The sequence below is a fragment of the Oncorhynchus nerka genome, linkage group LG10 (genome assembly GCF_034236695.1).
Source record: "Oncorhynchus nerka isolate Pitt River linkage group LG10, Oner_Uvic_2.0, whole genome shotgun sequence".
Taxonomy (NCBI): Eukaryota; Metazoa; Chordata; class Actinopteri; order Salmoniformes; family Salmonidae; genus Oncorhynchus; species Oncorhynchus nerka.
In genome coordinates this window covers 76,355,342-76,499,520 of record NC_088405.1, presented here as the reverse complement: position 1 = coordinate 76,499,520, position 144,179 = coordinate 76,355,342, and the positions used below count along the sequence as shown (strand labels likewise).

At 42.6% G+C, this 144,179-nt stretch overlaps 3 protein-coding genes across 8 annotated transcripts in view; 2 read left to right on the top strand and 1 right to left on the bottom strand.

The window, feature by feature from the left end:
* Positions 1-45,200: 45,200 nt before the first annotated feature.
* Positions 45,201-57,915, top strand: LOC115136012 (myb/SANT-like DNA-binding domain-containing protein 2). Of its 2 annotated transcripts, none has more exons than XM_029671335.2 (4): positions 45,201-45,663; positions 53,636-53,891; positions 54,258-54,324; positions 54,563-57,915. In XM_029671335.2, exons 1-4 carry the CDS (start codon positions 45,223-45,225, stop codon positions 55,506-55,508), a joined length of 1,710 nt encoding a protein of 569 aa, XP_029527195.1. In that variant the 5' UTR covers positions 45,201-45,222; the 3' UTR covers positions 55,509-57,915. The 2 variants fall into 2 exon arrangements, with proteins under 2 accessions (XP_029527195.1, XP_029527194.1); XM_029671334.2 differs by having other exon boundaries at positions 45,201-45,678.
* Positions 57,916-65,361: 7,446 nt separating this feature from the next.
* Positions 65,362-127,420, top strand: LOC115136011 (endothelial cell-selective adhesion molecule-like). 4 transcript variants are annotated; one of them, XR_003864557.2, is made up of 8 exons: positions 65,362-65,794; positions 113,163-113,308; positions 115,277-115,478; positions 118,299-118,454; positions 122,302-122,424; positions 124,294-124,423; positions 124,607-125,285; positions 126,422-127,420. XR_003864557.2 is itself a non-coding variant. In XM_029671332.2 (8 exons), exons 3-8 carry the CDS (start codon positions 113,183-113,185, stop codon positions 125,109-125,111), a joined length of 1,242 nt encoding a protein of 413 aa, XP_029527192.1. In that variant the 5' UTR covers positions 65,707-65,794; positions 82,034-82,153; positions 113,163-113,182; the 3' UTR covers positions 125,112-127,420. The 4 variants fall into 4 exon arrangements, 3 of the variants coding, with proteins under 3 accessions (XP_029527191.1, XP_029527192.1, XP_064879825.1); XM_029671332.2 differs by adding an exon at positions 82,034-82,153 and having other exon boundaries at positions 65,707-65,794; positions 124,607-127,420; XM_029671331.2 differs by having other exon boundaries at positions 124,607-127,420.
* Positions 127,421-128,931: 1,511 nt separating this feature from the next.
* Positions 128,932-144,179, bottom strand: part of LOC115136010 (fasciculation and elongation protein zeta-1-like) — a 26,390-nt gene continuing 11,142 nt past the window's right edge. For both annotated transcript variants that reach the window (XM_029671329.2, XM_029671330.2), the window contains exons 6-10: positions 142,682-143,007; positions 130,223-130,303; positions 130,019-130,094; positions 129,565-129,630; positions 128,932-129,122 (exon numbers count right to left, since the gene is read on the bottom strand). In XM_029671329.2, the coding sequence (XP_029527189.2) occupies positions 129,106-129,122; positions 129,565-129,630; positions 130,019-130,094; positions 130,223-130,303; positions 142,682-143,007 (566 nt within the window). In that variant the 3' untranslated portion in view covers positions 128,932-129,105. The remainder of the gene's footprint in view (positions 129,123-129,564; positions 129,631-130,018; positions 130,095-130,222; positions 130,304-142,681; positions 143,008-144,179) is intronic.

Below are 144,179 nucleotides of genomic sequence, written 5' to 3'. Positions count from 1 at the left end.
GGGAAGGGAAGTGGAATAGAGGCTCATCAAATGAGGCCAGTCCCCCACCTCCCTCCCCAATAAGCCCAGCTTGATAGAGTTTACGTTGCAATTAGGAGAGAGACGAGTGGCCCTTTCATGAGTTGGATAAATGAAAGGCCTGGCTGTTCGGGCTCCGGCCCCCGCTGGTCCTCTCTTGGTACGAGCTGAGCCCTGCCACCGGTTCCCCCTCTTAGATCTCTCTGTCACACTGAAGCCATTAGTCCAGTGGCCCGGTTGGTGCTGAGACTAATAATTGTGCCCTTGCAGGAAATGAAAACAACGTAATGAAGATGCTTTTATTTTGGGTCTGAGGTTTTCACTTTATGGTGGCTTGAGGTGTTAAGATTTGCTGTGGGGAGAGCAATGCACAAAACCTTTATTTGAGATGTTCTCTCTGGAATTTCTTGTCTTTGTCTTTGTAAGACACATTTGATGCTGTAAGGAAATAGAGCACTGTCACTGAGTGTGACATAACTAATCATTGATTCCTCTGACCCTGTTCAGTCTAAAACTGGAACACCATTTTACTGAGACAGTACAGATATGTCTCAAATTGCTCCAGCTAGATCTATGGGTCTCCAAGTTGACTACCATTGTATCATTCTTGTGGCATCGTGTTACTTGTTTTGCAGTTACAATACCAAGTTGACTTGTCTTGAGTGTATCAAAACTAATGATTATCAAAGTGTTATCGCCATAAGGACCAACTCTATCCAATATAGAGTATATTTTCCAAAGTCAGTATATACAATGCAGAGCCATGCTGTAGTGTTATATTAAACCATGATTTCTATGATTTGGGCTGTAATCGTTTAGTATGCATTATGGGGATGATGGCAAACACAATGGGGTATGTAGCTTGGCTTGCTTATGCTTGTATTGACATTCTTGGACAGTGACAGTGTTTTTGAAACAGCAGGGGTTCTGTCTGGAGACATAGCTGAGGATGGGATAGGGCTCTACTGCCAGCTGAGCACACGCACACACACACATCCACAAAGAGAGGCGTTTGACAGGCTGATTATCGCACAAAGAGATGGACAGGGTGGGTTCCGTTCCTTCAGTGGGATCCCCCAAGGACCCCCACACACACTTTAAACAAAAAGCTAACTCACACTCCAGCACAATGGGAAAACCTTGTAATTAGACCATAGAGTATTTCATTGAGCTCATTATGACACCCATGTAAAGATTTGATGCTCCATCAACCCTCAGAGTAGCGTATAGTAGAGTCATAACTATAATGATGGCTTCCCTCTGTGTATAGATACGTACAGTAGACACAGCTAGGAGTAATATATCTCTAGTCTACACTATAGTCCCATAGTTGCCATCCTGTTTTGACTTTCTGTCATGAAAGGTTTTCAGAGCACAGGCCCAAACATGAGCGAGCTGAAATTACTTTTTTCTGGTGATTTGTTTTTGTCACTATGAATGTGTTTCCACACGACAACAATTGACCAATACAACAGAAAACAGACACCGACGTACAAGGAAAGCTCATTTCCTTCTGTTAATTACATTGGCTCGTCCTAAGCAGACCAAGATCACTTCATAACATATTGAGATTACGCCACTCATCTAGGAAACGCGAGAGACAAATCCATGGTCTGTGCCTCTAAGAGCATAAACATAAATTCATCGTTTCCCCCCCGACATTGGTTTGTATTGTGGAAAACCATAGTCTGATCAAAACCTATCCAGTAGCCCTACGATGTTGTGATAGTATGTAGTGATTGCTATCTCAGGTATAGCAAGAGGAAGGCAGAAAATCAATACAGTGTGGAACTAGAATAGATGTACAGTATAGATATCAGATACTACTACAAAGGCTGAATTGTAATTTGACTTTGCACTAATTCAAACTTCTACATACTGAAAATGATAGGCTACATTGATGTTAATGGTAGATTTGCAAAAATATTCACATGATGTGCATCGTACTGTATCTCAAATCAAGACCCTTAAAAATGACCACAATAGACAAAGGGATGGGGAGCCCACTTCACACTAAATCATTTTCTCTGGGTGTGATCCAGCTCATGCTTCTGTGGTGTTGAAAGAAAACATGGGGTGTGGAGGTGCTAACTAACAACGAATAAATTGTAAGCTATTCAGATAAAGAGAGGAGCACACTCTATACAGTGCCTTCGGGAAGTATTCAGACCCCTTGAATTTTTCCACATGTTGTTACATTACAGCCTTATTCTAAAATTGAGTAAATCTGGGTTTTTTCCCTCAATAAATTATACACAATACGGCATAATGACAAAGCAAAAACGGGTTTTTAGAAATGTTTGCAAATGTATTAAACACACAAATATCAGATTTATATAAGTATTCAGAGCCTTTACTCAGTACTTTGTTGAAGCACCTTTGGCAGCGATTACAGCCTCGAGTCTTCTTGGGTACGACACTACAAGCTTGGCTGAGTTTCCCGTATTCTTCTCTGTAGATCCTCTCAAGCTCTGTCAGGTTGGATGGGGAGCGTCGCTGCACAGCTATTTTCAGGTCTCTCAAGGGATGTTCGATCGGGTTCAAGTCTGGGCTCTGGCTGAGCCACTCAAGGACATTCAAAGACTTGTCATTAAGACACTCCTGCGTTGTCTTGGCTGTATGCTTTGGGTCATTGTCCTGATGGAAGGTGAACCATCACCCCAGTCTGAGTTCCTGAGCACTCTGGAGCAAGTTTTCATCAAGGATCTCTCTGTACTTTGAGCCGTTCATCTTTCCCTTTATCCTGACTAGGATCCTAGTTCCTGCCGCAGAGAAACTTCCCCCCCAGTATGATGCTGCCACCACCATGCTTCACCGTAGGGATGGTGGCAGGTTTCCTCCAGATGTGAAGCTTGGCATTCAGGCCAAATAGTTCCATCTTGGTTTCCTCAGACCAGAGAATCTTGTTACTCATGGTCTGAGTCCTTTAGGTGCCTTTTGGCAAACTCCAAGCAGGCTGTCATGTGCCTTTTTACTGAGTAGTGGTGCCGTCTGGCCACTCTACCATAAAGGCCTGATTGGCAAAGTACTGCAGAGATGGTTGTCTTTCTGGAAGGTTCTCCCATCTCCACATAGGAACTCTGGAGCTCTATCAGAGTGACCATTGTGTTCTTGGTCACCTCCCTGACCAAGAACCCTTCTCCACCGATTGCTCAGTTTGGCCAGGCGGCCAGCTCTAGGAAGAGTCTTGGTGGTTACAAACTTCTTCCATTTAAGAATGATGGAGGTCACTGTCTTCTTGGGGACCTTCAAAGCAGCAGACATTTTTTGGTACTGTTCCCCAGATCTGTGCCTCGACACAATTCCTTTGAACTCATGGCTTGGATTTTGCTCTGACATGCACTGTTAACTGTGGGACCTTACATAGACAGGTGTGTGCATTTCCAAATCATGTCCAATCAATTGAATGTACCACAGGTGGACTCCAATCAAGTTGAAGAAACATTTCAAGGATGATCAATGGAAACAGGATGCACCTGAGCAAAATTTAGAGTCTCACAGCAAAGGGTCTGAATTCTTATGTAAGTAAAGTATTTCTATTTTTAATTTTTAATAAATTATCAAACATTTCTACAAACCTGTTTTCACTTTGTCATTATGTGGTATTGCGTGTATATTAGCAAAAAAAACGGTATAATTTTAGAATAAGACCATAACATAACAAAATGTGAAAAAAGTCAAGTGGTCTGAATACTTCCGGAATGCACTGTATAAACTCCCAGTACTTTATTGGGTAAAACACCAACGTTTCGCCATCACTGCGCATTTATTAGGTAAAACACCAACATTTCGGCATCACTGTGCCTAAACTGGGAGTTTATATACACACATATATATATATACACACACACATATATACAGAATGTGCTACTTTCTTTCAACACAACGCCATAACCTACAGTATCAACCATGATAAGCATTAGTATCCTTATGTGTCCATTCATACAAATATACATTACCTACATATGTCTCCTTTCTGGCCGTGAGTGATTACTATTCACATAAAGAGGCAGCCCTTTAATTACCCAGTCTGGCCTTGGGGGGCCATTACAGCAGGGAATCTTTCCACTCTTTATTAGTACATTTTAATATGGGCTTAGAAAAGAGCAATGGGTTGGGCAGCCATTTCCCTCACCCTGGGCACATGTATCCTGCTTTAGGGTTTTAGTGAAGCTACTACTGAACCTTCCACTTGAATATATGCATGGTGGGCTGTGGACCGGTGGGCTGGTCCCAGGGCACAGGACCATGTTACACGGGTGATGGACGATGCAGTCGGGCCTCATCTGGGGGTTCTCCCTAACAAAGGGAAGACAGGGAGAGAGGGAGAGCAGTGAAGGGTGGAGGGTTGAGGAATGGCATCACATCATGCTCTTTTCAGAGGAGTAGTCAAATGCAGTATTGGTGGATAGAGTAAGAGGGACCTATGACTTAGGAAATTCAAGGCAGGAGACCTGAGCAGGAATAATCTGTGCCCAAATTATAGCTCTATTTACTATCCCAAAAAGTGTTGTTCTGTTGACCCCCATGAATGCAGGCGTGTCACTACAAAGATCAGGATTGGACCATGTGAACTATGTGAATGCATTTTTAAAAATTACAATATCAGTTTGATTTCCCATCAACAGTATCAAAAGTATGAACTAAAGTACATACAGTCAATGATAAACTCAATCTCAATCTCTATGATTCAAAGTCCCTCAAAGGGAATAGGCAAATTGCTCACTTTAGTGCCTGAGTCAACATCTCAAAATGTGGAGACAAATGTAACATAAAATATGCCATGACAGAACTCTGTAACATAACAGAATGCTGGGAACTGAGGAACTGAGGAAATGAGTTGTCAAACATCTGGCTCCAGTGGCATGCATTGAAACACATATCTTTCAGGTGGCTTTCTTTTGCAAAATAACTGAGTTAACAGAGTTATTTATTCACCATTATATTAAGGTGTAGAACATTCAATGTATTACAGGGTTCAATAGCAGGTCTATTTTGCATCAACTAATACAATTATGGATGATCTGACCAGAGGCGTCCAGGACCTTGTCACGAATCTCGCCGAAGATGGTGCCTCTTCCTGTTCGGGCGGCGCTCGGTGGTTGTCGTCGCCGGCCTATTAGCTGCCATCGATTCCCTTTCCATTTGTTTCTGTTTATTAGATTTAATTGGGTACACCTGTTTTGAGTTAGTGTTTGTTTGTAGGCTATTTAAGGGCACTAGGCCCGCTGGGTATTTGTGCGGGCTTGTTCTCTGTTATTTTGGTGTTGGTGTAGAAGTGTATTCCTCAGTATTTTGGTCGGGGGGTTTCTTCCGCCCGAGTGTTGGCATCTCCATGTCTCCGCTGTCGTTGGAATAAATAGATTCACATACGACATTACCTGCTCTCTGCGTTTGACTCCTCCACCGCACCATTTGTAGAAGTCATAACAGACCTGAAGAACAGTGAGTTTAAACAAAACAATATGACAGCAATATGTAAAGCATTGCAAGAGGACCATGATTAATCCATGATAACAAATCAGATTACCTCGAGGGACAATCAAGGCAGAACATTGTTGTGGACAAAATTGGAATGAGTCTGAGGACAAAGTGAAGGAAATGATCTCTGACTAACTGAAGATGGACCACAGAAATATTGAGGTGGAGTGAACTGGACTTAAAAAACAGGACTTAAAAAACCCACACCCAGCACAGGTGACAGGCCCAGGCTGATAGTGGTCAAGTTCCTGAGGTTCAAGGACAAGGCAGCTGTTCTGAAAAGAGCCAATAACTTTAGAGGAATGTACATCTTCCTCAATGAGGACTATCCTGAAGCTGTGAGCCAGAAGAGGAAAGAACTTATCCCAGCCATGAAAGCTGCCAGGGCACGTAGGGATATTGCTTACAAATGGCCCAAACTAATACATTGTCTTCAGAAAGTATTTACACACTTTGACTTTTTCCACATTTTGTTGTGCTACAGCCTATATTTAAAATTGATTACATTTATATTTTGTGTCACTGGTCTACACACAATACACCCATAATATCAATGTGGAATTATGTTCTTAGAAATGTTTACAAATTCATTGAAAATGAAAAGCTGAAATGTCTTGAGTCAATAAGTATTCAACCACTGTGTTGTTGTTAAGCCTATTTCAGGTATAACAATGGCGTAATAAGTTGCATGGACTCTGTATGCAATAATATTGCATAACATGATTTTTGAATGACTACCTCATCTCTGTACACCACACATACAATTATCTTTCCAACTCAAAGGAAGGAAACCACTCAGGGATTTGACCATGAGGCCAACAGTTACAGAGTTTAATGGCTGTGACAGCAGAAAACTGAGGATGGATCAACAACATTGTAGTTACTCCACAATACTTACCTAAATAAGAGTGAATTGAAGGAAGCATGTACATAGTACAAATATTCCAAAACATGCATCCTGTCTGCAGGAACTAAAGTATAACTGCAAAATATTTGGCAAAGAAATTAACTTTATATCCTGAATACAAAGTGTTATGTTTGGGGCAAATCCAACACAACCACTGTTCATATTTTTCCAAAATTGGTGGTGGCTCCATCAAATATTGTACAATACAGGTGTGCAAAGCTCTTAGACTTACCCAGAAAGACTCACAGCTGTAATCGCTGCCAAAGGTGATTCTAACATGTATTGTAAGGGGTGTGTGTTGGTGGCAGGGAAGTCAGGCGCAGGAGAACAAACTTGGTATAAACGGAGTTGTTTAATAAATGCTGACCAAACTCCAAAACAACCAAAATGTACAAAATAACAAAGTGGGTACAAACCCGTCGCACACCAACACTAAATAACACATCACATATAAACAAAACGATCTCCGACAAGGACATGAGGGGAAGGAGAGGGTTAAATACACAACATGTAATTGATGGGATTGGAACCAGGTGTGAAGGAAGACGAGACAAAACCAATGGAAAATGAAAAATGGATCGGTGATGGCTAGAAGGTTGGTGACGTCGACCGCCGAACACCGCCCGAACAAGGAGAGGGACCGACTTCGGCGGAAGTCGTGACATGTATGGACTCAGGGGAGTAAATACTTATGTAAATTAGATATTTCTGTCTTTCATTTTCAAGAAACTGGCTAAATGTAATACATTTTGAATTCAGGCCGTAACCCAACAACATGTGGAGTAATTCAAGAGGTATGAATACTTTCTGATGACACTGTATATGTAGCCTTAGAAATAAGGTTAATGAAATCAATAACTTGCAAACATCAGATAAAATGTATATATTAGCCATTTCTGAGAATCACTTAGCTAATTCCTTTGATGATACAGCAGTAACAATACAAGGATATAACATCTACAGAAGAGACAGGAATGCCTATGGGGGAGTTGTTGCTGTGTATGTTCAGAGGCATATCCCTGTAATGCTTAGACAAGATCTCATGTCAAGTGTTATTGAAGTGTTGTGGTTGCAGGTTCACCTGCCTTATCTAAATCAGACAGAAATGACTGATGGCACTTTAAACTGCAAAACCCTTACGCACCACTGCACTTTGTATACCAGGGTTGGCTGGCCTTCTCTCGTAGGCTCAGTCATGCCACCAGGGGTCTTTTCACAGTCCCCAGGTCCAGAACAAATTCAAGAGAAGTACAGAACTATACAGATCCATGATTGCATCGAACTCCATCTTCCATCTCATATAGTGCAAATTAACAAAGAACCAGGTTTCAAAAAAATAAATAAAGCAACACCTCATGACACAACGCCTCTACCTCCATGTGACCTACTTTTTGTGTGAATGTACTGACATGTACACTGAGTGTACAAAACACCTTGCTAATACTGAGTTGCACCTCCTTTGCCCTCAGAAACGCCTCAATTCATCAGGGCATGGACTCTACAAGGTGTCAAAAGCATTCCACAGGAATTTTATAGATTGGTAAATTAGTCTAGCAATCAAGGTCGAAATAGAACCTGGGGAGCCCCATTGATTTAGTTAGACAGTCTCACTCAGATATCATATTAAAAACTGAAAAATGTCTCATTACCCTACAGCAAAATGTGTAGAATTGCAGGAAATTAGCTGTGAAACTGATCATTTTACCCTCCGCCCCATGGCAAAATGAGTCAAATTGTAGGGAATTAACTCAAAAACATTAGTATGGAATTAGTTATAACATTTTTAAAATCTTCTCTCCACCCCATGGCAAAATGTGTAAGGGGGGTGCACGTGCGTTTGCATTCTGGAGACGCACCACGTTAATCAAAGGCAGAGGAGAGACCGGGAGGGGAGATGAGGGGAGGGGAGAGACATAGGGCCCCACTGGGCGCAAAAGTAACCCCTCTGCTCCCAGCCCCTTTTAATTAGACTCACAGCAGGGGCACATTACTGACACATGTGCCACTCACTCACTCACGCACACACACAAACTTTTTTCTCTCTAGTGTGTGGGTCATCCTCTCGTCTCTAATTCTCTGCTAGTGAGCTGCTATGCAGGGGCCAACAGGGTCACAACCCTGACCAGAGAAAATAAGACGTCCTGAGACCCTCCCCGGTCCCCAACGCCCAGTCTGTAAAAGCAGAGTGAAACAAAAGGATAGACTGCGTCATATCGCCTCATTAGGGAACCATGGACAATTAGTGTTTCATATGGCAAGGGCCTTTTCAGAAAAACATGTGAGAGGAAGCTAGAAATCTCACTGACCAGAGAAACAACTAAACAATGTGGTTTTGAAATTTATCAGTTGCAGATACTTTTTCAAGTGCTCATTTTAAGACATGTTTGGGCAGTGGACATAGAGGTTGCTAGCCATCTGCCCGCCTAAAGCCCTACGGAAGCATTGACATTTGGTCAGAGACCTTTCACCTCAATGTAAAATGTCATGACATCAAAAGTCACCCCGACACAAAGAGCCCTAAACCCCAAAGGAGGGAAATGTAGCTAACCTGACAGAACAGGGTCCTGCCCGTAATCAAGAATGATTAATTAGTTCAAACGTTTACTATCTACTCCTCGCAGAATGAGTGACACAATTGACTCAAGTCTAACTTCAGGTGAAATAGAGCCATTAAAACAATGATGGATCGAACTGTGCTGTCATAGCACAATAGACATCCTCAACCCCAGACCCTGCAGGAAGTTATATTAATTGGGGACACTCAGCGTGCAAGGATAAGACCGGGCTGGAATACACTCGTTCTAGAGAAGCTTCAGTCTTTATTGCGGTTATCAATCACTGGCACACAAAGTGAGGAGACAGCGAATAGGCCAATTTCCCACGCCAGTCGCAGTCATTATGACACAGTTGAAGGGTGCCGGCAGTGAATTACCATGTGAAGATTCGGGAAGGTGATGCTGAAAATGGCACGATCTCATCCGTTTCATAGATTTCAATCCCATTAGGGACCCAGTATGAATTCTCCTAGGAACTTTGAACTGGTACTTTGGCCATCAAATAGAGCACGTGTACACTTTTAAAACCTGAGTGGTACAAGCGGAAATAAACGTGTCTGTCATAATCTAGGTAGATCCATTGAAGTTTTCAAAAGGTTTTCTGAAGTATGTTTTTTTTAACGTTTTCCTAGCTATACAATGACAACTCAATGCCATAGTTCAGAAGCCACAGTGGACACTTGATTCACATGTTCAATGAAAACGTTCATAAGTAGTTTTTACTTTCCTATACAAACCATTTTCACGCAATGCAATAACTTATCTGCAGTTAATTAAGGTGAAGAGTTCTGTCTTTCACTTTGAGTGAAAGTGACAAAGGCTCTGCAGCCACTTCCCCAAACATTCTCTCCCAGAGTTAGCCCATGCAACCAGTGAGAGTGGTGGTGAGCTCTAAGGGCAGAGCAGGGGATAAGGCTTAGGGCAGCTGCTGTGGGTAATGGCATAATGAGCTGTGGACAGGCCTGAGGTCAGGGGGCTAGGGTCCAGCTGCCCCACACCTGGGTCCACTTTGGGGTGAAAAGCCTGCCCACTCAGGGCCACTGCCCCTCCTCCCACCACCCACGCTGTGGAGTGGTCCCTTCATCACTCAGGTCCCACTCTCACACATTGGCAGCCCGTCTTGGGCCCTTAAGTGGGACCATGCATCAAAGACAATGACCATTAGTGATCCTTCATTCATTCCTCTCCGTTTTTCCCCTTTCTTCTCTCTAACTTTGACATCTCTGGATTAATTGCATTTGAATGAAGCACACAGAGTGAAAGATGATTTGTCTCAAATGGGATTTTATTGAAAATTGCTGACTAAGGGAACTGCATGTATATTTGGTAAGTAAAACATGTACAGTATGGGTTAGAGCTACCTGATTCATCACAGATATAAGAATATCTAACCCTCTGTCCAATTCCTTCATGCAATGCTCAAAACCTACATCACAACCCAAGCACTCAGTTCTGTCACCTCTGGTCTCTTAGCCGTCCCACCCCTACGGGAGGTCAGCTCCCACTCAGCCCAGTCAAAGGTCTTCTCTGTCTTGGCACCCCAATGGTGTTACCAGCTTACAATCATGCTAGAACAGCAGAGACCCTGCGCATCTTCTGAAAACGTCTCAAACCCTACCTCTTCTTCAAGAGTTATTTTTGATATAAAGTCAGCAAAAAAAGAACCGTCCCTTTTTCAGGACCCTGTCTTTCAAAGATAATTCCTAAAAATCCAAATAACTTCACAGATCTCCATTGTAAAGGGTTTAAACACGGTTTCCCATGCTTGTTCAATGAACCATAAACAATTAACGAACATGCACCTGTGGAACGGTCGTTAAGCTTACAGACGGTAGGCAATTAAGGTCAACGTTATGAAAACTTAGGACACTAAAGAGGCCTTTCTACTGACTCTGAAAAACACAAAAGAAGGGTCCCTGCTCATCTGCGTGAACGTGCCTTAGGCATGCTGCAAAGGGCATGAAGACTGCAGATGTGGCCAGGGCAATACATTGCAATGTCCGTACTGTGAGACGCCTAAGACAGCACTACAGGGAGACAGGATGGACAGCTGATCATCCTCGCAGGGGCAGACCAAGTGTAACAACAGCTGCACAGGATCGGTACATTCGACCATCACACCTGCGGAACAGATACAGGATGGCAACAACAACTGCCCGAGTTACACCAGGAACGCACAATCCCTCCATCAGTGCTTAGACTGTCCGCAATAGGCTGAAAGAGGCTGGACTGAGGGTTTGTAGGCCTGTTGTAAGGCAGGCATCATCAGCAACAACGTTGCCTATGGGCACAAACCCATCGTCGCTGGACCAGACAGGACTGGCAAAAAGTGCTCTTCACTGACGAGTCGCGGTTTTGTCTCACCGAGGGTGATGGTCGGATACGTGTTTATCGTCGAAGAAATGAGCATTACACCGAGGCCTGTATTCTGGAGCTGGATCGATTTGGAGGTGGAGGGTCTGTCATGATCTAGGGCAGTGTGTCACAGCATCATCGGACTGAGCTTGTTGTCATTGCAGGCAATCTCAACGACCCTCCAGCATGACAATTCCACCAGCCATACTGCTCGTTCTGTGCGTAATTTCCTGCAAGACAGGAATGTCAGTGTTCTGCCATGGCCAGCGAAGAGCCCGGATCTCAATCCCATTGAGTACGTCTAGGACCTGTTGGATGGAAGGGTGAGGGCTAGTCCGGGAACTTGCAGGTGCCTTGGTGGATGAGTGGGGTAAGATCTCACAGCAAGAACTGGCAAATCTGGTGCAGTCCATGAGGAGGAGATGCACTGCAGTACTTAATACAGATACTGACTGTTACTTTGATTTTGCCCCCCCCCCTTTGTTTAGGGACACATTATTCAATTTCTGTTAGTCCCATGTCTGTGGAACTTGTTCAGTTTATGTCTCAATTGTTGAATCTTGCTATGTTTATGTTAGTGTCATTTAATTATGCCAATGTACTTTCATCAATTGAAAGCCCTTATTCTATTTTATGAGAATTTCTAAGATTTCTTGTTTGCATAAAATAGACGCAGACCAGTCTTTCAATAATAGGTAATAGAATTTATTCTCAGAGCGTGCTCCCACTTAATCACAAGCAACAGTTTATATACAGATCATGACGTCATTTCATTGCTTTAACAGAATCCCCTCCTCTCGACCAGGACAAAGTGAGGTGAAAAGTTCATTCTAACTTACTAACACACTCCCAGATCATTTTTGACCCCTCAACATTATCGATCACCACTGAACTGACAGTTCTGATTAACAGAAAACTTAGGAATGCACTCACTGTCTTATCTAAAAACCCCAGAGCTAAGTTTCTGTAGGGTCAACCATAGGCTAATGACCTTATCTGTTTTCACAGTCCACAACCCATTCGTTTTATTCCTAGTTGGAATGGTGTTCATTAACTTTTATTACTCCTTGTCCGTGTCTCACAATCCCACCTTATGAACTAGTTAATAGTTAATCAGATATAATAAAACAGGGTATAAGTTTACTTAGTTACAGTTCCATTTAAAATTATTTGTTCAGTCATTTTAATCATAATTTTACCAACAGTTTATACAAATATTTACACATGTTAAGTTTTCTGAAAACAAATGCAGTTGACAGTGAGAGGATGTTTCTTTTTTTGCTGAGTTTAAACACACACACACAACCATTCAAAAGTTTGGTGTCACTCAGAAATTCTTGTTTTTGAAAGAAAAGCACATGTTTTGTCCATTAAAATAACATCAAATTGATCAGAAATACAGTGTAGACATTGTTAATGACTATTGGTGGCCACACCAGATACGTCAACAGTGAAGAGGCAACTCCGGGATGCTGGCCTTCTAAGCAGAGTTGCAAAGAAATATCCATACCTTAGACTGGCCAATAAAAATAAAAGATTAAGATGGGCAAAAAAACACAGATACTGGACAGAGGAACTCTGCCTCGAATCCCGAAGTCGCCATTTCACTGTTGACGTTGAGACTGGTGTTTTGCGGGTACTATATAATGATTCTGCCAGTTGAGGACTTGTGATGCGTCTCTTTCTCAAACTAGACACTCGAATGTACTTGTCTTACTCAGTTGTGCACCAGCGTTGTACGATATCTTCAGTTTCTTGGCAATTTCTGGCATGGAATAGCCTTCAGTTCTCAGAACAAGAATATACTGACGATTGTCAGAAGAAAGGTCTTTGTTTATGGCCATTTTGAGCCTGTAATCGAACCCACAAATGCTGATGCCCCAGATACTCAACTAGTCTAAGGAAGACCAGTTTTATTGCTTCTTTAATCAGAACAACAGTTTTCACCTGTGCTAACATAATTGCAAAAGGGTTTTCTAATGATCAAATAGCCTTTTAAAATTATAAACTTGGATTAGCTAACACAACGTGCCATTGGAAAACAGGAATGATTGCTGCTGATAATGGGCCTCTGTAGATATTCCATTAAAAATCAACAGTTTCCAGCTACACTAGTCATTTACAACATTAACAATGTATTTCTTATCAATTTGATGTTATTTTAATGGACAAAATTGTGCTTTTCTTTCAAAAACAAGAATTTCTAAGTGACCCCAAACTTAACGGTAGTGTATATAATACACTTGCACTTGTCTTTTCCTACTAGCACTGACATTGTTGTTAACTTACCACGACTGTGGTATGTGGTTGTCTCGCCCATCTTCAGATGAATGCACTAACTTTAAGTTGCTCTTCTAACGTATACGCTGGGAGTTGGAAAGCAAGTGCAGGTGGTGAGTTTAATAATAAACGGAACAATCGAACAATAACAAACACGAGTAGCGTATAAACATGAAACAAACTGGGAGGGCCATACCCCTCCCAATCAACGACGACGTCGGGAGTCCAGTAGAGATCTGCATAGGCCGGGAGGGGTGTCATGGGGACAGCATCAGCTAAGGGACCAGGAACCACCGGCCTGAGAAGGAAGACATGAAAAGGTGAGATACGGTAGTCACTGGCTATAACCTACACATCACCTAGTTGACCCTCCGGAGAACTTTGAACGGCCACAAAAACCGGGAGCTCAGCTTCTGGCAGGGCAGGCAGAATGGGAGGTTCCTGGTAGAAAGCCAGACAATCCCCAGGGTGGTACACAGGGGTCTCACTGCAGTGGCGGTCTGCCTGCTCCTTTTGACGGTGGATGGCGCACTGGAGTCTCACGTGAACATCGCTCCACACTACTTCTGCACGCCTGAACCACTCAACTGCAGGAGCTTCAGTCTGGCCCAGGGTCCAGAGCCAGCACCGGTTGAAAACCCAGAACATACTGGAAGGGGGTCAACCCAGTGTAGGAGTGATGTAGCGAGATCTGAGCATACTCCACTCCATGGAATGAATCAAGCCTGCCAGTCCTGACAGTGACTCCTCAGGAACCTCCCCAGCTCCTGGTTCATCCTCTCCATCTGCCCATGGGACAAAGGCCTATACCCGGACGTGAGGCTGACCGTGACCCCCAGCTTCTCCATAAAAGCTCTCCATACCCGTGATGTGAGTTGGCGGCCGCGGTCGGAGACGATGTTCCGAATGGCCATGCTGGAATAGTGCCTCAACGACCTGGAGAGCAGTAAAGAGACCAGAAAGAGGGATTAAAAGGCAAGATTTTGAAAATCTATCCACAACTACCAAAATGTGGTGAAACCAGCAGAGGGGAGATCAGTAACAAAGTCAATGGATAGATGGGACCAGGGACGCTGAGGCACGGGAAGAAGTCGCCCTGCTGGAGCGTTCAGGGAGGATTTGGTTTGGGCACATACAGAACAGGTGATGTCCTGCGCCAAGGTGGGCCACCGGTACTTCTCAGAGATGGATTGGGTAAATACCTGGATATCCAGCGACGACAGCTGTGTGTGCCCAGGTCAGCAGCGATCCCTTATCCCCGTGGGAACATAGATGCGCTCAGGAGGACAGTTAGTGGGTGCGGGCTCCACACCAACCTACGGGGACCACCCTTGAGGAGAGAGGTGAGGCTACGGAGCTGAAGTTCCTGATGAAATGGCGGTAGAAGTTGGCAAACCCCAAAAACCGTTGTAACCCCTTTATGGTGGTTGGGACTGGCCATGACCTGACTGCATCTACCTTCTTGTCTTCCATCCTCACTCTCTGCGGGCTGATTTGGTAGCCTAAGGAGGAGACCGCCTTGTGATGAAATTGGCACATCTTAGCCTTGACGAACAGGTGGTTAGCCAGGAAGCATTCCAGGACTGCTCGAAAGTGAGTGATGTGATCCTCCAGGGTAGCCGAGTAGACCATGATGTCATCGATATACACAACCACCTGGCGTCTGAGCATGTCCCTGAACACCTCGTTGAAGAACGCCTGGAACACTGATGGAGCATTGGCTAAACCAAATGGCATCACCAAGTACTTGCAGTGACCAGTCTTCCATTCATCCCCCTCCTGGATGCAGATGAGATTGTATGCACTCCGCAGATCCGCAGGCACCAACGGGAGAGGGTAACAGTGCTTTGTGGTGATTTCATTGAGTCCTCTGTAATCTATACATGGACATAACCTTCCATCCATCTTGGCCACGAAGAAGAAACAAGCCGATGCAGGAGAAGTGGACATGCGGATGAAGGAGAAGTGGACATGCGGATGAAATCTTGTTGGAGCACCTCTTGGATGTAATCCTCCATGGCCTGGGTCTCAGCCACTGACAGAGGGTAGATTTGTCTGCACAGAGGCGTAGACCCTGCCAGCAGATTGTTGGCTCAGGTCCTGGTCCTGGTATACCTCCGGGATGTTTGGCTGAAGGGCAACCAAAGGACGCTCAACCGACATGGAGCCACAGGGGATGGAGAAGCAGGTCCTCTGGCATTCAGGTGACTACAGGTGATCTGTGATTCTCTTCCTCAACCATGAGATGGTGTGGTTATGGCATTGAAGCCAAGGGTGACCGAGGATGATCTTGTCAACTGGTGCACTGAGCCAGTTTGTAGCGTGGTTCATTCTGCGTTGTGTACTTTTAATTAGGACACTGCCACAACTGAAGGTCTGCTAGTTGAATTATTTTTATTTGCCTTGCACACGAAGAGACAACACACATTATATTAACCCTTGGCGCAGTCCTAGCTTTCAGGCACCTTGCTAGCCGATGGTCAGGCAAAAGAGCGCCAAAAGGAAATAACAGGTGCTGCGTGCACACATTCAATGCACAACAGCACAACATACAATACAAGTAAAATGATACAGAACATAATTCGGACAAAATAAAAGACATACCTGCACATGAAGAGACAACACACATTATGTTAACCCTTGGCCCAGTCCTAGCTCTCAGGCACCTGCGCAAGCACATGGACACTCACTCAAACACTGTCCCAAGTACTCACAAGTTACAATAGATACCCTAGTTAGTGAGCTTTGTGAAACGTGTTAACATAAATCTTTATATTATCCACATTGTAACAAACTTATGGTAGCATAACAGTACATTGTGTAACATTATGACGGTTTTATATTAAACCATTTTGGAGCCAAGGACAACATACCTTGCTAGCCGAAGGTCAGGCAAAAGAGAGCAATAAGGGGGTATGGAAATACAGATAACCCATGATGGGACAAACCAAAATATACAAAACTTTAACAATCACATGTATGTACAATATTGATATGAAAAAGTGTTTGTTCACCAAAGAAAAACATTATCTATGCAGCTGTAATTAAATTTAAAAAATACACTTTATTTTTTAAATTATTATTATTATCAAATTATTAACATCCCCTCTTGACCTGGCTTATTTGAATTGGTCCTTGTGTGCAACTTGGTGAATAATCTAGGGGAACAACATCACACTGCTACATTCACCCCCACTGTTTTACACTAGATTATAGGCACAAAACCCATTACCTCGAAGGTAACAAAGCAAAGAAAGAAAGAAAACATTTCACACCCCCAGGGCGACAGAGTAACCCAGTGTAGTCCCTTATTTCTAGACCCAGAAATGGTCGATCAGCTGAAAAGCTATCCCGCAAAGGATTAGGAAAAATAAAGGGTAGCTAATCCCTTATTCAACCGTATATGATGAAGGGGATGTTCTCCTGATGAATGACTCCATGGTGAGGGTGATGTATGTAATGTTCCGGATCCTAATGGCCGACTATCTAGGGCTTGAAACAGGAAAAGAGAGGAGAGCGAGTATAAGATGTTCAGAGAGGCGGCAAGGGTCTGGTCAATAAAGTTCCCCGCGGAATCCACTAATGCTGTAGACACAGTACATGAGGGACAGTCAAATAGTGTGATGGACACAAAAGAGCTTAGCAGAAAGGGATGAAGATGGAATAGTCACTCCTGCCCCAGGAGGTGGAAGATCAAGTGACCATCTCTGCTCTTGTGGATCCTGTATTGGGAAGTGCTGGACACTGCTGGAGCTGGTGCTCTCCTTGACCACAATACAGACAGAGCCCCAGCTGTCTCCATCTGCGTCGTGGAGAGGCATGTGACCCCTACCTCCATGGGTTCAGGCTCTGATCCAGAGTGTTCACTGAGGGAGGAAGAGAAGCGATGAGTACCGACGCTCCCAAAGAAGGTTATCCAGACGGATGGACATCGCAATGAGTGAGTCCAAGGAGGGGTTGTCGGGCCAGTCCAGTTCTGCCTGGACCGCCTAGCGCAGACCTCTTCTGAATAGCGTGCGAAGCACCGGCTCATTCCATCCACTGGATTCTGCTACTGTCTGGAAGGTGAGTGCATACTCAACAGCCATCCTGTCCACCTGCCGTAATTGAAGTAAGTGCTCACCCCCCTCTCTGCCCTCCGGGGGATGATCGAAGATGCACTTCAACAGAGCCATGAACCCCTCATATGAATCTAGCTCCTCCTCTCTCCCAGACGGCCATGGCCCATTCCATCGCCAGCCCAGTCAGCAGAGAAATAACCGTGGCAACCTTGGACCTCTCGGTGGTGGGGGCTCCCATCTGGTGTGTAAAGTAGAGGGAGCACTGAAGTAGGAATCCAAGGCATTTAGTGTGGTACCATCATATTTATCCAGGAGGGACACACTAGCGTCGCTGAACAGGTTCCTGAATGGGCTGTTGTGCTGGCTCGCAGGGTCGACTGATTGTAGAGAAACCTCCACTAGTTGACGACAACACCTCCCGGGCATGTTTGAGACATTGCGAAGAGCCTCCTCCATAGCCGTCCCCAGTTGTGCCAGCAGGTCATGATGTTAACTTAGAAGGTATCCCTGCTCATCAACTGTCTGGGAGATATTGTTTTCCTGCTGCTTCCATTGTTGGAGTTAGTATTCTGTAACGTATACACTGGGAGTCGGAAAGCAAGTGCAGGTGGTGGGTTTAATCATAAACGAAACAGCGAACAATATAAAAACCACGAGTAGCCTATAGAAATTAAACACAAACAATACTGACTGGGGAAAGAACCTAAGGGAGTGCCAGATGTCGTGTCTTTACTATTGTTAAATGAAGACTTTTAGTTTATATCAAAGATTCTCTGTAATTAGTATTACGTGATTAAACTGATTAATCATATAACTGTAATTAACTAGGAAGTCGGGGCACCAAGGAAAATATTCAGATTACGAAGTTATAATTTTCCTAATATAACTTTTCAGATATTTTCATATCTGATCAATAGTCTTCTGAATTAATGAATTATTTATTTTACCTCACGTTAGTCTCATTCCAAATGTTGTAAATTGTTGGTTATCTGCACGAACCCAGTCTTCACTATGAGTCATCCATACATCAATTGTCTTAAATCATGTATTTATTAACTAACTAAACAATCACAGAAGTGCACACACAAACAAACAAAGTAAATATAGTTACAAGAAATTATAGGGGAATGTGCCCTAGTGGGCTAAACCGGCATGGCAGCTTGTTAGACAAAAGGGGAGTGGGGGTCAGCTGAGATAAGACAACAGGTGGTATGGTTAAAAGATTCAGCCATCTACTCAAACCTTGGCCCTCTCGTTAGGGAAACATGGTCTGTTGAGAAATTCTCAAAGTGGGGGTTCGGGAGTTGCAGAAAAGGGCCTGTCCCAGGGACCTTAACCGGGCTCATGGGCGGTCCTCTGATTTAGTTAAACTGAAAAGGGAATTGTAGTTTCCTTCGTTAAACAGTCCAAAATGACATTACACAATTTTACAAACAGTATCATCTTCACTCGTTCATCTTATACAACAATTAGATGTAAACCTCATATCTGAGGCTCTTATATAAACAGCATTATGGTAATGTAGCCGTATTGTCTCCCATGAGTTTCACCAAATTGTACCAAACTGGATTCTTCACCGATCTTTTATACCTTCTCCAGAACATAAATGTTGTTCGGACCTCAAGTTCTGTGAGGTGGAAGAAATTCCTCTATGAAAATTCACTCTGTCTCTATACTGTGGCCATGAGGAGATAATCTCCTCCAGGAATTTACGACCTCTCTCTGACCACAGCAGCCTGGGTGTAGGAGACAGGGAGAGGGGGATGGGGCTTGCTGTACCCAAAGAGGGCAACGTCATGACACAGATATAAGGGAGGTAATACGTGAGGTAATGGAGTCCAGGTGTGTCTGATGATGACGTGCAGGTGCACGTAATGATTGATGCCAAATGTGCGTAATGATGGATCCCAGCACCGGTGGCTAGTGTTCCCACGACGTTGAACGCCGGAGGGGAGGAGCAGGAGTAGATGTGACAGCTCTGGATAAAAGCATCTGATAAATGACTAAAATGTTAATTCTATAGACATAGCATTTGAGAGCCTGATTGTCAAAGATTTTCTATAAAAGGCAAGGACCATGACTCTACAACATTAATCTTTGAGACAAACATTCTCAAACATTTATTGTTTTAAAAAGTCTTGCTTTGCCGTGTTTGATTGATTGATCGTACTTCCTAATAACTCATATTGCTGCATGATCGAGGTTCTCTGTTTCCAATGCTAGCTACAAGAGTTGCTAACGGTTGAATTTCCCAACAAAGTTGTAGCATTGACATCTGATGTGAGTATGTCATCACCCACGTGACCTGAATTTTCTACATACGATTTGCTGACTCATACCTGAGACAATGGTTGAATTAAGTCCAACTGAGACTGAGGTTATCCTAATATGGACACAGTACAGTGGCTTACTTCAGCGACATGACTTACGCTTGATCTATCTCCTCATCTTCACTAAATGTATCGATCTATTACAATGACAACGAGGGCAAAATGATTCCCTTTCAGCTCTATGAAATATCAAAGAAATACTGTATGCTTGGCTCTGAGACAATGCGGTCTAGGACTTGGTTCATGCTGATATAATATCACTACCAACCAATTACCCACCCCTTAACGTGTCATTCATGAGATGTTAATGAACTGTAAAATAACCCTAATTTGAAACGGTGTCTATAAAATGGTGCCCAGCTGGTGTTTAAATACAGACCCTTTTGGCTGATAAATAAATAATTGTTTATCATTGTCCTATTTTCCCCCTAATGAAATAGACAGAAATGTGTGGGTGTTTAAGTTACTTCCAATATCTAGAGATAAAAAAATAAAATTTGATAAGCATATTCAGTATAAATTCATCAAAAGCACTTTCTTAACTTCTTCATCCCCGACACAGCCTCAAACCCACCCTGCTTCACCAAGACTTGGATTCCCTCACTGCTCAGCCTGCCTCCATCTCTCCATCCTTCCCTCTCTCCATCCCTCCCTCCTTCCTAAGCACAAAGGCATGACATGACTTTGGCCCTGAACCTGGGCTACCTGACTGTTTTGTTATGAGCGGGTGGAGATCAGATGTTTTTAGTCATTACACCGCCTCTCATTAGGTTCTGGCCTCGTCCACATCAAGCTAATGAGACAGTGTTTAATGTGGAGCCCGAGCTCCCTGATGAGGGAGTCGCGTGTGTTTGGGCGTGCTGGGCTGAATTATCCCCACGTCTGACTAGGGGCTGGCACCTGGGCCTCTGTCGCTCTGGGGAAGGTTAGCCTAGGGCTTGGAGCTCCCTGGGGGGAGAGAGGGTTGGACTCAGCTGGGGAAATCTGCCAAGGTAAATTTTCATTGGGACGGTGTGGATTAAGGGATGAGGGCCTTTGTTTTGTTTTTTTTTGGGGGGGGATTTGACAGGGTTAGAGGGGGTCTTTTGTTTAAAAACATGCGGGAGAATTCAGTGCAACTGTCTGACTTAATTGGGAAGTGGGAGGCGAATTAATTAATTTGGTGTGTGCTGTCATTTTAATGTATCTGTTTAAATATTCATACAGCACATTGAGTCTACCAGTCTGACATTTTGATGCATGCGTTCTAAAAGGAGTAGACAATGCTCATACAATATCATTACCTTTCTCAAACTAAAAAGCTTTTCCAGAAGCTTATTCAATGACAAATACAACACTGTTATATTGTTCCCCTTTGTATCACTATAATAAAATAAACTGCTGTGGCACCAAGAACAAACATTGGCTACCAAGAGGCAATGCAAGTACTAGTTACGACAGTGCATGCTTAGTTTAAAGTTTAATTGAAGGAATTAAAAGTAGCCTTACACAACTAGCTTCTACGTATGTAAAGAAAATCAAGTGATGATCATAATGTATTATTAGCCTTAAAGGGATAGTTTGGGATTTTGGCAATAAAGCTCTTTATGTACTTCCCCAGAGTCAGATGAACTCGTGGTTACCATTTTTATGTCTCTGTTTCCAGTACAAAGGACAATTGCTAACCAGTGTTAGCGCAATGACTGGAAGTCTACAGGAACAGCTAGCATGCTGTTCCCATATACTTCCAGTCATTGTGCTAATGCTACTTAGCAATTGTGCAAACGCTAGCTAGCAACTTCCTTCAAACTGTGGCACTGGCCACATTGCCAAGGCTTTGGGACACAAAGTTTGTGTTCAAACACCTTTCAAATGAGCCCACATCCCAATTTCCAGTAATTTACTATGAATGTATGGATATTTATTTTTCCATATTTGTTTTTGCAGAATCCTTGTCCATTAGGGCATTATGCTAATAATAGCTGTCTATTTACAGAAACGTTATCCTTTCTCTGGTCAGACAGAAGTGGATTGAGTAGGCAACGGAAATGGACAAGCCATCCAAAATGTAATCATAAGCAAGAAAACTCTATCTGAAACAAACCCACCCTAACACCTGCACTACTGTACACATGTCATAAACCGAAAATGGTGTCTGATTGAAAATAAACATTATAATACTCACAAGTATGATATCATCCCTCCCTCTCAATCAAGTCTCATCTCTCATGAATACCTTACCATTTTAATAAAAACACACTCATGAATAGACCATGCTAAACTTAAAATTCAAATGGCACCACAAGGCTTATAATACCAGACAGCTTATAATTAGAAAGATAGTCAGTCTTCAAACCTCAGTAAATAAAACACTAGGTAAATGCCTCCAGTATAAACCTCATAGCCAATCATTTTGTCCTGAACGAGTACAAATACAGCAATCACCTCATTAATCTTAAATTATGTCTGCACATATATGGAGCGTAATGGAGATGTCATAATGGCATATAGACACAGATCCCAGTCTTCAGGACATATTTGCAATCAAGAATATCCAATCACCCATGGAGCTTTTAGGGTTGTCTTTACCTCTTGAAAATATGCATTTGAGCTGCTAAACAGAAGTCCATGGTTGCGTCCCAAAAAGTCAGCCTATTTGTAGTGCATTACTTTTGTCCAGGGCTGCCTTGTCAAAATAATGCACTATAACAGCAATTGTGTGCGATTTGGGATGCAGACCATATGTAATAAGTCATAATGAACAAGTATTATTCTATTGACATAAAGCACTCTCTCTCTGAATTTATAGCCTCTCCTCACAACCGGATGTGCAACCTGTCTTTAAAGGTTAGTCTGTCCACCTTCTTTCCTGTATCTGACCTTTACTACATATCAAACAGAGTGGAGAGTGTCAAAAACCATTCCTACCGAGAGAAAAGGGTGGACAGGAGGATTTTTCTCCCCTCTGGCCAGGTCATGACCCCTAGCCACAGAAAGGGCAAATGCCCACTTCTGGATGACAGCTGGCAAAGCAGTTTCTGAATTGGGTCGAGATGCCTGAAGGAAGTCCAATCAAACATTGTCACAAAGAAGATGTGCTCTTAACAATGGCACACTCCACCAGGCCCATCAAAAGGCCAATTATACACACTATTTAGATTAACCGTATCTTCCTTATTTCATTTATAGAAATACTGTCCCTTCATAGAATGTTACATCAAAGACGATTCAGTGAAAGACTGCCATCTTGTTAGTGTTAGCCGTAATGCCAATGCAATGGTAACCAGTCATGTGCTGCTTAGTACATTCTGGGTCACAATATGAGTGGGACAATTTGGTGTAAGGTCAACAACACATTAGCATGAATTATGTGAACTAAAGCACAACATTACAAAACCATTCAGTAGTACCGCATTTGCCTCATTTCATTTGAAGAAATACTATAACTTCATAGGAAGATACTCACAACCTGTGTCTATGAACTGCGTTAAACTCTGTGGTCTGGCAGAAGTCATTGTTTTCTAATGGAGGCCCTCAGGACTGTTGTGGGACACTAGCATTTCAATTAAACACTTGGATTTGTAGAGATCTGAGACATGTTAATTAGTTGTTTTATAGAAAGGGTGATTAGTGTCTTGAAGAGCAGGTTCTGTTTGACAAAATACTTCACCTCTGGAAGTGTTGTGTACAATAGGAATAAGATCGGAGATAGTCATTAAAGATAGTTTGCTATTGCAATTTGTCAAATGTTATTTGACACAAGCAATTACACTCATTTGAATGCACGCATCATGCACTGATCCTCACATAATATGGTCATGGGAAAATTGTGTGAGTAGAGAAGTAATAAGTGTAATACATGTCAAGAATGCGATTACGGGGGGGGGTGCTGAAGAGTATTTCTGTCTAAATTCTGATTGGCTGGGCCTGGCTGCAGTGGGTCTAGTGGGTGGGCTGGCTGCCAAGTGGGTGGGCCTATGCCCTCCAAGGCCCATCCATGGCTGCACCCCTGCCCAGTCATGTGAAATCCATAGATTAGGGCCCAATACATTTATTTCAATTGACTGGTTTCCTTAAATTAACTGTAACTCAGTAAAATCTTTGAAATTGTTGCATGTTGCATGTTGCGTTTATATGTTTGTTCAGTAAAAAATCTGTGTAAAACAAATCCTAAACTCACATGGACACCAACGGCACTTGAAGCTGCCTCGAATTCCAAAATTATATTTTCAATGTCATTGCCTGGACGACAGGTATGACAACAGACCATTCTCCTGACAAAGTATGTGTGAGAGGGAGAAAGTCTGAACTTGCCAGGATGTTATGAACCTCATAATGAAAAGGATATGGCTCATGCCCAAGCATTCCTCATTAGCCATGGTTGTTCGAAAAAACATGACAGGATCAGCTCAGCTTTATTGAATGGTCTCGGGTAGTGTTCCTCCCACTCACAGGTACTTAAACATGAATGACACAGCTCTAGCTGAGCTGCAAATAGATAGAGGTAACATTTACATCCACCCAAACATTCAAGTGAAAGTTCAAACAACTCTTGTTTGAGACAATAATGATTTTCGGGAAGAAATATTGTCTGGGAAGGGGGCTACACACAAAAGGAATGGCAATGGCATATTCATTCAGAAGATGATTCCCTGTGAATCATCTTTACATACACCTAGGTTGGAGTCATTAAAACTCATTTTTCAACCACTCCACTAATTTCTTGATAACAAACTATAGTTTTGGCAAGTCGGTTAGGACATATACTTTGTGCATGACAATAATTATTTCCAACAATTGTTCACAGACAGATTATTTCAATTATAATTCACTGTATCACAATTCCAGTGGGTCAGAAGATTACATGCACTAAGTTGACTGTGCCTTTAAACAGCTTGGAAAATTCCAGAAAATGAGGTCATGGCTTTAGAAGCTTCTGATTGACTCAAATGGTATTAATTAGCCTATTAGAGGTGTACCTGTGGATGTATTTCAAGGCCTACCTTCAAACTCAGTGCCTCTTTGCTTGACATCATGGGAAAATCAAAAGAAATCAGCCAAGACCTCAGAAGAAAAGTTGTAGACGTCCACAAGTCTGGTTCATCCTTGGTACCTTCAGGCAATTTCCAAACGCCTGAAGGTACCACGTTCATCTGTACAAACAATAGTGCGCAAGTATAAACACCATGGGACCACGCAGCCGTCATAACGTTGAGGAAGGAGATGCGTTCTGTCTCCTAGAGATGAACGTACTTTGGTGCAAATCAATCCCAGAACAACAGCAAAGGACCTTATGAAGATGCTGGAGGAAACAGGCACAAAAGTATCTATATCCACAGTAAAACGAGTCCTATATCGACATAGCCTGAAAGGCCGCTCAGCAAGGAAGAAGCCACTGCTCCAAAACCTCTATAAAAAAAGCCAGACTACGGTTTGCAACTGCAGATGGGGACAAAGATCGTACTTTTGGGAGAAATGTCCTCTGGTCTGATGAAACAAAAATAGAACTGTTTGGCCATAATGACCATTGTTATGTTTGGAGAAAAAAGGGGGAGGCTTGCAAGCCGAAGAACACCAACCATGAAGCACAGGGGTGGCAGCATCATGTTCTGGGGGTGCTTTGCTGCAGGAGGGACTGGTGCACTTCACAAAATAGATGGCATCATGAGGTGAAATTATGTGGATATATTGAAACAACATCTCAAGACATCAGTTAGGAAGTTACAGCTTGGTCGCAAATGGGTCTTCCAAATGGACAATAATCCCAAGCATACTACCCAAGTTGTGGCAAAATGGCTTAAGGACAACAAAGTCAAGGAATTGGAGTGACCATCACAAAGCCATGACCTCAATCCTATAGACAATTTGTAGGCAGAACTGAAAAGGAGTGTGCGAGCAAGAAGGCCTACAAACCTGACTCAGTTACACCAGCTCTGCCAGGAGGATTGGGTCAAAATGCACCCACATTATTGTGGGAAGCTTGTGGAAGGCTACCCGAAACGTTTGACCCAAGTTAAACAATTTAAATGAAATGCTACCAAATACTATTTGAGTGTATGTAAACTTCTGACCCACTGGGAATGTGATGAAAGAAATAAAAGCTGAAATAAATAATTCTCTCTACTATTATTCTGACATTTCACATTCTTAAAATACAGTGGTGAGCCTAACTGACCTAAGAAGGAATTTTTACTAGGATTAAATGTCAGGAATTGTGAAAAACTGAGAATAAATGTATTTGGCTAAGGTTTATGTAAACGTCCGACTTTAACTGTTAAATAAAAGTAAAATAAATAACATTTATTTATTAAAGACTATCAGAAAGAATGTTCGTACATTTTTTATCAAAACCCATGAATGAGTGAGTCACTCAGCTTTACGCTGACAAACACTCACTGGACTATTTCATTTAGTTTCTTCTTCACATTAGCAAAGAAGGACTCCGTGTTTCAGAAACTCATTTTATAATGAGGGGCAATCACTCTTTCATACTGTGGAAAATAAAGCCAGTTTGTTATTCAGAATGATTTATTTCTGCTTTTAGTTGGAGAGAAACCGAAAGCCCACCGTGCCCATATTTCGAAAAATCATCAGTCCAAATGTCAAGTGTAATTCCCCCATTGTATTTACCCAAGTTCTCTCTTAATTTATGGACCACTGACAGTTTTTTGTTGTTGTTGCCTGATGCAGGACTCTAGTGCCAGAGAAGAGAGACTCTCAGACTGAAAACACCCCCATTAATTTATGAAAAGTTAGTCAATTTGTGCCACAGTTTAGCCTAACTCCCCCTTGTGATAGTGTGGTGCAATGACAGAATGTCACCATCTACCACCAACGGTCACAGCAGAAGCTCAAAACTTTTAAAGGAAGAACCACTGTACCAACAGGACATTAAAAATTGTAATATCTTATGTTTCCCCAAGACTTGGCTGAACGACGACACAAATAATAATAGAGCTGGCTGGCTTCTCCGTGCAAGACAGAGCAGCTACGTCTGGTAAGACGAGGGGCAGGGCTGTATCTATTTGTCAACAACTGCTGGTGTGCGATGTCTAATATTAAAGAAGTCTCGAGGTACAGTATTACTCGCACAAGGTAGAATACCTCATGATAAGCTGTAAACCACACTATCTATTTTTCGTAGCCGTCTATTTACGACCACAAACCGATGCTGGCACTAAGACCACACTCACCGAGATAAGGCCATAAGCAAACAAGAAAATGCTCATCTAGAAGCGGGACACCTAGTGGCCGAGGACTTTAATGCAGGAAAACTTAAATCCATTTGACCTCATTTCTATCAGCTAGTCACATGTGCTTCCAGAGGAGAAAAAAACTCTAGACCATCTTTACTCCACACACAGAGACGCATACAAAACTCTCCCTCGCCCACCATTTGGCAAATCTGACCATAATTATATCCTCCTGATTCCTGCTTACAAGTAAAAACTAAAGCAGGAAGTACTAGTGACTCGCTCAATACCGAAGTGGTCAGATGACGTAGATGCTATGCTACAGGACAGTTTTGCTAGCACAGACTGGAATATGTTCCGGGATTCATTCAATGGCATTGAAGAGTATACCACCTCAGTCACTGGCTTCATTAATAAGTGCATCGACGATGTCGTCCCCACAGTGACCGTTCGTACATTTCCCAACCAGAAGCCATGGATTACAGGCAACATCCACACCGAGCTAAAGGCTAGAGATGCCACTTTCTAGGAGCAAGACAATAATCCGGACACATAAGAAATCCGGCTATGCCCTCAGATGAACCATCAAACAGGCAAAGCGTCAATACAGGACTAAGCTTGAATCCTACAACAACGGCTCCGACGCAAGTCAGATGTGACAGGGCTTTAAAACTATTACAGACTACAAAGGGGAATCAAGCCGCGAGCTGCCCAGTGATGCGAGCCTACCAGATGAGCTAAATGCCTTTTATGCTCGCTTTGAGGCAAGCAACACTGAAGCATGCATGAGAGCACCAGCTGTTCTGGACAACTGTTTGTTCAGGCTCTCCATAGCCAATGTGAGCAAGACCTTGAAACAGGTCAACATTCATAAAGCCGCGAGGTAAGACAGATTACCAGGACCTATACTCAAGGCATGCACGGACCAGCTTGCAAGTGTCATCACTGACATTTTCAACCTCTCCCTGGCCGAGTCTGTAATACCTATATGTTTCAAACTGACCACAATAGCCTGTGCCCAAGAAAGCAAAGGTAACCTGCCTAAATGATTACTACCCCGTAGCACTCACGTCAGTAGCCATGAAGTGCTTTGAAAGGCTGATCATGGCACACATCAACACCATCATACCATAAACCCTAGACCCACTCCAATTCGCAGACCGGCCCAACAGATCCACAGATTACGCAATCTGAATCACACTCCACACTGCACTTTCCCACCTGAATAAAAGGAACACCTAGGTGAGAATGCTGTTCATTGACTACAGCTCAGCTCAACACCGTAGTGCCCACAAAGTTCATCACTACGCTAAGTCTCTCTGATGCTGGATCCTGGACTTCCTGACGGGCCGCCCCCAGGTGGTAAGGCTAGGCAGCAACACATCTGCCACGCTGATCCTCAACTTTGGGGACACTCAGGGTTGCGTGCTCAGTCTCTTCCTGTACTCCCTGTTCACCTACGACTGCGTGGCCAAGCACAACTCCAACACCATCATTAAGTTTGCTAACAACACAACAATGGTAGGCCTGATCACCGACAACAATGAGACAGCCTATAGGGAGGAGGTCACAGACCTGGCAGTGTGGTGCCAGGAAAGCAACCTCTCCCTCAATGTGAGCACGACACAGGAGCTGATCGTGGATTATAGGAAACTGAAGGCAGAACAGGCCCCCATTAACTTCTTGGTGACTGGGGGCAGTATTGTGTAGCTTGGATGAATAAGGTGCTCAGAGTAAACTACCTGCTACTAATATGCATATAATTAGTATATTTGGATAGAAAACACTCTGAAGTTTCCAAAACTGTTGAAATGATGTCTGGGAGTATAACAGAACTCATATGGCAGGCAAAAACCTGAGAAAAATCCAACCAGGAAGTGGGAAATCTGAGGTTTGTAGGTTTTCAACTCATAGCTTGCATTCCATTGCTTTTCTACAGACAAAGGAATTCTCCGGTTGGAACATTATTGAAGATTTATGAAAAAACAACCTATAGATTGATTCTACACTTCGTTTGACACGTTTCTATGACCTGTAATATAACTTTTTGGACTTTTCGTCTGACCTTTCGGCTGGACATGCACGCGCGTTTGGATTTGTTTCCCAAATGCCGGAACAAAAGGAGATTTTTGGATATAAATGATTAACTTTATCGAACAAATCAAACATTTATTGTGGAACTGGGATTCCTGGGAGTGCATTCTGATGAAGATCATCAAAGGTAAGTGATTATTTGTAATCTTATTACTGACTTCTGTTGACTGCATAATATGGCAGATATCTTTTTGGCTTGTTTCATCTCTGAGTGCCGTACTCAGATTATTGCATGGTATGCTTTTTCCGTAAAGTTCTTTAAAATTCTGACACAGCAGTTGCATTAAGGAGAAGTTTATCTAAAGTTCCATGTCTCATAGTTGTATCTTTTATCAATGTTTATCTGCAAATTGATGTGGCTCTCTGCAAAATCAACAAATGTTTTGGAACTACTGAACATAACACGCCAATGTAAAATGAGATTTTTGGATATAAATATGCACTTTATCGAACAAAACACACATGTATTGTGTAACATGAAGTCCTATGAGTGTCATCTGATGAAGATCATCAAAGGTTAGTGATTAATTTTATCTATATTCTGGTGACCTAACATAATCGTTTGTGGTGCTTTCGCTGTAAAGCCTTTTTGAAATCAGACACTGTGGCTGGATTAATGAGAATTGTATCTTTAACCTGTTGCGACGAGCAATTCCGTATCCGGGATCGTAATTATAGCCTCCAGCTCATTACCATAACGCAACGTTTCCTATTCATGAAAATCGCAAATGAAATGAAATAAATATATTGGCTCTCAAGCTGAGCCTTTTGTTAACAACACTCATCTCAGATTTTCAAAATATGCTTTTCAACCATAGCAAAACAAGCATTTGTGTAAGGGTATTGATAGCTAGCATAGCATTAAGCCTAGCATTCAGCAGGCAACATTTTCACAAAAACAAGAAAAGCATTCAAATAAAATCATTTACCTTTGAAGAACTTTGGATGTTTTCAATGAGGAGACTCTCAGTTAGATAGCAAATGTTCAGTTTTTCCCAAAATATTATTTGTGTAGGAGAAATCGCTCCGTTTTGTTCATCACGTTTGGCTAAGAAAAAACCCCGTATCCGGGAGTGTAATTATAGCCTCAAGCTCATTACCATAACACAACGTTAACTATTCATTAAAATCGCAAATGAAATGAAATAAATATATTGGCTCTCAAGCTTAGCCTTTTGTTAACAACACTGTCATCTCAGATTTTCAAAATATGCTTTTCAACCATAGCAAAACAAGCATTTGTGTAAGAGTATTGATAGCTAGCATAGCATTAAGCCTAGCATTCAGCAGGCAACATTTTCACAAAAACAAGAAAAGCATTCAAATAAAATCATTTACCTTTGAAGAACTTCGGATGTTTTCAATGAGGAGACTCTCAGTTAGATAGCAAATGTTCAGTTTTTCCAAAAAGATGATTTGTGTAGGAGAAATCGCTCCGTTTTGTTCATCACGTTTGGCTGAGAAAAAACCCCGAAAATTCAGTCATCAAAACGCCTAACTTTTTTCTTAACTCCATAATATCGACAGAAACATGGCAAACGTTGTTTAAGGTGTTTTTCACATATCTATTCGATGATAAGTCATTCGTGGCAGTTTGGTTTCTCCTCTGAATCACATGGGAAAATACATGCAGCTGGAGATTACGCACCAATTTCGATGGAGGACACCAGGCGGACACCTGGTAAATGTAGTCTCTTATGGTCAATCTTCCAATGATATGCCTACAAATACGTCACAATGCTGCAGAAACCTTGGGGAAACGACAGAAAGTGTAGGCTCGTTCCTGGCGCATTCACAGCCATATAAGGAGACATGGGAACACAGCGCCTCAAAAATCTGTCTCACTTCCTGTTTGAAGTTTCATCTTGGTTTCGCCTGTAGCATTAGTTCTGTTGCACTCACAGACAATATCTTTGCAGTTTTGGAAACGTAAGAGTGTTTTCTTTCCAAAGCTGTCAATTATATGCATAGTCGAGCATCTTTTCGTGACAAAATATCTTGTTTAAAACGGGAACGTTTTTCATCCAAAAATGAAATACTGCCCCCAGAGGTTCAAGAGGTTAAAATGGTGTAAAATACTTGTATGCTTGAGGAATTTTAATTATTAGAGTTTTGCTGTTTTGAATTTGGCGCCCTGCACTTTCACTGGCAGTTGTTGAGGTGGGACGCTACCGTCCCGAATATCCCAGAGAGGTTAACTTGTTGGAACTACCCATCCCGGATCCAGGAGAATTGTCATCAACTGACACTAAGTAGCATAACGCAACGGACAAAAAATCTTACTAGAAAATATTCATATTCATGAAATCACAAGTGAAATATATTCAAACACAGCTTAGCCTTTTGTTAATCACCCTGTCATCTCAGATTTTGAAAATATGCTTTACAGCCAAAGCAAGCAAGCATTTGAGTAAGTTTATTGTTAGCCTAGCATAGCATTATGCCTAGCTAGCAGCAGGCAATCTGGTCACGAAAATCAGAAAAGCAATCAAATTAAATCGTTTACCTTTGATGAGCTTCGGATATTTTCACTCACGAGACTCCCAGTTAGATAGCAAATGTTCCTTTTTTCCAGATTTTATTATTTTTTTGTGGCCAAAAATAGCTCCGTTAGTTCTTTACGTTTGGCTGAGAAAACTACTGGAAATTGCGGTCACGGCAGTATCGACAGAAACATGGCAAACGTTGTTTATAATCAATTCTCAAAGGGTTTTTCAAATATCTATTCGATAATATATCAACTGGGACAGAGCTTTTTTTAGTAAGACCGGGTGGAAATATGGCTACCTCTGTCTTTTGCACTAGAAATACACAAAGAGCCATCAGGTGGACACTGACGCAATGTTGTTGTACACGCTCATTTTTCAAAATAAAAGCCTGAAACTGTGTCTTGTGATACTAGACACATTAAGGAAGCCATAGAAAAAGGAATCTCGTTGATATCCCATTCACTGCTCAATAGGGAAGCATAGGAAGGGACTCTTATTTAGAAACCGCTGCATTCCTGATTGGAATGTTCTCATTATTTTGCCTGCAATATCAGTTCTGTTATACTCACAGACAATATCTTTACAGTTTTGGAAACGTTAGAGTGTTTTCTATCCTAGCTGTCAATTATATGCATATTCTATTTTCTTGTCCTGAAAAATAGCCCGTTTACTTTGGGAATCTTATTTTTCCAAAAATAAACAAATGACCCCTAGATTCAACAGGTTTAATCAAGCAATTATTAACTCATTAACCTGGGGCACTATGGCAAAATTAGTTTTATTGAGTTTCTATTTCCCAAATTAACTCAAAGAATATCAGATTATCGATTTTACAACAGCCGCTAATTAACCAGTTACCTCTACAGTCTCTTTCTGAACGTTGCATAATCCGGGAATCTGCACGGACCCGGGTCTCACCAATGAGTTTGTACCACACCAATCTTAGTTGAGTATTTATTTACTAGAAAGCTAAAATGATGATAAAAGATATACATACACAAAAACACATTCTAGGCTATTGATTAGAACTTAGTATAACGGGCCAATACACTATGGCGCGTGTTACCCAAAATGGGGATTTAAAAGAGAGAGAAAAAGAGAAAGTGCACGAGAGAAATATACATTTGGGTGAATTTGTCAGCTATGCTTATTCTAACCCTAGCCTTGCCCCAAACTGACGCTCTTATGGTCAGAATATAATGATGTAATTACGTGGGGAAGGTCTCCGTGGGTTCTCCGCGTGGACCGTTCAGGCTGCTCAATGACGCACTTCTCCGGCACAACTCTTTGGTTGTCCTCACGATGTCAGTGTCCTTTTGGCTTAGGAGTCTGTTCCCTCGCCTTTGCTCTGGAAGGGCTCTTCTGAGGACAGACAGCTCTGTAGCTCAGAGCTCACAGCATAGGAATGAAACAGTGTAGATACCCCGATTCGATGAGGAGTGGAGGCTAGGTGGTTCGACTTGAATTCACCTGCTTAGACACAGCTACTCATCCTTAGCTTGGGTAGAAAAAGATTTCTTTGTCTTCAAACTTGTGTTGCATTTTGGGTTTGTTTACTTTTTTAGACCTCGGCTGCAGCTTGGGTCACGTAATCTTATCTGTAAATTCTTTACTCACAGGTTTTATAGTGGGCGTAACCACTATGGGCGTACCAAGTTATGGGCAAGGTCTAGATTTTACTCAAATCCAATTTTAGACAACTAACTTCACATTTCATCTTTACCAAAACATTCTCTTTGATTTGGACATTTTCCATACAACGTACAATGTATAAACATTAAACATATACTAGGTAAACTGTTGACGTTACAATGTTTTCGTAATAACGTCATCTATTAACAATTAATAACAAAACAATAATGACATACATTTTCATATTCCATCTATCGTCATGACCACCATTGTGGCTGACGGAAACCATTGTTCCAAATGTCTGTGGCCTAAGATTTACCATGGGCGTGAGGGGTCATAAAACCCCCACATCTTCAGACCCCTAGATCTCTCCTCCTCTGTTGGGGTTGAGAGATAATCTGTATCCTGTAACCTGACCTGATCAGGACAGTCGTGACACTATTGAACATGCCATACTAATAAAGGCATTTTAATTAATTAGATGAAGAGTGCCTTGGTCCTCCTTTCTTTTTGATGACCAATTCAACCCTTTTACCATCGAGCATCTTCTGTCTACTAAAATGTACTATTGTGTACCTCAGTAGCGCTTCCCTTCCTCCTCTTTCTACTAATGTTTCAAAGAGTTCAAGTAACAGACACATCTCAACATCAATTGTTCAGAGGAGACTGCGTGAATCAGGCCTTCATGATCGAATTGCTGCAAAGAAACCACTACTAAAGGACATCAATAATAAGAAGAGAAACATGAGCAATGGACATTAGACTGGTGGAAATCTGTCCTTTGGTCTGATGAGTCCAAATTTGTCTTTGTGAGACACGGAGTAGGTGAACAGATGGTTCCCACCGTGAAGCATGGAGGAGGATGTGTGATGGTGTGGGGGTGCTTTGCTTCTGACACTGTCTGTGATTTATTTAGAATTCAAGGCACACTTAACCAGCATGGCTAACATAGCATTCTGCAGCGATACGCCATCCCAACTGATTTGCGCTTCGTGGGACTATCATTTGTTTTTCAACAGGACAATGACCCAACACACCTCCAGGCTGTGTAAGGGCTATTTGACCAATAAGGAGAGTGATGGAGTGCTGCACCAGATGACCTGGACCTCCACAATCACCCAACCTCAACCCAATTGAGATGGTTTGGGATGAGTTGGACCAGAAAGTGGAGGAAAAGCAGCCAACAAGTGCTCAGCATATGTGGGAACTCCTTCAAGACTGTTAGAAAAGCATTCCAGGTGAAGCTGGCCGAGGGAATGTCAAGAGTGTGCAAAGCTGTCATCGAGGCAAAGGGTGGCTACTTTGAATAATCTAATGTAATATTTTGTTTAATGCTTTTTTGGTTACTACATGACTCCATATGTGTTTTTTCATAGTTTTGATGTCTTCATTATTATTCTACAATGTAGAAAATAGTCAAAATAAAGAAAATGTCTTTAATGAGTAGGTGTGTCCAAACTTTTGACTGGTACTGTAAGTGTTTAGGCAAATCATTAGTTAGCTAGCTACCTGTCACATGAATTGTGAAAAAAATACAATAGCTTACGTTAGGTAACTAAGCGCTAGCCAGTCAGTCAGGGGGGCTGACAGAAGTAAACTGGTATCAACAAAATGTGTTTCACTTTATCCCATAAAACATGACATTGCTAACTAAGCATTATTTAGCTAATAAATGCTAACATTTATAAGGAAATCTAATTAATAAGTTAGACACTCACCGGACATCTTTGGTAGGTACTGTGGCTAGCTAGATAGCTTGGTTTCCATTTTCCAACAGATGTTTCTAATCCCCTTGATTGGTCATCAATGGCTACTGGTCTTGGAATTTATGTGTTCACCACGAGTGGCAATAGATGTTATTGTTGCCAAAGGTTTCCCACCGATTCACCACTAGAGGAAAATGTTTGCAAACTTCTGGTAACCTTTTGTGGCACACAATTTAGTTTGCAGCGAATTTGCCACAAACTTGCAGGAAGTTTGCAGTAACAAATTCATTTTTGTAAGGGTAGCTAGCTAACTGGCTAATGTAAATGTAAATTTAAAAGATGCATCTCAGCACCGGCTGCTTTTTCATCAATGAGATCTGAATGCTTTATGGAAATGGCAGAGATCTCGTTTGACTACTGCTCTAGACTGATGTGTGGTGGCCTTTTTTGTGCAGTAACAGCAGCAGAGGCATCACCCAACTGGGTGCCACACGTTATTTGTGGATGAGTACAAAGTCCAGGCTACAGAGAGGCTGAGCTGAGTATGACATTAGGGCCAGCAAGCCAACTCCATCACCATCACCCCCCGGCATTTTAGGCTATGGATCGAAGGGCAAAGGACAACATCAGAGTTGGCAAGTCAAATTCAGGACCATTATCTGGCATCAACTGAATCATCATCATCTGGCATCACCATCATCAACCATCAACTCAGTTTAGGAGCCTGAGATCACTGATCTAGGGCCTAGGCTATGACAATGTGGTCCTTTTTTTGTTATGTGTTATATGTGTAACTGAAGTATGCCTTGTAAGCTATGTCACCAGAATAAGACCCTCAATATTTATTGGAAAGGTGCATGAAGCTCATCACCGTGCACTGTCACCACCCTGTGAAGTTCATCATAAGTTATTTAATCTGTAGCCTAATAAATTGCATGCTTTGTGTGTGGGAGGACCACACACCATATAATTGCGTGACTCCAAGTTTACTTCGAGATGACGGTTATTATATAAATTAATTTGCACATAAAGTTGCTTCCACTGCCTTTTCTCACATTATTAATTTTACACACACAAAAAGATCCAACCTAGTGAATGTTGTTTACAGAATAATGTGATGTTTCTTTCAGGCCTGTCATGAAATGTTTTATAAATACTTTACTCGCATAAAAAGGTTGGATGGAAACCTGGTTATTGTCACCAATCAACTGCATTACAGTTAAAAACGACTTTGACTACCACCACTGATTTCTGTATGCTAGCTACGCTACCATATTATACGAACTGGAGTTAGAATTTAGCAGTCACTTCTTCTAAACCTGAAAAGGGACAAGGCAAGGATCAGGCATTAGTAACCATGTTGTGGGCCTGTTACAATACATCAATCATAATGTATTGACTAATATTTGTTGCTTGTTGAATATGCACCAATCCGGCAACCTCCTCCTATCCCCCACGGTGTGTGTTCGATTGACCTCTTTACCGTATACAGTAGTATCTGTAGAACACACAGACAACTGATATCTATGATTTATAGTCTTATCAGTGATTATTACCATTTTAAATCAATGAAATGTATTTTATGAAGCCGTTTTTCTTCAGCAGTTGTCACAAAGTGCATTACAGATACAGCCTAAAAACCAAAGCACAGTGGCTAGCAAAAACTCCCTACAGGGCAGGAACCTAGAAGGAAACCTAAAGAGGCTGCGAATGGATAACATGCAAATCTGTGAAGCTCTCCAAATTTTGAGCTTTTGTGCAGAACCCACTAAGTTGTTTCAGATGCCAAGCTTATGGTAATGTTGCAGCAGTGTGTAGGAGGTGATTGCTTGATGTGAGAAGTGTGTAGGAGGGCATGGGACAAAGGAATGTGTAGTATTGGTGGAAAGAAACTGTGTGTGTCAATTGTGGGGGTACCCACGTTGCTGGGGATAAGAAGTAGAGAGACCGGTTGAGATTGCCAGGGCAGAACAGAAGGTGTCATATGCTGAGGCAGTGAAGAGAGTAGAGGATTATGGGTCAAGGGTGAGTAGTATGCCTAGGCCAATACAGAGGAATACAAGTTTGTGCTTCAGTAAGGTTGGCTTCTTAGCATTCATTGCCATGGTTATCACTGTACCGCATAAATGGAGTGGTGTAGGGTTAGTTGGTGGTGCAATGTTTTCCTTTTACTTCCCCTTTCTTTTTAAATATTGTATCACAAAATGTAACACGCACAGTCGGTGGCAGCATGCACAAACAAAACGTGCTAATGCCATGATACCAAACAAGGAGAAAATGATGAAACCTATAGAACAGTGGTTCCCAAACTTTTTATAGTCCCGTACAAACATTCAAACTCTGCATACCCCTTCTAGCACCAGGGTTAGCACACTCTCAAATGTTGTTTTTTGCCATCATTGTAAGCCTGCACAGGCTTCTGAGCACAGCCCTATCCAAAAATCTGGCAGTGGCTTCTGATTAAATTAAATTTTCAAAGAATTTCAATGAGGCTCTCTTGTTCAGATATCGGTAAGTGGACTGAAAGCAGGGCATGAAAGGGATAACGAATCCAAGTGTTTGTTGTCTGTTTCGTGAAAGTACCTGCGTAATTGTGCACTCAGCTCAATCAGATGTTTCGCTATATCACATTTGACATTGTCCGTAAACTTCAGTTAATTTGCACACAAAAAATCATACAATGACAAAAAGACCTGTGTGTTGTTCTTGTTAATGCAGACAGAGAAGAGCTCCAACTTCTTAATCATAGCCTCAATTTTGTCCCGCACATTGAATAGAGTTGCAGAGAGTCCCTGTAATCCTAGATTCAGATAATTCAGGCGAGAAAAAACATCACCCAGAAGGGCCAGTCCTGTGAGAAACTTGTCATCATGCAAGCGGTCAGACAAGTGAAAATTATGGTCAGTAAAGAAAACTTTAAGCTCGTCTCTCAATTCAAAAAAATGTGTCAATACTTTGCCCCTTCATAACCAGGGCACTTCTGTATGTTGTAAAAGAGTTACATGATCGCTGCCCATATCATTGCACAATGCAGGAAATACACAAGAGTTCAGGGGCCTTGCTTTAACAAAGTTAACCATTTTCACTATAGTGTTCAAAACGTAATGCAAGCTGTCAGGCATTCACTTGGCAGCAAGAGCCTCTCGGTGGATGCTGTAGTGTACCCACGTGGCGTCGGGAGCAACTGCTTGCACGCGCGTTACCACTCCACTATGTCTAACTGTCATTGCTTTGGTGCGATCAGTACAGACACGAACACATCTTGACCACCAGTCCATTTGATGTCACAAAGCTTTACAAAGCTGTACTTAAAAAATATCTACTCCTGTTGTCCTGGTTTTCAGTGGTTTGCAGAAGAGGATGTCTTCCTTAATTGACCCCCCATAAACATAATAGACATATACCAGGAGCTGTGCCAGGCCCGCTACGTCTGTTGACTCATAGAGCAGTAAAGCATAGAATTCACTGGCTTAGATGCGAAACAGTAATTGTTTCAAAACATCTACTGACATGTCACTGATGCATCGTGAAACAGTGATGTTTGGCATTTTCCCACAGAATTGTCCCAGCCATATCCGCGGCAACAGGAAGAATTAAGTCCTCCACAATAGTATGGGACTTGCCTGTCCTAGCCACTCGGTAGCTCACTAAATAAGACACTTCTATACCCTTCTTATTAATGGTATTTGTTGCTTTTATACTACTCTAACACTGTCTTAATTCTTGCTCAAAAAACTCCTGTAGCCTATTTTTCTAATTGGCATGTTTTGTTTCTAAATGTCTGCGCAAGAGTGAAGGTTTCATCAAGTTGTGAGATAGTACTTTTGCACATTTAACATACTGTGGCTGAAGAAAGGCACTACTTCCAAAATAAGTGAACCCCAAATCAATGTAGTTCTCATATTTGTGCCTCTTTGATGGTCCAAAGTCCCTGCCTGTTGCTTTCCCGGGTAAGGGAGCAGTAGTTCTTCCGACTGCATCAGATATACTACTGTCAGTGTCCATGCCAGCTGGGCTAGGAACAAATGTAGAATTACTGATGCTAGCATTGGATATGCTTGTGCATTGGATTGGATATGCTTGTGCATTGGATATGCTTGTGCATTGGATATGCTTGTGCAGTGGATATGCTTGTGCAGTGGATATGCTTGTGCATTGGATATGCTTGTGCATTGGATATGCTTGTGGAAGCAGAAGAACTTGTGTTGTCCACCGGTGCAGGTGTCGACAACTGGGAACTGAAAAAAACGAGCTCAGAATGGGAAATGTTTTTGTTTTGACAGGTCAACTCAGAATTCCAATTCAGAAACTCTGGCACCTGAAAATCACTGATGTCATGGTTTGACCTTGTTTTTTCCCCAGAGTTCCCAGTTTACCGGTTTACCAGACACAATCACTTTCATCATGCAAACCTGAGGCTATGCAATTCTGTGGATATGTCTTATGGTTAAAAGTAGAGCTCGAATTGAAGGGGTATGTGAGGATATAGCCCTAACTCTTGTTAGAGATGGGAAAAAGCATATGCTACCCCTTGTTTGCTTAGACTTAGAAAAAACAAAGCTCCAGATTATATAAAGTGATCTAGGCTATAACAATGATTATCTCCACGATTATTTCCACATAGTCTACTAGCCTATCAAATGTCTTGCTCAACCTCACAGGAAAATTGAGTTGGTTTATTAAATGCTCCACAATTTATAATATTATTGGTACAAAAGACCAAAAAGAATCAGTATGGGTCTATGCATAGACCAAAGATCTTAACAGATCAAAATGTTTTTATTCTGGAGAATCCCATTGAATCAGGCTATTCATTTCGGTGCAGTTGCGTTCTTACACATAACCTTAGCCTAAAAGTAACCGAAAACACCCCAGCCTGTTTTGATCACAGATCATGATGAAGCCTGAACATTTCAGCTGTTTGTCATTGATTTTGCCCCACAATCGTCTACAGATTTCATACACATGAATACCTGTATTTAATCTGAATTTGACAAATAGCCTGACAATTATCCTGACTTTTCATGTCATATTTGTTACCAATTAGGTGAAATGTATTCCTATTATTAAGCTTTTGTTTTCCTAATAATTTGCATAGGCTAACCATTGCGATGAATGTTATTTACCATCTTCTGCTTTTTATGAATAAACAAGCATTGGGGTAAAACATAATATCATTTTGATGCCCCCCCACACATTGATGTTACTTACCTTACAGATCACAGTCAGCTAATTTCCACTTCATTCATATGCAACTACATTTTATTCATACACTGGCTTGTCTGGCTGGCATGTTTTCATTTTAAACAGGCCTTCACTTATCTACACTGAAATATTATTTCAGTGATCCTCTATTATGATTTTTTTATTTTTATCATAGCTCATTAGTACACCCTTGTGGTTGAATATATATCTATTGTAGGTTCTATGATATAACAATGAATAATGTTGAACTAACAAATGCCATCAATGGATATATTATCATTTACAATAATGAACACCTTATGAAACAGCTGTGAAAAATAATCTGCCCCCCCAAAAATGTAATATATAAATTGATATTTGATATATTTTAATTGACTTTAAAATATTTTTTGTACCCTCACATGGCAATTATACACTGAAATACTAAATTCTGGTGTGGAATAGAGAGGAGTGTTATGTGGATGGGAGTTTCTGCCTGTCACTTGTATTCAACAGGCAGTCAGTCTCGGAAGGGGAACTCAAAGAGGGAGAGTGCAAAGTCCAGGCGCTGCTACTTACTTTGGTCTAAGTGTTGCAGTGCTAGAGTTTTTAGCTAATCTGTGCATCTCACATTATGTGCCCAGTATGATAGTTTTCTTGCTCTTTCTTAGCAGATAATGACAACATGACAATAACAGTAGCTGAAGCAATGAAAAGTTGGAGGGTGGTTAGTAATGGAGGACATCAGGTGGATCCATGTCTGTGTGTTAGGCAGAACCCCTAGGTCCTAGAGAACAGGAGCAGAGTTAAAGGGAACAGGGTAGGAGACAGACGTAAACAAGCAAACACACAGGTTACAGGTTTATCAGGTATGTAAAAATACAGTCATTAAATTATTTAATTTAAATGTTTGATTAGACATGCAATAATGTTAATGGCAGATGGAAAATAAAGGATACATCTCTGTAATGTTTTATGTCAGTGGGGTTGATGAGGGAGGGATGATCCCTGGAAAAGATAACGAGATGAGTTGTAAGAAAAACTCCAGGGTGGTGTCATGACCGCTGGAGTCATACACCTTAATAACAGTACCTACATGAAAGCGGCACCCACCACGAGGAGGCAGATGTAAATAGTTATCATCTGATATTTTAAAATTCACCTTAAATCTTGCGGATCAGTGGGACGCTAGCGTCCTATTTCGACAACTTCCGGTGAAATTGCAGAGCGCCAATTTCAAATTAAATTACTATAAATATTAAACGTTCATGAAATCACAAGTGCAATATATCAAAATAAAGCTTAACTTGTTGTTCACCCAGCCACCATTTCAGATTTCAAAATGGCTTTACGGCAAAAGCAAACCATGCGATTATCTGAGGACAGCGCCCAGCACACAAATGCATAACAAATCATTTTCAACCAGGGAGTTGCAACACAAAAGTCAGAAATAATGATATAATATATGCCTTACCTTTGATGATCTTCTTCTGTTGGCACTCCAAACGGTCCCAGTTACATTACAAATGGTCCTTTTGTTTGAAAATGTCCTTCTTTATATCCATAAAAACTTAGTTTAGCTGGAGATAAACTTTTGTTTTTGACCAAATACTTATTTTCCACCATAATTTGCAAATAAATTCATAAAAATCCTACAATGTGATTTTCTGGATTTTTTTTCTCATTTTGTCTGTCTGTTGAAGTGTACCTATGATGAACATTACAGGCCTCTCTCATCTTTTTAAGTGGGAGAACTTGCACAATTGGTGGCTGACTAAATACGTTTTTGCCCCGCTGTAGCAGTGTTCCAAGAACGTCCACCAGGGGTGACGAACAGAAAGGAGACACAAGAAGGCACCCCACACTCATTTTAGATCCCAAGGGGTCTTTATTTTCATACTGTATGCTCTCACTCTCATCCTTTGCCATCTTCTCAAGTATTTTATTGGAACTCCATCCATCCACCCACCCACCCACCTACCCACCCACCCACCCACACTACTCTAGCATCTTGTTTACATTTCTCACATTTTAGGCGTCCAGCTTTGGCCTTGGATGGATCATGTTGCAATGAGATGGGCACAGAGGTATGTATGTAAACTGTTTTCAGTGTGGCGGCAAATGATTTGAACAGGAGAAGAGGATGTGGTTGCTTGTGGAAGGAGATTAGTGTGGGTGGTAGCTAGAACAGATACAGTGACGATGATTAGTTGCTCTGGCTCATCACTTCTTGACTAAAAGAAAGATAGATTTATACATTAGTTTGACCTTGCCATAGTTCAACAGCTGAAAAGCCTTCATTAACATACTCCCAGAGATAGCAAAACATTCAGTATTCACTGAATGAAGTAGCCTTCCCATCTCCACTTACAATTTCCTTCATATAGCACATTCAATTACATTATTATTGTAGATGATAGGCTACTCCTTCATCTACCTTGTACAATACCGTAATCATTGAATGAAGTTGCGTACCCAACCACATTTACCATTTCATTTATCAATTAGATAAATAATACTAGCACATACAGTTACATTATTGTAGAATAGGCTACTCCTGCATCCACACTATATTAGGATACCGTTATGATTTAATTGTTCTTGACAGGCATGATTTTAAGGTCTTCGACCAAAGTTGTATGTCGTACCTCATTCCCTTCTTCAGTGAAAAGTAGTTATGTATCCCACTTCAATTCAGTTTGAGTGTGAATGTGTAGGTCTAGTGACAGTGGACAAATAAACCCATAGCTCCAGCACACAATGGCATGTAAGGTTAGTGTATTACAATGTAAAATATGTATATATCCTATAGCACCATGTGTGTACACTTTCATTTACAATTTAATTCATCCATTAAATAAATAATACTAGCACATCAAATTACGTTATTATTGTGCAATAGTCTACTCCCCTATCAACAGTAAATAATATTGCCTAAGTGCTTTCGACAATGCGTTACAAACTCAAATAAACCAAATTTGCCTTATCAACACAGTAGGCCTAAATATTTACTAACGATATCACAACTTAAATATAGCCTACTTACTCCTCAATCGGATCAAGGACATCTTGGTCATTTTTTTCATAGTCTCTAAGGCAACTATCTGGGTTAGACACTCGAAAATCGAGTTCCGTGCTTGTAAAAAAAAACAAGTGAATGTCTGTGTAGTCTCCGAGCTCTAAAATACCGTGCCGCCTCTCACTTTATGAACGGTCACTGCTATCCGGACTCCTTGGGACGTCCCTACCCTTAACCCTAAACTATAACACTAAACTTAACCATTTTACATTTATACTTGATTGAGGTAGGGACAGCCCAAGGACTCCGAATGGCACGGGTCCTCTGGGAAAGCCTATGACCTCCTCTATTCGACTGAAAGCCGTGGAGAAAACTCTTATTGGTTGTCTGATGTAGGCTGCTGAGAACTAGTAACAACATAGTCTGTGATTAGCTAACAACATTTAGATCTGTATTCAGAAAGATAAGGTCATCTTTTCTAGGCAATTAGCGATAACAGAAAATACACAAGCCATATGCTACACTATAGCTCAAGGTGGCTACTTCGGAATGTCGGCTTCCACAAAAAATGGTAAGTTTCTAACATGTATGGCTGAGATTTAATTAATATAAAAATAAACTATGCATCATATGACTTTCACACTCAACGTCAACAAAACTAAGGAGATGATTGTAGACTTCAGGAAACAGCAGAGGGAACACCCCCCTATCCACATCGATGGAACAGTAGTGGAGAGGGTAGTAAGTTTTAAGTTCCTCGGCGTACACATCACAGACAAACTGAATTGGTCCACCCACACAGACAGCATTGTGAAGAAGGTGCAGCAGCGCCTCTTCAACCTCAGGAGGCTGAAGAAATTCGGCTTGTCACCAAAAGCACTCACAAACTTCTACAGATGCACAATCGAGAGCATCCTGTCGGGCTGTATCACCGCCTGGTACGGCAACTGCTCCGCCCACAACCGTAAGGCTCTCCAGAGGGTAGTGAGGTCTGCACAACGCATCACCGGGGGCAAACTACCTGCCCTCCAGGACACCTACACCACCCGATGTCACAGGAAGGCCATAAAGATCATCAAGGAAAACAACCACCCGAGCCACTGCCTGTTCACCCCGCTATATCATCCAGAAGGCGAGGTCAGTACAGGTGCATCAAAGCTGGGACCGAGAGAATGAAAAACAGCTTCTATCTCAAGGCCATACGACTGTTAAACAGCCACCACTAACATTGAGTGGCTGCTGCCAAAACACTGACTCAACTCCAGCCACTTTAATAATGGGAATTGATATAAAATATATCACTAGCCAGTTTAAACAATGCTACTTAATATAATGTTTACATACCCTACATTATTTATCTCATATGTATACGTATATACTGTACTCTATATCATCTACTGCATCTTTATGTGATACATGTATCACTAGCCACTTTAAACTATGCCACTTTGTTTACATACTCATCTCATATGTATATACTGTACTCGATACCATCTACTGCATCTTGCCTATGCCGCTCTGTACCATCACTCATTCATATATCTTTATGTACATATTCTTTATCCCTTTACACTTGTGTGTATAAGGTAGTAGTTTTGGAATTGTTAGTTAGATTACTCGTTGGTTATTACTGCATTGTCGGAACTAGAAGCACAAGCATTTCGCTACACTCGCATTAACATCTGTTAACCATGTGTATGTGACAAATATAATTTGATTTGATTAACACCCAGGCATCACGCAGACATTAGTAAGGCATTGGTATCATGTCCTGTCAGTTAGACGTTCAATGGTAAGCGACAGTCACAAGGAGGTACGGTTGCCTAAGCTTAATTCTGGCACATATCACCCCCCATACATACAGAAGATGTATATCACATCCCCTTCCCTTTTGACGCCTGCTACGTTAGGCTACCCTCCCCTTAGCAACAGAAGAAAGATGGCGGCGCCCTGTACCTCTAATCATTCTCCCGAGATATCGACGCCGTTAAAGATGCCGAAAACAGAAGTTCCATCACCAGAATCAGAGGATTTGAGTGACAGCAACCAATATCATTCCAATCCATCCACACCTAATCGATTCTCGCCTCTCAACGTAGGTATGACGATTTCTGGGAGCGCAGGCCGAAGTGGATCGGCCTTTGCCTCAAATAGCTTCACAGCTTGCCGAGGGATGTCGTGGACCCCATCCGAAACAAACGCCCTTATTGCGGTGTGGGGCAATGAAAGACTGACGGAGGCACGAATGCAGCAATTGGAGGTTGCAGGCACCGTTTTTTCTGGAAAGGCCCCTGGTCCCGCAATGTACGAGCGGGTCTCACGAGCCCTAGCAGAGCTCGGCTACGAAAGGACCCCATCCCAATGCAGGGAGAGGATGAAGGTAATGGGGGACAGAGTAAGCATGTTCATCTATCACATAGGTAGTCATCTGTCAGATGCTTGCCACTCTTCTTAGGCAGTAACTGCGTGCTATGTTAAATCATGTAATGTTAACCAGGGATGTTGTCAGTGTTACCGTAGCTTCCTAGCTTATGCCCATTGACTAACTAACGTTAGCTAGCAAGCTAGCTAGTCATATGTAGCTTGCTAATGTAACGATTCAACCCGTAGGTACGTTTTAAAACATTCAGTAAATTGTTAAGCTAGTACGTCACTTTCAGTTGTATTGGGTTGCACTACAACAGTCCGTGGGAAGCCTTACTGTGCCTGTGTTGTGGGCAGGATGGTTGTTCCTTGTGACGGGCGAATATGTAATGTAAATATGTAATAGATCTTATTATTAAACAGACTTTCAAAACGTGGGTCTGTTGTAGACAGTGCAGCACTTTTGTTTTGACATCAGGTAAGCAGACAGGAAGTGTGCCTGCAACAGACTAGAGGCAGCGATTTTTATAACTAACCCAAGATAGACCAGAGCCTGTCGTTTCCAAGGGGAGAAAATGAATCATAGTGGGCAGAGCCAAGCACGAGCTAGGGAGGTCCTATTGGCACATTCTAGCATTTATTTATTTGCATATTTCCTTTAGGGAACTAACGGAAATATGCACTACTTCTAAACAACAACATTTTTGGGAGAAACTTTGGCAAAGGGTACATTCTACAAAACACAGCCCACTCCTTTTGTTACAGATTTTAGTTTTGGACACAGAAAACTATGGAGATCAAATGGTTCATCAATGAGAAAATTAGCAGAATGTCAATCTTGCTCCATCTTCTCCCACTGCCGGCCACGGGGCTTCTTCTCGTCGCTTTGTAGTGAGTGGAAACACCAACCTAAACAGACCCAAGAACAATCAGCCCTGAACCCGAATGAACCCTACGACGACCAGACCTAGACCCGACCCATACCCTAACGGGTTCGACCCAAGTGGCAACATTTTTTTTATCAGCGAACTTGCTCTTCTGGTTAAAGAATATGTTGGCTAGTCCTTAAATCAGTCAATAAATTCACCTTATTAGCGTAAAATAAATATGCTGTAGGCTATGCAGAGATACGGTCGGGTCCACTCGGATCTATCAGACTTGGGCCCAAGGGAAAAGTTATAATTTTGGACCCGGACTCGCTCAGGTCCCGGGTTGAGCCTCGGGTATTCAGGATTGGGTGGACCTGTGAAGGCCTCTACAACAGACCCACGTTTGGAAAGTCTGTTTAAGTGATAATGCCCTCGAAGCCGGTGTTTGGAGGATATATTGGCACGTGTGTTATTCGGCCTGAGACGAAGTCGAAACACCAGCTTCGAGGGCATTATCACTTTCATATATATATATACACATGTTCAAATAATGATTGACATATTTTCATAAACTTTTTATTTTTAATGAATTTATACATACTATTTCATCCTTCCACGAGATATAGTCCCAACACAAATCTAGGGTTTCTATTGATGCTGGCTGGTCATTCATTTTAGTATTTTTGTTTCATATCTATGGACGCAACCCTACGGAGGTCCAGAGAGGACATATGAATTAAAAAAGTATTCCCTTGTTATGTCAATCACAACTTATTTATCTCATGATCACTACATAAAGTTGTTTTGTCAAGATCATAAGATCATTTTCTCGTGATCACGGCGTAATAAAAATAAGAGTTATATATAGAAAAGACACCAAGAGACACCAAAAATACTATTTACACACTTCATATATACAGTACCAGTTAAGTTTGGACACACCTACTCTTTCCAGGGTTTTTCTTTATTTTTACTATTCTACTACATTGCAGAATATTAGTGAAGACATCAAAAGAATGAAATAACACATGGAATCATGTAGTAACCAAAAGTGTTAAACAAATTCTTCAAAGTAGCCATCCTTTGCCTTGACGACAGCTTTGCACACTCTTGGCATTCTCTCAACCAGCTTCATGAGGTAGTCACCTGGAATGCATTTCAATTACCAGGTTTGCCTTGTCAAAAGATAATTTGCGGAATTTTTTTCCTTTAATATGTTTGAGCCAATTAGTTGTGTTGTGGTGGTATACAGAAGATAGCCCTATTTGGTAAAACTCCATATTATGGTAAGAACAGCTCAAATAAGCAAAGAGAAAACACAGTCCATCATTACTTTAAGACATGAAGGTCAGTCAATCCAGAAAATTAAGAACTTTGAACGTTTCTTCAAGTGCAGTCGCAAAAACCGTCAAGTGCTATGATGAAACTAGCTCTCATGAGAACCACCACAGGAAAGGAAGACCCAGAGTTACCTCTGCGGCAGAGGATACATTCATTAGAGTTACCGGCCTCAGAAATTGCAGCCCAAACAAATGCATCAGAGTTCAAGTAACAGACACATCTCAACATCAACTGTTCAGAGGAGACTGCATGAATCAGGCTTTCATGATTGAATTGCTGCAAAGAAACCATTACTAAAGGACACCAATAAGAAGAAGAGACATGTTTGAGCCAATGAAACACAAGCAATGGACATTAGATTGGTGGAAATCTGTTCTTTGGTCTGATTAGTCCAAATTTGAGATTTCTGGTTCCAACCACTGTGTCTTTCTTAGACGCAGAGTAGGTGAACGGATCTCTGCATGTGTGGTTCCCATGTGAAGCATAGAGGAGAAGGTGTGGGGGTGCTTTGCTGGTGACACTGTCAGTGATTTATTTAGAATTCAAGGCACACTAAAACAACATGGCTACCACAGCATTTTGCAGTGATACACCATCCCATCTGGTTTGCGCTTTTGTTTTTCAACATGACAATGACCCAACACACCTCCAGGCTGTGTAAGGGCTATTTGACCAATAAGGAGAGTGATGGAGTGCTGCATCAGATGACCTGACCTCCACAATCACCCGACCTCAACCCAATTGAGATGGTTTGGGATGAGTTGGACCGCAGAGTGAAGGAAAAGCAGTGAACAAGTGCTCTGTGGTTGAGTGAATGCCAAAGCTGTCATCAAGGCAAAGGGTGGCTACTTTGAATAATCTAAAATATGAAATCTATTTTGATTTGTTTAACAATTTTTTGGTTACTACATGATTCCATATGTGTTATTTCATAGTTTCAATGTCTTCACTATTATTCTACAACGTAGAAAATAGTATAAATACAGAAAAACCCAAACTTGACTGGTACATATTCATATATACAGTACAGTTAAATTCATCTTTAGAAAGAGGAGAGGCGCTATGATTAAATAAAACATTCTGTTTTTAAAGCTAAACTTGCTTTTTGCCACCAGTAACCTCTGGTGGCAGAGCATTCCACGATGTCATGTATATAAATGAGCAATGCGTTAAATCTATTTTTGGTTTGGGTACAGTGAAGAAACCAATAGTGGCATGTCTGGTGGTGGATGTACAGTGCATTCGGAAAGTATTCAGACCTCTTCACGTTAAAAAAATAAAATAAATACATATGATTCCAAGAACATCATATGTATTTTTTTTAAAAATAAAATAAATACATTAGCCTTATTCTAAAATGTATTAAATTAATTGTTTTCATCACTCTACACACAATACCCCCATAAATAAGCAATTTTTGCAAAACAACAACTGATATCAAATCTAATTGTATTTGTCATATGCACCGAATACAACAGGTGTACAGTGGAATGCTTACTTATGGGCCCCTAACCAACAATGCAGCTTCAAAAAAATATGGATAAGAATAAGAGATACAAGAAATGAAAGAGCAGCAGTAAAATAACAATAGCGAGACTATTTACAGGGTGGTGTACAGATACAGAGTCAATGTGCGGGGGGCACCAGTTAGTTGAGGTAGTATGTACATGTAGGTAGAGTTATTAAAGTGACTATGCATAGATGACAACAGAGTAGCAGTGGTGTAAAGACGGCGGGGGGGGGGGGGCACTGTAAATAGCCATTTGACTAGCAGTATATCCTTCGCGTTGGGCTCGTCAGAGTCGTGAAAGGAAAAAAAGGATTCTGTTAGTCCGTGGTGAGTAATCGCAGTCCTGATGTCTACAAGTTATTTTCGGTAATAAGAGACAGTAGCAGCAACATTATGTACAAAATAAGTTTAACGGAACAAAAAACACAATCGGCTGGGGGGCATGTAAAACGTCTGCCTTCTTCTCCGGCGCCATCTTACAATAATCCATCCTAACTTATTTACATGACTCAAAATTTAACTGAGGTGAATCCTGTTTCCATTGAAAATCCTTGATGATTCTACAGCTTGTGGATAAATGCAATTTGTTGAACATGATTTGGAAAGGCACACAACTGTCTATATAAAATGTCCCACAGTTGCCAGTGCATGTCAGAGCAAAAACCAAGCCATGAGGTCAAAGTAATTGTCTATAGTGCTCCGAGACATGATTGTGTCGAGGTACAGATCTGGGGAAGGGTACCAAAACATTTCTGCAGCATTGAAGGTACCCAAGAACACAATGGCCTCCATCATTCTTAAATGGAAGAAGTTTGGAACCACCAAGACTCTTCCTGAAGTTGGCCGCCCTTCAAACTGAGCAATCGGAGGAGAAGGGTCGTGGTCAGGGAGGTGACCAAGAACTCGATGGTCACTGGCAGAGGTCCAGTTCCTCTGTTGAGATGGACAACCATCTCTGCAGCACTCCACCAATCTGGCCTTTATTGTAGAGTGGCTAGACGGAAGCCACTCCTCAGTAAAAGGCACATGGAGTTTGCCAAAAGGCACCTAAAGGACTCAGACCATGAGAAACAACATTCTTTGGTCTGAGGAAACCAATATTAAACTATTTGGCCTGAATGCCAAGTTTCACATCTGGAGGAAACCTAGCACCATCCCTACAAGAGGTCGACCGATTATGATTTTTCATACCATTTGTATTTCATTAACCTTTGACTATTGGATGTTCTTATAGGCACTTTAGTATTGCCAGTGTAACAGTATAGCTTCCGTCCCTCTCCTCGCTCCTCCCTGGGCTCGAACCAGGAACACAACGACAACAGCCACCCTCGAAGTTAGCGCGCGCTAACTAGCTAGCCATTTCACTTTGGTTACACCAGCCTCGTATCGGGAGTTGATAGGCTTGAAGTCATAAACAGCTCAATGCTTGACGCACAACGAAGAGCTGCTGGCAAAACACGCGAAAGTACTGTTTGAATGAATGTTTACGCGCCTGCTTCTGCCTACCACCGCTCAGTCAGATACTTAGATGCTCAGTCAGATTATATGCAATGCAGGACACGCTAGATAATAATATCATCAATCATGTGTAGTTAACTAGTGATTATGATTGATTGTTTTTTATAAGATAGGTTTAATGCTAGCTAGCAACTTACCTTGGCTTACTGCATTCGCGTAACAGGCAGTCTCCTTGTGGAGTGCAACGAGAGAGAGGCAGGTCGTTATTGCGTTGGACTAGTTAACTGTAAGGTTGCAAGATTGAATCCCCCGAGCTGACAAGATGAAAATCTGTCGTTCTGCCCCTGAACAAGGCAGTTAACCCACTGTTCATAGGCTGTCATTGAAAATAAGAATATGTTCTTAACTGGCTTGCCTAGTTAAATAAAGGTATTAATATATATAATTATTTATTTATTTATTTATTTTGAATCGGCGCCCAAAAATACAGATTTCTGATTGTTATGAAAACTTGAAATCGGCCCTAATTAATCGGCCATTCCGATTAATCGGTCGACCTCTAATCCCTACGGTGAAGCATGGTGGTGGTAGCATCATACTGTGGGGATGTTTTTCAGCAGCAGGGACTGGGAGACCTGTCAGGATTGAGGGAAAGATGAACAGAGCAAAGACAGATTGTTGAGGAAAACCTGCTCCAGAGCGCTCAAGACCTCAGACTGGGGTGAAAGTTCACCTTCCAACAGGACAATGACCCTAAGCACACAGCCAAGACAATGCAGGAGTCCTTTAGGACAAGTCTCTGAATGTCCTTGACTAGCCCATCCAGAGCCCGGACTTGAGCCCGATGGAACATCATTGGAGAGACCTGAAAATACCTGTGCAATGACACTCCCCATCCAACTTGAGAGCTTGAGAGGATCTGCAGAGAAGAATGGTAGAAACTCTAAATATAGGTGTGCCAAGCTTTCTTTTTTGTGTGTAGATTGATGAGGAAAAAACAATTGTCCATTTTAGAATAAGGCTGTAATGTAACAAAATGTGGAAAAAGTCAAGGGTTCTGAATACTTTTCCAAATGCACTGTAAATTGCTGAGGTAGTCACTTGGAGAAAGCTCAAGTACACAGTACAAATATCGTAAAGAAATATAGATTTCATGATGTAATTACTATTCAACAAACCTGAATTAAGGCTTGACATTACTTATATGCTTTCTAAATATAGCATAATGAAATTATAAAATTAAGATTTCACCTTCCTTATAACTGTTAAATGCATATTTGTATGTTTAGTGTTAGAGGAAAAAGTACTTATTTTCTAAAGGTCTCTCTTGATCAAAACGTCTTCCCCAATCGCTGTGAACGTCTCAGAGCCTTAGCTTGGCTTTCTGAACTCGTTAGCAACTTGCCTTTCACCTCATTAATTTGTCCATCAATGACAAACTATTAATTATTTTTGATTGATGGCTATAAATCAATCTCTGAATTGCATTGCTTGGTCAGTGGCTGTGATGTAGGGTTCAGCCAGGAGTTTATGGATAGTTGAAGAGCGAACTAAATGGTAGGAGGGATATCCCATCTTCAAGTGGTTTCAGATCCTACGTCACACAGGCTCAAAATAGCCATGGTTCCAACGGACACAGTAGTATCGCTCAATGTAAGCCATTTCGATCTACAGTGTCCACAGCCCGATTTATAAGCGAAAATGTTGGTCGGAGCCGGTACCAGAACCACGCAGGTCCCCTTACATATAAGAGGTGCTCCAAAGTCTGTCATTTATCTTGTTTTGGTAAAATATTTTTTTTTTGTTGTTTAGTTGTGGGGGCTCTAACAGTTCTTAACGGGTGAATGTTTGTCAACAGTTGGCAAGAATAATTTTACAAATACTCCAAGTGCTTAATCTGGATTCTCCTCCATATACATACCAGACCAAAATAAATATTTTACATCTTCAACAAAAGAGTCCTGAGAAAACTATTTCTATGATCTTATAAATAACTTTAGGCCCTGCCTTTGGTACTTTGGCTTTCCATATTATTGCCATAATTGTATGGTCACAACAGCCAATGGGAACTGCTATTGCTTTGGAGCAAAGCTCTGCAAGCATTGGTGAAGATATGATCAATAAAAGTGGATGTCACAGAGCCATCACTATTGGTTTACACTCTAGTTGGCTGAGTGATAACCTGGGTCATGTTACAGGCGTTAGTCACAGTAAGAAGCCTCCTCTTGAGAGAACAACTAGATGATAACCAGTCGATGTTGTTGGATTGCGCAGTGAGATGGAACAGTAAATAGGCATTTCAACATCATAGCCTTGTGGAATAGACACCAGGTAGAACGTGGTTTAATCCAATCAGCATCCAGGATTAGGCCCGCCTGTTGTATATTTAATACCATCCTTTAGATATTTGTTGTCTGTTTCTTCCCGTCATAATGAGCAACTGTCCTGCCCACCGGCACAATAAGTTGAAATGGAACTTCTGGCTTACCATGGGCTGTTTTTGTGCAACCCAATACAGTTGAAAGCAACGCTTGTGTATGTAAATACACCCACATATCTAAAATCACCCAGATCGCTATCAGGAAAGCCAACTGGAAGTTTGCATAAATATCCTCAGCTATGTGCATTTCAAAGCAAATAATTTCCGTAAATGTATGTAGCCATTCATTCATCTTGATCCCAGTCCTTTTGTGGGTGACTATGCCGTCTCTGGTGTATTTGTGGCATTGGATAGGCCTATAGCTAGTCTAATAGCTAACACTAACTTCAAGATCTTCCTCTGAGGTTCACACACCCATTATGACCCGCAGACGCTGCGCCGGTGCTATAGCAGAGTGAAGGAGCATGGCGTCGGCAAGAGGAAAAGTAGCTACTCCATCGAGCAGCTGGAAAAGGTGTTTGGCCAGGGAGGCTGGGACTCCCAGACGTGTGCCCCTGTCCTCATCAACAGTAGTGGCCTGTACCAGGAGATGGAGTCTGACGGCAGCACCATGGAGGACTTCTCCCAAGAAGACTGGTGCAACCAGGTGCTGGCCTCCGCCTTCCAGGAGGGAGAGATGGAAACTGGTGAGTGGTGGTGATGATGATGATGATTCTGGTGATGACATAGGGAAGGGGTCAGCAGACTTATTTTTTTGTTAAAGTTGTAGGTAGACTATCCAGGGGACTGGTAGTTCTTATTAGGGGTAGCTATGAGTGTGAAACATTTGGAAGCACTACCTGCATTGTTGGTTAAGGGCTTGTAAGTAAGCATTTCACTGTAAAACTTGTTGTATTCGGCGCATGTGACAAATAATATTTGATTTAGTATGCAGGCTCTTCCTTCACTCTGTCAAAATGAATACTGTAGAAGTAATGAGCATATATGCCTGTCAGGGTAGCGTTTGATGTGTTATTTTGATGATAACAAATACTGTTCCTTTATTTCTTCAGAGGAAACACAGCCGCCAAAGAATGCCAGTGTCCTGCAGCTTCGACCTGAGCCCTCGGAGCAAGTTCAGTATGTGTTTTTGCCATAGAATTAATGACACCTGATAACAGTACATGTAACATGGATACAAGGTCAAAATAAATACTTTTTACTGCCAAGATATTATTAAAAACAAATCACTGACAGAGACGTGTCACTGCATTATTCAACGTCCAGTCTTCATAAAAATGTATCATCTGTTCTCATTACCAACCCTCCACTGGTTCCAACCTAATCTTGACCGTTCATGTATTTCTGTCCCTCTCAGGAAACAGGAAGTGATGCAGAATGTGGTGCGCATCCTGGAGTCGGTACAGGTGAAGTGGGAGCACTTCCAGACATGGACCGACTTCTCCAGATTGCACCTCTCCAACAAGTTGGCCATCTTTGGTGTGGGCTACAACACACGCTGGCACGAGGACGTCTGCTACCACTACGCCGAAATCAGCTCCCAGGTGCCTCTGGGTAAGCGGCTGCGCGAGTACTTCAATCCGGAGAAGGCAGAGGGCCGTGTCATCATGACCAAAGTGCAGAAGATGAACTGGAAGAACGTTTATTATAAGTTCCTGGACATCACCATTAGCGAGGCGCGCTGCCTGGAGCTGCACATGGAGGTAGACTGGATCCCAATAGCACAGTCAAGGGTGACGGGCTGCAGCAACGGGGCCTCAGAGTACCTCCTACCCGGGGGAATCCCTAAGACTTATGGCCTTTATGCCATCGGTTACGAGGAGGTGTCAGCGGAGTCAGACTACACAGGGGAGGATGAGGCCCCAGACTCTCCGCTGCAGCACCAAGACTCTGACCAGAGCTTGCCTCTCTCTGGATCGTCGGGCTCTGGCGGGTCTGGGTTCGAGAGTGTGGTGGGCCCGGGGGGGAGAGTGGGGGAGAAGACGGTGGCCAAAGTGACCTACTGCTACCTGGGCATCGCAGAGGAGAGGACCCTACAGCAGTGCCTTTTCCAGCACTTTCAGAGCTCAGGCAAGCACTACAGCCGCAGGCAGCCCTCGGCCGTCACACGCTTCCTCCAGGGGAACTGCAGGGGCACCGGGCAGCAAGCCAGGGAAGAGGGCCTCTCCATGGGCCCTGAACGCTCGGCCATTTACATCAAATTTATCGAGGTGGAGCTAGATTTCCTCTCCGCTGGCTCCCTGGTGGAATGTCTAGAAATTGCAGTTGGTTACTCCTTAAAGTACAACAAAGCGACGTTGTAACGCATGTTGTTTCGATTCCCATTGACTGAAGGATTGAAAGAGGGCCAGAGGGACATGCAGTATCTCTTTCTCCCAATTTAAGTGCAGACCTGAGTTCAAATACTATTTGAAATAATTTTGAGTACTTAATCTGGGCTTGATTGAGCTTGCCTGCGACAATAAAAACAATAGAATAGTCGCAAAACTGCAAACCCCACCCGTCTGACACTCCAGGCAGGCTGAAGCAAACACCAAAAAATATTTGAAAGATTTAAAATAGTGTTTGAACCCTGATCTGTATACACGCTATCTAATCAGGGAATGTGAGAGGGAATGGCTAGTGCTGGATGCATTTCCCTACCTCGAGGATATAGCAGGGGATATATATTAAAAGATTGTGTGTGCGCTTGTTTAAAAACTGCCTTTACATTTCTTAGACTTTGGATGTCTATCTTCAGGTCTAAATTGCCACAAAAAGATCCAGGGGTAAAGATCATGTAAGGAATGTGAACCAATTGAAAAGAGGACCTAAAGGGGAAATATGAATGAATATATAAAATATTGAAGATCTCTATATAGAAATATATATTTAAGAATATATATTGATGTTGTCAAGCATTCCAGTATTTGCAAACATATGACATTCAAAGAAGTATGTTAATGTTTTGGTGTTTTATTATATATATTTTTTATTATTGGTTAACAGTCTTTGCGTATTATTGTTTCCAGGTCACAGTCTTGTATGTTTACATGTTTAGAAAAAACAATAAAACGGGGCGCTGACCGTCATTTGCCACTCACCGATTAGTTTTAGGTTCCGGTGTGCTCATTTGTGGGTGTTGGGTGTTTGCTATCTAGTGATGACCTGTAGGTCCTATCCTTCCTTGCAGAAAAGCCCATGCTTCATGCACCACTTTGTCACTAGATGGCAGCAAATAACAGGGTGCTGAGAAGCTACAGGCAGAAGGCGGATACCTGGCCTGCTACATTAGGTTAGTGAATCCCTAACTATGGGGGGTGATAAGTTCCAGAATTAAGCCTCATGTGTACACGTCATGTAGACGTAGTGTTCACGTTGTGTAACGTGGCACTGACACATCATGTCAGTTTGCTTGTAAGTTTATTATGAAAGATCGTACCATGAACGCCTTAAAAACGTCTACATGTGTTACGCATCACGTGTTAGTTTAAGTGTGTTTAGTTCATTATTAAAAATCGGACCATGAACGCCTTACAAATGTTTACATGTATATGATTTTGAAAAAATATTTTTCATTGGCAGAGTAATCTACGGTAATCAATTTCATTTGTCGGTTTAGCTAAAATAGGCATATCAGTTCTAGAAAACTTTAGGCTAGTTGATATCGCAGCCAGCCACCATTACTGTGTAGATATGCCTATTTCTCACATCAATACAGACACAAGGGCTTCTTTGTTGGAGGTAGCCCTATTCAGAAATAAGAGGTAGCCTAGGTCTCTAGTGGCGCATTTAAAACAACTCGGAACTCTGCAATCTCTGACTTCCGACTTCAGTGCGTTCAAGACAACTGAACTGAAACTCTGGCATCTTTCTCTGACCTGAAAATCACTGATGTTATGATTTGACCTTGTTTTTTCCCCGGGGTTTAACAGACACAATCACAGTCATCCTTAGGCTATACATTTCTGTGGAGATGTCTTATGGTTAAAAGCAGGGCTTGAATTGAGGGGATATGTGAGGATATAGGCCTAACCCTTGTAAGAGAGACAGGCAAAAAGCATGCTACCCCTTGTTTACTTAGCCTAGATTGCTTTTTTCCAAGGCTATAACAATGATTAACTCCATGATTATTTCCGCATTGTTTACTAGCCTATCGAAGGTCTTGCTCAGCCTCAACATTACAGGAAAATTTGCTTCTTTTATTAAATGATCCGCAATTTAGAATATTAGTGGTAGGCTATACCAAAAATACCTAAAAAAAAAAAGAAAATCAGTAGGGGTCTATGCATAGACCAAAGATCTTAACAGATCAAAATGTTTTTATTCTGGAGAATCCCATTGAATCAGGCTACACCCTACCTGTTTTGATCACAGATCATGATGAAGCCTGAACATTTCAGCAGTTTGTCATTGATTTAGCCCACAATCGCCTATAGATTTGATACACCTGAAGACCTGTATTTAATCTGGATTTGACAATCAATAATCTGACTAGGATCCTGACTTTTTCCCATGTCATATTTGTTACCAATTAGGCTAAATGTATTCCTATTAATACGCTTTTGTTTTCCTATTATTTTGCATAGACATACAATTGCGATGTAATGTTTTTTATCATCTATGTTTTATGAATAAACAGGCATCGGGGGGAAAAAATATAATTCTGATGATCCATACACATTGTTACTTACCATATAAAAAATAATTTAAATAAAAAACTTTGGCTAATTTCCACTCCATTCATATACAAATACATTTGATTCATACACTGGTTTGTCTAGCTGGCATGTTTTCATTTTAAACAGGCCTTCCCTTATCTACACTGCAATAATACGTGGATGTTGATTATGGCAGCCCCCCACACCTCTCTGATTCAGAGGGGTTGGGTTAAATGGGCCGGCAGGTAGCCTAGTGGTTAGAAGGTTGTGCCAGTAACCGAAAGGTTGCTAGATTGAATCCCCAAGCTGACAAGGTAAAAATCTGTTGTTCTGCCCCTGAACAAGGCAGTTAACCCACTGTTCCTAGGCTGTCATTGTAAATAAGAATTTGTTCTTAACTGACTTGCCTACTTAAATAAAGGATAAATAAATAAAAATGCATTAGACATTTTAGTTGAAGGCATTCAGTTGTACAACTGACTAGGTATCCCCCTTTCCCAATAATATTATTTCATTAGTCCTCTATGATTTAAAAAAATTCTAGCTCATTAGTACACCCATGTGGTTGTGTGTGTGTGTGTGTATGTATGTATATATATATATATATATATAGTATGTCATATGATATAACAATGATTAATGTTGTAAACCATCAAGGGATATGTTACAATTTACAATAATGAACACCTTATGAAACAGCTGTGAAAACCAATCTGGCAATATTTTAGATTTAAATATATAAACGTTGATTTTTTTGGTATATGTGTGTCAATTTACTTTCAGACTTTTTGTACACTCACATGGTAATCAGACTGAAATACTGAATTCTGGTGTGTGGAAAATAGAGAGGTGTGGGTGCTGTGTGGATGAAGGTTCTGCCTGTCACTTGTATTCATCAGGCAGTCAGTCTCGGAAGGGGCTCTGCAAAGTCCAGGTGCTGCTGCTTACTTTGCTCTTGAGTGTTTACAGTGCTAGTGTTTTTAGCTAATCTGTGCATCTCACATTATGTGCCCAGTATGATCATTTTCTTGCTCTTTCTTAGCAGATAATGACATGACAATAACAGTAGCTGATGCAATGAAAAGTTGGAGGGTGGTTAGTAATGGAGGACCCATGTCTGTATGTTAGGCAGAACCCCTAGGTCCTAGAGAACAGGGGCAGAGTAAAGGGAACAGGGTAGTTTTTTATTTTTCCTTTATTTAACTAGGCAAGTCAGTTAAGAACAAATTCTTATTTTCAATGATGGCAGAACGACAGATCTTTACCTTGTCAGCTCAGGGAATCGATCTTGCAACCTTTCGGTTACTAGTCCGACGCTCTAACCACTAGGCTACCTGCCGCCCCACAAGTCATGTAAGAAATACAGTTATTGAATGATTTCATTTAAATGTTTGATTAGACATGCAATAATGTTAATGGCAGACAGAAAATAAAGGATACTTGTCAAATGTTTTATGTCAGTGGGGTTGATGAGGGAGGGATGATCCCTGGAAAAGATAGCGAGATGAGTTGTGAGAGAAACTCCAGGTGGGTGTCATGACCACTGGAGTCATACACCTTAACAGTACCTACCTGGAAGCGGAGGTTACTTAACGTGACCCAGCGGTTAGTCTTGAGATTGACTATTTGGTACTGTTGACAGCATGGCAATGCTGCCCACGATGAGGAGGCAAATGAAAATACTTATGAGATTTTTATATTCACCTTAACGAACGGGGACCCCAGCTAGGAGCGAAAGAGGAGCAAGGTTTCCCAGGTCTTACGTTCCTTTCGTCCTTCTTCCAAGCCAAGTCATTCGCCCGGATGTCGAAGCACTTGGTCCCCTTCATTCTCCTCCGGTGGCACTCTTTCCTTTTCTCCTGCACATTGTCCATGTTCAGTCTCACCCTGTTTAATAATAGAAATAAATGCAATTAATAGGGTAAAACTATGAGACAGAGAAATGTTTGTTTAGTAGTAGTCATTCTCCAAGATTGGAGAAGAAATCTCCAAGACCTCACTCATTTTTTTATTTGACCTTTATTTAACTAGGCAAGTCAGTTAAGAACAAATTCTTATTTTCAATGACGGCCTAGGAACAGTGGGTTAACTGCCTGTTCAGGGGCAGAACGACAGATTTGTACCTTGTCAGCTCGGGGGTTTGAACTTGCAACCTTCCGGTTACTAGTCCAACGCTCTAACCACTAGGCTACCCTGCCGCCCCATTGTCACAGCTCCCCCTACCAACAGTAATTATATACATACATTAAATGTAAATACCTGGGAGGCCTATAAAATGATACAAGGGATGGCTTCATAAAATAAAATAAATAAAACATAAAAAATATGACCATACATATGTGTCACGTATACACATTTCATATGCTTGGGTACCACCTTGACATCTCTGATCTGCTTGCCTCAATAAATGAATGCTAGAACATTGGTAGCCAGGATTAGCAATTTGTATCTAGTCTCCTAATAATTACATAACGGTTATCTTTGTTTGCATGTGAGCATGTCTTTTTTTGTCGGTCCTGTCAATGTTGAGTGATTACACATGCCTCAGCACACATAGGTTACTTTGCCTACTTGCAAATGTGTGTTAAAAGTGGGGATGTTTCATAGAGTATCTTAACTCCCCACCACCAATGGCAAAAATGTTTTACAGAAAACCACAGAACCACCACTGCAATAGGCCTACACTCAGATAAAAAGGTGCCATCTAAAAACTAAAATGATTATTCCGCTGTCCCCATAGTAGAACCCTTTTTGGTTCCAGGTAGAACCCCTTCTGTGTCTAGGTAGAACCCTTTTGGGCTCCATTCCACAGAGGGTTCTACATGGAAACGAAAATACTTAGTGTTCTCCATTGGTGACAGCCAAAGAACCCGGTTGGAACCCCCTTCTTAAAGAGTGTTCTCAACAAGTTTAGACTGCTAAATTTACACCATTTAATTCTGTACTCAAACATCTGCCTGGTATTCAAGATCACACGCAACATAGCACCACCACCTTTGAAGGTTTTCATCATTCTCTGCTCAGACTTAAATAGCAGTGTTCCAAGAACCCCCATCAGGGGTGACTGTAGGAGTCACAAGAGGGAACCCCACACTCCTTTTAGATCCCAAGGGGTCTTTATTTTCATACTGTATGCTCTCACTCTTATCACTATCTCCTTTGCCATCTTCTCAAGTTTTTCTTGGAACTCCACACACACAGTAGCATATTGTTTACATCTCTCACATTTTAGGCGTCCAGCTTTGGCCTTGGATGGATCATGTTGCAATGAGATGGGCACAGAGGTATGTATGTACACTGTTTTCAGTGTGGCGGCAAATGATTTGAACAAGAGAAGAGGATGTGGTTGCTTGTGGAAGGAGATTAGTGTGGATGGTAGGTAGAACAGATACAGTGACGATGATTAGTTGCTCTGGCTCATCACTTCTTGACTAAAAGAAAGATGAATTTATAAATTAGTTTGACCGTGCCATAGTTCAACAGCTGAAAATCCTTCATTAACATACTCCCAGAGAAAGCAAGACATTCAGTATTCACTGAATGAAGTAGACTACCCATCCCCACTTACAATTTCCTTCAGAAAGCACATTCAATTACATTATTATTGTAGACTATAGGCTACTCCTTCATCTACCTTGTACAATACCGTAATCATTGAATGAAGTTGCGTACCCAACCACATTTACCATTTCATTTATCAATTAGATAAATAATACTAGTTACATTATTGTAGAATAGGCTACTCCCGTATCCACACTATATTAGGATACTGTTATGATTTCATTGTTCTTGACATGCATGATTAAGGTCTTCGATCAAAGTTGTATGTCGTACCTCATTCCCTTCTTCAGTGAAAAGTAGTTATGTATCCCACTTCAATTCAGTTTGAGTGTGAATGTGTAGGTCTAGTGACAGTGGACAAATAAACCCATAGCTCCAGCACACAATGGCATGTAAGGTTAGTGTATTACAATGTAAAATATATAAGTATAATATTTTACATTGTAATACACTACCCTTACTTGCCATAAGTATATATCCTATAGCACCGCATGTGTTTATTTTCATTTATAATTTAATTAATCCATGAAATAAATAATACTAGCACATCAAATTAGGTTATTGTAGACTAGCCTACTCCTCTATCGACACAGTAAATAATATTGCCTACTGCTTTCGACAATACGTTATCAACAAAAAATAATTTTCAAATAAACCAAATTTGCCTTATCAACACAGTAGGCCAAACATTTCCTAACGATATCACAGCTTAAATATAGCCTACTTACTCCTCAATCAGATCAAGGACGTCTTGGTAGTTCTTTTCATCCTCTCCAATGAAATGATCTGGGGCAGACACTCTTGAAAATCGCGTCTGCCGTTTAAAAAACAAAAATAACGAATGAATGTCGGGGTCACCGCCGAGCTCTCAAATACCGTGCCCGTCTTTCACTCTATGAACGGTCACTGCTATCTGGATTATTTTAATGGACAAAAAAAGTGCTTTTCTTTCAAAAACAAGGACATTTCTAAGTAACCCCAAACTTTTGTAACGGTAGGATATATATTATAGATAGATTATATAATATATACTGTATAATACACTGTATATACTGTATATATTTCCTTTTTATGTTTATTTTTTGCTGCCTCTTGGGCCCCCCACAGGCCTGGGCACAGGGGCTTTAGCCTCGGTAAGCCACTGCATTAAGCCAGCCCTGGCTGCATTGTCTTTCATGTATTTCCTAGTTAATGTACAGAACATGGGAGTTTATCTCTTACATAATATGTAGGCCTAGGCTGTGCAATATGCAATCATGTGTACCAATGTACCACGGTTCTATTTGGGATTATAAACTGGGTCGTTTGAGCCCTGAATGCAGATTGGCTGAAAGCCATGGGTTCTCAAATCAAATCAAATCAAATGTTATTTGTCACATACACATGGTTAGCAGATGTTAATGCGAGTGTAGCGAAATGCTTGTGCTTCTAGTTCCGACAATGCAGTAATAACCAACAAGTAATCTAACTAACAATTCCAAAACTACTGTCTTATACACAGTGTAAGGGGATAAAGAATATGGACATAAAGATATATGAATGAGTGATGGTACAGAGCAACATAGGCAAGATACAGTAGATGGTATCGAGTACAGTATATACATATGAGATGAGTATGTAAACAAAGTGGCATAGTTAAAGTGGCTAGTGATACATGTATTACATAAGGATGCAGTAGATGATATAGAGTACAGTATATACGTATGCATATGAGATGAATAATGTAGGGTATGTAACATTATATTAGGTAGCATTGTTTAAAGTGGCTAGTGATATATTTTACATCATTTCCCATCAATTCCCATTATTAAAGTGGCTGGAGTTGAGTCAGTGTCAGTGTGTTGGCAGCAGCCACTCAATGTTAGTGGTGGCTGTTTAACAGTCTGATGGCCTTGAGATAGAAGCTGTTTTTCAGTCTCTCGGTCCCAGCTTTGATGCACCTGTACTGACCTCGCCTTCTGGATGATAGCGGGGTGAACAGGCAGTGGCTCGGGTGGTTGTTGTCCTTGATGATCTTTATGGCCTTCCTGTAACATCGGGTGGTGTAGGTGTCCTGGAGGGCAGGTAGTTTGCCCCCGGTGATGCGTTGTGCAGACCTCACTACCCTCTGGAGAGCCTTACGGTTGTGGGCGGAGCAGTTGCCGTACCAGGCGGTGATACAGCCCGCCAGGATGCTCTCGATTGTGCATCTGTAGAAGTTTGTGAGTGCTTTTGGTGACAAGCCGAATTTCTTCAGCCTCCTGAGGTTGAAGAGGCGCTGCTGCGCCTTCTTCACGATGCTGTCTGTGTGAGTGGACCAATTCAGTTTGTCTGTGATGTGTATGCCGAGGAACTTAAAACTTACTACCCTCTCCACTACTGTTCCATCGATGTGGATAGGGGGGTGTTCCCTCTGCTGTTTCCTGAAGTCCACAATCATCTCCTTAGTTTTGTTGACGTTGAGTGTGAGGTTATTTTCCTGACACCACACTCCTAGGGCCCTCACCTCCTCCCTGTAGGCTGTCTCGTTGTTGTTGGTAATCAAGCCTACCACTGTTGTGTCGTCCGCAAACTTGATGATTGAGTTGGAGGCGTGCGTGGCCACGTAGTTGTGGGTGAACAGGGAGTACAGGAGAGGGCTCAGAACGCACCCTTGTGGGGCCCCAGTGTTGAGGATCAGCGGGGTGGAGATGTTGTTGCCTACCCTCACCACCTGGGGGCGGCCCGTCAGGAAGTCCAGTACCCAGTTGCACAGGGCGGGGTTGAGACCCAGGGTCTCGAGCTTGATGACGAGCTTGGAGGGTACTATGGTGTTGAATGCCGAGCTGTAGTCGATGAACAGCATTCTCACATAGGTATTCCTCTTGTCCAGATGGGTTAGGGCAGTGTGCAGTGTGGTTGAGATTGCATCGTCTGTGGACCTATTTGGGTGGTAAGCAAATTGGAGTGGGTCTAGGGTGTCAGGTAGGGTGGAGGTGATATGGTCCTTGACTAGTCTCTCAAAGCACTTCATGATGACGGAAGTGAGTGCTACAAATTCCATATACCATGGGTATGACAAAAATAACTTTTTACTGTTTTAATTAAGTTGGTTACCAGATAATAGCAATAAGGCACCTATGGAGTTTGTGGTATAGGCTATATATGACCAATATACCATAGCTAATGGCTGTATCCAGGCACTCAACATTGCGTCGAGAGCAAGAACAGCCCTTAGCCTTGGTATAACCTGCTAGGTAAAGTCCCCCCTTATCTCAGCTCGCTGGTCACCATATTATCTCCCACCTGTAGCACACGCTCCAGCAGGTATATCTCTCTAGTCACCCCCAAAACCAATTCTTTCTTTGGCAGCCTCTCCTTCCAGTTCTCTGCTGCCAATGACTGGAACGAACTACAAAAATCTCTGAAACTGGAAACACTTATCTCCCTCACTAGCTTTAAGCACCAACTGTCAGAGCAGCTCACAGATTACTGCACCTGTACATAGCCCACCTATAATTTAGCCCAAACAACTACCTCTTTCCCTACTGTATTTAATTTATTTATTTATTTTGCTCCTTTGCACCCCATTATTTTTATTTCTACTTTGCACATTCTTCCATTGCAAAACTACCATTCCAGTGTTTTACTTGCTATATTGTATTTACTTTGCCACCATGGCCTTTTTTGCCTTTACCTCCCTTCTCACCTCATTTGCTCACATCAAATGTATATAGATTTGTTTATACTGTATTATTGACTGTATGTTTGTTTTACTCCATGTGTAACTCTGTGTCGTTGTATCTGTCGAACTGCTTTGCTTTATCTTGGCCAGGTCGCAATTGTAAATGAGAACTTGTTCTCAACTTGCCTACCTGGTTAAATAAAGGTGAAATAAAAAAATAAATACAAATATTGGTCATATACCTCATCTCCTCGGGCATTAACGCTTTAATAGAACTGCTGCACCGGTAGTGCGCTGCGAGGAATTCCTAGAGGGTGTTGCTAATGAGCACAGGTGGCGCTCGTTGAGGTGGCAGGGCAGAGCTTTCTCATGATGACAACCATTTTATCCAAATATTCAATGTTCCAAAGCGTAATAGGGAAAGTTAACGAAGACATTTTTGTAGGCTTGGGCACTTGCCGAAGTCGTTCACTGGAACAATTCCTCGCACCCGATGCTGAACACCAAACGCGAGTCTGTCACGTCAAGTGCCGCTGAGATCACATTTCTCTGTCGGAAGGAAGCAAATTGAAAGACTTCACATTACCCAAAGTGAAATTGCGCACTGATAACGGGAAGACCGTGTACGTTACGACTGGAAACAGAGTTTGTGGGGTGACCGAAGGCGCATACTGAACTATGGAGATGTATACTTTGCGGAAATTTGGCACCTTGCTGTCACTTGCATTTCTCTTGTATTTTCCAGGTAAGAGATGGTCATTTTGAGTTTGAATTAACGCATTTTCTTCTCTAAAGTGGTAGTTGTTTTTCAATTGCTTATTGTGGATATTTTAAGGTGTTTGTAACCAACCAAAATTGTCGAGCTAACACCGATAACATAGAAACATTTTTCTTGGTGCCTCTGAATGACAGGAACCTACAAGACCGAATAGCCAGTAATACTAAAATGAATCATTGAAATATGGAGAAGTGGACGATTTAATATTCCTCAATTTAACATTCTGATTTTAAATCTGAAACAACGGTTTGTTTTCCATGGGATTTGAAACAAGTGTGTTATGCATAATTCTGAACATTGAGGCAGGGAAGAACAATTAATTTATTAGATGGACAGACACTGCCTGAACAGTGGGTTTACACTGTTTAGCAAAGTGTTGTTTCGTCACTGTCAAGCTTTCTAACATCAACAGTCTTGGTCATACTAGTGAGATTACTCTTACAATTTAACCAAAAATAGATGATGGTACTAGGGTTGCAAAATTCCAGGAATTTTACCCACATTCTCAGGTTTTCCAGATATCCTGGTTGAAAGAACTGGAATAAAGAGGGAATAACAGGAAATCCAGCAATCCTCCAATCAGGTTTTCTAGAAAACCTTGTAATTTTGAGAAAGTTTACTGGAATTTTGCAACTCTAATTATGGTACTAATTTTGTTTATTGACCATGTAAAAAAAAGTCTGCCATTTTGTCTGGTTTTAGAATTGGACACAATTTTGAAAATATTGTACACTTGAACTATTTTAAATCGGTAATGTTTTTGTCAAATTTATCCTTCAGTTTATATCCTATATCCAATCTCACCCTTAGCTTATTTCACCTTAACAAGGTGAGGCATTGCCAATAGTATTTCAAATAGTAAGGAGTATTACAAGGACTCATTCCTTGACACATGGTTAATGAAATCTATCCTCACACTCTTGTCTTGAGTATGAAGTGCAGAAAAAAACTGCTAGGTAGCTGAACAATAACCTGTCGGACTTATTGCTATTATAATACAAATTTCTCAACATGAGTTTTCGGCCTTTACTTCAGCTGTTTTACTCTACAGCAGGTGTGTCCCCTGAGGTCCAAAGCATGGGAGGAAATGGTTGTGAATAGCATCCTGCTAACAGTTAGATTGCTCATTCTCTGGGCAAGCTACAGATTGTTACACTAGGGTAATGTGATTCACCAGGTTCATGTATCCATTACTGGGAGTTGCAGGTTAGGTACTGTTTGGTGTAGCACAGATAATGTTCGACCAACCTTGATGGGTAATGTCATATTCATCATCTCCAGCACCACCCCAACATCAGCATATGTGAACATTTAGTGTTTTGTTGTAAAGTGTTTCCAATGACTACATTGTTGTGCATTGTGATTTTAACCAATTATGAGTAGGCATTGCCTACTAATTGGTTGTCATTGGAAATACTACTTTATCTGTTCTATTGCAGAACATAGAAATGTGCCATTTTCACATGATGTTGGGGTGGTGCTGGAAAGATGAAGATGAAGTTGAACACTTTAGAAATGTCCCTTTTAACATGGCTACACATCTTCATTCTCGATTCGGTTAAACATGTATCTTCTAAAATGTCTGTGTCCAGTTGCAGGTGGTTCGTTTTGAATCTAGAAAATGCTCCGTTGCTAAAATGAACTCTCCATTAAGTAATCTAGCAATGTGTACGCCGCCATCTTGTCTATTTCAAATCTTCTCTCGTTGACCGAGACAGGTGAGTGTCATCATGACATGCAGCACCACGTGTCTCAATCAATGAGAGATTCTCCATTTAAAATATGGTGGCGCAAACATTGTTGGACACGTACATTTTAGAAGACGTGTGGGTGACTTGGTTGGTCTAAAATTCTGTGCTACACCAAACGGTACTTAAACTGTAACTCCCAGTACTGGATACCAAAACTCTGTGGTAAAATCACATTATCTGGTGTAACAATCTGTAGCCATCTCCTGGCATGCCTTCATCCCTATGGCTATGTTTCATAATTAGTCATGTAAGGAATTTGTGTTCTTGAAAACAGGATAACCTGTTTTTTTTTTTGTTTTTTTGCCTTTTCAATCAAATTATTAATGGGTAATGTAAATTAGTTTTGTGTATGAAGTTGGGAAAACTAGTGTCTTGGAACTGAAGTCTGGAGTTAAAGTAGGCTACATTAGACTAATGAGTATTGTTAGTACACTGCTGCACAGCGTGTGTGTGGCACCCCATGCCATTAAAATACTATCAAGCCAGGAGCCAGCATTGTTGTTTTCATGGCAGCTTCTTGCGCAGTTGGTCATTTAGAAGCTAGGTTTGTTTAATTTGGAACTTTAGCATGCTCTCTGTTCTTTCAACACAGCAGGACATGTTGCCATGTCAGGCACTATAAGACATACAGTAATCATATTTCATAGGCCCATCACATGGTGTTAGTTACATTGTCCCGAGATCCCTAAATCAATTAGGATTTTCAAGTCAGACCCTAGTCGTTTTGGTTTAGCTCATTTGAATTCCATTAGTCTCAGTTCAATTGGTTGACTACATAATTGTTGTAACTGTTTAAATGACCTTGTGGTGTTTCCAGTACTTTACAGAATCTCATTCTGAAAATAAATTAGTTTCATTTTTCCCCCCACAACTTGATGTCCCTGGACTTGTTTTTGCTAATTACTGAAGTGGGTAAGGTGGGTCAAAGGAAAGCTGTACCAGTATTGTTACACTTGAAAGCTTTTTGCTCTTTCAGTCTGATCGCAAGAGTTGGTTCAGGGTTATCTGGATAATTTGGATTAGTAATGTATATGGAGAACATACAGTTGAATTTGGAAGTTTACATAAACTTCTGTTGGAATTGTTAACTCGTTTTTCAACCATTCCACAAATGTCTTGTTAACTTGTTGAGTGTAGGGGGCAGTATTTTCGTGTTTGGATGGAAAACGTACCCAATTGAAACTGCCTATTTCTCAGGCCCAGAAACTAGAATATGCATATAATTGTCAGATTAGGATAGAAAACACTCTAAAGTTTCCAACTGTCAAAATATTGTCTGTGCGTGTAACAGAACTGATATTGCAGGCGAAAACCTGAAGAAAATCCAACCAGGAAGTGCTGTTTTTCCTGAAAGCTCTCTGTTCCATTGGATGCCTTGCCTCCATTTAAAGGGATATCAACCAGATTCCTTTTCCAATGGCTTCCTCAAGGTGTGAGCAGTCTTTAGACATAGTTTAAGGCTTTTATTTTGAAAAATTAGTGAGAAAGAACCCATTGCGTCAGTGGATGTCTGGGTGCCAGCAGAGTTTTGCATGCGCAACAGCCATTTTCTCTCTCTCTCCTATTGAAGAAGCTACAGTCCTGGTTGATATATTATCAACTTATAAATTGTAAAAACAACCTGAGGATTGCTTGATTATAAAAAAAAACGTTTGACAAGTTTCTACGAACCTACGATCTACGATACTATTTGGAATTTTTGTCTGCGACGCCGTGACCGCTCGAGCCTGTGGATTACTGAACATAACGCGCCAACCAAATGGAGGTATTTTGGATATAAAAATTATCTTAAATGAACATTTATTGTGTAACGGAGTCTCGTGAGTGCAAACATCCGACGATCATCAAAGGTAAGCGATTTAATATATTGCTTTTCTGACTTTCGTGACCAATCTACTCGACTGCTAGCTGTTTGTAATATTTTGTCCTTACATAAACGCTTGGTATGCTTTCGCCGAAAAGCTTTATTGAAATCTGACATGCCAGGTGGATTAACAACAAGCTAAGCTGTGTTTTGCTATATTGCACTTGTGATTTCATGAAAATTAAATATTTTTAGTAATTTAATTTGAATTTGGCTCTCTACAATTCAGCGGATGTTGATGAAAATGATCCCGGTAACGGGATGGGTGCATCAAGAAGTTAACTATAATTTTGGCAAGTCGGTTAGGACATCTACTTTGAATGACACAAGTAATATTTCCAAAAATTGTTTAGACAGATTAATTCACTATCACAATTCCAGTGGGTCAGAAGTTTACATACACTAAGTTGACTGTGCCTTCAAACAGCTTGGACAATTCCAGAAAATGATGTCATGGCTTTAGAAGCTTCTGATAGGCTAATTGACATCATTTGAGTCAATTGGTGGTGTACCTGTGGATGTATTTCAAGGCCCATCTTCAAACTCAGTGCTTGAGATAATTGGAAAATCAAAAGAAATCAGTCAAGACCTCAGAATAAAGATTGTAGACCTCCACAAGTCTGGTTCATCCTTTGGAGCAATTTCCAAATTCCTGAAGGTACCACGTTCATCTGTACAAGCATTAGCACGCACGTATAAATACCATGGGACCATGCAGCCGTCATACCGCTCAGGAAGGAGACGTGTTCTGGCTCCTAGAGATGAACGTACTTTGTATGTCAATCCCAGAACAACAGCAAAGGACCTTGTGAAGATGCTTGAGGAAACCGATACAAAATTATCTTTATCCACAGTAAAACAAGTCCTATATCGACATAACCTGAAAGGCCGCTCGGCAAGGAAGAAGCCTCTGCTCCAAAACCACCATTAAAATAGCCAGACTACGGTTTGCAACTTCACATGGGGACAAGATCGTACTTTTGGAGAAATGTCCTCTGGTGTGATGAAACAAACATAGAACTGTTTGGCGATAATGACCATCATTATGTTTGGAGGGGAAAGGGGGATGCTTGCAAGCCAAAGAACACCATCCCAACCGTGAAGCACAGGTGTGGCAGCATCATGTTGTGGGGGTGCTTTGTTGTAGGAGGGACTGGTGCACTTCACAAAATAGATTAAAACTATGTGGATGTATTGAAGCAACATCTCAAGACATGAGTCAGGAAGCTAAAGCTTGGTTGCAAATGGGTCTTCCAAATGGATAACGATCCCAAGCATACTTCCAAAGTTGTTGCAAAATGTCTTAAGGATGACAAAGCCCTGACCACAATCCCATAGACAGTTTGTGGGCAGAACTGAAAAAGCGTGTGTGAGCAAGGAGGCCTAAAAACCTGACTTAGTTCTGTCAGGAGGAATGGGCCAAAATTCACCCAACTTATTGCGAGAAGCTTGTGGAAGACTACCAGAAACTTTTGACCCAAGTTAAACATTTTAAAGGCAATGCTCCCAAATGGTAATTGAGTGTATGTAATCTTCTGACCCACTGGGAATTTGATGAAAGCAATAAAAGCTGAAATATAATTTATCTTACTATTGACATTTCACATTCTTAAAATAGTGGTAATCCTAACTGACCTAAGACAGGGAATTTGTACTAGGAGTAAATGTCAGGAATTGTGAAACGGCATTAAAATGTATTTGGCTAAGGTGTATGTAAACTTCTGACTTCAACTGCACTTATTGAATAATTAGACCTCAATTTAATTACCTTTTTTACTTATTTTATGAACAAATAATTTATATTCAAAATGCTATACTTGTTAGACGATGTGATAGGTAGATGGAACAAGCAACACGCTCATTGATGACACAATACAGTCCTAACAAACTGACAGTGCACAAGCAAATGTTAATATTACCCAGCTCGACGATAATGACTAGCCTCATTAATGTTCTGCCAGAACGATTTATCACTCCCCTGTTTCTAGAGACATTGATTGACATAATGTGCAATGAAGTTGGCGCCGGAGGGGATGGCCGCCGTTTTACGATCTCCTAACCGATTGTGCTATTATGTGTTTTTTTTCTGCAATAGTTGTAAATTATTTTGTACATAATGTTTCTGCAACCGTATCTTACGGCAGAAAAGAGCTTCTGGACATCAGGACAGTGATCACTCACCTCTGATTAGACAAAGATTTCTTCTACAACAGCAGCAGCAAGCAGGACTCACACGATATTCTCCAAACAACCCACAAGGCAGACATCCCAATCATTCGCAAAAGGAAGTGACCGAGGACGAAGAGCCGGATGCCTCGTCCGGACCCGCAGAAGACAACTAGGAACGCTGCCGTTACCGTCAATATTACTCGCCAACGTGCAATCATTGGACAATAAACTAGACGAGGTAAGATCACGAATATCCTACCAACGGGACATAAAAAACTGTAATATCCTATGCTTCACGGAATCGTGGCTGAATGATGACATGGATATTCAGTTAGAAGGATACACTCTGCACCGGCAGGATAGAACAGCACACTCTGGTAAGACGAGGGGGGGGCGGTCTGTGCATATTTGTAAACCGCTGGTGTACGAAATCTAAGGAAGTCTCTAGATTTTGCTCGCCTGAAGTAGAGTATATTGTGATAAACTGCAGGCCACACTACTTGCCTAGAGAGTTCTCAGCTATACTTTTCGTGGCTGTTTATTTACCGCCCCAGACAGATGCTGGCACTAAGACCGCACTCAGTCAACTGTATAAGGAAATAAGCAAACAGGAAACCACTCACCCAGAGGTGGCGCTCCTAGTGGCCTTTAATGCAGGGAAACTTAAATCAGTTCTACCAAATCTCTATCAACATGTTAAATGTGCAACCAGAGGGAAAAAAATTATAGAACACTTCTACTCCACACAGAGACTCATACAAAGTTCTCCCTCGTCCTCCATTTGGTAAATATGACCACAACTCTGTCCTTCTGATTCCTGCTTACAAGCAAAAATTAAAGCAGGAAGCACCAGTGACTCGGTCTATAAAAAAAATGGACTGCTTTGCTATCACAGACTGGAACATGGAACATGACTGGAACATGTTCCGGGATTCTTCCGATGACATTGAGGAATACACCACATGAGTCACTGGCTTTATCAATAAGGGTATTGATGATGTCGTCCCCACAGTGACTGTACGTATTTAATGGATGTGAAACGGTGAAAAGGTGTCTTCACTGTCATTTTCAACATGTCCCTGATTGAGTCTGTAATACCAACATGCTTCAAGCAGACCACCATAGTCCCTGTGCCCAATAACACAAAGGCAACCTGCCTAAAGGACTACAGACCCGTAGCACTCACGTCCGTAGCCATGAAGTGCTTTGAAAGGCTGGTAATGGCTCACATCAACACCATTATCCCAGAAACCCTAGACCCATCCAATTTGCATACCGCCCAAACAGATCCACAGGTTAATCAATCTCTATTGCACTCCACACTGCCCTTTCCCAGCTGGACATTAGGAACACCTATGTGAGAATGCTGTTCTTTGACTACAGCTCAGTGTTCAGCACCATAGTACCCTCAAAGCTCATCACTAAGCTAAGGACCCTGGGACTAAACACCTCCCTCTGCAACTGGATCCTGGACTTCCCGACAGGCCGCCCCAGGTGGTGAGGGTAGGTAGCAACACATCTGCAACGCTGATCCTCAACACTGGAGCTCCCCAGGGGTACATGCTCAGTCCCCTCCTGTACTCCCTGTTCACCCACGACTGCATGGCCAGGCACGACTCCAACACCATCGTTAAGTTTGCTGATGACACAACAGTGGTAGGCTGATCACCGACAACGACGAGACCGCCTATAGGGAGGAGGTAGAGACCTGGCCGGGTGGTGCCAGAATAACAACCTATCCCTCAATGTAACCAAGACTAAGGAGATGATTGTGGAGTACAGGAAAAGGAGCACTGAGCACTTACCCATTCTCATCGACAGGGCTGTAGTGGAGCAGGTGGAGAGCTTCAAATTCCTCGGTGTCCACATCAACAACAAACTAGATTGGTCCAAACAGTCGTGAAGAGGGTACGACAAAGCCTATTCCCCCTCAGGAAACAAAAAAATTTTGGCATGGGTCCTGAGATCCTCAAAAGGTTCTACAGCTGCAACATCGAGAGCATCCTGACTGGTTGCATCACTGCCTGGTACGGCAATTGTTCGGCCTCCGACCGCAAGGCACTACAGAGGGTAGTGTGCACGGCCCAGTACATCACTGGGGCAAAGCTGCCTGCCATCCAGGACCTCTACAGCGGGCAGTGTCGGAGGAAGGCCCTAAAAATTGTCAAAGACCCCAGCCACCCCAGTCATAGACTGTTCTCTCTACTACCGCATGGCAAGCGATACCGGAGTGCCAAGTCTAGGACAAAAAGGCTTCTCAACAGTGTTTACCCCCAAGCCATAAAACTCCTGAACAGGTAACCAATGGTTACCCGGACTATTTGCATTGTGTGCCTCCCCCTCTGTTTATCTTATGCATAGTCACTTTAACTATACATTCATGTACATACTACCTCAATTGGCCCGACCAACCAGGGCTCCCGCACATTGGCTAACCGGGCTATCTACATTGTGTCCCACCACCCACCAACCCCTCTTTTTGCGCTTCTCTGTTCGTCATATATGCACAGTCACTTTAACGATACCTATATGTGGCCTTCCGTGTGGTTAATGGCGCTGTACTGCAGCGCCAGCTGTGCCATCAGAGACTCTGGGTTCGCGCCCAGGCTCTGTCGTAACCGGCCTTGACCGGGAGGTCCATGGGGCGACGCACAATTGGCCTAGCGTCGTTAGGGAGGGCTTGGTCGGTAGGGATGTCCTTGTCTCATCGCGCACCAGTGACTCCTGTGGCGGGCTGGGCGCAGTGCGCGCTAACCAAGGTTGCCAGGTGCATTGTGTTTCCTCCAACACATTGGTGCGGCTGGCTTCCGGGTTGGATGCGCGCTGTGTTAAGAAGCAGTGCGGCTAGGTTTGGTTGTGTATCAGAGGACGCATGACTTTCAACCTTCGTCTCTCCGGAGCCCGTACGGGAGTTGTAGCGATGAGACAAGATAGTAGTTACTACAACAATTGGACACCACGAAATTGCGGAGAAAAAGGGGTAAAAAAAAATAATAATAAAAAACGATACATGTACAATCTACCTCAATAAGTCTGACTAACAGGTATATAGCCTTGCTACCCTTTTTTCAAATGTATTTTTACTGTTTTATTTCTTTACTTCCCTACACACACACACCCACACATGCCTGTTTTTGGCACCATTGGTTAGAGCAGGGGTGGGCAAACTTTTTGACTCGCGGGCCACAATGGGTTCTAAAATTTGACAGAGGGGCCGGGCCAGGAGCATTTGGAGGGAGTGTTTGGGCCGGATATACTAAAGCATTAAATGTAGTGTGTGCAAACCTCATAGCACAGTAAGAACACTACAACCCAATTTATTAACTGTCTTTCAAATGTGAAAAATAGCCCTTATCAGTTAATAAATTTGTCTCAAGGAATATGCAAGATATGGCATTTACATACTATTTCGCAGATACTGGGAGGAGGAAATGTAAATAGATTAAAATAACATACGCACTGTGATTTATCAAGATTGCATCTGTTTTTAATAAGTTTCAATCGAAGGTGCAAAGTTAAAGAAATCAACATTTATTGAAAAATGGAATCACTTTCAACATTCAAAACATATTATTACACAACGAAATACTCAAGCTCAATAATATCTACTTGTGTTAAACTCCGCAAAATCATGGATGGATTGTCCTGACCGTGTGCTCTACAAACTCGCCACGGACGCCCTCGCCTTCACGCGCAAACAGTACACGTGTATCGTTGCCAAGCACACAGACATAGGCTGTATTAAATATCCTACCTGCAGCTGAAAATTTAAATTTAAATTAAGAGCGATGTGCAGCGTGTTAATTAAGCTACTGTACCGCTGCTGTGCGTAAATGCGCATTGCTCTTAATTAAAAGATGCACTTCCAAACTTTCCATATGCATTTTTTCATAGCACAGCAGAAAAACTCACCATTTCAGTGGGAACAGTGTTGTTGGTCTCCCTTTTTTGCCAGTGCATCAAAGTCTGGAGTTAGTTTTGTTGTGGCAATTCTCAGGACAGATCTGAGGTGTTGGTCAGTTAACTTGGATCTGTGATGGGCTTTGTTGATTTTCATGACGCTAAACGTCTGCTCACACACGTAGGTCGAGCCAAACAACACCAGCATCTTCTGCACCGTCCTCCGGAGGTTTGGAAGCGCGGTCTCGTTAAGTGAAGCGTAAAAGTCATTCAGTTTAAGAGACTTGAACTTCTCCTTGAGACGGAGTCAGACTGAAGATCGATCAGTTCCAATTGCAGCTCCTGCGGTGCTGATTCGGGGTCTTGTGACAGGGGACAGGACACCAGTTGAAGTGACTTGTCAATTTTTTCAAAATCACAGAACCGACGGCAAAATTCTCTGTGCAGATCGTCCAGTGATTTGCAGTATTTCTTCGCATTTCGGGCGGCCTCTTTCTGCACGGCTAGTGTGGGGAAATGTGCGAAAGATTTGTTTGACATTTGCCTGGAGAATAAAACCAGCTTGGATTTGAAGGCTCTCACATTTGTGTACATGTCGTGCGCAAACTGATCTTTCCCCTGTAGCTTCACGTTCAGCTCATTCATGTGTGAAAATATGTCCACAGCAAACGCAAAGTCACAAAGCCAGTTTGTGTCGCTCAGCTCGGGGAATTCTTCGGATTTCCCCATTAAATTAAAAAATGAGCGAATCTCGTCTTTGAGCTCCCAGACTCGTTGAAACACTTTCCCCAAACTTAACCAGCGGACGCGAGAGTGGTAAATTAGGTCCTGGTGATCCGCATTAGTTTTTTCCAGGAACGTAATGAACTGACGATGATTAAGTCCCCTTGCTCGTATGGAGTTAACAAGTTTTACAACTGGATCCACGACGTGATTAAGCTGCAATACAGACTTACACAGAGACTCCTGATGAATGATGCAGTGAAGTAAAATAACATCCTGGTCAGGGTTTTCTTCTTTCACTTTATCCTGGATTCTTTTCAGCAGCCCAATGTTTTTTCCAGTTAAATTTGGCGATCCATCCGTGGTGACATTGGCAAGTTTACTCCAAGGTAGCTTCATTTTCTCGATGACAGCAGACACCTGTTCATATAAGTCCTCTCCTCGCGTTTTCCCTTTCAGTGATTCCATGCTCAAAAGCTCCTCCGTTATCTCAAAACTGTCGTTAATCCCTCGGATAAAAATTAGGAGCTGAGCAGTGTCTTTTATGTCGTTACTTTCATCCAGTGCTAGTGAATATAACTTAAAGGACTCCGCCTTTTTGTTTAACTCGCTGACTATATCTTCATCAATCAGTTCCACGCGGCGAGTCACTGTCCTGCGTGCTAAACTGATTTTTTCAAACTTGGCTTTGCTCTCCGGACACAAGAGACCTGCTGTCTCTACCATGCACTCTTTCAAAAACTCGCCTTCGGAGAAAGGCTTGCTAGCCTTTGCTAATTTGAATGCCAGCAAATAACTTGCCTTGGTACTTGACTCTTGAATTGCAGTTTGTCGGTGAAAAAAGTTCTGTTGACTCTGTAAATTAGCTGCCAACCTCTGAGCAGTAGCCGCCCGTTCTTGTGTTGACTGCTTGCTAGCATAGTTTGCATGCTTCGTGGCAAAGTGACGGCTGATATTGTACTCTTTGAAAACCGCAACAGCTTCTTGGCATATCAGCATACAGCCGTTGATCGGACTTCAGTGAAGTATTTTGTTGTCCACTCCTTATTAAACACTCGGCATTCGCTGTCCACTTTCCTTCTCTTTGGTCCGCTCATTTTCACAGAAGGGCTTAATGGTGACGTGATAGAAGTGAAAATTAAAGTGAAATAAAGAGAAATACGCGCCACTCCAACAACGGTCAATGTGTTTTGAGTGCGCCATCTATTGGGGAAACGTGGGCATTGCAGGGAAAGGGGAAAAAAGGAGGTTTTTACTATAATTTGGACAAGTTCGGCGGGCCGGATTAAAAAGCCTAACGGGCCGTATGTGGCCCGCGGGCCGTAGTTTGCCCATGTCTGGGTTAGAGCCTGTAAGTAAGCATTTCAATCTAAGGCTTACACCTGTTGTATTCGGCGCACGTGAGAAACTTTGATTTGATTTTACATGTTCTGTGTGTGACATTGTAGACCATGTGTCGAAACGGAGAACAGGTTGAACACCCGATAAGACCAAATTACAGGTCCCTTATTGAACCTGTTGTTCACAACCATGGTGTATGGAGCCCACTTTATCTGAGAGCCAAGCCAATCTCGGTGCAATTAATCTTCCATTCCAAACGCACCATCCCTGGGAAGAGAAGATCTTTTTTTCCAGGTGTTCTCCACAAAGGACTGACTTATTTAACAAGATCATCCCACTGAGCCTGACCTATGGCTTCCCTTAAAGATACACCCACTCTCCTTTCTTGCTCCTCATCTCTACCTCCCACTCTCCCTTTGCCCAGTCCTCTCCATCTTCTTCTCTGGAAAAGTAAATAGCCTGAGCCAGTACTACAGATGGGCAGAGGGCTGTGCTTACTATAGCTTTCACATTATTGCCCCCATTAGTGAGTGATTCATGAATGCTGTGTGTTAATCTTTCCTGAGAAAAATGTTTTTGTCTGTTTGCATATAGGGGACTGAGTTATTTTGAGTCTCCTGCAATGTTTTTATGGCTAGCAATTGATTTGTTCCTCGGTATGGCATTGTATATCCTTCTGAAGACGCCAAACAAATGCTGGGAGATATTTATAGATGGACTCTTCCGACTCTTAATGAAATGTCTTAAAATTACATGTCAAAGCCACAGAATAATTTTGGTCAGTGACAATCTGGTTACTAATGACTATTTACACACCTTCAAGCTTATCGGATGACATGACAGGTTGTGGAGCTGCTTTGTTATCGACTCTCAGTTTACGCATCACGACAGGCTGCTGATGTCAAGCCTCTCCCATATCGATCTGCCTTTTAGGAAGCATTACAGGAAGTGCGGCCTAAGAACTAATCGTTCATCAACTGAGATGACATGGACAGATGTTGTCATCCATCAGATTCCAGCTGCAACATTATATTCTCCTGACACGCTGTCCCTCGTCCTTAAACGCTTGAGGGACTGAGTGGGGTGGGGGAAGGAAGAGAGAGCGAGAACATTATGAAATCCCTCAAATGCACAGTAGGCCTACATGGAGTTACTGTTGTGTGTGTGTGTGTTTGAGCATGATTGATTACACCTTAGTATTAATAATACTGACAATTGTGTACCTCAGATGTTAATTAAACTAGTTTATGGACTCATCACAGTAGTTGTAATTGAACTAAATGTAGGACTCTAGTCTTTTATTTCAAGTGCGCGAACCCCCTCTGAAGACTTGTCTATTCTGTCAGATGAGCTGGAATTTCTGTTCACTACAACCCGCTGTAACTTGTTTCGTGCACAATCACCTAATCACTATAATAACGGGTTATCTGGAAATTTGGGTAGCTACTATTGAACGGAATCCAGGTCTATTGTTGGGTCTGACATTTCTCCTCCCAAAAACTATGTAAATTGTTTTGAGCTACTGGAGAAGTGTTGTATACATCTAATTGATTAACTGTTGTGATAACAACTGCTCTATCAAATGGTGATAATCATATATTTTCATGTGCTAGCTAAGTTTAAGTGGTTTGTCCCTTTTTTTTTTTTTTTTTTTTACAATGACAAAAGCCATTAGTGTTTAAAATAATAGTTGTAGTGTCATCTTGACCTGTGTGTAGGTCTCTTCCCCCCCCCCCCCCCCCCTTACAAACAAACACATGTTGTTTTGATGAATGAAGGACAGATACCAGTGTTTATCTTATCCCTTGTCCCCTATTTGTCATTCTGGTTGGGACAGGTGATATAGCTTGGAATCTGAGTCGATTTAATAGCAATTGGATAAGTGTGCCTTAAGCCTGGATTTCCTTTATGGGCAAAACCCCACTGTCTCCCCTCTGCTGTAAATGACTGATGTCCTCTGAAATCCACTGCAATCCCATATGGCAAATCAAGGCCCAGCGCCATCCTCCTACTGCAGCATACAGGTAATGTCAGAGAACAATATGCAAATACATGCTAGAACATGCCAATATGATCTCACTAGCTGGTGCTTGGCTTTGCCCACATCCATGCTTGTTCTGCCCACTATGATTAATTTATGCCTATTGGAAACGAAAGGCTGTCTATATTGGGTTAGTTATTAAAAACATTGACCTCTATGAAAGCCCCAGCTAGCTAGACCAGAGCCTTACAGACCGGAGGGAATAGCATGGCAATAGTGCTGGTGAATCTCAAACTTCTTAGGGCAGCAATCCCGTTAACGGGATCGATATGACAACAGCCAGTGAAAGTGCAGGGCGCCAAATTCAAAACAGAAATCTCATAATTAAAATTCCTCAAACATACATGTATCTTATACTGTTTTTAAGGTAATCTTGTTGTTAATCCCACCACAGTGTCCGATTTCACAGCGAAAGCACCATAAACGATTGTTCGGTCACCACCAACTCACAGAAAAACACAGCGATTTTTCCAGCCAAAGAGATGAGTCACAAAAAGCACAAATAGAGAGAATTAATCACTAACCTTTGATCTACATCAGATGACACTCATATGACTTCATGTTACACAATACATGTATGTATAAAGTTCATAGTTATATAACAATCTCTGTATACATTAGCACTTTACGTTCACTAGTTCCAAAAACATCCGGTGATATTGCAGAGCCACATTTTACAGAAATACTCATTATAAATGTTGATGAAAATACAATTGTTAGACATGGAAATATAGATATACCTCTCCTTAATCCAACCGCTGTGTTGGACATTTATAAATATTCCCTTACCTTTTGATCTTCATCAGAATGCACTCCCAGGAATCCTAGTTCCACAAATGTTTTTCTTCGATAATGTCTGTTATTTATGTCCAAGTAGCTACTATTGTTAGGGCGTTTAATACAGAAATCCAAAAGGTCGTGCAGGTCCAGTCGGACGAAAAACTTCAAAAAGTTATATTACAGGTCGTAGAAACATTTCAAACTAGGTATAGAATCAATCTTTAGGATGTTATCATAAATCTTCAATAACGTTCCAACCGGAGAATTCCATTGTCTGTAGAAAAGCAATGGAACGCAGGTTGCTATCATGTGAAATGCGCGTGACCAGGACCTGGCTCTCTGCCAGACCACTGACTCTGATCCGGCCCCACATCACAGTAGAAGCCTCATTCAAGTTTCTAAAGACGGTTGACATCTAGTGAAAGCCTTCGGATGTGCAACAACCAATATCCCACTGTGTATTCAATAGGGGCTGGGTTGACAATCGACCAACCTCAGATTTCCCACTTCCTGTTTGGATTTCTTCTCAGGTTTTTGCCTGCCATATGAGTTCTGTTTATACTCAGACATCATTCAAACAGTTTTAGAAACTTCAGTGTTTTCTATCCAATACTAATATGCATATATTAGCAACTGGGACTGAGGAGCGTCCGTTTACTCTGGGCACCCTTCATCCAAGCTACTCAATACTGCCCCTGCAGCCATAAGAAGTTAAACAAAAAATATAAATTCAGCAAAAATCTTGGAAATTGTTTTTCATTAGGCCCTAATCTATGGATTTCACATGACTGGGAATACAGATACCTTTTAAAAATAAAACAAATAGGTAGGGGTGTGGATCAGAAAACCAGTGAGTGTCTGGTGTGACCACCATTTGCCTCATGCAGCGTGACACCTCTCCTTCGCATAGAGTTGAGCAGGCTGTTGTTTGTGGAATGTTGTCCCACTCCTCCTCTGGCTGTGCGAAGTTGCTGGATATTGGCGGGAACTGGAACACGCTGTCATACACGTCGATCTAGAGCACCCCAAACATGCTGAATGGGCGACATGTCTGAGTATGCAGGCCATGGAAGGACTGGGACATTTTCAGCTTCCAGGAATTGTGTACAGATCCTTACGACATAGGGCCGTGCATTATCATGCTGAAACATTAATTGATAGCGGTGTATGGGAAGAACCATGGGCTTCAGGATCTAGTTACGGTATCTCTGCATTAAAATGCAATTTTGTTCGTAGCTTATGCCTGCCCATACCTTAACCCCACTGCCACCTTGTGGCACCGCTCACCCACACAACCTCATACACGTGGTCTACAGTTGTGAAGCCGCTTGGACATACTGCCAAATTCTCTACAATGAGGCAGCTTAAGGTAGAGAAATGAACATCCAATTATCTGGCAACAGCTCTGGTGGACAATTGCACGCTGCCTCAATTTTAAGACATCTGTGGCATTATGTTGACAACTTCACATTTTAGTGGCATTTTATTGTCCCCGGCACAAGGTGCACCTGTGTAATGATCATACTGTTTAATCAGCTTCTTGATATGCCACACCTGTCAAAGGGATGGATAATCTTGGCAAAATGCTCACTTGCAGGGATGTAAACAAATTAGTGCATCTTGCATGTCTTTCACAGCTGGCCCCTCTGCCTGCTCAGCAGAACTTTACCCCAGGGGGGGCAAGTCGGCCTCCCTCCTCTCCCTCCTCAGAGGGCTGGAGCTCAAGCGTCTCATCAGCACCTCGGGTCAGCCATGAGGTTAGAACAAGTACACCTCAATACACTGAAAACAAGCTGGGATAGGAGGTGAAAGCATGTAGTGTGGGTGTGTTATATAGATCCATAGGCAAGCCTTTACTTTGTAGCTTTTAACTTTTTTTTTATTTGCTCTTACCTTCCCTCCAGTCCTCTCAGCCTTCCCATGGTGCTGTGTAATTACAGGATTTCTGTTTTTTGGTCACACAACAGTCCTCTGGAGCCATAGTGTGTGTGGTGTGGAGCTCGGAGGTGCAGCTTTCTCTCTTTAAACTGTAATTGTTGTTTATGTAAGGCATCCCCAGAGTGTCAGTGTGCTGTACACACATTTTATAATGTGCTCCTTGTGCAGAAAAGTAAAAGATATCTCAATTTCACAATTTCTGTCAATCTCCCACCCTGTCATTGTTGTCTGAGAATTGTCATAATTAAATCATACTCCTTAATTCTACACAGAAGTGACTGCAGCCTTGAGATCAAATGGAATGCTAATTGAATTAGAAACCTCAAGTGTGTTCTCACTAAAATAGTATTGTACAAATGTAATTTCCATGACCCTCGCCAAAGGAAGTGCTTGATAAGCTGTTTTTGGGCCCAGAAGTCACTTTGTCATCATTTGTAAGTAGACAATGCCCCACCAGCATTAAATGGCCACGAAAGGCATTGATTTTTGAGGACTATTTGCCTCTGGGGTTGACTTTTCTGTCATTGTCGCCAACTGTTTAGTCAACGTTGCTGTGGCCCCTTTCAGTTTTGAATGGCCATGTTTGCTTCAGTAGCTTCCCTTACTGTATTAGGAACTGATGTAAACTAAATGCATACTATGCTATACCTTTTGTAAGATGTTGCATTAGCATAATGCAGTGATTCCAAACCTCTTTGAATGCTTCCTCCTCCCCTAGATCTTTCTCTGCCTTTTGGTTTGTCCCCTTCTGCTAGAGATTGAGGAATTTCCTCTCGTTTGGTGGTTACTTGTTTTTTATGAATGCATCTACAATAGCCTACAAAGGCACAGCACCGTACCACACAGAGCCTCCATAATCTCTCTGGATGTCTTTTAAAGAGGTAGAAGTTTTTAAACGGAATGCTAAACAGGATATATTAGGATTAAGTCTGAAGGCAGTCTAGATTAGTGTTACTTCAATGTTTTTCTGGCGAGTGGAAGGAAAATATGTGAATGCTACTGTTAACCAACTGCCGTACAAATAATACATTTCCTTGAGGGGGAACTATCCACCTTGTTCATTGGGATTCAAAAATATGCACAAGATCTGTAGGTAAATGGGTGTGCTTTGCTACTGTAGGTTTAGACAGCCACAAATGGTGCTTAACGTGTACATTACAAATGCTTTGTACTGAGACAAATGGTTTATGCAAAGGCGAAGTGTGATGGTCGGCCATTTGTTAGTCAACGTGGTCATTGATGTTTTGAAACTTCATTAGTGACTGTTCATTACAGCTATTGATTTCTCAGGGAGTTACGATCCATGGGAGTCATGTCCATTAACCTAATCATTAAGCACAGTTAGCTAGGTTAGTGGGCCACTCGGTTTAGATCTTGTTTGGGTTTCCACATCTACTCTTTGCCCTGAAATATATCCATGACACAGTATTTGACCTGGTCTCAGCCTCTACCCAGGACAGACTTATCGTGACCCGTGATGCTGCATAATTGCACTAATTTTGAGATGAGGCTTGACAAAGTAGTAATGCTCGACTCCCTAGAAGATTGTTTGGTTTGACTGTTATCCTGAACTGGGCAGGAGTACGCACACAAGCTCTAACAGTCTCACAGAGCCATGTGATGAAAAGGCACTGTAGAAATGCAAGGCAGCAATCATCCAAGTTACATTCAGCGACCAACTTCTAATCAGTCCCCATAACGCTCTTTGCATACCCTACCGCTATTTGCTCTTCCAGTGCAACCCGCTCACCACCAGCGACTCTGAGTTTCATCCATTTATCTCAATTCATTTTGCCCATGTCCACTCGGGTGACACGACTGGCTGTCTCATACTTTTCCTTTTAATCTCCTCCTTAATCACTTTGGGTCTCCCAACCTCGGCGGTTGAATTCATCACCGAAAATAATAACCTCCTATTGCAGTTAATAACACACATTTTTGGATTCCGAAATCGCAACGGTATTACCCCCTAACATTACCTGTCATCAAAGAAGACCTAAGGAAGACACATCGTCTCATTTCTCGAAGAGAAATTATCAGGCCCCTAACAGTGCTAGGAGGCTCACCTCATTGGTCTTTACTGCCAGTGTAAAAATAGTCATGTGGGTGTCAAGGACATCCCACAATATTTTTTTTCCTTGACAAGCGATCAATAATTCAGTCCAATTATCCCTCCACTTGATCAAGTGACCCTACTCCTTCAGATGAACCGTTTCGCCCATTACCTGCCAATCATAGGGAACATGGCTACTATGTCTGTATTTGGGCATACTGATTAAAAGCAACACGGATCCAAAGACACAGAATGTTGCTACTTTCACGTGATGATAGACAAACCGGTAGTCCAGTGTTATTGTAGAGTCTTATCATTATCGGAAATTGGGATTGTTTTCCCTGACAACTTCAAAGTTGTGTACAAAACATTAGAACACCTTCCTAATATTGAGTTGCACCCACTTTTGCCCTCAGAACAGCCTCAATTTGTGAACTCTACAAGGTGTCAAAAGCGTCAAGGGATGCTGGCCCATGTTGATTCCAATGCTTCCCACAGTTGTCAAGTTCGATGGGTGTCCTTTGTGTGCTGGACCATTCTTGATATGCATGGAAAAATTTTGCGTGTGAAAAACCCAGCAGCATTGCAGTTCTTGACACAATGAAGCCGGTGTGCCTGGCACCTACTACCATAGGCACTTAAATATTTTGTCTTTCCTATTCACCCTCTGAATGGCACACTTATTTTTAAAAAAAATTATTTCACCTTTATTTAACCAGGTAGGCCAGTTGAGAACAAGTTCTCATTTACCACTGCGACCTGGCCAAGATGAAGCAAAGCAGTGTGACAAAAACAACAGAGTTGGACATTGGATAAACAAACGTACAGTCAATAACACAATAGAAAAGTCTGTACAGTGTGTGCAAAAATGTAGTAAGATTAGGGAGGTAAGGCAATAAATAGGCCATAGATGCCAAATTGTAATTATTTTGCATTAACACGAGTGATTCATGTGCAAGTAGAGATACTGGGGAGCAAAAATAAATAACAAAATGGGGATCAGGTAGTTGGGTGGGCTATTTACAATTGGGCTGTGTACAGGTGCAGTGATTGGTATGCTGCTCTGACAGCTGATGCTTAAGGTTAGAGGGAGATATGGGTCTCCATACTTCAGTTTTATTTATTTATTCCCCCCCCCCCAATTTGTTCCAGTCATTGGCAGCAGAGAATTGGAAGGAAAGGTGGCCAAATTAGGTGTTGGCTTTGGGGATGACCAGTGAAATATACCTGCTGGAGTGAGTGTTACGTGTGGGTGTTGCGATGGTGAGCTGAGATAAGGCGGGGCTTTACCTAGCAAAGACGTATAGATGACCTGGAACCAGTGGGTTTGGCGACGAATAAAGTTGAAGTGGAAAGTTTACATACACCTTAGCCAAATATGTTTAAAGTCAGTTTTCCCCAATTTCTGACATTTAATCCCAGTAAAAATTCATTGTCTTAGGTCAGTTAGGATCACTACTTTATTTTAAGAATGTGAAATGTCAGAATGTTGCATCTTAAGATGTTGCTTCAATATATCCACATAATTTCCCTCCCTCATGATGCCATCTATTTTGTGAAAAGCACCAGTCACTCCTGCAGCAAAGCACCCCTACAATATGATGCTGCCAACCCCGTGCTTCACAGTTGGAATGGTAGTTATTTGGCTTGCAAGCCCCCCCTCCCTTTTTCCTCCAAACATAACGATGGTCATTATTGCAAAACAGTTCTATTTTTGTTTAATCAGACCAGAGGACATTTCTCCAAAAAGTATGATCTTTGTCCCCATGTGCAAACCGTAGTCTGGCTTTTTTATGGAGGTTTTGGAGCAGTGGCTTCTTCCATGCTGAGTGGCCTTTCAGGTTATGTCGATATAGGACTTGTTTTAATTTTGTACCGGTTTCCTCCATCTTCACAAGGTCCTTTTGCTGCTGTTCTTGATTTGCACTTTTCGCACCAAATTACGTTCATCTCTAGGAGACAGAATGCGTCTCCTTCCTGAACGGTATGGTGGCTGCGTGGTCCCATCATGTTTATACTTGCGTACTTTTGTTTGTACAGATGAATGTGGTACCTTCAGGCATTTGAAATTGTTCCCAGGGATAAACCAGACCTGTGGAGGTCTACAATCTGGAGGTCATGGCTGATTTTCTTTTGGTTTTCCAATGATGTCAAGCAAAGAGGCACTGAGTTGGAAGATAAGCCTTGAAATACACTGCTCAAAAGAATAAAGGGAACACTAAAATAACACCCTAGATCTGAATGAATGAAATATTCCTATTCAATACTTTTTTCTCTACATAGTTCAATGCGCTGACAACAAAATCACACACAAATTATCAATGGAAATCAAATGTATCAACCCATGGAGGTCTGGATTTGGAGTCTCACTCAAAATTAAAGTGGAAAACCACACTACAAGCCGATCCAGCTTTGATGTAATGTCCTTAAAACAAGTCAAAATGAGGCTCAGTAGTGTGTGTGTGTGGCCTGTATGACCTCCCTACAACGCCTGGGCATGCTCCTGATGAGGTGGCAGATGGTCTCCTGAGGGATCTCCTCCCAGACCTGGACTAAAGCATCCGCCAACCCCTGGACAGTCTGTGGTGCAACGTGGCGTTGGTGGATGGAGCGAGACATGATGTCCCAGATGTGCTCAATTGGATTCAGGTCTGGGGAACGGGCGGGCCAGTCCATAGCATCAATGCCTTCCTCTTGCAGGAACTGCTGACACACTCCAGCCACATGAGGTCTAGCATTGTCTGGCATTAGGAGGAACCCAGGGCCAACCGCACCAGCATATGGTCTCACAAGGGGTCATGACAGACCCACCGCCAAACCGGTCATGCTGGAGGATGTTGCAGGCATCAGAACGTTCTCCACGGCATCTCCAGACTCTGTCACGTCTGTCACATGTGCTCACTGCTTTCATCTGTGAAGAGCACAGGGCGCCAGTGGCGAATTTGCCAATCTTGGTGTTCTCTGGCAAATGCCAAACGTCCTGCACGGTGTTGGGCTGTAAGCACAACCCCCACCTGTGGACGTCGGGCCCTCATACCACCCTCATGGAGTCTGTTTCTGACCATTTGAGCAGACACATGCACATTTGTGGCCTGCTGGAGGTCATTTTGCAGGGCTCTGGCAGTGCTCCTCCTGCTCCTCCTTGCACAAAGGTGGAGGTAGCAGTCCTGCTGCTGGGTTGTTGCCCTCCCACGGCCTCCTCCACATCTCCTGATGTACAGGCCTGTCTCCTGGTAGTGCCTCCATGCTCTGGACACTACGCTGACAGACACAGCAAACCTTCTTTCCACAACTCTCATTGATGTGCCATCCTGGATGAGCTGCACTACCTGAGCCACTTGTGTGGGTTGTAGACTCCATCTCATGCTACCACTAGAGTGAAAGCACCGCCAGCATTCAAAAGTGACCAAAACATCAGCTAGGAAGCATAGGAACTGAGAAGTGGTCTGTGGTCACCACCTGCAGAACCACTCCTTTATTGGGGGTGTCTTGCTAATTGCCTATCATTTCCAACTGTTGTCTATTCCATTTGCACAACAGCATGCATGTAAAAGACCTGGATTGTATGACAACCTGCAGAGTTCTATCTCTGCTGTAGATTGCAATGCCGCCTCCTTTGGCAGTTCTATCTTGTTGGAAAATGTTGTAGTTGGGGATGGGAATTTTTGGTGGCCTTCCTAAGCTAGGATTCAGACATGGCTAGGATGCATACACAATCAATGTCTCAATTGTATCAAGGCTTAGAAATCCTTCTTTAACCTGTCTCCTCCCCTTCATCTACTCTGATTTTTTTGAAGTGCATTTAATAAGGGACCATAGCTTTCACCTGGTCTTGGAAAGAGTAGGTGTTAATGGTTTGTACACTCAGTATATAGTTAGTTGCTGGAGCACATGTTATGTGATCTGCTTTGTTCTTGTGGCAGTCTACTAGTTTAATGTTTAGTTAGCCCAGATCCTGGAGATGTATATGGACTTCAACATGGCTTCTGAAGGACCCGCTGAGTGTCCATTTATACGGAGTCAACACACACACAGGCAATCCTTCCTGAGCCCTCTGTTGAGATCGGCGAGACTAATAATCACGCTTTATTGGTCACATGCACATATTAAGCAGCTGTTGTTGTGGGTGTATGGAAATACTTGTGTTACTACTGCACTGTTGGAGCTAGGATCTTCCAATACACACCTAATAGTTAAAGAATGGAATTAAGAAATATATAAATATTAGATTGAGGCATGTCGGAGTGGCAATGACTAAAATACTGCTTTACTCATCACATATGTATACTGTATGTAAACATTAACCTCTTGAACCTATGGGGGCGCTGTGTCATTATTGGATAAAAAGATGTGCCCGTTTTAAGCGCAATATTTTGTCACGAAAAGATGCTCGACTATGCATGGAATTGACAGCCTTGGAAAGACAACTCTGACGTCTCCAAAACTGCAAAGATATTATCTGTGCGTGCCCCAGAACTAATGCAACAGGCGAAACCAAGATGAAGTTTCATACAGGAAATGCCCCGGATTCTGAAGGCGCTTTGTTCCAATGTCTCATTATATGGCTGTGAATGCGCCAGGAATGAGCCTGCGCTTTCTGTCTATTCCCCGAGGTGTCTGCAGCATTGTGACGTGTTTGTAGGCATATCATTGGAAGATTGACCATAAGAGACTACATTTACCTGGTGTCCCGCCCGGTGTCCTGTGCGCGTAATCTGTAGGTCCATGCGCGTTCCATTTCTTCAGAATTGAAAGTAAACTGCCACGATGGATTTTATCGTCGATAGATATGTGAAAAACACCTTGAGGATTGATTCTAAACATCGTTTGCCATGTTTCTGTCGATATTATTGAGTTAATTTTTTAATTTTTTAATGACTTTTTTTTCTTTTTTTCTTACCCAAACGCGATGAACAAAACGGAGCGATTAGTCGACACAAATAATATTTTTTGTAAAAACGGAACATTTGCTATCTAACAGTCTCCTCATTGAAAACATCTGAAGTTCTTCAAAGGTAAATGATTTTATTTGAATGCTTTTGTTTTTTGTGGAAAATGTTGCATGCTGAATGCTAATGCTAAATGGTACGTTAGCCATCAATACTGTTACACAAATGCTTGTTTTGCAATGGTTGAGAAGCATATTTTGAAAATCTGAGATGACAGTGTTGTTAACAAAAGGCTAAGCTTGAGAGCAAATAGATTCATTTCATTTGCGATTTTCATGAATAGTTAACGTTGCGTTATGGTAATGAGCTTGAGGCTGTAGTCACGATACCGGATCCGGGATGGCTCGACGCAAGAAGTTAAAGTGACTATAGTGTTCCATTTATTAACGTGACTAGTGATTCCAAGTCTGTATATAGGGAAGCAGGGTTGAGTAGCCCAGTGGAAGTCTGCTAGTGATGGCTATTTTAATTGTGATTGCCTTGAGATCGAAGCTTTGAGGCACCTGTACTCACCTCGCCTTCTGGATGGTAGCGGTGTGAACAGGCCTTGGCTCAGATGATTGTTCTTGATGATATTTTTGGCCTTCCTCTGACATTGGGTGCTGTAGGTGTCCTGGAGGGCAGGTAGTTTGCCCCCGGTGATGCGTTGGGCAGGCCGCACCACCCTCTGGAGAGCCCTGTGTTTGCGGGCGGTGCAGTTGCCATACCAGGCTGTGATACAGCCCGACAGGATGCTCTCGACTGTGCATCTGTAAACGTTTGAGGGTCTTAGGGGCCAAGTCAAATTTCTCCAGCCTTCTGAACAGACACCAGGGTGTGTGTGTGTGTGCTCACACGTTTTTACAGACTTTTACTGGGGGTCTTAGATATGTATCGACTTTCCCCTCTCCTGCAGTACTCATCTTAGCCACTTTTGGTGTGTCGGGGGTGTGTGTCTGGGTCTTGGTCATAAGAGAAACTACTATGAGGACCCATAGCATTTCCATCTCAACCCAATAGCCTAGATTCCCTTGTGCAGGGGGAAGAGGACTTACAGTGCCCTCAAAGTATTCAGACCCCTTGACTTTTTCCACATTTTTGTTACGTTACAGCCCTATTCTAAAATAGATTAAATATTTTTATATATCTATACACAATACTCTATAATGACAGTGTGAACCAGGTTTTTAGAAATGTTTGCAAATGTAAAAGAAAAAAAGAAAAGAAAAACATACCTTGTGTTCAGACCCTTTGCCAGAAGACTCGAAATTGAGCTCCGGTGCATCCTGTTTCCATTGATCGTCTTTGTTTCTAAAACTTGATTGGAGTCCACCTGTGGTAAATGTTTCAATAGATTGGACATGATTTGGAAAGGCACACCTGTCTATATGCGGTCCCACAGTTGACCGTGCATGTCAGAGCAAAAACCAAGCCATGAGGTTGAAGGAATTGTCCGTAACGCTCCAAGACAGTATTGTCGGCACAGATCTGGGGAAGGGCACCAAAAACTTTCTGCAGCATTGAAGGTCCACAAGAACACAGTGGCCCCCATCATTCTTAAATGGAAGAAGTTTGGAACCACCAAGACTCTTGGTAGAACTGGCCACCCAGCCAAACTGAGCAGTCATGGGCTAAGGGCCTTGGTCAGGGAGGTGACCAAGAACTCGATGGTCACTCTGACCGAGCTCCAGAGTTCCTCTGTGGAGATGGTTGTCCTTCTGGATGGTTCTCCCATCTCTGCAGCACTCCACCAATCAGGCCATTATGGTAGTGGCCAGACAAAAGCCACTCTTCAGTAAAAGGCACATGACTGCCCACTTGCAGTTTGCCAAAAGGCACTTAAAGACTCTAAGACCATGAGAAACAATTTTCTCTGGTCTGATGTAACCAAGCTTGAACTCTTTGGCCTGAATGCCATGTCTGTAGTCAACCTGGCACCATCCCTACGGTGAAGAATGATGGTGGCAGCATCATGCTGTGGGGATGTTTTTCAGCGGCAGGGACTGGGATACTAGTCAGGATCAAGGGGAAAGATAAATTGAGCAAAGTATAGAGATCCTTGATGAAAACCTGCTCCAGAGCGCTCAGGTCCTCAGACTGGGGTGAAGGTTCACCACCAGGACAATGACCCTAAGCACACAGCCAAGATGACGCAGGAGTGGCTTCGAGACGAGTCTCAATGTCCTTGAGTAGCCCAGCCAGAGCCCGGACTTGAACCTGATCGAACATCTCAGGAAAGACCAGCAAATAGCTGTGCAGCAATGTTCCCCATCCAAACTGACAGAACTTGAGAGGATCTGCAGAGAAGAATGGAAGGAACTCTCCAAATACAGGTGTACTAAGCTTGTAGCGTCATACCAAAGTAGACGCAGTGCTGTAGTCATTGTCAAAGGTGCTTCAACAAGGTACCTAGTAAAGGGTCTAAATACTTATGTAAATTGTGATAATTTATTAAAAATAACTTTTTGCTTTGTCATTATGGCATATTGTGTGTAGATTGGGGGGGGGGGGAATGCAATTTATTCAATTTTAGAATAAGGCTGTAACGTAACTGTGGAAAAAGTCAAGGGGCCTAACTACTTTCTGAAGGCACTGTACTTGTGGCAATATGATTCCAGTCATACAGAACTGAGTATATAATTCAGATACACTCTAGTTGGTCTGAATAACCGGTGATTGGGGAAAGTATTTTTTTTTTATACCCCCCCCCCCTTTAATTCATCAATCAAGTAAAAGGGAGGACCCAAAACCTGCAGACACTCAGCTAGCCGTGGAATGAGTTTGACATGTGATCTAGAAGCCTGGCACGTTGCATGCGATGTCCATACCTGTAAGCTTAGAAAGCATAAGTGGGGAGGAGTCACTCTGGAGTGACTTGTTGAGCCACTCGCTGCTCTTTCCATACAGAAATTGTGGTTGGCCACGTAACCTCTCAGCTAGCTAACATCTCTGATAGCTTCTCATGTCTTTGACGAGACCACAGTCCCCCTGTGTGCATTCAGCAGAGAAAAGACTGATGGTGGTTATTGGTGCCCAAGAATTCAATTTTCCCCTTGGTTTCTAAGAACTGCACTTAGTTGGGTCAGGGTGTTGTATTCGTATTACTGCAGGTACATTTTGTCTGCAGTTTGGGGAAATTGTTTACCCATCCAAACGTTTACACCTAGATATTTTCTCGTGCTTTTGGTGCCCTTCAGACCGACACTTCACTCTTCTTGTATTCATGTCCAGCGGTTTAAAATGGTAGCTTAAAGGTTTTAAATGTTCACCCTGGAACATAATTGTTACGACAATTCCCAGCTTCTGCACTCCACACAGGGACCAAATGTTCACATATTTGTTCATTGCAGGTCAGAGTGACAGAGTTAAGATGAAGAGAACCTGTGAGGCTGAGCAATACCTAGGGATTTGCTGAGCTATCGTTACATACTGCCCGTCCCATGCCCTTCTCTCTCAACGCTGTTGTGTACAATCACTGAGTGGTGTTTGTTTAGCACCTATCGAGTATAGGCTACTGTACATTGCAGCTCTATTACACTGTAAGCTCTAACTTGTCCCAAAAAAATGTTATGCCAGCTGTTTCCACTGCAGAAAATTCATTTCACTCCTGATATTTGTTGGTCTAGATATCACATGATCATGGCACATGTGTGCGCAATGTGCATTGCCTTGTAAGGAGGAAAGTTCAGAAGGCTAAGTGAATTCTAATTAGGGTTAAGGTGCAATCCATTCACTAGAGGATTCATTGACCACTTGTTCACCCCACCCCATGAATAGTTAAAGAGATGGAAACAAACTCGCATTCTATTAGACATGTCATAAACCAGATCCCATTTGGTACTGCATCTACATTGAAATATGTCTCTTCACATAATTTGTTATTCTGATTGCAAGCCAATGGACAACAAATCACACTGACTTTTTGGCTGAATTTATTTTTTTAAGTTAAATTTGGACCCTCCGATACAGAAGGGGGGGGGGGGTTAAATGGAATAGTGAAATGCTCTGGAGAAGAGCCGATTCCCCCGGTGCTATTTATCAGCAGGAAAGCTCTGCGTCCTGGCCTTTTCCTCTTCCCTGACACTCCACTTCCTCTCCGGGCAGCCTGGGATTCCCAGATAAACTCCCGGGAACATTCCGCGGCCACGCACAATTCCATCCGCACTGATCCCACCCCCGATAATACAGAATGCCTTTTTTCCCCAAATAAATAAATCTCTGGATTCTCAATACAGGAGACTGCTGGTTTGGACCAGAGTGTAAGCACCAGTGAATCCTCATTGTAGCTGGAGAAAAGCATCCGGGGGTTTCTATGATTAAATACTGAAAAGCTGGGATCTGAGGGGTAATTGTGTGGATTGTGGTCTGAAGAGCAACAAAGTATTCTTTTCCCAGATAGAGGCTACCAATTCAAAGTCATCAGTTTGTGTCCCAGCTTTATCATAGGTTGCACAGGAATAAAATATTCACTCTGAACTACATTTCCTACATATCATGGTTAGCATGTGTATGTGAAATGCTTGTGCTTCTAGTTCCGACAATGCAGTAATAACCAACGAGTAATCTAACCTAACAACTACCTTACACTTGTGTGTGTATAAAGGGATAAAGAATATGTACATAAAGATATATGAATGAGTGATGGTATATGAATGAGTGATGGTGTCGAGTACAGTATATACATATGAGATGAGTAATGTATGGTATATAAACATAAGTGGCATTGTTTAAAGTGGCTAGTGATACATGTATTACATAAAGATGGCAAAATGCAGTAGATGGTATAGAGTACAGTATATGAGATGAGTAATGTATGTAAACATTCTATTAAGTGGCATAGTTTAAAGTGGCTAGTGATACATTTTTTACATACATTTTCCATTATTAAAGTGGCTGGTGTTGCATCAGTATGTTGGCCGCAGCCACTCAATGTTAGTGGTGGCTGTTTAACAGTCTATTGGCCTTGCGATAGAAGCTATTTTTCAGTCTCTCAGTCCCTGCTTTGATGCACCTGCACTGACCTCGCCTTCTGGATGATAGTGGGGTGAACAGGCAGTTGCATGGGTGGTTGTTGTCCTTGATGCGCTTTATGGCCTTCCTGTGACATCGGGTGGTGTAGGTGTCCTGGAGGGCAGGTAGGTTGCCCCCGGTGATGCGTTGTGCAGACCTTACGGTTGTGGGCGGAGCAGTTGCCGTACCAGGCGGTGATACAGCCCGACAGGATGCTCTCGATTGCATCTGTAGAAGTTTGTGTGCTTCTGTAGTTTCTCTGCTGTTTCCTGAAGTCCACGATCATCTCCTTTGTTTTGTTGACGTTGAGTGTGAGGTTATTTTCCTGACACCACACTCCGAGGGCCCTCACCTCCTCCCTGTAGGCCGTCTCATCGTTGTTGGTAATCAAGCCTACCGCTGTAGTGTCGTCCGCAAACTTGATGATTGAGTTGGAGGCGTGCATAGCCACGCAGTCATGGGTGAACAGGGAGTACAGGAGAGGGCTCAGAACGCACCCTTGTGGGGCCCCAGTGTTGAGGATTAGTGGGGTGGAGATGTTACCTACCCTCACCACCTGGGGGCGGCCCGTCAGGAAGTCCAGTACCCAGTTGTACAAGGCTGGGTTGAGACCCAGAGTCTCAAGCTTAATGACGAGTTTGGAGGGTACTATGGTGTTAAATGCTGAGCTGTGGTCGATGAACAGCATTCTCACACAGGTCTTCCTCTTGTCCAGATTTAGGGCAGTGTGCAGTGTGGTTGCGATTGCATGGTATGTGGACCTATTTGGGCGGTAAGCAAATTGGAGTAGGTCTAGGGTGTCGGGTAGGCTGGAGGTGATATTGACTAGTCTCTCAAAGCACTTCATGATTACGGAAGTGAGTGCTACGGGGCGGTAGTCGTTTAGCTCAGTTACCTTAGCGTTCTTGGGAACAGGAACAATAGTGGCCCTCTTGAAGCATGTGGGGACAGCAGACTGGGATAAGGATTGATTGAATATGTCCGTAAACACACCTGCCAGCTGGTCTGCGCATGCTCTGAGGACGCAGCTAGGATGCGGCTATTCCTAGTATAGAGAATACCACTAAACCATTGTTGGTAGGTTAGTCATTCCCGTGAAGAGATGACATTCCACCGATCGTTTTATGAAAGGATGACAAACCAGCAAACTCAAGGATGAGAACCATACACAGAGGATGACTTTGTCGGCGATTGCACCACAAAACCAAACGGCAGTCTTCATTTTATCAGTTATACACTGAACAAAATATAAACACAATATGCAACAATTTCATAGTTTACTAAGTTACAGTTCATATAAGGAAATCAGTCAATTGAAATAAATTAATTAGGCCTTAATCTATGGATTTCACATGACCGGGAATACAGCTGTTGGTCACCGATGCCTTAAAAAATAGGTAGGGGCATGGATCAGAAAAGTGAGTATCTGGTGTGACCACACGCCTCATGCAGTGTCACACCTCTCCTTTGCATAGAGTTGATCAGGCTCTTGATTGTGGCCTGTGGAATGTTTTCCCAGGCCATGGAAGGACGAACATTTTCAGCTTCCAGGAATTGTGTACAGATCCTTGTGACATGGGGCCTTGCATTATCATGCTGAAACTTGAGTTGATGGCAGCGGATGAATGGCAATACAATAGGACCTCAGAATCTCATCACAGTATCTGTGTGCCTTCAAATTGCCATTGATAAAAAGCAATTGTTTGTTTGTCCTTAGCTTATGCCTGCCTGTACCATAACCCCACCACCATAGGGCACTCTGTTCACAACGTTGACATCAGAAAACTGCTCGCCCACACGTCGTCATACTCACTGTCTGCCCTTTGCCCGGTACAGTTGAAACCGGGATTTATCCATGAAGAGCACACTTCTCCAGCGTGCCAGGTGTCATTTGAAGGTGAACATATGTCCACTGAAGTCGGTTACAACTGCAGTCTAGACCCTGGTGAGAACGACAAGCATACAGATGCGCTTCCCTGAAACAATTTTTGCACAAACTGTCAAACCATTAGTTAAATCCATTTATCAGCTGTCCGGGTGACTGGTCTCAGACAATCCCGCAAGTGAAGAAGCCGGATGTAGAGTCCTGCCAAATTCTCTAAAACAACATTAGAGGCGACATCTAGCAACAGCTCTGATGGACATTCATGCAGTAGCCTGCCAATTGCACGCTCCCTCAACTTGAGATATGTGATGTTGTGACGCAACTGCATGTTTTAGTGGCCTTTTTATTGTCCGCGGCACAAGGTGCACTTGTGTAGTGATCATGCTGTTTAATCAGCTTCTTGATATACCACACCTGTCAAGTGGATGGATTATCTTGGCTAGCAAGAAATGCTCACTAGCAGGGATGTAAACAAATTTGTGCACAAATTGAGAGCGACGCTTTTTGTGCTTATGGAACATCTCTGGGATCTTTTATTTCAGCTCATTATACATGGGACCAAGACTTTACATGTTGCGTTTTTGTTTTAGTATAGAACTGAACGTCCAATCACACATGCTTTGAAAAGGAAACGTAAACCCTGATGCTACAACCCAGCACCACGCCCTATCCTTCCTACAACTGGGTACCCAACTGTGGAGAGTAGTAGAAAATAAAAGATTGTGGAGAGAATTGGGGGGGGGGGGAATTGGATGAGGCATCTCAAGTCCTACTTTCAATGTCTATTGTCTTGTGGGAAGGGCGCTGGGTGACGCCAGAGACAGACTGGCAATGCTCGTCATTCATCACGGTGACACATTCTGGCCCAAATGACACCTTATTTCCTATTAGTGCATGTTACGAATCCCTTTTGGCCCGACAGTCTAGGGGGGATGGTAATGAGACCCGTAACATAACTCATGCAAATTATTATTGTGACAAAGTAAAAGTGTGCACGAAATAACCACGACAACAGAAATCTACCTTCAAACTCTAGGTTTATTTATAAACACACGGTAATGGGGGGAGCAGGAAAAGGGGCTGAGCTGGACCCAAGGAAAGAAACAATAAGTATTCAAAAACACCCCTAAGCTAGACTAGCCTACTTTAACAACAGCTAACTAACTAAGCAAAAATACAGTGGGTGGTCCGCCCAGTTCTAACTAGTGTATTTAACAAAGTTCACCTACGGGTAGTGTATGCCCATGGGCGACTTGTCTTGGTTTCCCCCTTTTCCCACCAGCAACACAAACACCATAACCAAAAACAATACTCACAGGTGATGACAAAGTGCTATGGAGGTGCTTTAAACAAAAGCGAGGTTAAGACACAAAGCGAGAGTGAAACACAGAGACCTACAGACATGGCATTTACAGAGAGATTGAGCTAGAGATTGCTCCAGAGCAAACAAATGATGGGGTTTTTAAACCATGGGGAAGGAACTGTGATAGGGTAGGAAACAGGAGGAGGTGTGTCTTCTGATTGATTGACTGATTGGGGAGTGATGGTTTTCACCTGTGAGGGGAGAAGGAGAGAAAAGAAACACACACAGGATACACACACACACACACACACACACACAGGATAACTGTATCCGTAACAGTGCACTACGGTTGACCAGCTCCCATAAGGTCAAAAGTAGTGCACTATATATTGAATAGGGTGCCATTTGGGGCACACCCACAGGCTCTACAGTGCTGGGCCTGGACCCTTACCTGGATAGGAGTAGAAAGGGAACAGTGCTCTATCTGGCTCCCCATTAGACTACCGAGCCTTCAGGAATATCTTTTCAATTAAGCATTTCAGATATCCAGTAAGTGAACCCAGAGAGGGAAGGCTCAAACAGCTCTGTCTCCCAGACTTACTTTTTAAGAAGATATCATGTTTGCCATGACTTTGATGTAGTTGTGGGCTTCATGTATGCCTACCTGGTTATACTGAAATGATGCACAATGAACATTAACTGTTTGGCTACTCCATGTAATTCCTTTTATTAATTCAAAAACACCTCAGACCTTCAGCCAAAACATCATATCATATGGGCATGTTGGCTGTTAGTCATATGATGTATTTATAGCCATGTGTGTTTATGTTTGCATGCATGCATAGATTTTTTTTTTTTTTTTAATTGTCAGACTTTATTTTTTATTTTTTCATGGGAGTCATCACTGTCATATTTTCCCTCTGGCCTGAGGTTCTGCCTGTCTTTGGGGGCCTTACCTTCAGAGATGGCTTTGAAAGCTGATCGGATTAGAGCGTGACGAGCAGGCTTAGCATGGGCCCAGCACTCCCAATCTCCAAGTGTGCGACAGGACTGGGTGCAAGGAGGGAGGCGGCGGAGGGTGGAACTGTCACCCACCCCTGTGCCCACACACCCCTTATCTCGCTTGGTGCATCTAGTCATCTTTCACCAAAGCAATATTGTCCACTGTGCCCCCCCCCCCATCTCTCTGGGTCTCATACACTGTCACTGTGGAAATTGTGCCTTCAGAATGGAGAACACTGTTCGTTGCTCTGGCCCCCCAATGGTGGAACAAACTCCCTCACGACGCCAGGACAGCGGAGTCAATCACCACCTTCCGGAGACACCTGAAACCCCACCTCTTTAAGGAATACCTAGGATAGGATAAAGTAATCCTTCTCACCCCCCTTAAAATATTTAGATGCACTATTGTAAAGTGGCTGTTCCACTGGATGTCATAAGGTGAATGCACCAATTTGTAAGTCGCTCTGGATAAGAGCGTCTGCTAAATGACTTAAATGTAAATGTAGAATGCATTCTCATCTCCTGGACTTTTTCCACATTTCGTTGTTACAGCCTGACATTTTAAAACTGATTTAATTGAGATTTGATGTCACTAGACTACACACAATGTAGTCCATGTCACAATCCACCATGTCAGTGGATTTTTTTTATATATTTTTTTTATATTATACTGAACAAAAATATAAACACCATGTAAAGTGTTGGTTTTATGAGTTAAAATAAGATCCCAGAAAATCTCCATTTTGCACACAGCTTTTTTTATTTTATTTTTTTTGCACAAATTTGTTCCATCCAAGGGGCAGGTAGCCTAGTGGTTAGAGCGTTGGGCCAGTAACCGGAAGGTTGCTGGATCAAATCCCCAAGTTGACAAGGTAAAAATCTGTCATTCTGCCCCTGAAGAAGGCAGTTAACCCACTGTTCCCCGGTAGGCTGTCATTGTAAATAATAATTTGTTCTTAACTGACTAGTTAAATAAATATCCCTGTTATTGAGCAATTTACTCCTTTTGTCAAGATAATTCATCCACCTGACGTGTGGCATATTAAGATGTTGCTTAAACAGCTTGAACATGACACAGGTGCACCTTGTGCTGGGGACAGTAGACCACTCTAAAATGTGCAGTTTTGTCACACAACACAATGCCACAGATGTCAAGTTTTGAGGGAGTGTGCAGTTGGCATGCTGACTGCATGAATGCTTTTATGTCCACCAGAGCTGTTGCCAAATAATTTAATGTTAATTTCTCTACCATAAGCTGCCTCCAATGTCGTTTTGGAGGATCGTCTGAGACAGCCACCTGGACAGCTGAGACTGTGGGTTTGCACAACTGAAGAATTTCTGCACAAACTGTCAAACCGTATCTGGGAAGCTCACAACAAAATACGGAGAAAGTTAAGGGGTATGAATACTTTCTGAAGGCACTGTATGTCTGTGGGATCTTGTGGGTGGTGCCTATGTTTGCACAAATATGACCTCCTTATGTGAGCCCAAGTCCCAGTTGTCTGAGAGCGATCTTTCGCCAACGTCTCGTTTCACTCCTCTGACTTCTCCACTGTCTGTCACTCAGTCTTACATATTCATATTACTACACGCTTGACAATCAAATGCATCATTCTCTGACGTGTTGAATAGCCTGAATAGACAAGTCTTGTTTTGATGTAATGGAGATTGTTCTTTGTCTCATATAACACAATCTTTGTGGGGGATTTTGTCATTGTTGATGTTACATGACGTCTGCATTTCCATATTGCGGTATTTGATCCATAGTGTCACATTGAGCAAGTTCTTTCCCCCTGATGCTTAGCTATGCCACATCCTGCTGTACCACTGACCCCTCAGTGGAAGGTGGCTTCTCACAGCAGCTCGGGACCGTATTGAGTCAACACTCATTCACACTCCTGCTGGTGCAGACGGCTACTCAAGCTGTAATAATCAACCCTGCTGGATCCAGATTATTTCACAAGCATCAGTCTGTCATTGTATATTTAGTCAAACATATGTGCATGTGGTTCAAGGGTCCTATAGTCACAGCTTTGAATGGTGAAAGATACAAATGCACCCCACTCTTATAGTGTACAATAGAATAGTGAACAATTGTAGCACCTCATTTTGTCCACCAGCGTCTGGTAGCTGACGTGATAACTGACCGACTAGGCATACGAACATGGCAATGACCAGTCATATCTCCCATAGCCATACCGAGGTCTCCTAGCAACTCGGCACAAGCATAGTTCCCATGTGGTAAATCTGTAATAAGCTGCACGTACCGAGCAGATTTCACCCCCCCCCCCTGTAAACCTTGTCTAAAAACGCAACATTTGAACAATCACCATAACAATGGGCTAATATGTCTGTGTATTACATGATGTGCCTCAAACGCTTCATATGCAAAAACTTGGTCCATATTCCCCACAGACATTGAAAGGCCACCCTAGCTGTGCTGACCAGAATTCAACATATTTGCTTATCTTTTTCTGAATGTTCAGGGGAGTTGTGTATGAAAGCTAAGCCCTGTTAACCTCTAGCGACGAGCAATCCCGTATCTGGGAGCGTAATCATAGCCTCAAGCACATTACCATAACGCAACGTTTCCTATTCGTGAAAATCGCAAATGAAATGAAATAAATATATTCAAACACAAGCTGAGCCTTTTGTTAACAACACTCATCTCAGATTTTCTAAATATGCTTTTCAACCAAAGCTACACAAGCATTTGTGTAAGAGTATTGATAGCCTAGCATAGCATTAAGCCTAGCATTCAGCAGGCAACATTTTCACAAAAACAAGAAAAGCAATTCAAATAAAATCATTTACCTTTTGAAGAACTTCGGATGTTTTCAATGAGGAGACTCTCAGTTAGATAGCAAATGTTCATTTTTTCCAAAAATATTATTTTTGTAGGAGAAATCGCTCCGTTTTGTTCATCACTTTTGGCTAAGAAAAAAAAAACGAAAATTCATTCACTACAACGCCGCACGTTTTTCCAAATTAACTCCATAATATCGACAGAAACATGGCAAACGTTGTTTAGAATCAAGGTGTTTTTCACATATCTATTCGATGATAAATCCTTCGTGGCAGTTGCATTTCTCCTCCGTAGCAAACGGAAAAGTACTTGCAGCTGGAGATTACGCAATAATTGCAACGGAGGACACCAAGCGACCACCTGGTAAATGTAGTCTCTTAGGGTCAATTTTCCAATGATATGCCTACAAATACGTCACAATGCTGCAGACACCTTGGGGAAAACGTGGAAAAGGTAAGCTGACTCCTAGCTCCTCCACAGCCATATAAGGAGTCATTGCCATGAGGCGGTTTCAAAAAATGCGCCACTTCCTGATTGTATTTTTATCTGGGGTTTTTCTGTAACATCAGTTCTGTGGCACTCTCAGACAATATCTTTGCAGTTTTGGAAACGTCAGTGTTTTCTTTCCAAAGCTGTCAATTATATGCATCGTCGAGCATCTTTTCATGATAAAATATTTTGTTTAAAACGGGAACGTTTTTCATCCAAAAATTAAAAGAGCGCCCCCTACATCGAAGAAGTTAAGAGTCCTAAGTAGAGTTAAGCAAATGCTACTGGTGGTCTTGGCAGTGAACAGACTATGCATTTCAGCCCAGTAAAGCGGCTCAAGGTCAGAGCTACATTACTGTGCAAATGTACTTTTCTCTGCAAGGAAAATAATTCTTGCCATGCCAAAGACATAGGAACAGGCCTACTTTCAAGCATAGTCAGATGGACAAACACATGGTTGCCTATTGACTGTGGGCTTTTCACATGGAATGGGCCACCACAAACCAGTGGTGACACCGAAAGGGGAACATTTTCCACTCAGCCAAACTCTGGGGCAGCAGTCGCAGAGGGTGTGGAAGATTACCTTCTAAGGCAGGAAAGATGACCCTAGTTTCCGGGAAGTCAGTTCTCTCTCAAGACATGCAATGGGTCTGTTTGTTTCTTATGACCTCTTTAATTAGGCCCTTAACTTAAGACACCATGCCTTCATGACAGGAAGAGACTATACCTTCTCAATGACTGTTCCAGATATGGTATCATTACTCAAGTGTTCCCTCTGATAGGCTTGGTAAACACATTAGAACTGTAAACTTACCATTTCCAATTCCCCTGACAATTATTGTAGCAGCACCACTCCAGCAGCTATATCTCACTGGTCACCCCCAAAGCCAATTCTTCCTTTGGCTGCCTCTCCTTCTAGTTCTCTGCTGACAATTTTATTTTACCTTTTATTTAACTAGGCAAGTCGGTTAAGAACAAATTCTTATTTTCAATGACGGCCTAAGAACAGGGGCAGAACAACAGATTTGTACCTTGTCAGCTCTGGGATTTGAACTTGCAACCTTCCGGTTACTAGTCCAATGCTCTAACCACTAGGCTACCCTGACTGGAACGAACTACAAAAATCACTAAAACTGGAGACTCATATCTCCCTCACTAGCTTTAAGCACCAGCTGTCAGTGCAGCTCACAGATCGCTGCACCTGTACATAGCCCATCTGTAAATAGCCCATCCAACTACCTCATCCCCATACTGTTTATTTATTTATTTATCTTGCTCCTTTGCACCCCAGTATCTCTATTTGCACATTCATCTTCTGCACATCTACCATTCCAGTGTTTAATTGTAATTACTTCGCCACCACGGACTATTTATTGCCTTGCCTCCCTTATCCTACCTCATTTGTACATGCTGTATATATACTTTTTCTACTGTATTATTGACTGTTTGTTTATTCCATGTGTAACTCTGTGTCAAACTGCTTTGCTTTATATTGGCCAGGTCACAGTTGCAAATGAGAACTTCTTCTCAACTAGCCTACCTGGTAAAATAAATTAAATTGTTAGTTTTATAAGAGCAGTCATTCCTGTGTGTGACAGGTTAAGAGCACGTATCCCGCTATAAATCCAGGCCAGTATATTTACAGAAAGTGTCAGTAAACCGATCTGACAGGGTATGGGGGAAAGTCCTCAGAGTAATGTAATCCAGCCCCAGTGATTCGCCTCCTGTCTCAGTTGCAGATTGTGGCATTTCTCGTTTTAGTCGCTCGTAACACCATAACCTGTCTATATTTAGCTTCTCAATTTTGAGGCTTTCCCTCTAATTCCTCCCTTACGAAAATAAAATGCAGTCACTGCAGTATGCTGCAAATTCTGCATCCAAAATAAGTATATATTTTTTTTACTGCAGTAATTTTGCAGTGTTACTGCAGTACATGTTTTTGTAAGGGATATGAGAACCTGTTCCAGTGGCATTATGACTTTCTAATCTCGGCCAACCAGGATGTTTCTTCTTTTGTTCGAGAGGGGGTGAAAAAGGTTTACTGAAAGTGACCTCACAGATTGCTTCTATTTGGTGTTATTAGCATGTTGAACAGCCCCAATTAGTATTGCTACACCAGGCCTGTGTTGTCGCTGCCATTTGAGTGAGCTGTTATCTGTGGCCACGTCAAAACAAGATTAATGCCTCACTCTGCCTTATCTTTTGATATTGAATCCCTCCTCTCCCGTCTTCTCAAGGGCGTGTAAGTCAGCATCTTAAATATTTAACACATTGTGATTATTGTTTCTGTAAGATTGAATCAAGGTCTGATGCAGCTGTATACCATAATCAGCCTGAAATAGTTTGGCATGTGCAGTGTTAGCCTAGTTCTGTTCTGTGTACTGTCTTGTCTTCCTAGGAGCGTGATGGGATGGGTGCTAGGAGTAATAAGCACTTGGCTACATGGACATGACAAGGCCATAGACAACATATGGTGTTTTGGGGTCTGATATTCCCTTAAGTATTAAGCCACCTTGGTAAGGTGATTATGCTGATGTCATGCCAGTGGGGCAGTCCTCACACTTGCCACCCTGCTTTTAACTGTGTTCTGGCAGCCACGGGACTCACCTGAGTCCCCTCTCTGAGGTCCTCCCTGCCCAAAACATTTTAATCTAACTAGGCAAGTCGGTTAAGAACAAATTCTTAATTGCAATGATGGCCTACCGGGGAACAGTGGGTTAACTGCCTTGTTCAGGGGCAGAAGGACCTTTTTTTTTTTTTACCTTGTCAACTCGGGGATTCGATCCAGCAACCTTTCAGTTACTGGCCCAACGCTCTAACCACTAGGCTACCTGCCGCCCCAAAGCCTAGCCCTTCGCCAACCTTTCACTCCCTCATCAAAGACTCCTCTTTTTGCTGCTGGCCATTTTTTTTTTATCACGATAGTCCCTGCGCTCTAAAGACTGTTTGCTTTTCACTGAGCCTATATCCACTACTGAACTCTCACTAGAAACTCCTAACCAGAGGTTGTGTTGAGATTTTGGCTGAGGTTGGTGGAACAGCATTGAAAATGGATAGGCTTTCAGTAACCACACTGTTTGATAATCAGCAATGATCATTTCTACTTTTTTTTTCTCCCTCAAACTCCATTCTACTGCATCCCTACCTAATGTAACCTTTTCCCCCTCCACCTTAACCCCACTCCTGTCCTCTAGGCCTCTTACTGTCATACACATGTCAAGACACAATCAGATTCCCTAGTGACCACTTTGACACCGACCACCCATACCCGACACCGAACTACAACGGAGAACCATGACAGCCCTGATGACATCCGCCAGATGATCCCAGCCAGAGTTTGATTAGAGTAGAAAAGTTAGCAGACACGTGCACACTCACAGAAACGTACACAGTATCTATATTGTATTTTTACACGATCCAACCTAAAAGTAGTAACAGATCATATGGATTAGTGCTATAAGTATTGTACCGAGCTGTCAATTTCATTATTATATTTATGCTTTTACAGTTCTACCTTTTTCCCCCAGTTCCTACACTGACTCGGTGCAGATTACATTTGGCCCATCATGATATGACATCACAGGTCACAATTGTAGAACAAATGTGAGGTAAGTTACCAGAGTTCTTGGGAGGAAGTCGTATCGCAGAATGCCTGTTTTTGAAGCCAGGTGTCCACAGCTTTGTGTGACTAGCTGGCTTCCTGGCTGTCATTTCCTTCTTGAACTGTGCTTCTCTGACAGACACTGCTAATTCTGGAGCACGGCCCGATCCTGATCTCGCTATCAGAAGGCCCAGGTTTTTCCTGTGCGCCTCGATCTGCACAATGTAAAGGAAGAGTCTGAGGGAGGGGTTCTTTAATTTTGCCCCTGTGTAGAGGATGCTGACTTCTGAGCTTTGCAGTAGATCAGCAGCACTCTACTCAAAACACTTTTCTCTCAAATTAGTATTCTTCTTTCAGGACTTAGCAAAACCCATGTTTCTTATAACTCTTACTATTGAGTGACATGATCATGTAAAATTGTGTGTTCTTTGAGGCAACATTCATTCTTTGGAATGGAGACAGAGCTGTTGCTTCCTCATCATACTTACTTATTGTCATCATATGAATATAGCCTATTGGGTATAATGAAGGCTTTTTGTTATCTGTCTATATCAAGACCATTAAGCTTCGGAAGTCTGTACCTGATTTCCCTCTGCCAATACACATGACAAGCGCTCGGTAATACCCACCCTGTCTCTCACTCTGTCCCCCCTCAAAAGACCATCCCAATCAGATCCAACTCAAAGCTGTCATTACTGCTTCAATTAACCTCAACGTCTCTGTGCTCAGAGCTCCTCCAAGCACAGTCTTTGTCTTTACCAACCCTGCACATCACCGCTACACATACACCCAAATATACTCCCACTAAACACAAACACACATTAGCAAATACACTAGCACACATACGCAGTAAACATGCATGTGCACACCTGACAAACTTTGTCCTCGCCCCTGTAATTAAACTAATGACTCAAATGTTTTTCTTGTCTCTCTTGACTGGAAGGCTGTACAGATAAGCCAAGAAGGGAGCAGGAGAAACTGTTTCTGGGAGATGGGGTCAGTACTCAAGTCTGCTGTTTCTTTTAGTTATACTAGAAGACTGGGCTGGGAACGAGAGAGCCTTATCAGATTATGAGTAAGTCTTCACTGTCTGTCACCGAGAAGAGTGTGTTTGGACAGACTACAGTAGATTGCCTGCTGGCCTCAATTCTGCATGGTTATCGCCTAAAAGTCCAGTGATCTCTCACACACAGTTTAAAAATACAGATAGTTTATCACTCCACCAGTCTGTCACACTCTGTGCTGTTAATCTTGTATTTCCTGATCAATACTTAGACCTAGTACTACAGTATAATTAAATTGCTCAAACAGTATGTACTTACAGGGAATATTTTGTTGTGAGTCTGTTTCAGCCCTTAGCGCCTACTGCTTTGATTTGGAGACCCTGATCCCCAATCAGGGCATTCAATTGAAAACATTTTGCAATGGAAAACAAGAATGAGTATTTCTTATTGGAAGCCCCTCCCTGTTTGGTGCCTGGTGTTAGTGGGTGACTTTTCCCTGGAGCCCGTTTGGTGCTTTATCTCCATGAGAATTGTGCTACTACGCCCATCCTATTCGATGTGCCTCTCTCTCTCTGTAGCGTGTCCAATGCTCTTCAGAAGAAGTACTTGGACTGTTTCGCCGAACAGTAATCATCAGATCGACTCAATTTTATCTCTGATGTGCTCGTGGATTCATCTTTTGCTTTGATTATTATCGATATTCCCCTAGATTGGGGACATTCATAATCACCACGATGACGTAAGAAGTTCTTTGAAAGTATATTTCTTCATCAAACCCAATCACTTATGGGACTCATACAGGCTCTAAAAGATCTTCCTCCAGTTATCACCACCATCCATCCATCATAATACAGGGACGAGACATTCTTACAAAGTGACTGCCTCTTAACTTTGTGCTGTTCATAAGGCGGGTGAGGAAGTTAAATGGGTGCCTCCCTCCACTTAGCTTTTACATTTAACATTTACATTTAAGTCATTTAGCAGACGCTCTTATCCAGAGCGACTTACAAATTGGTGCATTCACCTTATGACCTCCAGTGGAACAGTAGTGCATCTTCCTAGGTATTCCTTAAAGAGGTGGGGTTTCAGGTGTCTCCGGAAGGTGGTGATTGACTCCGCTGTCCTGGCGTCGTGAGGGAGTTTGTTCCACCATTGGGGGGCCAGAGCAGCGAACAGTTTTGACTGGGCTGAGCGGGAACTGTACTTCCTCAGTGGTAGGGAGGCGAGCAGGCCAGAGGTGGATGAACGCAGTGCCCTTGTTTGGGTGTAGGGCCTGATCAGAGCCTGGAGGTACTGAGGTGCCGTTCCCCTCACAGCTCCAGGGCACCATGGTCTTGTAGCGGATGCGATCAACTGGAAGCCAGTGGAGGGAGCGGAGGAGCGGGGTGACGTGAGAGAACTTGGGAAGGTTGAACACCAGACGGGCTGCGGCGTTCTGGATGAGTTGTAGGGGTTTAATTGCATCCAGACGGAGATGACAAGTGCCTGGATTAGGACCTGCGCCGCTTCCTTCACTCTGCGGATGTTGTAGAGCATGAACCTACAGGAACGGGCCACCGCCTTGATGTTAGTTGGGACTCCAGGATCACGCCAAGGTTCTTAGCGCTCTGGGAGGAGGACACAATGGAGTTGTCAACCGTTGGCGAGATCATGGAACGGGCAGTCCTTCCCGGGAGGAAGAGCAGCTCCGTCTTCGAGGTTCAGCTTGAGGTGGTGATCCGTCATCCACACGGATATGTCTGCCAGACATGCAGAGATAACCTGGTCACAGAAGGGGGAAAGGAGAAGATTAATTGTGTGTCGTCTGCATAGCAATGATAGGAGAGACCATGTGAGGTTATTGACTTGGTGTATAGCGAGAATAGGAGATAGAACAGAGCCCTGGGGACACCAGTGGTGAAGAACTGTAGACGGATTTCGCCACGCCACCTGGTAGGAGCGACCTGTTCAATAAGATGCCCAACTCGGAGAGGGTGGAGAGGAGGATCTGATGGTTCACAGTTCGAAGGCAGCCGATAGGTCTAGAAGGATGAGAGCAGAGGAGTTAGCTTTAGCAGTGCAGCGCCTCCGTGATACAGAGAAGAGCAGTCTCAGTTGAATGACTAGTCTTGAAACCTGACTGATTTGGATCAAGAAGGTCATTCTGAGAGAGATAGCGGGAGAGCTGGCCAAGGACGGCACGTTCAAGAGTTTTGGAGAGAAAAGAAAGAAGGGATACTGGTCTGTAGTTGTTGACATCGGAGGGATTGTAGGAGAAGGGGTGCAACTCTCGCTCTCTTGAAGACGGAAGGGACGTACAGCGGTTGAGTTGATGAGCGAGGTGAGGTAAGGGAGGAGGTCTCCGGAAATGGTCTGGAGAAGAGAGGAGGGGATAGGGTCAAGCGGGCAGGTTGTAAAGACGCGAGATTTCATCTGGAGAGAGAGGGGAGAAAGAGGTCAGAGCACAGGGTAGGGCAGTGTGAGCAGAACCAGCGGTGTCGTTTGACTTAGCAAACGAGGATCGGATGTCTCGACCTTCTTTTCAAAATGGTTGAAGTCATCTGCAGAGAGGGAGGAGGGGGAGGGGGAGGAGGATTCAGGAGGGAGGAGAAGGTTGCAAAGAGCTTCCTAGGGTTAGAGGCAGATGCTTGGAATTTAGAGTGGTAGAAAGTGGCTTTAGCAGCAGAGAGAGAAGAGGAAAATGTAGAGAGGAGGGAGTGAAAGGATGTCAGGTGAGGCGAAGTTTTCCTTCGGCTAGCCCTGTTCTTTTAGCACGATGGGACGCTATATAAACCAGCACCTTCATCAAAGAGCTAGCTACAGATTTATCTACTGGTAGGATTCTGGAGGGAGTAAACAGGACCTAGCTACAGCCCTTCCTGTAATTTGGGCCTGCTTACATGAGCCACGCACTGCTCTTCCCTTGGGGGGGGGGATTAGTAATCGAACACTGCTGCAAACCTGCCCCTAGACTGAGGCTGTCCTAATATGGACACCATTCTACTCCCACTCATTATCCATTAATCCCACACCTCTGTGATCAAGAAGGAAATAGCTTCTCAATGAGTCCTTGTTGGAGAAAATTGACTTAATATACGTTTTAAAGCTGTAATAGTTCATTGAAGCTAACAAAACGTCACCCTCCTGTGTTTTGGTAAAAAGATGAGGGAGGAGCCTGAAGAAATGTAACCAAATTCAAAGTGAGCGCTATGTATGCAAGGACTGACTATCCATGATATCCAAAGTATAGTTTTGTGGCTATACAGTGTTTTAGTTTACTTTTACTTTGTTTACAAACATTGGAGTTAAGCTACCTGTAGCTTATATTTTGGCTTCTGATTGGGTATCAGTGGAACTAAGCTCATTGAACATTTATATGTTGTATCATAACTTATCTATCATGACACTCTTATTCGCAGCAGGAAGCCTAGTGGCTAAGGGCATTGGGCCAGTAACCGGAAGGTCACTGGTTCGAATCCCAGAGCTGGCAAGGTGAAAAAATAAAATAATAATCTGCTGTTCTGCCCTTGAGCAAGGCAGTTAGCCCTCATTGACAACTGCTTCCCGGGTGCTGATGACGTTAAGGCAGCCCCCTGCACCTCTGATTCAGAGGGGTTGGTTTGAATGCATTGTTGTGCAACTCACTAGGTATCCCCTTTTCCTCCCTCTCGACACCTGTCACTCCAAATGCAGGTGCTCTCTCATTACCTACTGACTAGATACTGATGTTGTCAAGGGCCTCCCCTCCAGTGAGGTTCTCAACCTGATATTTCAGTTGGTTCTCATTTGAGGCCCACATTAGGAGTATTACCGAAGTCAAGTGTTTCCATTTGCGGAACATTGCCAGGTTAAGACATTTGCGATCACGACCTGCAGCTCAGCGACTCATCCATGTCTTTATCCCGTCCGGACTATTGTAACAATCTTTTTGTTTGGCGCAGCTGCCAAGTCCCTAAACAAGCTACAATACTACAAATTCCTGGTTCACACCAAGCTATCCACAACTCTGTGCCCAAGTACCTGTCTGACCTCATTCTGTCATCCTGTCCCACACGCACCCTTTGTTCCTCTATGTCCATCTCCCTTCAGCAGCCCCGCAGCACATACAAAAAATATTGGTGACGGGGCTTTCAGTTGTGCGGCTCCGCTGCTGTGAAACACACTTCCAGACACTATTAGGGCTGCAGAGACTGTCCTCCATTTAAGGCACAGCTCAAGACCATGCTGTTCAGAAATGCTTTCAAGGACCTCTGCTAATTCTGTTCTCATGTCTTCTGGGTCTGACAACCACCTGTATATGGCTTTCATTGTCTGTTTTGGGTTGTTGGTGTTATTTTAAAATGTATTTATTATTATTGTCTTTACCATAACTATACTGAACAACATTTTTTAACACATGATTCATGAGCTGAAATAAAAGATCCCAGAAATTTACCATATACACATTGATTTGTTTACATCAATTTATAAAGCCCTTATAAAATGCTATACAGAAACCCAGCCTAAAACCCAAAACAGCAAGCAATGCAGATGTAGCAGCACGTGGCTAGGAAAAACTAGAAAGAAACTTAAAGAGGAACCAGGCTCTGAGGGGTGGCCAGTCCTCTTCTGGCTGTGCTGGGTTGAGATTATAACAGTACATGGCCAAGATGTTCAAACGTTCATAGATGACCAGCAATTAGTAAGCATTTCTCTTTTGCCAAGATAATCCATCCACCTGACAGATGTGGCATGTCAATAAGATGATTCAACAGCATGATCATTACACAGGCGCACCATGTTCTGGAGACAATAAAAGGCCACACTAAAATCTGCAGTTTTGACACAACACCATGCCACAGATGTTTCAAGTTGAGAGGGAGCTTGCAATTGGCATGCTGACTGCATGAATGTCCGCCAGAGCTATTGCCAGATAATTTAATGTTCATTTTCGCTACCATAAACCGCCGTCCCAACATCGTTATAGAGAATTTGGCCGTATGTCCTGCAGACCAAGTGTGGGCGAGAGGTTTGCTGATGTCAACGTTCTGAACAGTGACCCGTGGTGGCGGGGTTAAGGTATGGGCAGGCATGAGCTACAGACAATGAACACAATTGCATTTTATTGATGGCAATTTGAAGGCACAGAGATACCGTGATTCCCATTGTCTTGACATTCATCTGCCGCCATCACCTCATGTTTCAGCATGATAATGCACAACCCCATGTTGCAAGGAATTGTACACATATCATGGAAGCTGAAAATGTCCCAGTTCTTCCTTGGCCTGCATATTCACCAGACATGTCACCCATTGACCATGTTTGGGATGCTCTGGATCGATGTGTACGACAGCGTGTTCCAGTTCCCGCCAATATCAGTAACTTCGCACAGCCTCTGAAGAGGAGTGGGACAACATTCCACAGGCCACAGTCAACAGCCTGATCAACTCTGTGAAGGAGATATTGTGCTGCATGAAATGGTGGTCACACCAGAAACTGACTGGTTTTCTGATCCACGCCTCTACCTTTTTTTTAAATAGGTATTTGTGACCAACAGATGCATGTCTGTATTCCTAGTCATGTGAAATCCATAGATTAGGGCCTAAATTAATTTATTTCACTTGACTGATTTCATTATGAACTGTAAAATCATTCAATTGTTGCATCTTGTGTTTTTATATAATTCTGTTCACATAAATCCAATGGTTTCTGTGTTTTTATAAGAGAACAAGGTTCACACCAAATGCTAGGAAATGTATAAACCGAGGGACTACCTGAACTTGTACAATAAGACACGCTTGTTTTCATATCCATTGTACAATGTGTGTGTGTGGGGGATGCGGTGGTTATGTGGATGCAGCTGTGTGTGTGGGGGGGATGGGATGCGGGGAGATCCGGTGGTGTGTGTGTGGGGATGCGGGGGGATCCTGGTGTGTGGGGTGGGGTTTTGTGTGTTGGGGGAATATGGTTTGTGTGTGTGAGTGTGTGGTGGGGGGAAGCGGTTGTGGGGATGCAGCGGTGGTGTGTGTGTGTGGGGGAGAGGGATTCAGCTGTGTGTGTGTGTGGATGCAGCTGTGTGTGTGGGTGGGGATGCGGCTGTTTGTGGGGGGATGCGAGGGGATCCAGTTTGTGTGTGTGTGTGGGGGGGGGCGGTGTGTGTGTGTGTGTTATTGGTTCCAATAGCCCTGGAAGAGAGCGTCAACAAAGTTTTTTTTTTTTTTTTTTTTTTTTGTAAATTGTTTCCCTGTGTCCCTACTAAGCATTGTCATGTTTTGTTTTAATAGCAGTTTTTTTTACAGTATGAGGCATCTCGTGAAGTAGATTTCTTGAAGGGTGACACATTTTGCACTGACAATCAAATGAAATGTGGCTTGTCAACATTTTGACTTGGCAAGTGTCAGTCTTTTTGTTTTGATATGAAAGTGGACTGTAAATGTGATTGATTGCCTCTGTGTCCACTTATAATAGGTCTGAGAGAAGACGTTTTGATATGACATGTTTTAAGTGCTTGTCAACAAGCCACAACCGCTACAGCTTTTCCTTATCAAAACTTGTATCTTGAGAAACTACAAAAATAAACATGCTTGCAGTGTGTGAAACAACAAAAACTTAGCAGGTTATCATTTCTAACACAGCTTGGGAAAAGCTTGTCTTATTGTTTTTCCCATTCTGCCAGAAACAATTGCAAAACACAGGGGCTTTATTCAACCTATTAAGCCAGATAGTCACAACCGCACTCGGACAGGTTTCTTAAGTAAGTACTCTGTTTTTCCCCTCTCCGTCCTCCAGGTGTGCTGGCCCAGATCCAGATGCCCCAGAGTATCATGAAGGTGATCGAAGGTCAGAAGGTGGTGCTGCAGGCCTGGTACAGCACCAGCTACAGCATCGGCAAGAACACCATCCTCTGGAACTTTGTAGCCAATAACTCTCAACTGGTGAGTGTTTGGGCTCTGTTATGTTCTGTGTTTGGTGCCTTTAGCATCTGTGCTGATAGTCTGACAATTTAGGGCCATTCTTACTTGAGACGTGTACAGTAACTTGAACTTTCGCATCAAACATTAAGGCAATGGCATATTTGTGCGTCTCAAATTGGGATGTGTGAAGATCCCTTTGATCATGCAGTGGTCATGATTAGTCTGTGACATCCTAAGGCTACAATATAATGTCCCAGAGGCCAGTAAGGTACCTGCATTAGCTCTGCATACCAGTTAAATACTTTTTATTTAACCTTTATTGAAGTAGGCAAGTCCGATAAGAACTAATTCTTATTTACAATGACGGCCTACTCCGGCCAAACCCCGATGACACTTGGCCAATTGTGCGCCACCCTATGGGACTCCCAATCACGGCCGGATGTGATACAGCCTGTATTGGAACCAGGCACTATAGTGATGCCTCTTGCACTGAGATGCAGTGTCTTAGACCGCTGCTCCACTCGGGAGCCCAGAAGTACTTTATACATGGAAGTTTATTTTTTGTAAAAATGTATCAAATCTGTAATATGACTTTTGTAAGTTAATTTGAAATGATGGATGTATTTAATTTTGTTAGGGTTTGTTTTAATGTTTAACTCAGACTTCAGTGATTAATTATCATTTGTCTGTTGATTATTATTATTGATTATTGTGTCATTTTTGCTCAAAAGCTCCCAACTACCAGAGCGCCAAGTCTAGGACCAAAAGGCTTCTCAACAGCTTCTAACCCCAAGCCATAAGACTGCCCCCGGAAAATTGATATCCCCCCTCCATTTTGTACACTTGCTACTCGCTGTTTTTATTATCTATGCATAGTCACTTCACCTACATGTACAAATTACCTCAACTAGCCTGTACCCCCACACACTGACTCAGTACCGGTGCCCCCTGTATATAGCCTCGTTATTCTTATTGTGTTACTTTTTATTGTTACTTTTTATTTTAGTCTACTTGGTGAATATTTTCGAAACTCTTCTTGAACTGCACTGTTGGTTAAGGGCTTTTAAGTAAGCATTTCACTGTAAAGTCTACCCTTGTTGTATTTGGTGCATGTGACAAATGTAAGTTGTATTTGAACTACAACTGAAAATCTTTCTTGCTTGGCCATCTGTGGGGGAATAGTATCATGAAGGTGTTGACTGCTGTTAATCTGGCAAAACTGTTGTGTGTGTGGTGGTTGTGTGTGTGTGTGTGTGGTGTGTGTGTGTGGTGGTTGTGTGTGTGTGTGTGGTGGGTGTGTGTGTGTGTGGTGGTTGTGTGTGTTGTGGATGCAGCTTTAACCCTTTACAAAACAAAAACAAATCAAGCTGGTGAAAGCGGGCAGTTGGCCATAAGGCTCTCATCTGGCTTGGATTTTCAAACTTGCATCCACAGACAGTACTATCTAGGGATGTGCATGGGCTTATATTTGCTAATCACAGATTTGTTTTACAGTAGTATACAGATGGACCAAGTCCCAAAGGGGAAAAACAAAGACAAAAAAAATCCAGTTTGAGTCTAGTAGTTACCATTCCACTACAGTAGCACTCACCAACAGTAGATTGGGAGGTTGCAGTTGTTGGCTTGAACAGAGAAAGCTGCTTTGGCTAAGGCCCAGTCATGGAGCGGTACTCGGATTTAACTACAGAATGTCTGAGCTGTGTGCCTTTATCTCAACTCTGAATCAGACTGTTCGTCTTTAGCTCCAAATGATAATTCTGTCTTGCTTGTTTGCATAATGATCTATATGACATTTTAAAGTACTTTACTTCTATTCATACTCCAATGTACTCAATATTGCCTTGTCATGGCTCAATTAAGAAGATAACATTAGCTAAGAGAACCTCTTAGTAATGGTAGACTACATGGTGTAAAATAAAGAAAAAGGATATTCTAGGGACTTTTTCAACAATCTTCATGGCTATTGTCCCCTCCATCCAACCCACACAGATAATCTCCTACACCCTAGACTCAATTAGTTTAGGCAGCCCGCAGTTTGAGGAGCGAGTGGGCTTCACAGCCACCATGCCCTCTGCCAACCTGTCTCTGTACATCAACAACACGAAGGAGTCAGACTCGGGACGCTACTTCTGCCAGGTCATCATCCCCGGGGCCCAGGGCTTGACCGGGGAACTTATCCTCGACGTCATTGGTAAGGACGAGGAGACCCCTTATGTAGTTCTTGTAGTCATGCAGTACGCCTTCTGTGTATTCTTATGAGCTGTACATGTAGAATGAGGCATGCATGTACGTAATCAGTGCCATCAAAGTATTCATACCCCTTGACTTATTCAAAATGTTACAGCCTGAATTCAAAATGAATTAAATTGACTAACTGCTTTCGCTCACCCATCTACACACAATACCCCATAATGGCAAAGTGAAAACATATTTTTAGGAAAGTTTGCTAATTTATTGAAAGTGAAATAGTGCAATTGAATTTCCATAAGTATTCACATACCTTTGCTATGACACTCCATATTGAGCTCGGCTGCATCCTATTTCCTTTGATCATCCTTGACGTCACTAGAACTTGATTGGAGTACATCTGTGGCCAATTCAATTGTTTGGACATGATTTAGAAAATACATACCTTTCTACAGTATATAAGGTCCCACAGTTGACAGTGCATGTCAGAGCAGAAACTATACCATGAAGTCCAAGGAACTGTCCACAGATCTCCAAGATTGGTACTGTATGCCTCATCACAATTCTGTCAAAGTTTGGACACCAACTCATTCAATGGTTTTTCATTATTTTTTACATGGTCTTCACACTATTCTACAAACTAACACACATGGAATCATGTAGTAAGCAAAAAAGTGTTAAACAAATCCAAATATTTTATATTTGAGTTTCTTCAAAGTAGCCTTGATGACCGCTTTGCACTTTTGGCATGATCTCAACCTGCTTCACCTGGAATGCTTTCCAACAGTTTTGAAGGAGTTTCCACAAATGCTGAGCACTTGTCGGCTGCTTTTCCTTTATTCCGAGGTCCAACTCAACCTAATTGAGATGGTTTGGGATGAGGTCGGGTGATTGTGGAGGCAAGGTCATCTGATGCAGCACATCAATCTACTTGGTCAAATAGTCCTTACACCTCCTCCATGCATCACGATGGGAGCCACACGTGGAGATCATCCATTCACCTACTCTGCGTCTCACAAAGACACGGCGGTTGGAACCAGAAATGTGAACTCATCAGACCAAAGGACAGATTTCCACCGGTCTAATGTTCATTGCTTGTGTTTCTTGGCACAAGTACGTGTCCTTTTAGTAGTGGTTTCTTTACAGCAATTCATCTATGAAGGCCTGATTTTATGCAGTCTCTGAATTGTTGATGCCTTTTACTTGAACTCTGTGGTGCAATCTGAGGTGCAGTTAATTGCCGATTTCTGAGACTGGTAACTCTAATGAACTTATTCTCTGCAGCAGAGGTAACTCTGGGTCTTACTGTCCTGTGGTGGTCCTCATGAGAGCCAGTTGCATCATAGTACTTGACGGTTTTTGACACTGCACTTGAAACTTTTAAAGTTCTTGAATTTTTCTGGATTGACTGACATGTCTTAAAGTAATGGACAGTCATTTCTCTTTGCCTGTTTAAGCTGTTCTTGCTATAATATGGACTTGCTCTTTTACCAAATATGGCTATCTTCTGTATACCCCCTGACTGGTACTGTATATCTGGGGAAGAATATGAAACAATTTCTTGAGTGTTGAAAGTTTCCAAGGGCACAGTGGTCTCCTCAATTGGGGGGTGTTATCTGCAGCACTTCACCAATCTGGGCTTTATGGAAGAGTGGCCAGACGGAAGCCACTCCTGAGAAAATGGCATATCGCGGCACGCCTGGAGTTTGCAAAAAAGACAGGTGAAAGACACTGAGCGTAAGGCAAAAGATGTCTGAAGAGACAAAAATTTAAATATTTGGCCTGAATGCAAAGGGCTATGTCTTGAACTAGGCACAGCTCATCACCTGTCAAACACAATCCCTTCCGTGAAGCATGGAAAGGCTTTTAATCAGAGGCAGGAATTGGGAGACTGGATAGAGAGAACAATGAATGGAGACAAATCTAGGCAAATCCTTGATGAAAACCTGCTTCAGAGTGCAAACTACCTTAGACTGGGGTGAATATTTACATTCCAACAGGACAATGACTCCAAGCATAGAGCCAAAGCAATGCTGGAATGGCTTCAGAACAAGAATTTGAAAGTCCTTGAGTGACCCAGACAATGAACAGTCTTGAATCCCATTGAAAATCTGTGGAAGACTTGAAGATTGCTGTTCACCGCCACACCCCATCTAATCCTTAACTTACCTCATTTGCACTCTGTGTTGTATGTGTCGAATTGCTACGCTTTATCTTGGCCAGGTCACAGTTGCAAATGAGAACTTGTTCTCAACTAGCCTACCTGGTTAAATAAAGGTGAAATAAATAAATGAATAAAAATAATTTACAGATTTTCTCAAGCTCTGTTAAGGAAAAATGGGAGAAAATTGCAAAATACAGATGTGCAAAGCTGATAGACATAGCCAAGATGATTCAAAGTTGTAATCGGCGCCAAAGGTGCTTCTACAAAGTATTTACTCGGGTGTGAATACTTATCTAAAATGAGATTTCTCTCTTTAATTTTCAATACTTTTGCTAAATTGCATCAATTTGGAATTCTGGCTATAACCTAACAAAATGTGGAATAAGTCGAGGGGTATGAATACTTTCTGAAAGCACTGTATATGATCAAATGCTGATAAGACACACACACACACTTACAGATGTGCTCTACTTGCACATATACCCGCATACAGTACATGCGCACCCGCATACCTGTACATATGTTCCTGTATGTATCTTCACACAATAGTTTCACTGTTTGCCACTACCCTAAATCCTTAGCATTCTTTTATCTATCATTATTCAAATACTGTAACTTAGCATCTCATCACAAATGTTCAACCTCTCTCCTATATCTCAGTCCCTCCTGCTGTACCAGAGTGCGCTCTGTCGGGGAAGCCAGTTCTGAAAGGCAACGTCACGCTGAGCTGCAAGTCCAAGTCAGGCAAGCCCATCCCCATGTACAAGTGGCAGAAGACCAGCCCCACATCTGAAGTCTTCTTCTCTCCCATGCTCAGTGAGTAACTAACTGCAGTCTGACATCTGAAACATGGAGTTCTATCTTTATCATAAGCAAAACCTTTTGTTTACCCAGAAATAGTGTATTTATTATAAATGTACTGTATTTCAGGGAGAGCTTGCTCTCTTTCTGCAGTTTGATAAGACTTTGAGAGTACTGTAATAGTATATCGGTCAGCCAAGTTGTTGTGCGCACGTAATGTGAGTTGCTCTGGATAAGAAATGTATACAGTATATACCATAAACAAATGTAATGATAAAGCAGAGGGTATAATTTTGCCAATGAAAAGGGGATTTTGAAAAAGTTACATTTGAATTGAGGCAATAAGGTCTCACTTTACGTTGTGTCCTAAAGTTACAGGTACTATGTATTGTGTAACCACACAACCAACTGGGTATAATGGTTATGAGTGTGTTGTATCAATCTGTACTTTGTAATACACTATATAAACGTGTGTGTGGCTGCCATATACAGTTGAAGTCGGAAGTTTATATACACTTAGGTTGGAGTCATTAAAACTTGTTTTTCAACCACTCCACACATTTCTTGTTAACAAACTATAGTTTTGGCAAGTTGCTTAGGACATCTACTTTGTTCATGACATAAGTAGTTTTTCCAACAATTTTTTACAGACAGATTATTTCACTTATACCTCACTGTATCACAATTCCAGTGGGTCAGAAGTTTACATACACTAAGTTGACTGTGCCTTTAAACAGCTTGGAAAATTCCAGAAAATTATGTCTTGGCTTTAGAAGCTTCTGATAGGCTAATTGACATAATTTGAGTCAATTGGAGATGTATTGCAGGGCCTACCTTAAAACTCAGTGCCTCTTTGCTTGACTTCATGAGAAAATCTAAAGAAATCAGCCCTCTGAATTTGTTTTAGACCTCCACAAGTCTGGTTCATCCTTGGGAGCAATTTCCAAACGCCTGAAACGATAGTACCCAAGTATAAACACCATGGGACCACGCAGCCGTCATACCGCTCAGGAAGGAGACACGTTCCGTCTCCTAGAGATGAATGTACTTTGATGAGAAAAGTGTAAATCAATCTCAGAACAACAGCAAAGGACCTTGTGAAGATGCTGGAGGAAATGGCTACAAAAGTATCTATATCCATAGTAAAACAAGTCCTATATCGACATAACTTGAAAGGACGCTCAGCAAGGAAGAAGCCACTGCTCCAAAACCTCCATAAAAAGCCAGACTACAATTTGCAACTTCACATGGGGACAAAGATCGTATTTTTGGGGGAAATATCCTCTGGTCTGATGAAACAAAAATAAAACTGTTTGGCCATAATGACAATCGTTATGTTTGGAGGAAAAAGGGGGAGGCTTGCAAGCCGAAGAACTGCTTTGCTGCAGGAGGGACTGTGCACTTCACAAAATAGATGGCATCATGAGGAGGAAAATTATGTGGATATATTGAAGCAACATCAAGACATCAGTCAGGAAGTTAAAGCTTGGTCGCAAATGGGTCTTCCAAATGGACAATGACCCCAAGCATACTTCCAAAGTTGTAAAAAAATGGCTTCGGGACAACAAAGTCAAGGTATTGGAGTGGCCATCACAAAGCCCTGACCTCAGTACTGTTGACAATTTGTGGGCAGAACTGAAAAAGCATGTGCGAGCAAGGAGGCCTACAAACCTGACTCAGTTACACCAGCTCTGTCAGGAGGAATGGACCAACACCAGCTCTGTCAGGAGGAATGGACCAAAATTCACCCAACTTATTGTGGGAAGGTTGTGGAAGGCTACCCAAAATGTTTGACCCAAGTTAAACAATTTAAAGGCAATGCTACCAAATACTAATTGAGTGTATGTAAACTTCTGACCCACTGGGAATGTGATGAAAGCAATAAAAGCTGAAATAAATCCTTCTCTCTACTATTCTGACATTCTGACAATTCACATTCTTAAAATAAACTGGTGATCCCAACTGTTATAAAACAGGGAATTTTTACTAGGATTAAATGACAGGAATTGTCAGGAATACTTCAACTGTATCTATGTGGATTTAAGGACACTTAATGTGAAATGGAACAGGCAATCAAAAGGATTGTGCATAAACAAATCATAGTTTCAGTAGGCATAACTGTGTCATTGTTCTGTTTTTGTTTTGACTTGGAGATTTAGGGGCTAATCTGTTTAGGATGAGATTGAAGCACACAAGGTTGCATCCTAATGTGACTGCTCAAATCCACTTTTTTCCCAAACCCATAGTCAGTGTTCCCATACTTAGATAATGTATTTCCTGTCATTTATGGGGTGCAAGAATTAGATAAGTATCCCACGTTGTTTGGTACATTTGAATTTTCTGGTTCGTGGTGATTTAATGATGAGGAAAAAGCGCATATAATCAATGCAGTTTCCATATAAGGACAGCCGCAGAAGTGGCAGGACTGACGATGCTGTCCTAATATGGACACTGTATGGGTGTCAGTGGAGGCTCCTCAGAGGAGTAAGGGGAGGACCATCCTCAGTGAATTTCATAAAAATAGTGAAACATTAAGTTACCCTTTTTAGATAACACTATACTACATATATTCACGTCACCAAATAATTTATTAAAACACACTGTTTTGAAATGAAGGTCTACAGTAGTGTCAACATCACTCTGTAGGGTAGCACCATGGTGTAGCCAGAGGACAGCTCCTTTCTGCCCTCTGGGTACATTGACTTCAATACAAAACCTAGGAGGCTCCTGGTTCTCACCTCCTTCCATAGACTTACACATGAATTATGACAACTTCCGGAGGACATCCTTCAACCTATCAGAGCTCTTGCAGCATGAACTGACATGTTGTCCACCCAATTTTAAAGATCGGAGAATTAATGTAGTGCTGAAAGCATAAGCTACAGCTAGCATTGCAGTGCATAAAATGTGAGTAGTTGACTCAGAGAGAAGACAATAATTTAACAGTTTTGAACAAATTGAATTTATTAAAAAAATGAAGAAGCGAGAGATTTGTTTTTACACTTTCACTTAGCTAGCGAATTCAGCGAGCTAATTTCGCGTACTCAAAGTCCCGGCTCCCACAGTGAGGGATGCTATGTTAGCTAGCTGGCTATGGCTATCCAACACTGGAACTCTTCCAAGTAAACGTAAGCTTTTGGTTTTATTAATTTATTGCCACGAGACCCACCTGTGTAACTGCTTACTGCTGACTGTACACTGTACTGCATGATTGCATGTGGTTTACTAGAGCATTCGTTTTAGTAGCTATGTTGACTGACGTTAATATGGTGACAACGGCATAGGCTGTTTATAGTGGTTATAATATGAAGATTTGGCTTGGAAATGTTTTTTTCCCGGCTGGTCACAGAAAGCTGATGTGTTGTGCACTGAAGTCCACAAGCGAATTGAACAGGTAAGAGAAGGAATAAAACGACCAAAGGGAATTATGCTGTTATGTGACTGCTATGAAAGTGAACTGTGTTTGTGTGTGATCAGGGGTTGTTAACATACCTGAATTTGTCCAATAGAAAATCTAGTTTGCACACCCTAGATCAGCTAGATACAGGGAAAAGTGCAAAGTGGTGTTGAATGAGTCAATGGTCTGTCACCTTGATTGCTCAAATGTACCTCGACCTGTGCACCTACCTATGTTGTAAACTTTTTAATTCATAGGCTAGGTTGTAGCAACCTCATGATAGGTATAGGGAAAATGAGTGTCATGTAGAAGCCTAAACCTATCGATGTTACGTTGAGCTGGGTGAATGGAATATGAATGACAGTCATCCAATATGCTGTAATAGAAATAAGGCCATGCTTATACAAATAATCATCCTCCCTGAATGGCACGACCACCACTGATGGGGTTATGTGTGTGTTACAGATGAGAAGACAGGCACCCTGAAGCTGAGCAACCTGAGTAGCAACATGTCGGGGAAGTACGTGTGTTTGGCCAGCAACACGGCCGGCACAAAGAGATGCTACATCAACCTGGAGGTCATCACCTGTACGTACTTTTATAGTGCAACACTGGACACACACGACTCACTATACACTATGTGGGCCAGTCAGAATGTAGAGAAATGTGCTTCCTAAAACAGTTGGCACCTGGTATGTGAAACGGCTTTGAAAACCAGAGCATGCCGATATCCAGAGCAAGTCATTAAGAATGCATTTTAATTGGGACTGATTCACTGCCCTCACTTAAATGGAGTTTTCCTTCATTTAATGTGCACTTAAAAAAACAAATGATAGTCACACTAAGTGCAAACCAGATGGGATGGCGTATCGCTGCAGAACACTGTGGTAGCCATGCTGGGTAATTGTGCCTTGAATTCTAAATAAATCAGTGTCACCAGCAAAGCATCATCACACCACCACCTCCATGCTTCACAGTGGGAACCACACATGCAGAGATCCGGTCACCTACTCTGCGTCTCACAAAGACACGGCGGTTGGAAAGAAAATCTCAAATTTGGACTCATCAGACCAAAGGACAGATTTTCACTGGTCTAATGTCCATTGCTTGTGTTTTGTGGCCAAAGCAAGTCTCTTCTTCTTATTGGTGTCCTTTTAGTAGTGGTTTCTTTGCAGCAATTCGACCATGAAGGTCTGATTCACGCAGTCTCTTTTGAACAGTTGATGATGTGTCTGTTACTTGAACTCTGTGAAGCATTTATTTGGGCTGCAATTTCTGAGGCTGGCAGTTCTCTAATGAACTTATCCTCTGCAGCAGAAGGAATTCTGGGTCTTCCTTTCCTGTAGCGGTCGTGAGAGCCACTTTCATCATAGTGCTTGATGTTTTTTGACACTGCACTTGAAACTTTTAAAGATGTTGAAATTTTTACGGATTGACTGACCTTCATGTCTTAAAGTAATGATGGTCTGTCTTTTCTCTTTGCTTATTTGAGCTGTTCTTGCCATAATATGGACTTGCTATTTTACCAAATAGGGCTATTTTACCAAATAGGGCTATCTTCTGTATACCACCCCTACCTTGTCACAACTGATTGGCTCAAACGCATGAAGAAGGAAAGAAATTCCACAAATTAACTTTTAACAAGGCACACCTGTTAATTGAAATCCTTTCCTGGTGACTACCTCATGAAGCTGATTGAGAGAATGACAAGTGTGTGCAAAGCTGTCAAGGCAGGGTGGTGTACTTGGCAGAGTCTAAAATATGAAATACATTTTGATTTAAGACTTTTTGGTTACTACATGATTCCATATGTGTTATTACATAGTTTTGATGTCTTCAGTATTATTCCACAATGTAGAAAATAGTACAAATAAACCCTTGAATGAGTACGTGTGTCAACTTTTGGCTGGTACTATATCCACACACACAAACGGTGTGTCTGTGTCAATTCCTACACGTGGTAGCTATTGCTTTCTGTTATCTATTACCACCTAACATTTCTTTCCTTAGTTTGCTGGGAGTATAAAATAAGACAAAAAATGCAATTAAGCTTCTTTAAAGAAAACCTCAATTTGGTGGAAAAGGGACATTGGTTGGTGCTACTCTGTTAATTAAATTGACATTTAATTTAGAGGATTAATTGTCTTTTCTGTCTGTACGTTCTTATCTTTACATTGCCACAAAGACAGATCTCTGCCTAGTCATTGAAAAAGACTGAACACTCACAGGCTGCTGTACATGTACTGTTGGGTTAAGAGAGCTGGGTATTGAGTGAATGTAAGAACAAAACTAATACAAATAACATGATGCTGCCGTAGTTTTATTATCTTTTGGACCACAAAGGCTAAATTACTACAGCATCTAAACAGTGTATTTATTTAATTTCCCCTGGAGAGGGAAGTACTATACCACAGATCTGTAGGGCAAGTGTGTTTTTAATGTTGTGTGTTTCCCCAGCGACCAACGCAGGGATGATTGCTGGGGCCACGGTGGGCTCGGTGCTGGGCTTAATCTTCATCATCCTCTTCCTCGTTGGTCTCCTGAGGAGAAGGAGAGACTCTGAGGAGGACCTGGCCAATGACATCAAGTTAGATTCACCTTCACTTGTGTGTGTGTGTGTGTGTGTGGTGATCGATGTGCACATATTAGTATACTATACAAAGAACATACCGTATGTATACTGTTATATACCTGTGACATGAAGGTGTGCGTATGCCAAATGGATGTCAGCCAGTCTCTCACCCCTTCTCTTCCTCCTCTCCACCCCCAGGGAGGACGCTCAGGCTCCCAAGCGCGTCTCGTGGGTCAAGAGCGGCGGCTCTGGCTCGGACGTTGTCTCCAAAAATGGCACACTCTCCTCCATCACTACCGCCAACAGGCCCCACCAGAGGGAGCCCTCTTCCCAGCTATATCCCAGCTATAACCGCCCTCCCTCTGACACCACCTCCATCATCACTGCCACAGGCAGCATCTCTGGCTACCGCCCCGGGCCGCGTGATGGAGCCTCCACACCCACCCATGGCCACGCCCTGCCGGGCTACAGCTACAACACTGATACAACCCTGACCCGCGGACAACTGTCTAATTCTGCAGCACCCAGTGCCAACGTTAGTCCCAGAACTCAGCACCCACAGAGCTATACCCAGCCCCAGACAGCACGTCCAGCCCCGCGCCCGCCACCTCTGCCCACTGTCGTGACCGCGTCCAACATTTCCCGCATGGGAGGGGTTCCCATCATGGTGCCAGCTCAGAACCAGGCCGGCTCACTGGTGTAGTGTCAGTCTGTCATGGTGCAGTGTCCATTTACCCTTCAACTGTACTTACTCACATAGATTTTCAAAAGGAAAAGATTCAAATGCCACAAAGAAAAAGCTAACTCGAGGATTAAAGCTTGAATTGGCCATCGAAGATGGAGCGTTTGACCTGCTCAAAATGCAGTGAGATCATTGGTAAGACCTTAAGAGATGGACTGTGTTGCTACACAGGGCTAATTTATTTAATGAAGTATACAGAAGTACATTTTATTAAAATGTTTTTTATTCTCCATATGTATACAAAATATGTACAGATCTGGATTTCATACATTTGGGAAGTATTTCGTATTTTTCCTATTGCACATTCAATCAGTGTATTTTTTTTACAAAGTTTTCCAATGCAACTATTTAAGTCATCGGTCTTTCTCTGACAAGATTGTATTCACTCTATCACGTCCTATCAAGGCCATTGTATGATGTCACTTTCAAAACGGGGACTTGACAAGATGTCATGGTACACTGGTGCTAGATCCCCTGATTTTACTTTGTGCATTCCTGCAGATGGATATGACAATTTAGATTATGAAGGACCAAATTAGTTTGAAGAACAGCATATTATTCATTTTATTTTATCTATTTTAACTTCTCAAATGAGTGTAAAAAAAATATGGTGGACTACTGCTGAATACCTGTGTGGCATCATGCAGTTAAGAGAAGAAACTGACTGGGCATACTAGATTGAACATTTGCTACTAGATTTTCTAAATGCAAAGTACACTTTTTGCCTTTTCATGTTCCTTGTTTCAAACTTCACGACAATTATCTTTAGACACAGCTCTTAAAACGTATGTCTTTTACCACATAGGAATAGCTTTTCATATTATGTAAAATACAATTTGACACATTTTGTCAATTACATGGAATTTAGCGACTAAGATTATGGTTACACCATCGAGCTGTAATGATTTTGGGTCGCTCTCTGCAAGGAAATTGTAAATAAGGTTTGCTTTCAATTGTATTTGAGGCTGTTCATTAACACTTGTGACTGACTGGATACAAAAGCAGAGTTTCTACTTGTCAACATCCCAAGCCGACAAGTTAATTGATGGATATAGACCCAAATGTCATCATATCAAATGAGTAAGATGAGGTACTTGTTTGAAATGGAGGAGGAGGTGTGATGGTGTGGGGGTGCTTTGCTGGTGACACCGTCTGTGATTTTATTTAGAATTCAAGGCACACTTAACCAGCATGGCTACCATAGCATTCTGCAGCGGTACACCATCCCATCTGGTTTGCGCTTAGACCCACTATCATTTGTTTTTCAACAGGACAATGAACCAAAACACACCTCCAGGCTGTGTAAGGGCTATTTGACAAAGGAGAGTGATGGAGTGCTGCATCAGATAACCTGGCCTCCACAATCACCCGACCTCCACCTAATTGAGATGGTTTAGATGAGTTTAGACCACAGAGTGAAGGAAATGCAGCCAACAAGTGCTCAGCATATGTGGGAACTCCTTCAAGACTGCTGGAAAAGCATTCCTCATGAAGCTGGTTGAGAAAATGCCAAGAGCGTGCAAAGTGGTCAAGGCAAAGGGTGGCTATTTTGAAGAATCGAAAATACAAGATGTTTAACACTTTTTTTGGTTAAAGGATTCCATATGTTATTTCATAGTGTTGATATCTTCACTATTATTCTACAATGTAGAAAATAGTAAAAATAAAGAAAAACCTTTGAATGAGTAGGTGTCCAAACTGTTGACTGATACTGTATATTTCCGGATGTTGTGTATCCCTGGGGTAAGTTAAGCTGCGGGACAGGGTACATTAATCCGCATACAAAGTTGTGTACTTAATGAAATATTACCACAACCTTTTTAAAACCATGTCTATCTTTATTACCCAAACTAAATTCAGCACAATCACAATAGCGTTGTTTTATTTTAATCTTTTATCACTGACTTAACACCTAACAAACTTTGTACTGTCACCTCATATCCCAGTGATAATGTATTAATCATCAACGGCAAATTATTTTGTATTAAAGGGAAAATATGACTACTGGCCTCTTTTATATTGTAATGTATATACATTGTAACACAGGAATAGAATTCAAAAAGAGAAATGAATTATATAAACGTTGAATGTTACAGAATATTTTTTAAATACTAGCTTCGTTTGAACTGATAATGGAACAGACACTGATGGCCAAGATGGTGCATATATGCTCAACCATAGACCACTATGTGCATGAGTTTCTTATACTTATGTATATGGAAAATAATTGTATCAATAGATTGTGTGTAATAAAGCATTTGTATAATTGATATATTTTACCTCCTGGAGAAGCATTACAATTGTATGATCCAATACAAACATCTCAAACAGGAAGAGTTAACAATATATTGTATGCAGATCCCAGTTGTGTGAAGGCTTACAAAATTATGGCTGGAATCTTGACATTGATGCATGGTTTTATTAATCGAAATTGAGTCACTATGTCACCACCCTGTGGCCTAAATAACTTTGCAGTTTGTGTTCATTGCAGAGGTTTTGAGTCCAGAACTAATCAGTGTCTGGGGAAACAGACCTTCATTGCATTGTGTTGCCTTGATTCAGTCAGCAGGGAGGGGAGGGACAAAAATAGCACTTCTGGCACACAGTTTTAGGGTATCATGTTTATTTGAACTTGTGATTAGCAATGTAGTATTCTCCTACATGGCTCAAAGGAATTCATAAAATGAGCCCATCTCATCATTGACAAACTCCATGATATAACTCCATGTGACAGAATGGGGTGACACACTCTATTAATTAAATAAAAGTATAAAATGAACAAAACAGTATCATGATGACCTATATCAAATATAAGATCACAGTAAAAATAAATTATCAAAAGTGAAAAGAGCACTGGATATTCAAACATCATTGGCTGAAATAACAAAAACATTCAAATATACAGCACCTGTAATAAACTACAGTGCTACCATGGCTAAGTGGCTTTTTTATTCAAATTAGTTAAGTTTTGTCGAATAATGAGAACTGTTCAGTCCAACTTTCCTTCATGTAAGTGAAACCCATCACTCCTCAATAATCTTTAAAAAAAAACATTTTTTAAACCCCTTTTTCTCCCCAATTTCGTGGTATCCAATTGGTAGTTACAGTCTTGTCTCATCGCTGCAACTCCCGTACGGACTCGGGAGAGGCGAAGGTCGAGAGCCGTGCGTCCTCCGAAACACGACCCGGCTAAGCCGCACTGCTTCTTGACACAATGCCCATTTAACCCGGGAAGCCAGCCGCACCAATGGGTCGGTGGAAACACCGTACACCTGGCGACCGTGTCAGTGTGTACTGCGCCCGGCCCGCCACAGGAGTCACTAGTGCGTGATGGGACAAGGACATCCCTGCCGGCCAAACCCTCCCCTAACCTGGGCGACGCTGGGCCAATTGTGCGCCGCCCCATGGTTCTCCCAGTCGCAGCCGGCTGCCACAGAGCCTGGACTTGAACCCAGAACTCCTCTATAATCTTTACAATGTGACATTTGGGTCTACAGACAAAATGGCATCAGAACCAAACCCCTTTGGGCCTGAGGTGTAGTGAAGTAAAACTTAGCCGTGTGAATATCTCATAACAACATCAAATCATCTCTGTAAAAATTGTTCAACAAAACAAATTCATCCCTGTATAACTGTGTGGTCACTGGACAGTATTTGCTTGTCATGCTCTGAATAGAGATCAGTTTGTCAGTGGGGGTACAGTGGCCCCATACAGTAGTATTCAGGAGACCGCCATTTTGGCTCCGGATGGATCTTAGTGTGCAGGAAGGACAAGGTGAGCTCAGCAAAAAGGAGTAGTTTTATTAGATGAGTAAGGTACAGTGTTTTAGATGGTAACGGTCCATGGCTGACAATGAAAGCGGGGGGAGCTCATGCAGCTTGGACGGGTGGAGGGTTGCCAGATTGGAGTCTCCTCCGAAGTCTCCGTCAGACAGCAGCCCATGGCTTGAATTCTTTAAGTAGGACACAGCACTGGAGACATTTTTTTGTGGTTAATTAGGGATACTTCAATCATCGTTATAATTATATGCTTTGTCAACTATCATATTAGCTAAACGTTATCATTAGCCTATTTTAATTTCTTTACAGCCCCCTTTCACATGACATAAGTTCAGACAGGAAACTCACATTCATTTAACCATTTATTAGAAAATAGATGACAACTCGTGGTCTTGGCGTTAGGCTCTGCTCCCTCAGGGGAGCTTAGTGCCATTAGAATACAGGCAGTGAGTGAGATATACCAATCCCCCTGACGGGAACAAAAGCAGAACCAAACAGCTGTTGTACTTTCCACTTTTGTTGACCCTTACTTGGACAATATACTGTAAATGCTTTTCAATGAGTTATTCCCTTACACTTAGAGTTATACCTATGCAATGTTAAGTGTTTCTAAACCTAATAAAGCATTAGTTACCTTTCAATATGTAGTCAGTTAGCAGTGTAGGCACCTTCTCACTGTCCTCCTTCATGGCATAAAGAACTGTGGGGAGAAAAGCAAAGCAAGGTGGCTCTTAGCACTGAGTATAGCACTGCAGGGCATTGTTCTTTGAACATTGTAGGCATTGACTTACAAGTTGCCTAACAGATGGGACACAGACTAACCAAATAGAAAATTAGGTTTGTACCAGACTATCTGAACAAAACTAACTTTGAGGGTAAATTTGTGTGTTTCAGACAGCGTTTCCCAAACTCGGTCCTGGGGACCCTAATGAGTGCACGTTTTGGTTATTACTACACAGCTGATTCAAATAATGAACTCTTCATCAAGCTTTGATTATTTGAATCAGATGTGTAGTGCTTGGGCAAAAAACAAACTAGGAAAACGACCCATTAGCTCAGCATTACATTTTATTTCCCTGCCTACTTACTATTAGTGATCATCTGAAGGTCGTCCACAGTTGGAGGAGTTGCTTTCTTCTCATATGGAATTACCGTGTTTAGATACTGAACAATGAAGACAAAAGAGACAGTTACGGAAGTAATGTAGCAGTGTTGAACCCACATGCTTCATTGTAGATTTAACACACTGATATACTTGGTGGCTAAGAGCTGTAAATGCTTAAGTGTCTGACCAGTTTGTCCATCCCTGTGCTGCCAAATGTCTGTCTGATGCCTGTCTGCAGGATGTTGGAGAGTCCCTCCATACTGAACCGCTGGAACACAGACAATCACTAGCAGTGAGTAACAACAACCCTCTGTCATCACAACACGGATTTAGTAACACTAAATGAGACGGCTATGAGACATAATTCTATGAGACAGCATTCTAAATACATTATAACATTTCTCTATGCATTCATACAGCTTATACGGAGTTATTATGTATATACACTGCTCAAAAAAATAAAGGGAACACTAAAATAACACATCCTAGATCTGAATGAATTAAATATTTTTATTATTTTTTTTTTCTTTACATAGTTGAATGTAATGACAACAAAATCACACAAAAATTATCAATGGAAATCAAATTTATCAACCCATGGAGGTCTGGATTTGGAGTCACACTCAAAATTAAAGTGGAAACCACACTACAGGCTGATCCAACTTTGATGTAATGTCCTTAAAACAAGTCAAAATGAGGCTCAGTAGTGTGTGTGGCCTACACGCGCCTGTATGACCTCCCTACAACGCCTGGGCATGCTCCTGATGAGGTGGCGGATGGTCTCCTGAGGGATCTCCTCCCAGACCTGGACTAAAGCATTCACCAACTCCTGGACAGCCTGTGGTGCAACGTGGTGTTGGTGGATGGAGCGAGACATGATGTCCCCGATGTGCTCAATTGGATTCAGGTCTGGGGAACGGGTGGGCCAGTCCATAGCATCAATGCCTTCCTCTTGCTGGAACTGCTGACACACTCCAGCCACATGAGGTCTAGCATTGTCTTGCATTAGGAGGAACCCAGGGCCAACCGCACCAGCATATGTTTTCACAAGGGGTCTGAGGATCTCATCTCGGTACCTAATGGCAGTCAGGCTACCTCTGGCGAGCACATGGAGGGCTGTGCGGCCCCCCAAAGAAATGCCACCCCACACCATGGCTGACCCACCGCCAAACCGGTCATGCTGGAGGATGTTGCAGGCAGCAGAACGTTCTACACGGCGTCTCCAGACTCTGTCACATGTGCTCAGTGTGAACCTGCTTTCATCTGTGAAGAGCACAGGGCGCCAGTGGCAAATTTGCCAATCTTGGTGTTCTCTGGCAAATGCCAAACGTCCTGCACGGTGTTGGGCTGTAAGCACAACCCCCACCTGTGGACGTCGGGCCCTCATACCACCCTCATGGAGTCTGTTTCTGACCGTTTGAGCAGACACATGCACATTTGTGGCCTGCTGGAGGTCATTTTGCAGGGCTCTGGCAGTGCTCCTCCTGCTCCTCTTTGCACAAAGGCGGAGGTAGCGGTCCTGCTGCTGGGTTGTTGCCCTCCCACGGCCTCCTCCACGTCTCCTGATGTACTGGCCTGTCTCCTGGTAGCGCCTCCATGCTCTGGACACTACGCTGACAGACACAGCAAACCTTCTTGCCACAACTCGCATTGATGTTCCATCCTGGATGAGCTGAGCCACTTGTGTGGGTTGTAGACTCCATCTCATGCTACCACTAGAGTGAAAGCACCGCCAGCATTCAAAAGTGACCAAAACATCAGCCAGGAAGCATAGGAACTGAGAAGTGGTCTGTAGTCACCACCTGCAGAACCACTCCTTTATTGGGGGTGTCTTGCTAATTGCCTATAATTTCCATCTGTTGTCTATTCCATTTGCACAACAGCATGTGAAATTTATTGTCAATCAGTGTTGCTTCCTAAGTGGACAGTTTTATTTCACAGAAGTGTGATTGACTTGGAGTTACATTGTGTTGTTTAAGTGTTCCCTTAATTTTTTTGAGCAGTGTAGTAGATTAGTGTCACACCCTGACCATAGAGAGCCCTTGGAGAATGATGCCATACAGGCGTGCTGAAGAGCGTGACACGAGTTCAGTGCCATCTGCACCGGTTTCACGCATCTGGCCTCCAGTGCGCCTTCCCAGTCCGGTACGTCCTGTGTCAGCTTCCCGCACTCGCCCTGAAGTGCGTGTCACCAGTTCGGTGCCACCTGTGCCAGATCCACGCATCAGGCCTCTAGTGCGTCTCCCCAGTCTGGTACGTCCTCTGCCTGCTCCTCGGACTTGCCCTGAAGTGCGTGTCACCATTCCGGTAAGACGAGGGGGGGCGGTCTGTGCATATTTGTAAACAACAGCTGGTGCACGAAATCTAAGGAAGTCTCTAGATTTTTCTCACCTGAAGTAGAGTAAATTGTGATAAATTGCAGGCCACAGTTTTCAGCTATACTTTTCGTGTCTGTTTATTTACCACCACAGACAGATGCTGGCACTAAGACTGCACTCAGTCAGCTGTATAAGGAAATAAGCAAACAGGAAACCACTCACCCAGAGGCGGGGCTCCTAGTGGCCGGAGACTTTAATGCAGGGAAACTTAAATCAGTTCTACCAAATTTCCATCAACATGTTAAATGTGCAACCAGAGGGGAAAAAAATTCGAGATCACCTGTACTCCATACACAGAGACGCGTACAAAGCTCTCCCTCGCCCTCCATTTGGTAAATCCGACCACAACTCTATCCTCCTGATTCCTGCTTACAAGCAAAAATTAAAGCAGGAAGCACCAGTGACTCGGTCTATAAAAAAAGTGGTCAGATGAAGCAGATGCTAAACTACAGGACTGTTTTGCTATCACAGACTGGAACATGTTCCGGGATTCTTCCGATGGCATTGAGGAGTACACCGCATCAGTCACTGGCTTTATCAATAAGTGCATCGGGGACGTCGTCCCCACAGTGACTGTACGTACATACCCCAACCAGAAGTCATGGATTACAGGCAACATTTACACTGAGCTAAAAGGTATAGCTGCCGCTTTCAAGGTGCGGGACTCTAACCCGGAAGCTTGCAAGAAATCCTGCTATGCCCTGCGACGAATCATCAAACAGGCAAAGCGTCAATACAGGGATAAGATTGAATCATACTACACCGGCTCCGACGCTCGTCGGATGTGGCAGGGCTTGCAAATGATTACATACTACAAAGGGAAGCACAGCTGAGAGCTGTCCAGTGACACGAGCCTACCAGACGAGTTAAATCACTTCTATGCTCGCTTCGAGGCAAGAAACACTGAGGCATGCATGAGAGCATCAGCTGTTCCGGACGACTGTGGGATCACATGCACAAGGCTGCAGGGCCAGACGGATTACCAGGACGTGTGCTCCGGGCATGTGCTGACCAACTGGCAGGTGTCTTCACTGACATTTTCAACATGTCCCTGATTAAGTCTATAATCCCAGCATGTTTCAAGCAGACCACCATAGTCTCTGTGCCCAAGAACACAAAGGCAACCTGCCTCAATGACTACAGACCCGTAGCACTCACGTCCGTAGCCATGAAGTACTTTGAAAGGTTGGTAATGGCTCACATCAACACCAAAAGGAACACTTATGTGAGAATGCTATTCATTGACTACAGCTCAACGTTCAACACCATCGTACACCACAGAAATTTGGACATATTTCCACTGGTCTAAAGTCCATTGCTCGTGTTTCTTGGCCAAGCAAGTCTCTTCTGCTTATTGGTGTCCTTTAATAGTGGTTTCTTTGCAGCAATTCGATAATGAAGACTTGATTCACACGGTCTCCTCTGAACAGATGATGTTGAGTTGTGTCTGTTACTTGAACTCTGTGGAGCATTTATTTGGGCTGCAATTCTGTCTCAACACAGAATTCTGAGTCTGGTAACTCACTAATGAACTTATCCTCTGCAGTAGAGTTAACTCTGGGTCATCCTTTCCTGTGGCGGATCTCATTCATCATAGCGCTTTATGGTTTTTGCAACTGCACTTGAAGAAACTTTCAAAGTTGTTGAATTTTTCCGGATTAACTAACCTTCATGTTTTAAAGTAAGAATGGGCTGTCATTTCTCTTCACTTATTTGAGCTGGACTTAGCCCTATTTGGTGAAAGACCATCTTCTGCATACTACCCCTACCTTGTCACAACACAACTGATTGGCTCAAACGCATTAAGAAGGAAAGAAATTCCACAAATTAACTTAACAAGGCACACTTGTTAATTGAAATGCATTCCAGGTGACTACCTCATGAAGCTGGTTGATAGAATACCAAGAGTGTGCAAAGCTGTCATCAAGGCAAAGGGTGGCTACTTTCTGGAATCTAAAATATAAATTATACTTTGATTTGTTTAACCCTTTTTTGGTTACTACATGATTCCAAATGTATTATTTCATAGTTTTGATGTCTTCACTATTATTCTACAATGTAGAAAATAGTAGGGAATATTGAATGATCCTCAATGATCCATCACATCTCCCAAAAATGTTTGCAACATACATCTGTAAAATGATAGTCTAGAAACGAAAGCTTTGGTTGTCTTCCTCTCAGGCTTCCATGTCTTCTCCCTGGACCTCCTCAATGTCCACCTCTTGAACATCAGACATCTGATGGCCTCATCTCCACTGTCACTTTTCAACCTTGTTGAGAATAGCTCGTTGTCAGGCTCAAAAATCCTCAAATTTGCCCGGATAGCCACCAATTTTTAAACCCTTGTATAGGTTAGCCTGTTGCGTGCTTTGGTGTGCGTGTTCCCAATCAAGGACCAGTTGCACTCTGAGGCGGCTGATGTTGGTGGGATTTGGAGGATGATGGAGGCAACAGAGGAAAGGGCCTCAGATCCACAAAGTCCCTTCCACCAGGTGGCTGTGAGATATGTTTGCATGACTGCCATCCCAAAGCCCTTGCTTGGAAGTGTACTTCGCCAGACTGCCAAGAACCTTGCCCTCATCCAGGCCAAGGTGGCGAGACACAGTAGTGATGACATAATCTCTTACATCTGCAAGCAGAGTCTGTACATCAGACCGGATGGCATTGTCTCCTTCAATCCTTGCAATAGCTACTGCTATAGGTTTCAGGAGTTTCAGACTGCTTACCACTCTCTCCCAAAATACATAATCCAGGAGGATCCTCTTGATGGGGCTGTCCATATCAGCAGAGGGCCATTTCCTGGAGAGCCTCCTTACCTCCCAGGAGACTGTCAAACATGATGACAACACCACCCCAATGGGTGTTGCTGGGCAGCTTCAATGTGGTGCTCTTGTTCTTCCCACTTTGCTTGGTGAGGTAGATTGCTGCTATATCTTGATGACCCTTCACACACCTAACCATTTCCTTGGCTCTCTTGTAGAGTGTATCCATTGTTTTCAGTGCCATAATGTCCTTGAGGAGCAGATTCAATGCATGAGCAGCACAGCACAGCTTTAGACCAAGCAGCTTTCACGTTCGCAGCATTGTCTGTCATCAGTGCAAATACCTTCTGTGGTCCAAGGTCATTGATGACTGCCTTCAGCTCATCTGCAATGTAGAGACAGGTGTGTCTGTTGTTCCTTGTGTCTGTCCTCTTATAGAATACTGGTTGAGGGGTGGAGATGATGTAGTTAATTATTCCTTGCCCACGAACATTCGACCACCCATCAGAGATGAATGCAATACAGTCTGCTTTCTCTATGATTTGTTTGGCCTTCACTTGAACTCGGCATCCAGCAAATTAGTAGACAAAGCATGTCTGGTTGGAGGGGTGTATGCTGGGTGAAGAAGATTCAGAAATCTCTTCCAATACACATTGCCTGTGAGCATCAGAGGTGCACGAGTTGCATACACAGCTCGAGCAAGACATTCATCAGCATTTCTCTGACTACGTTCCTCCATTGAGTCAAAGACACTTCTCATTCCAGGAGGACCAAGAGCTGTTGCTATCAATAAGGTGTCCAATTGATCATTTTCACCTCAAATAGAAGAATAGGGACTTTTGTCAGAGGTTGCTTGTTGTGAGCACGTAGGGAACTTTATGTACTTGGCCAGATGATTCTGCATCTTTGTTGCATTCTTCACATATTATTTGTCACAGTATTTGCAAATGTACACAGCTTTTCCTTCTACATTAGCTGCAGTGAAATGTCTCCACACATCAGATAGAGCCCGTGGCATTCTCCTGTAAAGATTAGGATTTTTTCCTGTAAAAACACAAACAAATATAATTCCATGTACAGATAAATAGTTAAGCACTTAGATTAAACAACTCCTTTGTAAGATAAATGTTTCAAGATGAAACAGGTGAATTAACACTCCTCAGTTAGCAGGCTAAAGCAAGCTAAAACTCACATGGTAGAAAAAACTAACTAGCAGAAATTGTTAACAAGTTAGAAATGATTTAAACACACTTTGCTGTAGGCTACTATTTACTAGTTAACAAAAAATCATGCATGTCGTTTAAAATATATTCACCCCACCCAGAATTGTTATCAAAACTTACCAGAAAGCATGTAGTCCTTGGCTCAGACAGTGTAGTAGTGTGGGCTCAATAGCATCTCATTAGTGTGCAAGATCTTGAGCATCAGCTGTACATGTGAGGGAAGAGTGCACTCCACATGTGATGGAAGAATGCACTGTGCATGCAGAGGGTTGTAATTCCATTGAATGTGGATATTTTAACCAAAATATGCCACAAGACCTAGAACTGCCTTGTGTATCCTACAAAAAAAGGTTCACTGTTATAAGCTAACTTTTGAGGAATTTAAGAAAAATTCCCCAAATTCCTGGGCTCAACTTCCCATGGAAAATTTCAGAGCGTTTGCAACCCTAGCTGTTACTGTAAGTGAACCTATGGTCACTTCCTCTGTGAGTACTCGGTCTGTTCTTCCCGTAAGTTCAGTTAGTTAGGACCTCTCGGTCCATTATCCATGTTGATGTGTGAGGGAGAGAGAGAGCTGTCTGACTTGGAAATGGATGTGTATGGACATTAAGCCCACATGCATGTGTGTGTGTGCATGCCTGTGTGTTGACAGATACACGCATGCACACACACACACAGAAAACTACAGGAAAAGGAGGACCGAGCATGCCCCCATTCTCATTGATGGGGCTGTAGTGGAGCAGGTTGAGAGCTTCAAGTTCCTTGGTGTCCACATTACCAACAAACTAACATGGTCCAAGCACATCAAGACAGTCGACTCCGGCACTGCTTGCTGTGCGGTAGCAGAGAAAACAGTCTTTGACTTGGGTGACTGGAGTCTCTGACAATTTTGTTTTTTCCTCAGACACCGCCTATTATATAGGTCCTGGATTGCAGGAAGCTTGCCCCAGTGATGTACTGGGCCACACGCACTACCCTCTGTAGCAGCTCACTGTCAGATGCCGAGCAGTTGCCATACCAGGTGGTGATGCAACCGGTCAGGATGCTCTCGATGGTGCAGCTGTAGAACCTTGAGGATCTGGGGACCGATGCCAAATCTTTTTGCCATGATCTCTTCACAACTGCCTTGGTGTGTTTGGACCGTGATAGATCATTGGTGATGTGGACACCAAGGCAGTTGAAACTCTCGACCCGCTTCACTACAGCCCTGTTAATGGGGGCCTGTTCGGCCCGCCTTTTCCTGAAGTCCACGATCAGTTCCTTTGTCTTGCTCACATTGAGGGAGAGGTTGTTGTCCTGGCACCACGCTGCCAGTTCTCTGACCTCCTCCCTATAGGCTGTCTCATCGTTGTCGGTGATCAGGCCTACAACTGTAGTGTGGTCAGCAAACTTTTTTAAATGTATTTTTTATATTTCACCTTTGTTTAACCAGATAGGCCAGTTGAGAACAAGTTCTCATTTAAAACTGCGACCTGGCCGAGATAAAGCAAAGCAGTGCGACACAATTTAGCAAATTAACACTGGAATGATAGATGTGCAGATGATGATGTGGAAGAAGAAATACTGGTGTGCAAAATAACAAAAATGTAAATAAAAACTATATCGGAATGAGGTAGATAGATTGGATGGGCTTTTTACTGATGGGTTGTGTACACCTGCAGTGATCGGTAAGCTGCTCAGATAGCTGATGCTTAAAGTTAGTGAGGGAGATATAAGTCTCCAACTTCAGCGATTTTTGCAATTCGTTCTAGTCATTGGCAGCAGAGAACTGGAAGGAAAGGCGGCCAAATGAGGTGTTAGTTTTGAGGATGACCAGTAAGATATACCTGCTGGAGTGCTTGCTACGGGTGGGTGTTGTTATGGTGACCTGTGAGCTGAGATAAGGCGGAGCTTTACCTAGCAAAGACTTATTGATGACCTGGAGCCAGTGGGTCTGGCGCCGAATATGTAGCGAGGGCCAGCCGACGAGAGCATACATGTCGCAGTGGTGGGGGGTATATCGGGCTTTGGTGCAAAACGGATGGCACTGTGATAGACTGCATCCAGTTTGCTGAGTAGAGTGTTGGAGGCTATTTTATAAATAACATAGCCGAAGTCGAGGATCGGTAGGATAGTCAGTTTTACAAGGGTATGTTTGGCAGCGTGAGTGAAGGAGGCTTTGTTGTGAAATAGGAAGCAGACTCTAGATTTAATTTTGGATTGGAGATGTTTAATATGAGTCTGGAAGGAGAGTTTAAAGTCTAGCGAGACACCTAGGTATTTGTTGTTGTCCACATCTAAGTCAGAACCGTCCAGAGTAGTGATGCTAGTCGGGCAGGCAGGTGCGGGCAACGATCGTTTGAAAAGCATGCATTTGGTTTTACTAGCGTTTAACCTCTCTGGGACATGTGATACGGTAGCGTCCCGCCTCGCCAACAGCCAGTGAAAGTGCAGGTCACCAAATTCAAAACAACAAAAATCCCATAATTACAATTCCTCAAGCAGACAAGTATTTTACAGCATTTTAAAGATAAAATCCTCGTTAATCCAGCCACAGTGGCTGATTTCAAAAAGGCTTTACAGCGAAAGCACCACAACCGATTATGTTAAGTCACCACCAAGTCACAGAAAAACCCAGCCATTTTTCAAGCCAAAGAGAGGAGTCACAAAAAGCACAAATAGAGATAAAATTAACCACTAACCTTTGATGATCTTCATCAGATGACACTCATAGGACTTCATGTTACACAATACATGTATGTTTTGTTCGCTAAAGTGTATATTTATATCGAAAAATCTCATTTTACATCTAAAACATGCAGTGATTGTGCAGAGAGCCACATCAATTTACAGAAATACTCATCATAAATGTTGATGAAAATACAAGTGTTATACATGGAATTAGAGATATACTTCTCCTTAATGCAACCGCTGTCAGATTAAAAAAACGTTACTGAAAAAGCAAACCATGCAATAATCTGAGTACAGCGTTCAGACAACAAAACAGCCAAAAAGATATCCGCCATAATGTTTAGTCAACATTAGTCAGAAATAGCATTATAAATATTCACTTACCTTTGATGATCTTCATCAGAATGCACTCCCAGGAATCCCAGTTCCACAATAAATGTTTGATTTATTCGATAAAGTTCATAATTTATGTCCAAATAGTTTATTTTGTTAGGGCGTTTGGTAAACAAATCCAAACGCTCGTTCAGGTCCAGCCGAACGTCGGACGTAAAGTTCGAAAAGTTATATTACAGGTCGTAGAAAATTGTCAAACTAAGTATAGAATCAATCTTTAGGATGTTTTTATCATAATTCTTCAATAATGTTCCAACCGGAGAATCTCATTGTCTGTAGAAAAGCAATGGAACGAGAGCTAACTCTCGTGAACGCGCCTCACGAGCATGTGGCACAATCCCCTCTCATTCTCTCCCCCTTCATAGTAAAAGACTGTTGACATCTAGTGGAAGCCTTAGGAAGTGCAATATGACCCCATTTACACTGTATATTGGAATATGGCAAAGAGTTGAAAAACGACAAATCTCAGATTACCCACTTCCTGGTTGGATTTTTCTCAGGTTTTCGCCTGCCATATGGGTTCTGTTATACTCACAGATATAATTCAAACAGTTTTAGAAACTTCAGAGTGTTTTCTATCCAATATTCCTAATAATATGCATATATTAGCATCAGGGACAGAGTAGCAGGCAGTTTACTCTGGGCACCTTATTCATCCAAGCTACTCAATACTGCCTCCCTGTCACCAAGAAGTTAAGAGCAGTTGGAGGCCACGGACGGAGTGTTTTATGGCATTGAAGCTCGTTTGTTAACAATCTCCAAAGAAGGGCCAGAAGTATACAGAATGGTGTCGTCTGCGTAAAGGTGGATTGAAGAATCACCCGCAGCAAGAGCAACATCGCTGATATTTTCACAGAAAAGAGTCGGCCCGAGAATTGAACCCTGTGGTACCCCCATAGAGACTGCCAGAGGTCCGGACAACAGGCCTTCCGATTTGACACACTGAACTCTATCTCAGACGTAGTTGGCAAACCAGGCAAGGCAGTCATTTGAGAAACCAAGGCTGTTGAGTCTGCCGATAAGAATACAGTGATTGACAGAGTCGAAAGCCTTGGCCAGGTCGATGAAGACGGCTGCACAGTACTGTCTTTAATCAATGGCAGTTATGATATCGTTTAGTACCTTGAGCGTGGCTGAGGTGCACCTGTGACCAGCTCGGAAACTGGATTGCACAGCGGAGAAGGTACGGTGGAATTCGAAATGGTCGGTGATCTGTTTGTTAACTTGGCTTTCGAAGACTTTAGAAAGGCAGGGCAGGATGGATATAGGTCCCAACAGTTTGGGTCTAGAGTGTCACCCCCTTTGAAGAGGGGGATGACCGCGGCAGCTTTGCAATCTTTAGGGGTCTCGGGCGATACGAAAGAGAGATGGAACAGCCTGGTAATAGGGGTTGCAACAATGGCGGCGGATAATTTCAGAAAGAGAGGGTCCAGATTGTCTAGCCCAGCTGATTTATACATGACCCGATTTTACAGCTCTTTCAGAATATCTGCCATCTGTATTTGGGTGAAGGAGAAGCTGGGGAGGCTTGGCCAAGTAGCTGCAGGGGGTGCGGAGCTGTTGGCTGGGTTTGGGGTAGCCAGGAGAAAAACATGGCCAGCCGTAGAGAAATGCTTATTGAAATTCTCAATTATCGTGGATTTATTGGTGGTGACTGTGTTTCCTAGCCTCAGTGCAGTGGACAGCTGGGAGGAGGTGCTCTTGTTCCCCATGGACTTTACAGTGTCCCAAAACTTTTTGGAGTTAGAGCTACAAGATGCAAATTTCTGTTTGAAAAAGCTAGCCTTTGCTTTCCTGACTGACTGTGTGTATTGGTTCCTGACTTCCCTGAAACGTTGCATATTGCGGGTACTATTCGATGCTAGTGCAGTCCACCACAGGATGTTTTTGTGCTGGTCGGGGGCCTTCAGGTCTGAAGTGAACCAAGGACCTTATTTGTTCTTAGTTCTACATTTTTTTGAAAGGGGCAAGCTTATCTAAGATGGTGAGGAAATTACTTTTAAAGAACAACCAGCCATCCTCTACTGACGAGGATCCTCTACGGAACTTAATGATGGTGTTGGAGACGTGTTTGACCATGCAGCCGTGGGTGAACAGGGAGTACAGGAGGGGACTAAGTACACACCCCTGAGGGGCCCCAGTGTTGAGGATCAGCGTGGTAGACATTGCTACATTGCTACATACCCTTACCAACTGGGGGCGGCCCGTCAGCAAGTCCAGGATCCAGTTGCAAAGGGAGGTGTTTAGTCCCAGGATCCTAAGCTTAGTGATGAGCTTCGTGGGTACTTTGGTGTTGAACGCTGAGCTGTAGTCAATGAATAGCATTTTAACATAGGTGTTCCTTTTGTCCAGGTGGGAAAGGGCAGTGTGCAGTGCGTCATCTATGGATCTGTTGGGGCGGTATGTGAATTGGAGTGGGTCTAGAGTATCCGGGAGCATGCTGTTGATGTGAGCCATGACCAGCCTTTCTAAGCACTTCATGGCTACAGTTTTGAGTGCTACAGTGCGGTAATCATTGAGGCAGGTTACCTTCGCTTCCTTGTGCACAGGGACTATGGTGGTCTGCTTGAAAGATGTAGGTATTAGACTCAGTCAGGGAGGTTGAAAATGTCAGTGAAGACACTTGCCAGTTGGTCCGTGCACGCTTCGAGTACACGTCCTGGTAATCCATCTGGCACCGGGGCTTCGTTAATGTTTAAAGGTCTTGCTCACATCGGCTACCGAGAGCGGTATCACACAGTCATCCAGAACAGCTGGTGCTCTCGTGCATGCTTCAGTGTTGCTTGCCTCGAAGCGAACATAAAAGGCATTTAGCTCGTCTGGTAGGCTCGTGTCACTCGGCAGCTTGCGTCTGGGTTTCCCTTTGTAGTCCGTAATAGTTTTCAAGCTCTGCCACATCTGACGAGCGTCAGAGCCAGTGTAGTAAGATTCAATCTTAATCCTGTATTGATGCTTTGCTTGTTTGATGGTTCGTCTAAGGGCACTAACCACTAACCCACACATTGACTCTGTACCGATACCCCCTGTATATAGTCTTGCTATTATTATTTTATTGCTGCTCTTTAATTACTTGTTCTTTTTATTTCTTATTCTTATTTGTATTTGTTTTAACTGCATTGTTGGTTAGGGGCATGTGACTCAAATTTGATTTGATTTGATTTGGATACAAACACCATCATCATCATACAACATTGGTATGTGTCAATTCCTCAGTGCTAACCTTCGTAGGCATGGAGGCGGGCTTGGAGTCTGTGCAGGCGTTGATCATAGTAGGTGTTCCACCAATCACAGTCGTGGTTATCGCGTTACCCTGCAGACTGAGGCCCTTGTCGACCCGGCGCCTGCGCTTGCCCGTGTCCCGCTGTTCCTTCTGGCGGTTTTGCACCTCTATGAGGGCCGTGATGAACGTGTTCTTCACCTCCTTCTCAAACTCCAGCTCGTCACGACGCGCCAGCTGGGTGACCAGCTCCTCGGAGTACTCTCTGATGGCCGCCTCCACCCGGCACAGCAGCTCCACCAGGGCCGAGCTGGGCATTACACTCAAGCCTGGAGGGAGAGAGAGGCATGGAGGTCAGGTATAGAGCTACATTAGCCTGGAGCCCCGCTCTGCATGAGCTGAATAGCCAAATCCTATGGTCATTGTCACAAACAGACAGATCTGAACCCAGGCAAACTGACATAGGTCTGGAGGGAGAAGGGAGGAGACAATGGTTGTAACCAGGTATGGAGCTATGCTACATTAGCCTGTTGATTCCAAATGCTGTATTGTCAACTCTTACGGTCATTGTTACTAATAGATCTAGGCCCAGGCTAATTGTACATAGAGGTGAACAGAGATTCAATATGCATAATGTTATATACTGTAGAAGGGATATCAAATTGCTTTCCTTGAGGGACAAAGCACAATGACATAAACTGCTTGGGAAAAAGGAAACCTGGGCCTGTATTCATAAAACATCTCAGAGTAGGAGTGCTAATTTAGGATCAGGTTCCCCCCGTCAATATAATCATATTCATTGTGATATAAAAGGCAATACTGATTCTAGATCAGCATACTTTGAGACACTTTATGAATATGAGCCCAGTACCACTTCAGGCCTCAAGTGCAGGAATTGAATTGATGTGTATTCATGGATGCCATGGGAAGCCAGGCTTCACAATTTTTTGGACCAATAATAAAAATGTATAATAATAATACAAATATTTATTTTGTCTCTCTGTGTTTCATAAATTGTACTTCAATTCACAAGAGGCTGAATGTATCTTAAAGGAGAAAGCATCCAAGCGAGCGAAACAGCGCCCCTCTGTCTCTCTACATGTAGGCCATCAAACTGATGCTGTCTGGTTCAAACGAGTATGACATTGTTGCCGCCCGTAGCATTGAATGCAAGGGAAGCCAGTGAGTATCTAGCCTCCCTTGACAAAAAAAAGTATAAAAAATGTACCAATCAGCATTGAGCTAAACTGAGCGAGCTCAACTGTGAATGGTCCTGGCGCACCAGAAAAAGTGTCAAGGGAAGCCAGCTTGGATTTGGCGTCACTCTTATCAAATCCCATTCAGAGCATACTTAAACTGTTGCACCTCGTTGTGTTGTTGTCCTCCGGTGGCTAGCTAGCCAGCTAGCTAAAATCGGCCTTTTCCTAAATTAGCCATGGATGGAAATAGAGATTTGGACTTGTGGTTTTACTTCATTCTCCGTACTGGCCAATGACTTTAA

Coding starts and splice junctions, on each gene's coding strand:
- LOC115136012 (XM_029671334.2), top strand. CDS start 45,223: ATGGCGGCGCCCTGTACCTCTAATCATTCTCCCGAGATATCGACGCCG. Junction 45,679..53,635: donor TGAAGGTAATGGGGGACAGA/GTAAGCATGTTC, acceptor TATGACCCGCAG/ACGCTGCGCCGGTGCTATAG. Junction 53,892..54,257: donor GGAGGGAGAGATGGAAACTG/GTGAGTGGTGGT, acceptor TTATTTCTTCAG/AGGAAACACAGCCGCCAAAG.
- LOC115136011 (XM_029671331.2), top strand. CDS start 65,728: ATGGAGATGTATACTTTGCGGAAATTTGGCACCTTGCTGTCACTTGCA. Junction 113,309..115,276: donor TAGCCAATAACTCTCAACTG/GTGAGTGTTTGG, acceptor CAACCCACACAG/ATAATCTCCTACACCCTAGA. Junction 115,479..118,298: donor ACTTATCCTCGACGTCATTG/GTAAGGACGAGG, acceptor CCTATATCTCAG/TCCCTCCTGCTGTACCAGAG.